At 35.5% G+C, this 144,179-nt stretch overlaps 21 protein-coding genes across 21 annotated transcripts in view; 10 read left to right on the forward strand and 11 right to left on the reverse strand.

The window, feature by feature from the left end:
* The window catches only part of MONOS_14647 (uncharacterized protein), a gene marked incomplete at both ends in the record, with an annotated part of 1,158 nt that extends 783 nt beyond the window's left edge, over positions 1–375 (reverse strand). The window contains 2 exons of the mRNA XM_067867464.1: positions 1–22; positions 143–375. The exon at positions 1–22 is cut by the window's left edge and continues 783 nt beyond it. Of these exons, the coding sequence (XP_067735497.1) occupies positions 1–22; positions 143–375 (255 nt within the window). The remainder of the gene's footprint in view (positions 23–142) is intronic.
* Positions 376–6,017: 5,642 nt separating this feature from the next.
* MONOS_14646 (uncharacterized protein) lies at positions 6,018–6,969 on the reverse strand (the record flags this gene model as incomplete). Its single annotated transcript, XM_067867463.1, has 2 exons — positions 6,018–6,527; positions 6,742–6,969. 2 exons carry the CDS (start codon positions 6,967–6,969, stop codon positions 6,018–6,020), a joined length of 738 nt encoding a protein of 245 aa, XP_067735498.1.
* A 2,129-nt stretch (positions 6,970–9,098) lies between these two features.
* MONOS_14645 (uncharacterized protein) lies at positions 9,099–9,764 on the forward strand (the record flags this gene model as incomplete). Its single annotated transcript, XM_067867462.1, has 1 exon — positions 9,099–9,764. One exon carries the CDS (start codon positions 9,099–9,101, stop codon positions 9,762–9,764), a length of 666 nt encoding a protein of 221 aa, XP_067735499.1.
* Positions 9,765–13,046: 3,282 nt separating this feature from the next.
* On the reverse strand, positions 13,047–14,121 carry MONOS_14644 (uncharacterized protein; the record flags this gene model as incomplete). Its single annotated transcript, XM_067867461.1, has 2 exons — positions 13,047–13,485; positions 14,084–14,121. The coding sequence occupies 2 exons, from the start codon at positions 14,119–14,121 to the stop codon at positions 13,047–13,049; spliced, it is 477 nt and encodes a 158-aa protein (XP_067735500.1).
* Positions 14,122–16,928: 2,807 nt separating this feature from the next.
* On the forward strand, positions 16,929–17,831 carry MONOS_16995 (uncharacterized protein; the record flags this gene model as incomplete). Its single annotated transcript, XM_067869874.1, has 1 exon — positions 16,929–17,831. One exon carries the CDS (start codon positions 16,929–16,931, stop codon positions 17,829–17,831), a length of 903 nt encoding a protein of 300 aa, XP_067735501.1.
* Positions 17,832–30,912: 13,081 nt separating this feature from the next.
* On the reverse strand, positions 30,913–31,350 carry MONOS_13736 (uncharacterized protein; the record flags this gene model as incomplete). Its single annotated transcript, XM_067866466.1, has 1 exon — positions 30,913–31,350. One exon carries the CDS (start codon positions 31,348–31,350, stop codon positions 30,913–30,915), a length of 438 nt encoding a protein of 145 aa, XP_067735502.1.
* A 54-nt stretch (positions 31,351–31,404) lies between these two features.
* Positions 31,405–31,824, reverse strand: MONOS_13737 (uncharacterized protein; the record flags this gene model as incomplete). The annotated part of the gene is made up of 1 exon (XM_067866467.1): positions 31,405–31,824. The coding sequence occupies one exon, from the start codon at positions 31,822–31,824 to the stop codon at positions 31,405–31,407; it is 420 nt and encodes a 139-aa protein (XP_067735503.1).
* A 13,606-nt stretch (positions 31,825–45,430) lies between these two features.
* On the forward strand, positions 45,431–48,500 carry MONOS_13738 (uncharacterized protein). Its single transcript, XM_067866468.1, has 8 exons — positions 45,431–45,523; positions 45,596–45,689; positions 45,735–46,889; positions 47,170–47,232; positions 47,339–47,363; positions 47,654–47,828; positions 47,928–48,083; positions 48,189–48,500. The coding sequence occupies exons 1-7, from the start codon at positions 45,470–45,472 to the stop codon at positions 48,039–48,041; spliced, it is 1,680 nt and encodes a 559-aa protein (XP_067735504.1). The 5' UTR covers positions 45,431–45,469; the 3' UTR covers positions 48,042–48,083; positions 48,189–48,500.
* A 9,872-nt stretch (positions 48,501–58,372) lies between these two features.
* Positions 58,373–58,867, forward strand: MONOS_15983 (uncharacterized protein; the record flags this gene model as incomplete). The annotated part of the gene is made up of 1 exon (XM_067868887.1): positions 58,373–58,867. The coding sequence occupies one exon, from the start codon at positions 58,373–58,375 to the stop codon at positions 58,865–58,867; it is 495 nt and encodes a 164-aa protein (XP_067735505.1).
* A 7,038-nt stretch (positions 58,868–65,905) lies between these two features.
* On the reverse strand, positions 65,906–66,559 carry MONOS_16996 (uncharacterized protein; the record flags this gene model as incomplete). The annotated part of the gene is made up of 1 exon (XM_067869875.1): positions 65,906–66,559. One exon carries the CDS (start codon positions 66,557–66,559, stop codon positions 65,906–65,908), a length of 654 nt encoding a protein of 217 aa, XP_067735506.1.
* A 5,606-nt stretch (positions 66,560–72,165) lies between these two features.
* MONOS_15395 (uncharacterized protein) lies at positions 72,166–72,774 on the reverse strand (the record flags this gene model as incomplete). Its single annotated transcript, XM_067868267.1, has 1 exon — positions 72,166–72,774. One exon carries the CDS (start codon positions 72,772–72,774, stop codon positions 72,166–72,168), a length of 609 nt encoding a protein of 202 aa, XP_067735507.1.
* Positions 72,775–77,194: 4,420 nt separating this feature from the next.
* MONOS_16997 (uncharacterized protein) lies at positions 77,195–78,112 on the reverse strand (the record flags this gene model as incomplete). Its single annotated transcript, XM_067869876.1, has 1 exon — positions 77,195–78,112. One exon carries the CDS (start codon positions 78,110–78,112, stop codon positions 77,195–77,197), a length of 918 nt encoding a protein of 305 aa, XP_067735508.1.
* Positions 78,113–83,161: 5,049 nt separating this feature from the next.
* MONOS_15394 (uncharacterized protein) lies at positions 83,162–83,482 on the forward strand (the record flags this gene model as incomplete). Its single annotated transcript, XM_067868266.1, has 1 exon — positions 83,162–83,482. One exon carries the CDS (start codon positions 83,162–83,164, stop codon positions 83,480–83,482), a length of 321 nt encoding a protein of 106 aa, XP_067735509.1.
* A 5,654-nt stretch (positions 83,483–89,136) lies between these two features.
* MONOS_16855 (Sec61 translocon, beta subunit) lies at positions 89,137–89,539 on the reverse strand (the record flags this gene model as incomplete). The annotated part of the gene is made up of 3 exons (XM_067869721.1): positions 89,137–89,218; positions 89,283–89,369; positions 89,469–89,539. 3 exons carry the CDS (start codon positions 89,537–89,539, stop codon positions 89,137–89,139), a joined length of 240 nt encoding a protein of 79 aa, XP_067735510.1.
* Positions 89,540–89,606: 67 nt separating this feature from the next.
* Positions 89,607–90,491, reverse strand: MONOS_15822 (uncharacterized protein; the record flags this gene model as incomplete). Its single annotated transcript, XM_067868723.1, has 4 exons — positions 89,607–90,034; positions 90,095–90,167; positions 90,223–90,350; positions 90,415–90,491. 4 exons carry the CDS (start codon positions 90,489–90,491, stop codon positions 89,866–89,868), a joined length of 447 nt encoding a protein of 148 aa, XP_067735511.1. The 3' UTR covers positions 89,607–89,865.
* A 313-nt stretch (positions 90,492–90,804) lies between these two features.
* Positions 90,805–94,682, forward strand: MONOS_15823 (uncharacterized protein; the record flags this gene model as incomplete). Its single annotated transcript, XM_067868724.1, has 4 exons — positions 90,805–90,807; positions 90,952–90,977; positions 91,046–94,229; positions 94,425–94,682. 4 exons carry the CDS (start codon positions 90,805–90,807, stop codon positions 94,680–94,682), a joined length of 3,471 nt encoding a protein of 1,156 aa, XP_067735512.1.
* Positions 94,683–101,095: 6,413 nt separating this feature from the next.
* On the forward strand, positions 101,096–101,839 carry MONOS_15294 (uncharacterized protein; the record flags this gene model as incomplete). Its single annotated transcript, XM_067868160.1, has 1 exon — positions 101,096–101,839. One exon carries the CDS (start codon positions 101,096–101,098, stop codon positions 101,837–101,839), a length of 744 nt encoding a protein of 247 aa, XP_067735513.1.
* A 10,282-nt stretch (positions 101,840–112,121) lies between these two features.
* MONOS_16998 (uncharacterized protein) lies at positions 112,122–112,965 on the reverse strand (the record flags this gene model as incomplete). The annotated part of the gene is made up of 3 exons (XM_067869877.1): positions 112,122–112,515; positions 112,603–112,709; positions 112,744–112,965. The coding sequence occupies 3 exons, from the start codon at positions 112,963–112,965 to the stop codon at positions 112,122–112,124; spliced, it is 723 nt and encodes a 240-aa protein (XP_067735514.1).
* Positions 112,966–117,657: 4,692 nt separating this feature from the next.
* On the forward strand, positions 117,658–118,502 carry MONOS_15296 (uncharacterized protein; the record flags this gene model as incomplete). The annotated part of the gene is made up of 2 exons (XM_067868162.1): positions 117,658–117,821; positions 117,914–118,502. 2 exons carry the CDS (start codon positions 117,658–117,660, stop codon positions 118,500–118,502), a joined length of 753 nt encoding a protein of 250 aa, XP_067735515.1.
* Positions 118,503–127,919: 9,417 nt separating this feature from the next.
* Positions 127,920–128,339, forward strand: MONOS_15295 (uncharacterized protein; the record flags this gene model as incomplete). Its single annotated transcript, XM_067868161.1, has 1 exon — positions 127,920–128,339. The coding sequence occupies one exon, from the start codon at positions 127,920–127,922 to the stop codon at positions 128,337–128,339; it is 420 nt and encodes a 139-aa protein (XP_067735516.1).
* A 9,311-nt stretch (positions 128,340–137,650) lies between these two features.
* MONOS_16335 (uncharacterized protein) lies at positions 137,651–138,173 on the forward strand. The gene has a single exon (XM_067869251.1). It carries the CDS (start codon positions 137,814–137,816, stop codon positions 138,057–138,059), a length of 246 nt encoding a protein of 81 aa, XP_067735517.1. The 5' UTR covers positions 137,651–137,813; the 3' UTR covers positions 138,060–138,173.
* Positions 138,174–144,179: the final 6,006 nt, after the last annotated feature.

A 144,179-nucleotide genomic window follows, 5' to 3' on the forward strand; every position in this document is an offset into this window, starting at 1 on the left:
CCCATATGGAGTGGAGGTTGTTCTGCATTTGCATTCATGGAAGAACAAATAATAACAATAAATTTTATCATTTGGTGCTGTTGCTCCATTTGGATGAAAATATAATCCTCCTCCATACCTCATTGCTGAACATCAGATAAACTGAATGCTCCTCATTTTGAATTGAGTAATTGGAATGTTAATACAGCGCATTCCTCCACCATCATTTCCAGTAACCGAGCATGAAGTGAAACTGCAGTCAAACACACACGCACTCTCTCCTCCTCCATTTTCTGTTGGAATGCATCCTGACCCTGAAACCTGAAAATTATCAAGATTAAGCCCTCCTCCATAGCTATTTGCTTCACAATCCTGGAATTCACACCCGCTGATCATAACACACGATGAATTTGCATAAATGCGCATTCCTCCTCCTCCATGAGTTTTTGTGGAACATGAGTTGAACGAATTGTTTCAACAGATATAATATTTGCACACATAACCCCCCCTCCATCCCAATAAGCATTGCAATCATTGAATGAGCAGTGCTTAATTGAAGCCGATGCGCTTGATTGACCATCCATGCAGATTGCCTGCCACTTGATTCACCAACTGTGAATGAATTTTCTGTTCCTGTTGTCTCTGATCCGTTTCATTCACTCCAAAATAAATGAATATGCTTCGCTTAGAGATTCTCTCTCTTAAAAATTTCTGATTATCAAGTTAGCATCATTCTTCGAACTTTATTTGAGCACAACCTATGCGAAGCAAGATGTTAAAAATAAATTTATGAAACATGTAGGTTAGTATAATTTGATAATGGAAATTAAATTGAAAATAGCATAACTGTTGCAATACGTCACAAAACACAAAATGAAAAATGAACAAAAATTTTTATGGGTTTGATCAATAATTTTTGTTTTCATTTTGAAGATAAGATTTTTCAAATTTTTTCGATAATACAGTGTTAATAAATTATGACAATCAATAATAGAACTGTTATTCATTAGAGAATGTTAAAATCACTACTGGTACAATTTAGACCTATGCCGAAAATCATTTGTTGTAATGAATTCCAAAAAAATGATAATTTTTGTTTTGATTCTGAAAATTCTGGGTTATTATTTTTGAAAACAAAAATCTTTTGTGTTGTTCATTATTTCGAAATACAATGATGCTGATTGATGAATTTTCATCAAAATGTCTCAAACTTTGAAAATATTCTTATTTCATTCATCTCCCATTAAAGAAAAACAACGATGAGTGTTTGTTTCATCAACAAAACCTTTTCAATGAAATTCAAACTCTTCAGATTATTGTTCAATTCGAAAATAATCACAAAAGAAACATGAAATCAAAAATAATCACCCATACCAAGAATAAATAACATTTGGCGAACAAAACATTTCACTAAACTGTTTTTGATTCAATTTTGTTTCATTATGAGACATCCGTTGTGGTGTTTTTATTGATTACAGAAATATGGAATACTATTTCAATTTGAAAATTGAAGAGTTTTCACCGTTCTTTCAGAATGCTTTTTTTTATTTCACTCTTTCATTGCATTCAAAAAACTTAAAAGTGATAGCAAATTTGGATAATTTGAAAAAAAAATGATCATATTTAACTTTAAGCAAATACAGAACTTTGTTTTTAATTCGTTTCAAAATGAAAAATAAAATATTGCTTTATAAAATCAATTTTTCATTGTCTAGTTGCAAAATAACACTGATAATAATGGAACCTGAGGAGACATAATAAAAGAAGTACATTCTTAACAAAATAGGCATTTTCGATTGAACTAAAAATAATTCAAAAAACAATTCAAAAGGTATTTTGATGAGTGGGTTAAAAATAAAATAAATGATTTTTCTATTCTTTGTTTGAATAGAAAGGATTAAATCATCAGAAGATCTGACAAAAAGTGAAATTATAAAAAAATGAATATTTTCCATCAATGATATTTCTTTTTAAATAGTTTTGAAAAATAATAATTTGCAGCCACAACATAAAAAAACAAATAAATGCTGTTGAAAATATTCATATAAAACAAATTCAAAAATTTTAAATAGATTTCTGAAAATTTTCAGTTGTTGTACTCTTTCTCATTTAATATCTCTATTCCCATCCACTCAACCATCTTCCTCCACACCCACAACCCCATTGATGGTGCCATCCTCCCCAACCTCAACAGCCCCTCCACTTCTCTCTCTGCCTTCAACACTTCTTTTCTTCACCAAACTCGATCTTCATCAAATGATCCCGTTAAATATATTGGATCTGAATCTCAAAGAAAGGAATTAAGTAGATTGCCATTTACTGATTTGAATAGCTATCTCTTTGAGTGGTGCGAATGGAATTATTCAAATGGTGGTTCTTCATCTGGTGGTGCTCTTTATGTTTATTGCACAAATGCAAATCTCACAATCACTTCTTGTTCATTCAATAATTGTTCAAATACAAATCACGGTGGAGCGTTATACAGTTACAGTTTACAGAATGTGAACATCGCTAAATCCAATTTCACAAACTGTTCGGCACTACATGGAGGCGCAATTTGTATTGATGGTCAAAAATCATCTTCTGTTTATTCATTCTCAGATAATAGAGTTGAAGGTTGTAAAATAACGGGCATTTATGGAACTGGTTGGTATTTCTGGATCTATAACATGACCTCAGCAAGTCAATTCCTGTTCACCAAATGCAAGTGCATTTCAAATTCTGGTGGTGATTCTGCTGGTTCTCTCACATTCAATTCCCCTCCAACCAATAAGCCAAATCAATTTTTAGTTAATGATTGTCAGTTCTTAAACAATAAATTGACATCAAATTCAACTTCATGGGGAGGTGCTGCAATGTTTTTCAGAGACACATATTCCTGGATGAATGGAATGAAATTCATCACTTTTTGTTTCTTCGATGGCAACACTGCCAAAAATGGCAGGGGCAATGATGTGTTTTTCAATGGCAGCAGCATCACCCAATCCCCATTCAATCAGTGCGGGTCAACAACAGAATCAAATAGAGTGTGGAATGCAGGAACTGCTGATGATGTTGAGTTCAACAAATGGCTTCCTCTCATAACAACTTTCAAAATCGTGTCAAATAATGGGATAAACACCGATCTCTGCGGAATCACACAACTCAGTCCATGCAAAACAATAGAACATGCTCTTGTTCGCATGACAGATCCCCAAGACGCCTCCCTCACCCTCCTCAGTTCAACATTTGTTCCCATTCAAACACTCACTTTCAGCGCAGTTGACACCATAATCACTGAAACCAATGAACTTTATCTGATTCTCATATAAATTCTTTCATTTTCTCATTTTTGACCATTTTCCATATCAGAGAAATATCCTATACCTATCATCTTCTTTTCATAAGAAGTTTGTTTTTTTTCAAAATCCTCAACGTCAGCTCAAATAAAAGCATTTCTTTGTCATTTTCAATTTGATTTCGCTTCTTCATCAAATACAAATTCCGCTTGTTTCCTAAAGGAATCATCTATTTCTTCTCTTCAAATTGCATTTCTTCAATCATATCAGCAAGCTTTTCAAAACTTTCAATTTCTTTTATTATTCCCATTTCTCCTTTTTTGAGCGCTGCAGACGCACATATTTCATATAATTTCTCTTCAAATATGCCTTTTCCTCAAAATTGCTTTCTCTCTTTGTTTCATTTTCAACTATTTGTTGTGATTTTGATGTTGTGAAATCTCTCAAAGATCATTTACATCATCGTTCGTTCTAAATAACGTCTTCTGCCCTGCTCCTTCTATTTTCTGTGAATTCTTTCAGCTTCCAAAATAATAATTCAGATTTAATTTCTATTTTTTATTGTGCACTTTGTGGTCGGCTTTTCTCGATAGGATTTAGAATCATTTCCTTTGTAAAATAATTTCCGATGATATTCCGTGATTGAATGAATATTTCTTTTGAATTTCCAAATTGATGCAGAAGGCGAAGACTTCCTTCCAATCTGAGAGTTGTTGAATGAAATGAAAAAAACAGTTTAATTTTTGTTGTTCATCGAAGAAAGCGTTGAAGAACATTTGAATGAAAAGACAAATTTTTTTCTCATCAGAATAATGAATGAAACAAGAAAAGAAGGCGTATGTGGTGAATGACGTTGAGAGGAAGAAATGTGAATGATAAAATTTTCGTTTCAATTTTGCGTAACTGATTGAACAGCTTAAATGTATTATAAGGTCGATGTTCCGATCCAATGCAAAGTTAGTGAATATGGCATTGAAAAAGTTGAAGATAATGGTGAAGATTTAGCAGTTCGTTGGAAAGAAGAAGAAGAAGAAGAAGAAGAAGTTGAAGAATTTGAAGAAGATGAAGATGTTGAAGAAGATAAGATGAATGAGAGATGAACAATCAGTTAAATAATTTTTCTGAAGAAGATGATGAAAATGACTTGTATGATGTTGTCAGTTGGTTAAATGTCACATTTGATAAGTTGACTTCGAAAGGAATATAAAACCCCAATCACAAATTATATTGGCCAATTCGCATTAATCTGTCAATGAAAACTGATATCCTCAGTTCATTTGCAAACTTTGTGTGATTGCCTCTTCTTTCTCTTCAAAAACAAAAAACAATCATGTTTGTCTGTTGGCTCTGAAAATACAAAAAGCATGAAAAGAAGATATAAGAACGAAGAAGAATAAGACGAAGATGAAAAGGCAGCAGAAGAAAAAGAAGATAAAGAAAAAATTGGAGGAAGGTGAAGTATACGATGCAGAAGAAGACTGTTTTGTTTGCTTTGAGGTTGATGGTGATGAATGAGTGACAAAGACGAAGACGAAGACGAAGGCGAAGGCGAAGGCGAAGGCGAAGAAGAAGAAGAAGAATATAAAAGAGTCGAAGAAGATGAAGAAGATAAAACGAAATGAAATCAATTCGTCCAAAAAGCCTTTTTTCATCATGAGAATAATGAATGAAAAATGAAATAAGATGAGCTCAACAATTGATCAGTCGAGATGAAGGGAAGAAAATGAAGCAATTTTCGGTTCAAATTAGCATCTCTGCTGATTTGGATGAATGGATGCATCAGAAGGTCGATTGCCGACCGAGAAGGAAGTGAGATGAAATTTGCAAAAACAATGCAGAAGTTGAAGAACACCAAAAAGGAAGAAAAAAAGGCGGAAACGAAGGAGAAAAAGGTTAAGATCACAACGAAGAAGAATGAAAAAAAGGCAAAGAAGAAGGCAAAGAAGAGACAGAGGAGTGAATGTCCCAAAGGCAGAGGAAGATTGGATTGTTTGAGAAGATGAATTGGATGGGGATGCAGAAAGCAGTGAAGAAGAACATGAAACAGAAGAAGAAGAAGAAGAAAGAAAGAAAGAAGAAAAGAAGGCATTGAAGATAATCTTGCTTCTTTTGATGTTGAAATTGGTGATAAACTGGACGAGGAAGAAGAAAGAAAGAAGAAGATGAAGATTTCGGAGAAATAGAACCCATCAAAGAAATATAATCAATATTTCCGTTTCTGCTTTTCCCTTTCCTCTTTCACAGTCCAATCATCAATCATCAATCCAATTTTCTCCTTCTCCTTCCTCTTCTCTGAATATTCTTCTTCTCTCTGAATATACCTTCTTCTTCTTTTCCTTCTTCATATTAAAATTGCTCTTCTGCTATTTCTCTGCTCCTTTTTCTTTCTCATTTCCTTTTGATCCAGTTTCTTTTTCATTTCTCAACTCTCCCTAAAAACTATCATTGCTCATCAGACAGCAAACATTTGGGTGTGGCTGAGTCAAACGAAGATAATCATCCGAATGGAGACATGAAACAGACTGTGATTGAAGATGATGTTGATGGAGGAGAAAATGAGGATATTCATGATGGTGATAAAAATGCTGAGGAAAATTAAAGCGAAGAAGATGAAGAGGAGGAAGAGGAAGAGGAGGAAGAGGCAGTGCATCTGAAGAGTGTGGAGGCGGAGAAGGCATCTGTACACATATGAGCAACCAGAGCCTTCACAAGTGCTCCAAAAGGGGGATCTTCGACAGCATCTGCGTGTGGTAGACACTCTCAAACTGTGTGTGCTGCCAGATAGAAACAATTGCAATCACAATCACAATCACTCGAATTCGAGATCATATATGAAGAGGAATATGAAAAAGAAGAAGAAGAAGAAGATGATGATGTTAAAGGAATTTGTTTGCATTCTTCTTGTTGCATCGTGACAGAAGCACTGCTGCTTGGAAGCTCAAAACGAGGCTGACTCCTAACATTCAATGCATTTGAAGTAGATGAAGGTGAAGATGGCGAAGAAGGAGAAGATGGTGAGGAATGAGGAGGAGAAGTGGATGAATGGAGGGAATCTGAAGGAAAATGAGATTGTGGTTGTGATGAGCGAGCATCATCCTTCTTCTCCTTCTCATTCCCTTTCCCAAAATTTCGAATGCCATTATGCCGACCAAGAAGACGATTATTTGTCGCTCCTCTCTTCCCTTCCCCTCCTTCTTCCCTCTGTTCTCCCAAAGGTGGCAGAAGAGGCAGAGTTTCTTCCCCACAAAATGATCCAGGCAACTTTTCAGTCTAACCAAATGTGTCACACAATTCATCCCCAGTCATATTCTTTAACTGCTTTTGTATGTTCCTTTGGCTTTTGAGGGTATTGGAATGCTTTGTTGTGTGTGTCTTTTCCCAATCATTTATCATCTCTTTCTTCCTCTTCCTTCTCAAAATCAATCGAACTACCCTCTCTCCCTGATTCCTCATTCATCTCTAAACCACTTTTCGACATTTCCACCTGTTCCTCATCTTTTCCCACTTCCTCTGCACTTCCATCTGAAGCTAAACCCAAAGACCCGTCTGCTGCTTCTTCTTCTGCTGCTCTTCTGTTCTCCTGTTGGATGCCATCAGATGGAGAAGAACTGCACACTTCTGGTTCCACTGAATGCAACTTGTCCGCCTCAGCCTCTGCCTTCACAAACCTCAGCCCACTCAGCCCAAGCTCCTCCACAATCAAAGGCGCCATCGCTTCTTACTGCTTCCCCTGGTTATCTTTGATTTTCTCCACAAACTCTCTGTGCGCTGTCGGATACCCGCCTTTCTCCTCATTCCCATCACCTCCCTCTGCCTCTTCCCGCTCCTCCAGAACTGCCAGCGCAATCGCTGCTGGAGACAGAACCACATCCTCCATCCTCAGCCCCGCTGCCGACAGCCCCTTTTCCACAATCTCCCCCACTTTACACACTGCAACCTCTCACCCTATCACTTCATCGTCCAGCTTCACCACCACACGCCTCGACTGCAGCGATCGCGAAGCCAGAAGCAATGTTATAAACAGATCGCATTCACATCTGCCGCTGCAAAGATCCGCTTGCTCCCCGACTTCGTGCCCACCGACGCTGCAAGCGAAGGAAGCGGTGCCACCAGCGGAACCGAAAGCATCGCTGAAAGCGCCACACCGTACGCACACACAACACCTCCATACAGCACCGACCTCCGCGCCACAACAAATCATTCGAAGCGTCTGTTGCTCCTTCAGTAACGACTGTCTGTGATTTTCATACACACCAGCCGCCTCTCGATATTGTCCATCGCTCCTGCCGAAGTGAATGATGCTGCCACTGCCGAAGCATCCGAAGGGTCAATCACATGTGCTGATGATGGCTGCTCATTCTCTGAAGATTTCTTCTCTTCGCTTCTCCGCCTCCGGAATGGCGAAATTGATCAGCATGCAGCTCCAGTTGAAGAAGACGAAGAAGACGAAGGCGCTGAGCGAAGAGGCGACTGCTGCTCTGCCCCGGCCACAAGAAGCTGTTTTAAATAGGCTTTCGTGTCATACAACAGCTCCAATGGAAATACAAACACAACATCCTCATTCGGATCAGAAAGATCAACCAGCCGCAAAATCTCACCGTTCTCGAGCGATGGGAAAAGATAAAACAAGCTTTCTTAAAAAGTTGAGTTGAAATTTGAAGATGAAGAAGTTATGCTGATGATGAATGAATAATCGTTCTGGTCTAACATTAGACGAAAAAAAAAGTAGAATATGTGAAAAGATCAATTCAGAAATGGAAAATGCTGCAGTTGTTGTCATCTGCTCATTCTGTTGGATAAAGGCAAAGATTCCACTGAAGCCATGCGGCTTCAGAAAGATTCCACAAAATGTTTTCCTCTTCATCCTCAAAAGAAGAAGTTTGTGAAGCTGCAATTCCAGATGAAAGAAATTTTCTTTGGCTTTGTGTGAGTTTTCTTGCCTGCCTTCATTTTCCAATCTATTTTCTTCCAATTTTTATTTGTAATTTTTTTCCTTCAGCTGTATAATTTCTTCGTTTCTTCTTTTCTCTCTTTATCTCTCACACTGATGCAATTGATGGAGAATTCAAAACAGATGAAGAATATGTTGAGGAAATTGTTGCGTGGCATACTGTTGATGATTTGAAGAAGAATTTGAAGAAGATGATAAATGGATAGAATGAGTTGATTGAAGACTGAGAAATGTGAAGATAAATGAAGACAAACAAAAATGAAGATGTTCGCAGAAATCGTTTAATTTCAGTTTTTTCAACATTGAGTTCATCTGGCAAATAAGATCCTCCAATTCCTCCCTCTCCATCCACTTAATCCCTCTTCCTCCACACCCACAACCCCATTGATGGTGCCATCCTCCCCAACCTCAACAGCCCCTCCACTTCTCTCTCTGCCTTCAACACTTCCTTTCTCCACCAAACACGCTCTTTATCAAATGATCCTGTTGAATATATTGGATCTGAATCTCAAAGAAAGGAATTAAGTAGATTGCCATTTACTGATTTGAATAGCTATCTCTTTGAGTGGTGCGAATGGAATTATTCAAATGGTGGTTCTTCATCTGGTGGTGCTCTTTATGTTTATTGCACAAATGCAAATCTCACAATCACTTCCTGTTCATTCAATAATTGTTCCTGTAATGGAAATGGTGGAGCTTTGTATTGTGTATATTTGTTGAAAATTGATATTTCAAAATCCAATTTTACAAACTGCTCTGCGCTTCATGGAGGAGCAACTGAAATAGCACATCCGCAATCAAATGCAGTTTGGACATTCTCTGAAAATAGAGTAGAAAGTTGTTCAATAACAAGTTGGTGTGGAACTGGTTGGTATTTTGGTCTCGATAACATGCCATCTGATGCAAAATTCTTGTTCAAAAATTGCACCTGTATTGCAAATACTGGTGGTGATGCAGCTGGTGCAGTCACGTTTCATTACCCTCCACCAGTAATACCTCTTCAATATTTACTCCAAGAGTGCCAGTTCATCAACAACAAAGTCGAAAATCCAACTTCCTATGGTGGTGCTGCGCTGTGTTGCACAAGAACATATGATTGGATGAGCGGGTTCAAATTCATCACATTCTGCTTTTTCGATGGCAATTCCGCAACCAATGGCAGAGGAAATGATGTGTTCTTCAATGGAAGCAGCATCACTCAATCTCCATTTGAAAATTGTGGCTCAACAACCCCAACAAAAAGAGTGTATAATAATGGACAAGCTGACAATGAAACTTTCAATGGCTGGCTTCCAATCATCGCCCAGAACAAAATCGTTGCAAATGGTGGAACTGATGCTGATGCCTGTGGCAGACCCCAACAGACCCCATGTGCCACCATCGAGTATGCCCTCACTGGCTTCATTTCCCTCCTCCAAGACGCCTCTCTCACCCTCCTCACTTCAACATTTGTTCCAACTCAAACACTCACTTTCAGCGCAGTTGACACCATAATCACTGGAAATGATGAAATTTGTCTGATTCTCATGTTAATTCTTTCATTTTCTCATTTTTGACCATTTTTTCATATCAGAGAAATGTCCTAAACCTATCATCTTCTTTTCACCAGAAGTTTAATTTTTTCAAAACACTTATCGTCAGCTCAAATAAAAATACTTCTTCAATATTTCTTCATCTATTTTCTCCTTTTCATCAAATGCAAATTCCTCTTTTTGCTTTAAGAAATGTTTTCCACAATTCGTCTCTTCAAAATGTATTTCTTCGTTTAAATCATCTTCATTTTCAACAATAACCATTTTCTCCTTTTTCACCTGCTCTCTTTTGCTCATTTTTATCATTTCTCTTCATCATTTCAAAGAAATTCTTCCAATAAATGCAACCCCAATGAATTTTTTTCTACAAGAAAGGTTTTGTTCCGAATACTGTTTTTTTTTTGTTCTCCATCGTTTTCACAGAGACATTTCATGTATTTCGAGAGTTTCAAAACGCTGAAGAAACAACTGGTTTTTCCTCCACAATATTCAACAAAATGATATTTTTCACACTTTCCCGTTCATCATCTGTCCATTTCTGCCTTTGTTTGTTTGTTTGTTAGCTTCATTGTTCACAAATTCTGCCTGCTTTTTTTTTCCCGAAATTTTATTTGGCATCAATACACGAGAAGAAGAAGACAATGATGAAGATGAAGAACGAAATGAATTTTCTTGAGAAGGATTCAGCAGCAATGGTGATGATAGCCTTAATTAAGAATTCAATGTTCAGCTTTGTGAGCACCAAAGACAACAACAGCAAACATGGCTGAAAAAGAAACTAATCCAATGCTCCAACTCAGAATGAGAATGTCAGAACAAGTCAATCAGAATTTATTGCTCTTCACATTCTTCTCATTTTTGTTCAGTTTATCATATCTCTTTATTCTTTTCTTCTCCATTGTCTTCCTTCGCTCTTCTCTTCATTCCTTTCATCTCTTCTTCTTGAATAAGGACACTTGTCTCATTCATTTCATCTCAAAATGGAATTCTTCAAAACATCTCTTTAATTCCATCTCTTTCTCTTTCTCTTCCTTTTTCTTTCATCATTCTGCTTTCATCTGCTTTTTCTTATTGATGGAGAAAGAGAAGATACCTCACTCACATTCTTTTCTCACAATATAATCCAAAAGTTCTGCTCCAATTGTATTTTCCCTTCATCTGCTTTGTTTCCACATAAATAAATATTTCTTCATTCATCAATCATTTTCTATCCTTATTCTCTTTCCTTGACTGATCTCTCTCAATCTTCGCTCAAAATTATTCTTTTCCTTTCTCTCTTCTTTTCCTCTCTATTTTTCTTCAATTCATGAAATAGTCCAAAAATCCACTCTTCCAAATCCGCTTTTTTCTCATGCCCGATACAAATGCAATGCATTCATGAAAATATTAAACCTTTCATTTTGGCTTGCTGAGAATGAATTGAAAAGACGCAGCGAATGAACTCACAGCTTTGATGCAAATGATTGATGTGTTCGATGGAAAAGTCTTCATTTGCCTTTTCTCTTCCATTCTCCAATATTTCTGTTTAAAAAGACATTCAAAATGAAGAAGAAGAAAAAGAAGAAAATCTGTGTGAAACTCTCATGATTTCTTTGATGATGATGATAATAGAAGAACAAGAAGAGCGAAGAAATATCATTTGTGGAGTGTTTAATGTATGATGATGGTTTGTCGAGAAGAATTTGAAACAAAATGTGTTTTTGGAAAATGGTGATGGAGAAAACGAACAATGATGATTTTGTTCGAAAGAGATGAGCTTCAAGAGAGATGAACAATGAACGAAAAATCAGCAGCAACGTTGACAGAAGGATGAAATGTTGAAGAATAAATCAGTGAGTGGGAGAGTTGATTGAATTGCCGAAGAAGATGAAGAAGAAGATTTTGAAGATACAAATGCCATTTGATATTCAATGTCTGCCTTCTGCTTCAAATGTCCCACAAAATGAATTCCGAATCAAATAGTTGTTCTGTCAGAATATCACAATAATTCTCCAAAAATACACTCAATGAAAAGAAAGTGCCAAATCCATTTCTGTGAAAGAGACTTGTCTCTCTTTTCGGTTTAGCTGATTTCCTAGTCTTCTCTGTGTAACTTTTTTATTCTTAAGCCATCTTCTCCTTGTTTCATTCATCGACGTTGAGTAAAAGGCTATTAACATTTTCCAAAAAAAACATTCTCCAAAAGCAATATCTTTTCGAGCAATGCTCAAAAAGAATTAATTTTTATCAGATTCACTCAATTTTCGCTCATTCCATATACCGAAGAAGGAAGAAGATGAAGACGATGCAGAATAAGATAATCAAATAAGGATGTTAGCAATAAAATATGATGAAGAAGATGAGCAGATATTGTGAATAAAATTCCTCTCTCTGTCGGAGTGGCTTGTGGTGAAGTTGAGCCAAATGAGAAGAAGTCTGCAGCATTTCCAGCAGAATATTCTGCAAAACGAGAATCACCAAAATTAACAGCGCTATCAGTAAAAACATTTTGTGTGTTGAATGAAACAGTCATTGGCCATTGAAACATTTCTGTTGCGACTGGAGCGTTATCAGATGAAATGATGCTGATGCATGTAAAATCTTCGACTGATGAATTTTCACAACGTTTTCCTGTCAATTCAGCTGAACATGCACTTTTTTTTCGCTTTTTTCATCCCTTCGACTTCTCACCCGCTTTGGTGCTCCTTAGCATCAGCTGAAATTGTTGTGTTTCCTTTCTTTCTCCCTTCAACAACAATGCCGACTCTATCTTATTCTCCTTAAAATATCTCCATTTGCACCATTGCCGTGGACAATGACAGATGATATTCTCCAATCTGTTGCTTCACCTGGTAAAATCGATGCTGCATCCCATTCGGATGAAGGCAGAGTGCACCAGCCATCCAACAAAGAGCGTCTCATTCCTTCTTCTCTTTTGTTCCCTTTCAGTTATCCTTCTCCAACTGCAAGTCTTCTTTCTTTCTTTCTTTCCAAAATATTAATAAAAAAGAAGTGATGTTTCCTTTTGGACTTTATCCATGTTCAAAAAAAAGACTCTTCTGCTACGTCTGCCTGATAGAGACCAAACAATGACTTGTCCTTGCTGAAATTGAAGCTGCCCTTCGTCCAACGAACAAACCAAATGGCTTCTTTCCCTCCAACAGCCTTCCTTCTCATCATCATCATCATCTTCTTCTTCCTCGATGTCGAGCATCTCATCAATCGCATGGCTCACAAAACTCAATGAGTGCTGATTTTTTTTCCCTGTTATTCATCAGCGCCATCTTCAAAACTCTCAATGGCTCCAATTTCTCTTTCGCCCTCTGCTCACACATCTTCATTCAGCAGCTCAACAGAATTCACCTCAAACACATCGTTATTCATGGCTCGCACAAAATGAGTGCCCCAATTCCTTCCAAAACGCGCAAATTTCCAGTCATAGTCGAGGAAGAAAAAGGCTGTTCCTCTTTTAACAATGTCTAATACCAACAAAGAAGACACACAAACTTCGCTTCCATTTGCCTCGATCGGCACAACAGCCAGCTGCTGTCCTTCTGCTCTGTCTTCAACCATTTGCATTCTCTGCTCTTTTGATGATGATGCTCCCTTTTTGGCATCCAAATGTTCCTCGCAAATTCTTCGCAGCTCCGTCAATGCCTTCCAAAAACGAGTACAAAACGAGCACAATGCAAACAATGCAAACGATGCATGTGGCTGTTGGCGACGAAGAGACAACAAAAGAGCAATTACACGATTCGCATTGCCTCTAATATCGGTGAGACAACAGAAAAAAATAGAAGACGGTGGAGATTGAAGAAGAAGGATTCAACAGAAAGTATAACGAAGAAAAGGAGAACTTGTAAAGAAAAAAAAGGATAAGGAGGAGGGAAAAAATGATAATTATTAAGAGAAAGATAATGAAGAAAAAGATATTATAAAGAAGAAGAAGAAGTTGAAGAAAAAGATGAAGATAAAGAAGAAGAATTTGAAGAAAAAGAAGGAGATGTCATTTAAGCAGAAAAGGAAAAAGAAGGTGAAGAAGAAGAAGAAGAAGAAGAAGAAGAAGAAGAAGAAGGAGAAGGAGAAGGAGAAGAAGTTAATGAAGAAGGAGAGGAAGAGGAAGAAGGAGAAATAGGAGAAGAAGGAGAAAAAGGAGAAGAAGGAGAAGCTGTGCGAAATGTTGACGATGTGTTTGAAGAAGAGGAAGAAGAAGATGATGGTAATGATGATGATGAAAGAATCGAATAAGACGATTGATTGTTGAAAACTGTGAAGTTGAGTGTCAATTAATACCAACGGAGAAATTCATTGAAATTCTCGTCTTCTATCCCTTTTTCTTCTGCAGAGGAGAAACCTTTGAATACTTTTTCACTTTCAGCTCAATCTCTTTCTCTCTTTCCATCTAAAAATAGGAAATATTGAGCAATTCCTTTTTCATTCCATCTTTTCTTCTTTCACAAAAAATCATCTTTCCTCAAAAATAATTCTTCGCCAAAGCACAATGCAAGCCATCTTCGAAATATCTCGCATTTCATCTGTCCGTCTTTATTCTTCCTTCCCCACTTTTCTCTTTCTTCTTCAAAGCGATCTAATCCCTCATCCTTTCAGCATTCTTAAAAATAATAATAATAATTACTTCAAATAAATAACAATATCAAACCTTCAGAACCAACGCTCAAGTCAATAACTATATTTTATTCTGTTGGCACCTGTTTCCCTCCAATAAAAATTCATAATTCCTTCCTTTTTCAAGTGTTTCATCATCTGATTCGCAAATAATCCTTTCCATCAGTTGTTTCTCCATCAAATGCATCGATTTCTTGCTCTTCTAAAAAATGTGAAATTCATGTATTCTGCTCAAATTCCATTTTCATCATTGAAAAATACCCTTGTTTTTCATCTGAAAATATCATCTCCAATTCCCTTCCCAATCCCTTCATCCTGGGCACTTTCCATATGAATTCGCTCACCCAACTCCATAGTCACCCTGCACAACGAGATATAAACATTTCATTCATTTTCATTCATTTCCGCTTCCTGCCCTGAAAACAACACAAAAAACATCAACAGATAAATATTCATATAAAGAAAATAAATAAAGACCAAACTGCGCTTCGACTGTATTTTGCCAGAATGCATATCTCCACAGTTATCATCATTCAAAAAATAAATCAATCTCTTCATTTCAGCCTCAGAATGGTCAAAATGCAACAAAGAATGCATCTCCACAAAATACATTGTGTATCTCACTGGAGGGTCTTTTCAGCCCGTACACATTGTGTTGCCTGTCAGGATGTGTTTTTTTTGTTTTTCTCATGATCATCTCCTTTAATAATATTCTTAACCACCAAAAGAAATATATCTCGTTTATTTCATCAACACTATGCATAGGAGGGATATGGGGCGGAGAAGAGATGGAAGTTTAATTTTTGTGGCAGGGGATGGGAGTTGAGTATATTTTTGAATGTTAATATTTCGAGAGGGGCTTTTGAATGGAAGAAATTCTGAGACAAAGGGGTGGGGAAGAGTGGGTGGAGATTTGGAGGGGAAAATGTAGAAAATATGTAGAGAAGTGGTTGGAGATGATAAAGAAGGTGTTTAATGTTGATGGGAGAAATGGATTTTGAAAAAAAGGAAAAGAGGGCAAAAGCGGGAAAGAAGAGGAAAATTGCGAAATGTTCATATGAAAAGGGGTATTTTTTTGAGAGGAGTAGATATTTTGGAAGAGACTGCGAAAGATGAAGAAAAGGAGGGGATTGATATTTTCTGAGAATATTGTGAGATGAATGGAAGAGGGGAATGGAAAGGAAAGGAAATTAAGAAATATTTTCATTTTTGGTTTCTCAGTGAAGCGCTAAACAATTTCAAAAAGGCAGAAACGAACTGAGGATGTCATCTTTCATCAATTAATTTTCTTCGGCCTTCAACAAATATTTCGATAACGATTGTTTGCTCTTTGTCAAATCAACTTATTGAATTCGATATTTGGTCCAATCAACGACTTCACCCAAATTAATCTCAACGTCTTCTTTAGGAATGTCAATTGACTGATTGCGCATTTCCCTATTACCACATATATTCACATTTTTTCGGCTTGAACTTCATCTTCGTGGTCATCGTGGGATCATCATCTTCTTCTTCAGATAATCCTCCTTCATTCAATCAACCATCTTCCTCATTTCTTGATTTACAAACACAAAATTCGCCTTCTCACAATTCACTTGCTTATTCAGCGACAAGCACGCCTGCTATGAATCGCATAGCCAAAAACACCAAAATCTTATTCATTCAAATTTTGCTTCTTCTGCTGCTTCTATTTCATATTCTTCTTCAACTTCAACTTCATTCTTCCTCATTCATGCACACATTCACACAGCATCAATCTATATTTCAACAATTGTGACCCTCCTTTTCTTCTTCAAGGCCTTCTTCGATGAACGAATTAAAAATATTACTATTTCCATTTCATTCAACTCCCGTTAAATCCAGGGCCAGGCCTTGTCTTTCATTTCTACTCAGAAAGACGAAAGAAATATTTATAAAAATAATGAATATCAGCAGAAATTATGAGACAACGAAATGGAAGTTACTTTTAGCAGAGAATAGACTATCATCGGGCATGCAACAGACAATAGAGATTACCTCTGCTTTTCATTTGGAAGTTGAAAGAATTCACCGAAAACAGAAAGAACATAGCAAAAATGATATTTGGAATGAACGAGTTCCAAAATTAACCTTCGATTGATTTTGCAAGGCCACATGCCTTCAAAAAGTCGCAGAAGATGAAACGATGAGGGAAACATATTTATTTGAAAAGGCATATTTAACAGAAAATTCTATGAAAGAAGAGAATAAATGCCCGACAAGCAATGTTGATTTCATCAAATGCACATGTGAGATGTTTTCTTCTGTTTTGTGTGCCATCTCCCCAACTTTCTTCGACCTTGTCGTCACTTGCACATATTTTCACCGACAAGTCAGCTGATGAAATGATTTCTGCCTTATGATCTGCACCTTCTTCAGAAGACGCGTCGCTTTGCGTGTGCTTTTGAAGGGCATCTTTGATAGCCAGCAATTCATTGCTTTGACACCAAACATGTTTTCCACGTATTCATTGTCAGCTGTATTCTCTTCGAGAAATATAAACAAATCGAAATTCCAAATGCTTCTGTTCTGTCATGTCCAGCAACCGAGTTGTCTTTCTGAGCGATGCTTGTCATGAAAGTGAACAAGGGTTCCTTCACAGAAGCGACAAATGATTTACACACAAAATACACATCTCTTCCGACACAGGCCTTGTTGGCTGAAAACACGATATTGGTGATGGAAAAGGTTGTGGATGACACTTGTGAGCCTTCATTGAACTCGATCATGAGAGCACCGCCTCTTCCTCCAGAACTTGTATCCTCGCTCACAGAGCAGCTGGAGAAGGTGGTGTCACTCACCGAAAATGTGTTGGCAGGAGCAGATGAGGCGAATGAGATGCACCCGCCATTGGTGGCAGTCTGTTGGTTTTGCGGAGCTGAGTTGATGTTGGTGATGGTGCAGTTGGCGAGGGAGAGGGAGAGGGCAGGGGAGGTGGCAGAGGAGAGAACACAGCTGGTGGGGGTGGCAGTGGAGGTGATGTCGGTGATGTTGGAGGAGTTGAGAGCGAGGGGAGCTGTGAGGGAGGTGAGGTGGAAGATGCTTTGGCTGTTGAGGGGGAGACTGGTGATTGCTGTGTGGTTGAGGGCGAGGGAGCCAGCAGTGAGGAAGAAGAGGGGGGTTGTGATTGTTATGGAGGTTGTTCCGGTGATGGTGGTTGTGTTGAGGTTGAGGGACGGGGAGTTACCGGAGAGGTGGAAGAGGATGGGGGTGATTTGGTTTGAGGAGTTGTGGGCGATGGCGAGGGCAGAGACTGTGAGGGAGCCCTGGGTCTGTTGGAAGAGAGCAGAAGTGGTAGATGGATCTGGTGAAGAAGATGCAGATGAAAATGATGAAAATGATGACGTTGATTGTGATGACTGTGAATATGAGATTGGTGGTTGGGGAATGCCACTGGAGGCGATGGTGGTGGCAGTTGTGCCATTTCCAGTGATTTTAGTGTCAACCGCGCTGAAGGTTAGTGTTTGAGTTGGAGCAAATATTGAGGTGAGGAGGGTGAGAGAGGCGTCTTGGGGATCTGTCATGCGAACAAGAGCGAATTCGATTGTTTTGCATGGACTGAGTTGTGTGATTCCGCAGAGATCGGTGTTTGTCCCATTATTTGACACGATTTTGAATGTTGTGACGAGAGGGAGCCATCTGTTGAACTCAACATTGTCAGCTGTTCCTGCATTCCACACTCTTTTTGCTTGGGTTGTTGAACCGCATTGCTGGAATGGAGATTGGGTGATGCTGCTGCCATTGAAGAACACATCGTTTCCTCTGCCATTTTTGGCAGTGTTGCCATCGAAAAAACAAAAAGTTATGAATCTTAATTCATTCATCCAAGTGAAGGTTGCATCCAAATAGATGGCAGCTCCGCCGCGTGTAGATGAAGTTGACGTCAATTCATTATTTACAAATTGGCAGTCATTGATCGAAAACTGACTTGGTTTTATCTGAGGAGGCCAGTTAAATGTTACAGCACCTGCAGCATCACCACCAGAATTTGCGATGCACTTGCATTTGGAAAACACGAAATGAAAATTTGTATAATCATTTCCAAGAGCAAAATACCAACCAGTTCCAATGCTGCTTGTTATTGAACAACTTTCCACACTGTTCTCTGAGAATGAATAAACAGAATTGGATTGTGGATATGCTATGCAAGCAGCTCCTCCATAAGCAGCCGAACATCTTGTGAAATTGGATTTTATGAGATCTATTTTTAACAAACTGTGACAATTCAACGCTCCACCATGATCATTGGTTGAACAATTGAAAAATGAACAGGAAGTGATTGTGAGATTGGCATTAATACAAGTAACACAAAGTGCACCTCCTGGCGATGACCCACCATTTGAACCATTCCATTCGCACCATTCAAATTTATGGCTGTTCTCATCAAACGAAGTCAATCTACCTGGTCTCTTTCTGTCGGTTTCAGTTCCCACATGCACCTCTGCAGCATTTGATAAAGAACGTGTTTGATGGAGGAAAGAGGTGTTGAAGGCAGAGAGGGATGTGGATGGGCTGTTGAGGTTTGGGAGGATAGCACCATCGATGGGGTTGTGGGTGTGGAGGAAGATGGTTGAGTGGACATAGAAAGATAAGGTGGAGGATCTTATTTGTCAGAAGAGCACGCAAAAATAAAAGAGGAAAAAAAAAAACAGAAATTTCATCGAAAATCTCTGTTTTTATTTGTTATCATTCTCCTCAGCAAATCTCGACCTTCAATCAACGTATTTGATTCGTTCGTCGTCGTCGTCGTCTTCTTTTTCTTCTTCTTCTTCTTCTTCTTCAACTCCTTCAACTCCAATAGCAACTTCGTCTTCACCTTCTTCTGCACCTTCTTCATCTTCTTCATCTTCTCCTATCACAACTTCATCATCATCATCATCATCATCATCATCATCATCATCACCATCATCATCATCATCATTATCATTATCATCATCATCTTCTTCTTCTTCTTCTTTTTCTTCTTCTTCTTCTTCTTCTTCTTCTTCTTCTTCTTCTTCTTCTTCTTCTTCTTCTTCTTCTTCTTCTTCTTCTTCTTCTTCTTCTTCTTCTTCTTCTTCTTCTTCTTCTTCTTCTTCTTCTTCTTCTTCTATTTCTTCGTCTCCTTCTTCTTCTTTTCCTTCCTCTTCACCTTCCTCTTCACATTCTTTTTCACCATCTTCTTCCTCTCAATATTTTCTGCTTCAAATTTGTTGATCCTATCACTTCCTGCTGGGTCAGAGCATCAACCTTCTGATTCATTCATGCAATTCAATTAGGCAGAGCCTCCATGTGATCCAAAAAACGTTTCATTCACAATTCTTCCTCTCAGCATCCATTCACCGAATACACCTTCATTTCATGTTTCATTCATTATTCTGATGAGAAAAAAGCCGTCTTTTCATTCAAATGTTCTTCAACGCCTTCTTTGATGAATGTCAAAAATAATGTTGAGTTTTTTCATTTCATTCAATTCTCCTCGAATTCTGCGTCAAATATTTTCTTTCCTTTTTATTTAAAAGCATAAAAAGTTATATTCATTCTATCATTGAATGACAGCAGAAATTATATTACGACGGAAGCGATTCTGCACAAAGCAAAGAAAAGTTTGCACGTTATCAACAACTGAATCAATTCTGGCCTTTTCGTTTTTTGATTGAAAGAATTCACAGAAAACAGAAGGAGCAGGGTAGAAGACGTATTTTGGAACAAATTATAATATGGTTTATCTTCCAGAGATTTCACAACATCAAAACCACAGCGAATTTTTGCAAATGAAACGATGAAGAAAAGCAATTTTGAGGAAAAGGCTTAAGTGAAGAGAAATTATATGAGCTTCTAGCGCTAATTGGATACAAGCATGTTGGAATAAGAATTATAAGAGAAACAGATATTTTTGAAAAATCATCAGATACTATTGAAGAAATCCTTTTTGAAGAGAAGAAATAGATGATTCTTTAAAGCAGAGAGTTTTATTTTCATTTGATGAAGAAGCGAAATCAAATTTAAAATGACAAAGAAATACTTTTATCTGAGATGATATTTAGGATTTTGAAAAAAATTAAACTACTGGTGAAAAGAAGATGACAGCTTAAGAAATTTTCAATGATATGGAAAATGGAAGAAATTCTGATGAGAACATGAAAAAATACATCTTTTCAAGTGATTCTTGTATTTGGGGCACGAAATGTGAGAGTGTTTGTGGGAGTGAAAGTGGAGACGAGAAGAGAGAGAGAGGCATCGCTGAAGGGAGCAACGCATCCGAGAGCATACTCCACCGTGGCACATGGGCTTTGCTGTGTTTTGCCACAGGCATCAGCATCAGTTCCACCATTTGAGACTATTTTGTTCTGGTTGATGATCGGAAGCCAGCCATTATACACTGCATTGTCAGCTGTATTGTTATTCCACACTCTTTTTGTTGGGGTTGTTGAGCCACAATTCTCGAATGGGGATTGAGTGATGTTGCTTCCGTAAAAGAACACATCATTCCCCCTGCCATTCGTCGCAGTGTTGCCATCGAAGAAACAGAATGCGATGAATTTTACTCCACTCATCCAAGTGAAGGTGTTTGTGCAACACAGTCCAGCTCCTCCATATGTGGAAGAAGCAGTCAGATTGTTATTTATAAACTGGCAGTCGTTAACCAAAAATTGGCTTGGTTTATTTTGTGGAGGCCAATGAAACGTGAGAGAGCCGGTTGAGTCGTTGCCAGAATTTGCGATGCACTTGCATTTAGAAAACAAAAATTGGCAAGTTGAAGTCATATTTTCGAGCCAGAAATACCAGCCAGTTCCGCACCAATCAGTTATTGAACAACTTTCCACTTTGTTTTCCGAAATATGATAGATGGAATAAGATTGTGGATGATAAGTGTGCACTGCTCCTCCATGTCTGGCCGAGCAGCCTGTGAAATTGGATTTTGCAATGTTGATATTTAACAAATTTCCACAACATAACGCACCACCTTGACCATCTCCAGTGCAGTAACATTCGTTGAATGAGCAAGAAGTGATTTTGAGATTTGCATTCAAGCAATTAACATAAAGCGCACCACCATGACTACTTCCGCTATTTGAATTTTCCCATTCGCACCATTCGAAGCGATGGTTATTCACATCAAACGAAGTCAATCTTCCAGGTTTCGCTCTTTGAGATTCAGTTCCAATATGAACCACAGCAGCATTTGATGAAGAACGTGTTTGGTGAAAAAAGAGGTGTTGAAGGCAGAGAGAGGTGGATGGACTGTTGAGGGAAGGGAAGAAAGAGAGTTGAGCGGATGGAGAGGGAAGGGTGAGGAGAGATTAAATATTTCTAAAGATAAATATCGAAAATATACTAAGAAATATGAAAATTGCTCAAGATGAATATATTCAACAACAATAATTTGTATTTAATGTTAAAGTTACAAATTATTTTTTCACAAACAATATTCAAAGAAATATCATTGATGGAAAATATTCATTTTTTAAAATTTCACTTTTTGTCAAATCAGTTTAGAATTATCATCCTTTCTATTCCAACAAAGAAATAAAAAATTTTTAATTTTAACCGCATTTATTGTCAAGCTATCGTCTGTTTTGTTTTCCGAAAGATCATTTTTTAAAATGGAAAAAAACCTATAATATTGGTGAATGTCCTTCTTTTGTTATGTTCTTCAAATTCCTTAATTATCATTATTTTTTAAAAACCAGAAAATTAATAATTGATTGTTTTAAACATTTATTAATTTCTTATTTTGAAACGAATTAAAAACAAAGTTCTGTATTTGCTTGAAGTTAAATATAATCAATTTTTTTTTTCAAATTATCCAATTTCTCTATTTCTCTTAAGTTTTTCGAATGAAATGAAATTGAAAAAAAAAAGCATTCTGAAAGAATGGCGAAAACTCTTCAATATTCAAATTGATAATGAATTCATTCATCAGAAAATCAATGATAGCAACTCAAAAGATGAAGAATAGTGAAACAAAATTGAATCAAAAACAGTCTAGTGAAATGTTTGGTTCACCAAATGTTATTCATTCTTGGAATGGGTGATGATTTTTGATTTCATGTTTCTTTTGTGCCAATTTTCGAATTGAACAATTATCTGAATAGTTTCAATTTCGTTAAAAAATGAATTGTCGATGAAACAAACATTCTTCGTTGTTTTTCTTTAATGGAAGATGAATGAAATAAGAATAATTTCAAAGTTTGAGACATTCCGATGAAAATTCATCAATCAACAACTTGAAACTTTGAAATAATGAACAACACAAAAGATTTTTGATTTCAAAAATAATAACCCAGAAATTTCAAAATATAAACAGAACAAAACGTTTTTTTGGAATTCATTACAACAAATGATTTTCTGACTCATTGAAAGAAACAATGGAAAAATATTCAATGATATTTTGGATTTCCAATTTCTTTGTTGAGAAGATCCAGTTGCACAGTTTTGATTTAAGTTCGTTCAAAAAAATATCCACAACATCATTTTTTCCAACTAATTCTTGGAACAAAATTGATTCAGTGATTGCATGTTATTCCATTGCGTGATGTTATCTGTATCTTTCATAATTTTATTTCTCTTGGAACAAACATTGTGTGTTTTTTTCATCTTTTTTTCAGTGAATTGAATAACAAAATTTGATATTCTTTATCGAATCAAACATGTTGTATGTGAGAGTTTTCTTTGAACAATCGATTTTCTGATCAAAACTTTCAAAATACATGGGGGAAAATATGGACTTTCAAGCTTTTTATGCACAGAGTTTGAAAAAATTGTTTCTCTTATAACATTTTTTAACTTAACCAGATTTCAAAATAAATCTGATTTTCATATCTGAAAACAAACATCATCGAAAAAATTACAAAATGTTTTGTGACCTCACATGTATTTCAAAAAATAAACCCATTTTCTTCAAATCATTTGATCACAAAAAGATCATCCAAGATGCATAATTTTTTAATGAAAATGCCTGAAGTCAAATATTTTGTCCCACATGTGTTTCAAAAATGTGGGGAAAAAAGTCAAAACGTTATTTCTTTTCAATCAGATTTGTTCTGACAATTGAAAATCGAGCACTTATTCTATTTATAAATTTATTCATCTTTCCATTTTTTTCTTTGTGAAACACCATCGAATGAAATCACAATCGGACATCGTCACAAAAATTACACACAACTCAATGCAATTGTGAACAGTTATGATTCAATTATACCTCTGTGACCTGACAAAATAACTTGAAGCCTCGTCTGTCACAAAAAAATAAAAAATGAAAAAAAAAATGAAAAAAAATGAAAAAAAAATGAAAAAAAATGAAAAAAAATGAAAAAAAAATGAAAAAAAAATGAAAAAAAAATAAAAAAATTTTTTGAATTAATATAAAATATTCAATTGCTAAAACTTCTAAAGACTTTTCAAAGCACTATTGAAAAGATTTGTTGATAGCATCTGTAATATCTTGTTGTTTTTTCTCTTTTGTCAGTGACCGTCAGTGACAGTCAATGACAAATTATGACAAAAATATTCCTCAACTGACATTTCGTGTCAAATAAAATAAATACTGGGAACTTGATCATTTTTTTTTAATTTTTATTTTTTCAAAATAATAAGAATTATTTCATGAAGATTTTCAAATTTATTATTATTGTAATTAAGAATTATGAAATCGTTATAAATAACCCTTTTTGACAAGTACTAAATATCTTGTCAGTCATTTTGTCATTTTTTCAATTTTCTCTTGTCATGTTACAGAGGTATGCTTTAAATGAATTCTATTATTAAAAAAGATCATCCATGTAATTTGCAGTGCTTGTTGAATTTGGATAAAGATTCAACAATGACAAAAAAAAAAAAAGAAAAAAAAAGAAAGAAAGAAAAAAGAAAGAAATTTGAAAAATAGAAAGAAAGATAGATAGATAGATAGATAGATAGATAGACAAAATAGAAAAGAAAAGAAAAGAAAAGTGAAAGAAAAACGGAACGAAATGGAATAAAATAAAATTATATATAATAAATGATATAAAAATAAAGTTTTTAATCAAAATATGTGAAGTCACTATGTAAATCTTTATTTTAATTTATTTCATTTCATGAAAAAATGTATAAGCAAAGAATCAATTTGACAGAATTAATCATCAGGTGAAAACGTTCTTTTCTTTGCAGTTGTTGCATGAGTTGGTTCCAAAGATATTTTCAAAGGCAATATTCACTTCAAATAATGGAAATGATAACAACTGTCTTTTTTCCGTTATCTTTCATTTTTACCCCAGGAATTTTTGACAGCACAAATTTGATTGAATGAATAATCATCAGTATGAAAGTTTATTTTTATTTTTATTTAATTTTATTTTTTTTTTTTTTTGTCATTGTTGAATCTTTATCCAAATTCAACAAGCACTGCAAATTACATGGATGATCTTTTTTAATAATAGAATTCATTTAAAGCATACCTCTGTAACATGACAAGAGAAAATTGAAAAAATGACAAAATGACTGACAAGATATTTAGTACTTGTCAAAAAGGGTTATTTATAACGATTTCATAATTCTTAATTACAATAATAATAAATTTGAAAATCTTCATGAAATAATTCTTATTATTTTGAAAAAATAAAAATTAAAAAAAAATGATCAAGTTCCCAGTATTTATTTTATTTGACACGAAATGTCAGTTGAGGAATATTTTTGTCATAATTTGTCATTGACTGTCACTGACGGTCACTGACAAAAGAGAAAAAACAACAAGATATTACAGATGCTATCAACAAATCTTTTCAATAGTGCTTTGAAAAGTCTTTAGAAGTTTTAGCAATTGAATATTTTATATTAATTCAAAAAATTTTTTTATTTTTTTTCATTTTTTTTCATTTTTTTTCATTTTTTTTCATTTTTTTCATTTTTTTTTCATTTTTTTTTTTTCATTTTTTATTTTTTTGTGACAGACGAGGCTTCAAGTTATTTTGTCAGGTCACAGAGGTATAATTGAATCATAACTGTTCACAATTGCATTGAGTTGTGTGTAATTTTTGTGACGATGTCCGATTGTGATTTCATTCGATGGTGTTTCACAAAGAAAAAAATGGAAAGATGAATAAATTTATAAATAGAATAAGTGCTCGATTTTCAATTGTCAGAACAAATCTGATTGAAAAGAAATAACGTTTTGACTTTTTTCCCCACATTTTTGAAACACATGTGGGACAAAATATTTGACTTCAGGCATTTTCATTAAAAAATTATGCATCTTGGATGATCTTTTTGTGATCAAATGATTTGAAGAAAATGGGTTTATTTTTGAAATACATGTGAGGTCACAAAACATTTTGTAATTTTTTCGATGATGTTTGTTTTCAGATATGAAAATCAGATTTATTTTGAAATCTGGTTAAGTTAAAAAATGTTATAAGAGAAACAATTTTTCAAACTCTGTGCATAAAAAGCTTGAAAGTCCATATTTTCCCCATGTATTTTGAAAGTTTTGATCAGAAAATCGATTGTTCAAAGAAAACTCTCACATACAACATGTTTGATTCGATAAAGAATATCAAATTTTGTTATTCAATTCACTGAAAAAAGATGAAAAAACACACAATGTTTGTTCCAAGAGAAATAAAATTATGAAAGATACAGATAACATCACGCAATGGAATAACATGCAATCACTGAATCAATTTTGTTCCAAGAATTAGTTGGAAAAAATGATGTTGTGGATATTTTTTTGAACGAACTTAAATCAAAACTGTGCAACTGGATCTTCTCAACAAAGAAATTGGAAATCCAAAATATCATTGAATATTTTTCCATTGTTTCTTTCAATGAGTCAGAAAATCATTTGTTGTAATGAATTCCAAAAAAACGTTTTGTTCTGTTTATATTTTGAAATTTCTGGGTTATTATTTTTGAAATCAAAAATCTTTTGTGTTGTTCATTATTTCAAAGTTTCAAGTTGTTGATTGATGAATTTTCATCGGAATGTCTCAAACTTTGAAATTATTCTTATTTCATTCATCTTCCATTAAAGAAAAACAACGAAGAATGTTTGTTTCATCGACAATTCATTTTTTAACGAAATTGAAACTATTCAGATAATTGTTCAATTCGAAAATTGGCACAAAAGAAACATGAAATCAAAAATCATCACCCATTCCAAGAATGAATAACATTTGGTGAACCAAACATTTCACTAGACTGTTTTTGATTCAATTTTGTTTCACTATTCTTCATCTTTTGAGTTGCTATCATTGATTTTCTGATGAATGAATTCATTATCAATTTGAATATTGAAGAGTTTTCGCCATTCTTTCAGAATGCTTTTTTTTTTCAATTTCATTTCATTCGAAAAACTTAAGAGAAATAGAGAAATTGGATAATTTGAAAAAAAAAATTGATTATATTTAACTTCAAGCAAATACAGAACTTTGTTTTTAATTCGTTTCAAAATAAGAAATTAATAAATGTTTAAAACAATCAATTATTAATTTTCTGGTTTTTAAAAAATAATGATAATTAAGGAATTTGAAGAACATAACAAAAGAAGGACATTCACCAATATTATAGGTTTTTTTCCATTTTAAAAAATGATCTTTCGGAAAACAAAACAGACGATAGCTTGACAATAAATGCGGTTAAAATTAAAAATTTTTTATTTCTTTGTTGGAATAGAAAGGATGATAATTCTAAACTGATTTGACAAAAAGTGAAATTTTAAAAAAATGAATATTTTCCATCAATGATATTTCTTTGAATATTGTTTGTGAAAAAATAATTTGTAACTTTAACATTAAATACAAATTATTGTTGTTGAATATATTCATCTTGAGCAATTTTCATATTTCTTAGTATATTTTCGATATTTATCTTTAGAAATATTTAATCTCTCCTCACCCTTCCCTCTCCATCCGCTCAACTCTCTTTCTTCCCTTCCCTCAACAGTCCATCCACCTCTCTCTGCCTTCAACACCTCTTTTTTTCACCAAACACGTTCTTCATCAAATGCTGCTGTGGTTCATATTGGAACTGAATCTCAAAGAGCGAAACCTGGAAGATTGACTTCGTTTGATGTGAATAACCATCGCTTCGAATGGTGCGAATGGGAAAATTCAAATAGCGGAAGTAGTCATGGTGGTGCGCTTTATGTTAATTGCTTGAATGCAAATCTCAAAATCACTTCTTGCTCATTCAACGAATGTTACTGCACTGGAGATGGTCAAGGTGGTGCGTTATGTTGTGGAAATTTGTTAAATATCAACATTGCAAAATCCAATTTCACAGGCTGCTCGGCCAGACATGGAGGAGCAGTGCACACTTATCATCCACAATCTTATTCCATCTATCATATTTCGGAAAACAAAGTGGAAAGTTGTTCAATAACTGATTGGTGCGGAACTGGCTGGTATTTCTGGCTCGAAAATATGACTTCAACTTGCCAATTTTTGTTTTCTAAATGCAAGTGCATCGCAAATTCTGGCAACGACTCAACCGGCTCTCTCACGTTTCATTGGCCTCCACAAAATAAACCAAGCCAATTTTTGGTTAACGACTGCCAGTTTATAAATAACAATCTGACTGCTTCTTCCACATATGGAGGAGCTGGACTGTGTTGCACAAACACCTTCACTTGGATGAGTGGAGTAAAATTCATCGCATTCTGTTTCTTCGATGGCAACACTGCGACGAATGGCAGGGGGAATGATGTGTTCTTTTACGGAAGCAACATCACTCAATCCCCATTCGAGAATTGTGGCTCAACAACCCCAACAAAAAGAGTGTGGAATAACAATACAGCTGACAATGCAGTGTATAATGGCTGGCTTCCGATCATCAACCAGAACAAAATAGTCTCAAATGGTGGAACTGATGCTGATGCCTGTGGCAAAACACAGCAAAGCCCATGTGCCACGGTGGAGTATGCTCTCGGATGCGTTGCTCCCTTCAGCGATGCCTCTCTCTCTCTTCTCGTCTCCACTTTCACTCCCACAAACACTCTCACATTTCGTGCCCCAAATACAAGAATCACTTGAAAAGATGTATTTTTTCATGTTCTCATCAGAATTTCTTCCATTTTCCATATCATTGAAAATTTCTTAAGCTGTCATCTTCTTTTCACCAGTAGTTTAATTTTTTTCAAAATCCTAAATATCATCTCAGATAAAAGTATTTCTTTGTCATTTTAAATTTGATTTCGCTTCTTCATCAAATGAAAATAAAACTCTCTGCTTTAAAGAATCATCTATTTCTTCTCTTCAAAAAGGATTTCTTCAATAGTATCTGATGATTTTTCAAAAATATCTGTTTCTCTTATAATTCTTATTCCAACATGCTTGTATCCAATTAGCGCTAGAAGCTCATATAATTTCTCTTCACTTAAGCCTTTTCCTCAAAATTGCTTTTCTTCATCGTTTCATTTGCAAAAATTCGCTGTGGTTTTGATGTTGTGAAATCTCTGGAAGATAAACCATATTATAATTTGTTCCAAAATACGTCTTCTACCCTGCTCCTTCTGTTTTCTGTGAATTCTTTCAATCAAAAAACGAAAAGGCCAGAATTGATTCAGTTGTTGATAACGTGCAAACTTTTCTTTGCTTTGTGCAGAATCGCTTCCGTCGTAATATAATTTCTGCTGTCATTCAATGATAGAATGAATATAACTTTTTATGCTTTTAAATAAAAAGGAAAGAAAATATTTGACGCAGAATTCGAGGAGAATTGAATGAAATGAAAAAACTCAACATTATTTTTGACATTCATCAAAGAAGGCGTTGAAGAACATTTGAATGAAAAGACGGCTTTTTTCTCATCAGAATAATGAATGAAACATGAAATGAAGGTGTATTCGGTGAATGGATGCTGAGAGGAAGAATTGTGAATGAAACGTTTTTTGGATCACATGGAGGCTCTGCCTAATTGAATTGCATGAATGAATCAGAAGGTTGATGCTCTGACCCAGCAGGAAGTGATAGGATCAACAAATTTGAAGCAGAAAATATTGAGAGGAAGAAGATGGTGAAAAAGAATGTGAAGAGGAAGGTGAAGAGGAAGGAAAAGAAGAAGAAGGAGACGAAGAAATAGAAGAAGAAGAAGAAGAAGAAGAAGAAGAAGAAGAAGAAGAAGAAGAAGAAGAAGAAGAAGAAGAAGAAGAAGAAGAAGAAGAAGAAGAAGAAGATGATGATGATGATGATGATGATGATGGTGATGATGATGATGATGAATAAGAATAAGAATAAGAAGAAGAAGGTGAAGACGAAGTTGCTATTGGAGTTGAAGGAGTTGAAGAAGAAGAAAAAGAAGAAGAAAAAGAAGACGACGACGACGACGAACGAATCAAATACGTTGATTGAAGGTCGAGATTTGCTGAGGAGAATGATAACAAATAAAAACAGAGATTTTCGATGAAATTTCTGTTTTTTTTTTTCCTCTTTTATTTTTGCGTGCTCTTCTGACAAATAAGATCCTCCACCTTATCTTTCTATGTCCACTCAACCATCTTCCTCCACACCCACAACCCCATCGATGGTGCTATCCTCCCAAACCTCAACAGCCCATCCACATCCCTCTCTGCCTTCAACACCTCTTTCCTCCATCAAACACGTTCTTTATCAAATGCTGCAGAGGTGCATGTGGGAACTGAAACCGACAGAAAGAGACCAGGTAGATTGACTTCGTTTGATGAGAACAGCCATAAATTTGAATGGTGCGAATGGAATGGTTCAAATGGTGGGTCATCGCCAGGAGGTGCACTTTGTGTTACTTGTATTAATGCCAATCTCACAATCACTTCCTGTTCATTTTTCAATTGTTCAACCAATGATCATGGTGGAGCGTTGAATTGTCACAGTTTGTTAAAAATAGATCTCATAAAATCCAATTTCACAAGATGTTCGGCTGCTTATGGAGGAGCTGCTTGCATAGCATATCCACAATCCAATTCTGTTTATTCATTCTCAGAGAACAGTGTGGAAAGTTGTTCAATAACAAGCAGCATTGGAACTGGTTGGTATTTTGCTCTTGGAAATGATTATACAAATTTTCATTTCGTGTTTTCCAAATGCAAGTGCATCGCAAATTCTGGTGGTGATGCTGCAGGTGCTGTAACATTTAACTGGCCTCCTCAGATAAAACCAAGTCAGTTTTCGATCAATGACTGCCAATTTGTAAATAATGAATTGACGTCAACTTCATCTACACGCGGCGGAGCTGCCATCTATTTGGATGCAACCTTCACTTGGATGAATGAAATAAGATTCATAACTTTCTGCTTTTTCAATGGCAACACTGCCAAAAATGGCAGAGGAAACGATGTGTTCTTCAATGGCAGCAGCATCACCCAATCTCCATTCCAGCAATGCGGTTCAACAACCCAAGCAAAAAGAGTGTGGAATGCAGGAACAGCTGACAATGTTGAGTTCAACAGATGGCTCCCTCTCGTCACAACATTCAAAATCGTGTCAAATAATGGGACAAACACCGATCTCTGCGGAATCACACAACTCAGTCCATGCAAAACAATCGAATTCGCTCTTGTTCGCATGACAGATCCCCAAGACGCCTCTCTCACCCTCCTCACCTCAATATTTGCTCCAACTCAAACACTAACCTTCAGCGCGGTTGACACTAAAATCACTGGAAATGGCACAACTGCCACCACCATCGCCTCCAGTGGCATTCCCCAACCACCAATCTCATATTCACAGTCATCACAATCAACATCATCAAATTCATCATATTCATCATTTTCATCTGCATCTTCTTCACCAGATCCATCTGCCTCGTCTGCCCTCTTCCAACAGACCCAGGGCTCCCTCACAGTCTCTGCCCTCGCCATTGCCCACAACTCCTCAAACCAAATCACCCCCATCCTCTTCCACCTCTCCCAAAACTCCCCTTCCCTCAACCTCAACACAACCACCATCACCGGAACAACCTCCATAACAATAAAAACTCCCCTCTTCTTCCTCACTGCTGGCTCCCTCGCCCTCAACCACACAGCAATCACCAGTCTCACCCTCAACAGCCAGAGCATCTTCCACCTCACCTCCCTCACCGCTCCCCTCACCCTCAACTCCTCCAACATCACTCACATCACCTCCACTACCACCTCCACCAGCTGTGTCCTCTCCTCTGCCACCTCCCCTGCCCTCTCCCTCTCCCTCGCCAACTGCACCATCACCAGTATCAACTCAGAACAGTTGAGCCAACAGACTGCCACCAATGGCGGATGCATCTCATTCGCCTCATCTGCCTCTGCCAACTCGTTTTCTGTGAGTGACACAGCCTTCTCCACCTGCTCTGTGAGCGAGGATACAAGTTCTGGAGGAAGAGGCGGCGCTCTCATGATCGAGTACAACGATGATTCAGAAGTGTCATCCACAACCTTTTCCATCACCAATATCATGTTTTCTGCCAACAAGGCCTGTGTCGGAAGAGATGTGTATTTTGTGTGTGAATCATTTGTCGCTTCTGTGAACGAGTCTTCCTTCGCCTTCATGATAAGCATCACTGAAAATGACAACTCGATTGTTGGACATAACAGAACAGAAGCATTCGGTGATTGGAATGTCGATTAATAAATCTTTATCAACTGGCATACAGCTAACAATGAATGCGTGGATGGTCATCTTGGCATCAAAGCAATGAATTGCTGGCTATCAAAGATGTCCTGCAAGAGCACACACAATGCGATGTGTCTTCCGAAGAAGGTGCAGATCATAAGGCGGAAATCATTTCATCAGCTGACTTGTCGGTGAAAATATGTGCAAAAGAAGGCAAAGTCGAAGAAAGTTGGGGAGATGGCACACAAAATTGAAGAAAACATCTCACATGTGCATTTGATAAAATCAACATTGCTTGTCGGGCATTTATTCTCTTCTTTCATAGAATTTTCTGTTAAATATGCCTTTTCAAATAAATATGTTTCCCTCATCGTTTCATCTTCTGCGACTTTTTGAAGGCATGTGGCCTTGCGAAATCTCTCGAAAACCATCCTTGCAACTGTTTGTTCAAAGAAATCTTTTCCAATCTTGTTCCTTCTTCTTCCTGTAATTCTTTCAATCTCAAAATAAATAATGCAGAGGCAACCTTCATGGATTGTGTGCCCGATGATCTGCTATTCTTGATTTGACATTGAACCATTTCCGTTGACATATAATTTATACAGATATTCCGTTATAAAATGAATATTTCTTTCGTCTTTCTGAGTAAGAATGAAAGATGACACTTGGCCCTGAATTTGACAGGAGCTGAATGAAATGGAAATGACAATTTTTTGTTGTTCACTGAAGAAGGCGTTGAAGAAGAAAAGAAGGATCACAAATTTTGAAATGAAGATAGATGCTGTGTGAATGTGCGAACGAATGAGGAAGAATGAAATTGAAGTTGAAGAAGGAGATGAAAGAGAAGCAGCAGAAGAAGCAATATTTGACTGAAGAAGATTTTGTGTGTTTTTGGCTATGCTGTTCATAACAGGTGTGCTTGTCGCTGAATGAGCAAGTGAATTGCGAGAAGGCGAATTTTGTGTTTGTAAACCGAAAAATGAGGAAAATGGTTGATTGAATGAAAGGGGATTATCAGAAGAAGAAGAAGAAGACGAAGACGAAGAAGAAGATGCAGTTGAGAAATGCGAAATCAGTTGAACAACATTTATGATGTTGAGAATAATTTGTATGAAATTGTTGATTGGCCAAAACGGCTCGCTTGCTGTATAAGCTTCAGATTGGTTAGAAAAACTCAATCACAAAATTTGTGAAGAACAGATTGTGGAAGTCAATAAAACTGAATATTTCCAAAGTCATTTTCCCTCTTTTTGCAATTTCCCCTCCATTCCCCTCAAAAATAGAAAATGTTGATTTTTCTCAATTTCCTTTCCTTTCTATTTTTCCTCTTCCATTCAACCCCCAAAATCATCAGAAAATATCAATCCCCTCCTTTTCTTCATATTTCGCAGTCTCTTCCAAAAAATCTTCTCCTCTCATTAAAAAAACACCCCTCTTCCACTTGAACACTTCTCATTTTCCCTCTTCTTTCAAGCTTTTACCCTCTTTTCCTTCTCTTCCAAATTCCATTTCTCCAATTTGTCTCAAATATCTTCCTCACCATCCTCAGCCACTTCTCTACATATTTACTATATTATCTTCTCCAAATCTCCACCCACTCTTCCCCACCCCTCTGTCTCCAAATTTCAATCAATCAAAAACCCCTCTCAAAATATAAACATTCCGTAAAACACTCAACTCCCACCCCCTGCCGCAAAAATTAAACTTCCATCTCTTCTCTGCACCATATCCCTCATGTGCAGGGCGTTGATGAGATAAACCTCAAATATTGATTTGGGAATTTGAGAATATTATTAAAGGAGATGATCATGCCAAAAACAGAAAAAACACCTCTGGACATCCACCACACAACAGATGGGCTGAGAAGACCCTCCAGTGAGATACACGATATATTTTGTGGAGACGCGTTCCGTGCTGCAATTTGACCATTCTGAGACTGAAATAAAGAGATTGATTTATTTTGTGAATGATGATGGCTGTGGAAATGAAGCTGTTTGGCGAAAAACAGTCGAAGTTCAGTTTGGTCTTTATTTATTTTTCTATATAAAAAATTTATTTGTTGAATGTTTTTGTGTTTCTTTCAGGGCAGGAAGCGGAAATGAATGAAAATGAATGAAATGTTTATATCTCGTTGTGCAGGGTGACTATGGAGTTGGGTGAGCGAATTCATATGGAAAGTGCCCAGGGCGAAGGGATTGGGAAGGGAATTGGAGATGATATTTTCAGACGAAAAACGGGATATTTTTCAATGATGAGGATGGAATTTGAGCAGAATGCATAAATCTCACATTTTTCAGCAGAGCAATAAATCGATGCATTTGATGGAGAAATGACTGATGAAAAGGATGATTTGCGAATCAGATGATGAAACACTTGATAAAGGAAGGAATAATGAATTTTTATTGGAGGGAAACAGTTGCCTAGGGGGAAAAGGTTGGAAAATACTTATAGAAATGGTAAGAAGGTTTGTTGTCGTAATATTTTTGAAGTAATTATTAATTTTTTCATTCAGGATGTTGAAACAGCGAGGGATTAGCTGGCTTTGAAGAATAAAAAGAAAAGTTGGGGAAAAAAAATAAAGACGGACAGATGAAATTCAAGATATTTTGAAGAAGCCTGGCGTTAGGCATTGGCAAAGAATTATTTTTGAGGAAAGAAGATTTTTTTGTGAAAAAAGGGAAGTGAAAGAAGAAGGCATGGAATGAAAAAGGGATCGCTCAATATTTCATATTTTTTGTTGGAGAGAGAGAAAGAATCAAATTGAAATTGTTATGAATTCAAAGGATATTATTTGCCAGAAGAAGACAAAATCCTGAAGAAGAGAATTTAAATGAATTTCTACGTTGATATTTATTGGCTCTCATCTTCTCAATTTTCAACAATTAATAATCTCTTTCAATCCATTCATCATCATCATCTTCTTCTTCTTCTTCTTCAGATACATCATCGACATTTCGCACAACTTCTTCTTCTTTATCGTCTTTCACTTCATTTGATTGGATTTCTTCGAATTCTGCGTTTGCATCAGAAATACAGATAAAAATGAAAAGGAAACAAGGAAATGTATTGATGAAGGAAAAAATAACAAATAAAAATAAGAAAAAGAAAGAGAAAGAAATTCTTGATCTCGGATACATGCTTGATGGAAATGAGATTGAGAGGGTTGAAGAGATTTTTGGAAGAAAGGAAGAATAATAGGAAGAAGATGAGAGAAGAAATGGCAACTTACACAAAGAAAAGTGAATGGATAAACAGAGGATAAATTTGAATGAAGAAATAGCAAATAGGGGTAAATGACTAAATGCAGAAGAAATCAAAAGTTTTGAATAAATGAGTCAAAGAAGGAATGAGAGAAGAGGAGAAAATAGAGAAAGCAAAAATACTTGGAAGAGAGAAGAAATATGAAGAGGCATTTTATTGGAAAAGCTAGAATTGGTCATTTTTTCTCAGCGTTATCAGCTTTATTTTTATTCCACACTCTTTTTGTTGGGGTTGTTGATCCACAATTTCTAAATGGGGATTGAGTGATGTTGCTTCCGTAAAAGAACACATCGTTTCCTCTTCCGTTTTTGGCAGTGTTGCCATCGAAGAAACAGAAAGTGATGAATTTATTTCCACTCATCCAGGAATAAGTGACATCCAAATAGATGGCAGCGCCCCCATAAGAAGAAGAAGCAGTCAGATTGTTATTGATGAACTTACAATCATTTATTAAAAATTGGTTTGGTTTGTTAGCTGGTGGATCATTAAATGTGAGAGAGCCGGTTGAATCACCACCAGAATTTGAGATGCACTTGCATTTTGTGAACAGGAATTGAGCATTTGATGGCATATTATATACATGAAAATACCAACCAGTTCCGCACCAGTTTGTTATTGAACAGCTTTCCGCTCGGTTTTCTGAGAATGTCCAAACAGAATTTGATTGTGGATTCCATGAAGTGACCGCTCCTCCATATTTAGCTGAACAACTTGTGAAATTGGACTGCATGATGGTTAACTTCAACGAACGATTGCAAAACAATGCTCCGCCATCCCAATTGCATGAGCAATTGTTGAATGAACACGATATGATTGCAAGATTAGCATTTGCACAATCCACATAAAGTGCTCCTCCTCGATCTGGTCCACCAGTTGTGTTTTCCCATTCACACCATTCGAAGCGATGGCTGTTTAAATCGAATGAAATCAATCTTCCAAGTTTCACTCTTTGAGATTCAGATCCGACATGTACAACAGCAGCATTTTGTGAAGAGCGTGTTTGGTGGAGAAAAGAGGTGTTGAAGGCAGAGAGAGAGGTGGCAGGGCTGTTGAGGTTGGGGAGGATGGCGCCATCAATGGGGTTGTGAATGAGGAGGAAGATGGTTGAGTGGATGGAGAGGGAGGAATTGGAGGATTTTGTTCATAAGAACATACGAAAATGGAAGAAGAAAAAATGATTTCAACGAAACACTCAGTTTTTGTTTGTCTTCATTTATCTTCACATTTCTCAGTCTTCAATCAACTCATCAATTCATTCATTTTCATACTCGTCATCTTCTTGTTTTTTTATACTCTTCCTCTTCGTATTTTTCGAATTATTCTTCACCTTCTTCTTCTTCCTCTTCCTCTTCTTCTTCTTCTTCTTCTTCTTCTTCTTCTTCTTCTTCTTCTTCTTCTTCTTCTTCAAAATGATAATCTTCTTTCAACTCCACCTCATCCATATCAAAATCAACTCCATTTCAATTCTTCTTATCTTCATCTTTTTATGAATTCCAAAATAAGCCAATGAGAACATTCACATTCAGAGAAATGCAATCTGAAAGCTTCTATAACTCCGACAGACACATTCTGCACACAACACTCCTTCTCCTTCTTTTTCATTTTCTTCATTTTCTTCGTCTTTATCATCTGATTTATCACCATCAACCTCAAAACATGCAATACAATCTTCTTCTGCATCATATTCTGACCCTTCCTCCAATTTTTTTCTTCTCCGCCTTCTTCTTCGACTTCGCCTTTATCGTCATTATCATCATCATCTTCTTCTTCTGCATGGTATACTTCCCCTTCCTCCAATTTTTTCTTTATCTTCTTTTTCTTCTGCTGCTGCTTCATCTTCGCATTCATCTTCACTTCCATCTTCTTTTGATGCTTTTTGTATTTTCAGAGCCAACAGACAAACATGATTGTTTTTTGTTTTTGAAGAGAAAGGCAATGAAACCACACAAAGTTTGCAAATGAAGTGAGGATGTCAGTTTTCATTGACGAATAAATGCTAATTGGCCAATATAATTTGTGATTGGGGTTTAACATTCCTTTCGAAGTCAACTTATCAAATGTGACATTAAACCAACTGACAACATCAAACAAGTTATTTTCATCATCTTCTTCAGAAATGTTATTTGACTGATTATTCGTCTTTCAATAATTTCTTCTCATGTTCTTTGTATTCTTCAAATTCTTCAACTTCTTCTACATTTTATTCTTTCCCACAAACTGTGCCATCTTCAACTTCACCATTTTCTTCTTCTTCAGATCCTTCAATGCCGTTTTCACTCATTTAACATTGGATCGGAATATCAGCCTTCTGATGCATTTAAGCTGTACAATCGGAATCGCAGACAATTTGTACATAGCATGTCTTCATTCACATTTCTTCCTCTCAACGTCCATTCACCAAATATGCTTTCATTTCATTTTTCATTCACAATTTTGATGATGAAAAAAAAGATTTCTTCACAAATTCATTCATTTCATTCAAATCAACTTCTTCTTCGATTTCTTCAACGATCAACAAAAATGATACTGTTTTTTTCATTTCATTCAAATTCTCCTCGAATTCTGCGTCGAATGTTTTCTTTCCTTTTTATTGAAAAGCATAAAAAGTTATATTCATTCTGTCATAGAATAGCAGCAGAAATTGTATTACGACGGAGGTGATTCTCCACAAAGCAAAGAAAAGTCTGCGCGTTATCAACAACTGAATCAATTCTGGCTTTTTCATTTGGAAGCTGAAGCATTTGAAGAGAAAAGAAAAAGTATTCAAGCTATTTTTGTTTGGAATGGCTGGGTTCCTAAATAGCCTTCGGCAGATTTCGTAGGCAAGAAGCAATAGCGAATTGCGGAAAGTGAAATGAAGAGGAAAAGGAATTTAGAGGGAAAGGCATATTTGAAGAGAAATTATATGAGACAGTTGAGTGAATCGGACACGAACAAGTCGAAATATGAAAGCTGATGAAAATATTATAATTGAGAAACCTTCGAATATGATTGAAGAAATGCTATTTGAGGGATGAAATAGATGATTCTTTAAAGCAGAGAGTTTTATTTTCATTTGATGGAGAAGAAAAATAAAATGGAAAATGTCGAAGAAATGATATAATATGTGCAGATTTTGGGCTCCATGAAAGACAAGTGATTATATGTACTCCAGTTGAAAAGAAGATGACAGCTTAAGAAATTTTCAATGATATGGAAAATGAAAAAATTTATATGAGAACCTGAAAAAATACATCTTTTCCATTAATTTTTGTATTTGGGGCACGAAATGTGAGAGTGTTTGTGGGAGTGAAAGTGGAGACGAGAAGAGAGAGAGAGGCATCGCTGAAGGGAGCAACGCATCCGAGAGCATACTCCACCGTGGCACATGGGCTTTGCTGTGTTTTGCCACAGGCATCAGCATCAGTTCCACCATTTGAGACTATTTTGTTCTGGTTGATGATCGGAAGCCAGCCATTATACACTGCATTGTCAGCTGTATTGTTATTCCACACTCTTTTTGTTGGGGTTGTTGAGCCACAATTCTCGAATGGGGATTGAGTGATGTTGCTTCCGTAAAAGAACACATCATTCCCCCTGCCATTCGTCGCAGTATTTCCATCGAAGAAACAGAATGTGATGAATTTCATTCCATTCATCCAAGAGTAAGTTCCATCAAAGTATATTCCGGCTCCGCCCCATTTGGAAGAAGAAGTTAATTTGTTATTGATGAACTGACACTCAACGATTGAAAACAGGTTGGGCTTGTTATTCGGAGGCCAATGAAACGTGAGAGAGCCAGTTGAATCGTTGCCAGAATTTGCGATGCACTTGCAGTTTGTGAACAAGAATTGAGCATTTGATGGCATATCATTGAGCCAGAAATACCAGCCAGTTCCACACCAATATGTTATTGAACAACTTTCCACTATATTTTCTGAAAATGTCCAAACAGTATTTGTTAGCGGAAACATGATGCAATTCGCTCCTCCATGAGTAGCCGAGCAATATGTGAAATTGGATTTTGACATTCTGATTAGTAATAAATATTGGCAGAGTAACGCTCCTCCATGACCTTCACCTGAGCAAGAACATTGGTTGAAAGAACACGAAGTGATTGAGAGATTTGCATTTGTACAAGTAACTGAAAGCGCTCCTCCGTTATTTGACCCACCATTTGAATCATTCCATTCACACCATTCGAAGCAATGACTGTTCACATCAAAGGAATCCAATCTTCCAGGTTTCGCTCTTTGAGATTCAGTTCCAATATGAACTTCAGCAACATTTGATAAAGATCGAGTTTGGTGGAGGAAAGAGGTGTTGAAGGCAGAGAGAGAAGTGGAAGGACTGTTGATGTTGGGGAGGATGGCTCCATCGATGGAGTTATGAGAGCATTGGAAGAGAGAGAGAAAAAACGTTGCAAAAAGGATGGAGAAAAGGATATAGAAAAAGAAGAAAAGGAATGCAGGTTAATATCTGCTGCGCTTCGTGAAGTGCACTTTTGCAGCTATTTGTATATTAGACAATGAAATTTTTCAGAGCTTTTCAATTTCCATTTGTGGAGTTATTTAACCAAATAATTATCGCACCATCTGTGTCTTCTTCAAAATAAACACAAAAATATTTGCGAAACAATCGTTCAACTCACAAATTCAGTTTTTGATTTTTATCTTTTAAGCTCAATTTGATGATGTTTTGTTGCAATTCCAATGAAATTCAAAAAGATTAGAACCGTTAAAAATTAATATTTTTTTAATCATTAAAAAATCCAATGTCAAAAGCTTCAATGATGGATATTTTTCAGAGAATTATTTTCATCATATGTTTTTCAGGACAAATTTCAGTCTGAATTTGAAAAAAGCCCACCATTTTTGAATAAAATGAGTTTATTTGAATTCAAGAGTTTTATCAAAAATAATCATCATCTCAAACTGCTTCTCAGCTTTCAAATCAGTCATTTGTGTTCTTTGCAACAAAAAAAGAAAAGTCTGTTGGAAATTTTAAACTGAAAATTACACAAACACTCGTTTTGTTTCAGAAAATGGAGAATATTTCAAAATCATATTTTTTATCCTTCTTGTGTTCCCATGTCAAAAACATTCAATGAAAGAAAATCTTCATTTCAAGAATGAAGCTGTATTTCGCAAGTATCTTGACAACAAAAATCGTCATTTTGTTTCAAATATGATGTTAATTTTTATGAACGAAACATATTTATGCTTATTATTATTGTTTCTATCCAAAAAAATCTGAAACTTTCTATTGAAGAATCCACAACTATAAGATTGAAAATCCTCATCGAAGAAAGTGACAAATAAAGATTTTGAAGTTTCTTTGAAGAGATTTCTAACATATGAAAGTCAATTGATTGTTCATATGTTTCCTATTTATTAATTTAATAACTGGTCCTCTCTCTTTTTCCCTGTTTTTCAATTGTCTCATTTCTTTCACCAATCAATATTCAATTTTCAAAAATAGAAGAATTTCTTTATTGAAAATTCGAAACATTTCATGATGATGGAATTCAGCAAATTTCAAGTTGTAATTGAACCTACTGCTTATCCTTCCAAATAAAATAATGTTTTTTTTGATCGAATTCAAAATAAATCAATTTTTTGAAGGTTTCTCAAATTTCATGAATCTTCACACTGATATCAAATATAAAAATCATGCAGCATTCTTTTGAAAAACATTATAGAAAACGCTTTATATTCAATTTCATGAACAGAATAAAAAATGGAAAAAAGTTCACAATTTTTACAGATTAAATATTTTTGTTGTTTCTTTTGTGAAAATCAGAAAACCATCATTTATTGTTAAAATTAGTTTCACTATTTTCTTTGAATAAAAAAACGTTTTTCGAAAGTTTTATCAATTGGATTGATTAATCTGATATCATTATACAGATATCGCATAAAATACCGGACATCGCACAAAATACCGGACAAGATCGATTTCACAACAACCGCAAAAGGAAAAATTCTGACAATTTTCCTAAAGATATACCTCATCAATACAAACTCACGTGACGTATAAGACTTTCATTACTTCCTCGTTTATGCTCGGAAAAAAAGCTTTTTTTAAAACTCGGAGAAATAGGATTTTGAATTTCTACGAGTTTTAAAAAAAGCTTTTTTTCCGAGCATAAACGAGGAAGTAATGAAAGTCTTATACGTCACGTGAGTTTGTATTGATGAGGTATATCTTTAGGAAAATTGTCAGAATTTTTCCTTTTGCGGTTGTTGTGAAATCGATCTTGTCCGGTATTTTGTGCGATGTCCGGTATTTTGTGCGATATCTGTATCAAAATTTTCTAGAAAAAATTTTTGATTTGACATAAGGGGTAAAATACGGACTTTCAAGCTTTTTTTGCAGAAAGCAAGAAAAAATTGCTTCACTCATAACTTTGTTTCTCTTTCTCAGATTTCGAAACAAATTTGATTTGCATATCCGTAAGAAGGCAAAGTTGAAATCAAAACGAAAAGTTTTTCAACTTTTCACAAATGTCAAAAAATGGACTCATTTTTATTGTGTTTTTTGATCAAAAAAGTCAATGAAAAGTGCAAAATTTTTTTATGAAAATGCCTGAAGTGAAACGCTTTGCCCCATACGCAAAGAGTATGTGAAGAAAATTACACAAGTTTTTCATTCCACAAATCAAAAGATATCTTTTTTTTGTAAATGATCTTTTTCGAATTTATTTATTTATTTTTTTTTTTTTCGTGGAAACTTTGCAAAAAAGAAAAAAAAATACTGAAATTTGGATTGTTTTGAAGAAAGTCATCAAACATTTTTTATTTTGGTGATGAGATAAATAGACTGTTTTTGGTATTCAAATGGAGCATGCAAAAAACATTAGCATAATCAAAATCTTATTAACTTTTTTTTTAATATTTTTTTTTATTCAAATTCTCATATGAAAAAGAATATTTCATTTTGAATTCACTCCCTACCAACATTTGAATAATAATTTGCATTTCAGTGGAATCAACAAAAAAATATTTTTCTTTCTATCAAAAATTTTTTTAAAAGATCAGAAATTTATCCGCACCCAAAAAATTAATCGGGACCTGAAATTTTTGGCTCTCCAGAGCACTTTTATTAAAAGCAAAGAATAGAAAAATTTTTAATATATAATAACAAGCTATTCCTGAAAATATTTTTTTATTTTTTTGATATTTTGTGAAAAGATCTGGAGTTTTTTGTTTTATTTTTTTAGATCAAAGAATTACTCATATTTTAACGAGTTTTTTGTTTTGAGTGTTCTGAGTATTGTTATTGTTAATAAATTTAACTTCTTTATAATTTTGGTTATATTTCGTTGTTTAACACTTCGTTTTTTTATTATTTTTTGCGTTTCACTTAATTTCGATAAAAATATTCTAAAAGAAAATTTTCGTTGTCTTGTTTTTATAAGTTGAATAATAGTTATAAAACTGATTGAAATGTGTATCATCAAAATTTTGAAATGAAAGAATGCGATTTGAAGAAAATGAAACAAAAATACACAATTGCAAGAATTTTGTGTAATAATCACGATTATTAGGAATTCAAGTTTTTCCTCATATTTGATTCATTTGTGAATTGATAATTTTCATGTTTCTGCTATTTAATTAACGAAAGATCTAATATCTTCAAATGTTATCTTCAATTTATCGTAATTTAGTGAAATGAAAAAAGTATTAAAAAAATGAAGAGTTAAACAATGAAAAATAACCAAAATTATAAGGAAGTTATGTTCAATAACAATAGCAACACTTAAAAATCTCAGAACAAAAAACTCATTGAAATATGTGCAAATCTTTGATCAAAAAATTATAACGAAAAAATTCCAGATCTTTTCACTAAATTTCAAAAAAAAATATTTTCAGGAATAGCATGCATTAACATTTTGAAGGTTTCCTGTCATTTCAATTTTAACAGAAATGCTCCTATGAGCTGGAATATTTAGGTCCCGATCAATTATTTGGGTGAATGAAAATTTCTGTCTTTTTCGGGTTATTCTTTTGCTCTGACCTTTTTTAACCCACACTTTATTTTGTGGAGCTGGCTACGGCTTAATACAAGCTTGTAGCCAACAAAAAATAACTAGAAATGTTTATTTTTCTATATTTAACTTTTACAGAAAATTTTTTTTCTCACAATTTTTTTTTACTAAGAGATCTCGGTATTTTTTAATTTTATTTTTTGATCATTAAATTGATGGTCTTTCCATGAATATAACATTTTGGAAGTTTTATGCAACATCATCATAATACAGAATATTCTTTTTTTTGTGTTTTATTTTATTTTAATTTTTAAATTTTTTTATTTTTATTTTTATTTTTATTTTTATTTTTATTTTTATTTTTATTTTTATTTTTATTTTTATTTTTATTTTTATTTTTATTTTTATTTTTATTTTTTATTTTTATTTTTATTTTTATTTTTGGCTTTTCACATTTCACAAGTTTCTTTTTCACTTGTTTTCTCATTTCATCGACTTTTCGAAAAAATGAAATTTCATGAAGAATGATGAATTTTAATAAAAATTATAAAGCAGTATCTCATTTTTAACTCAACATATAATTGGACGCTCACATAATTTTTTGTTGAATAAATATGATTGGTTTAAAAATCAAAACTACCGAAATTGATGTTGCAAATTCAACTATTTAAAATCTAATTTTCTAAACTTTTTGGAACATCTGTGTTATTTCCATTTAAACATATATAAAGGATAATCAATATTATTTTTTCAAAAATTCATCATTCTTCATGAAATTTCATTTTTTCGAAAAGTCGATGAAATGAGAAAACAAGTGAAAAAGAAACTTGTGAAATGTGAAAAGCCAAAAATAAAAATAAAAATAAAAATAAAAAATAAAAATAAAAATAAAAAATAAAAATAAAAATAAAAATAAAAATAAAAATAAAAATAAAAATAAAAATAAAAAAATTTAAAAATTAAAATAAAATAAAACACAAAAAAAAGAATATTCTGTATTATGATGATGTTGCATAAAACTTCCAAAATGTTATATTCATGGAAAGACCATCAATTTAATGATCAAAAAATAAAATTAAAAAATACCGAGATCTCTTAGTAAAAAAAAATTGTGAGAAAAAAAATTTTCTGTAAAAGTTAAATATAGAAAAATAAACATTTCTAGTTATTTTTCGTTAGCTATGAACTTGTATTAAGCCGTAGCCAGCTCCACAAAATAAAGTGTGGGTTAAAAAAGGTCAGAGCAAAAGAATATCCTTGCAATATTGCTAATTATTGGTTTTTTTGTTATGAAACAGAATTTTGAACCTTAGGCAGATAATGGCTTTGCTTCAAATTGAATATTTTCCATGTTCATAAAATAAGAAAAGCGTGTAGGAAAACCTTTGAGGCTTGTTAACTATTACAGAAAAATTGCGATGACTGAAAGAATTGACAAAAAATTCTTCTTTCCATTGAAATTTTTCTTTCTTTCTTTCACAAAAACAAAAAGAAATTAAAAATATCTTCAATATTTTAATAAACGAAATAATATATGACAGTATTTTTGAGTTAAAAGAATTCGAACTTTTTCTCCTGTTTTTATTTTTTCATGATGAAAAAGTCAAAAACGTATGTTCGATACTTCAAAAATTTATGTGAAGTGCCAAATTTCACTTCAACTCTATGAAGTATTTGTGCACTTTTAAGAAATAGAACAAAAAAATTAATCTAGTTGGTGAAATAAATATGAGTGGTTATTTTTGAAATCATAAAGTTTTTTCGGGGAATTGCTTTTTCAAAGATTGTTTGTTATTGGCAAGAGGTTTTGTATTCAAACGCTTTAATTATCACAATAGTTTCAAAAACAAATGCATGATCTGAAATAAAAATAAAGAGGTCTTGAATATGCCTGTTCACTTTTCAGTGTTGATTTGATGATGTTCAAATAAAATTTTCGAACCGAAAATTATGAAAGAATGAATAAGATTTCAAAAATAATCTCCCAGATAAGTCATCATTTAATGCAAATATATCAAAAGGAAAAAGAAAAAAAATGAAAAAAAAAAAAAAAAATAACACTTCATTTTATAATGTCTCTTCATATTTATATAAAAAACTCTTTTTATTATATTTGAAACGAGGTTTTTTGCTTCGAAAGTTTTGTTCCACTCAACAATTTAAAAATCAAAAATTCATAAAACATATTGCAATTGTTGTTTGCAGCATAAAAACGAAAGATTCATTTTTATTTAAAAAAAGAAAAAGTTTGGATCATTTTTTATTTTATAAAAAATAAAGCAAAAGGAATGTCAATTAACAAAAATCAAAAGTTAATTTGTATGGGTTAGATCAAAGAAACTTTTTTTGATTTCATTTCAATGGGAGGAGAACCAAAACAACGAGTTGGTGATGGACCTTGTGCAATATGTGATGTTTATAAGATAGATTGATATTATTTCCCAAGTTTATTTTAACTTTATAAAATACAAAATTGGTATTTTTAGTTACGTCAACTTCAAGTAATTTTGGATGAAATAAAAACCATTCCTTCGCAAAGGTGTAATTCTATTCAACAATTATTAGCATTTTATGCAGCAAGTGTGCATGATTAATGTATTTTTGGTAAAAATAATTTTTTTAAAGATCCTTCGAATGCCTCGGAGATGAACAAATTAGCCTTTATATCGACAATTGTAAGTACATTAACCGAGGAATCTAGCTCGCTTTATAAAGAGTTAGCAGAAGCGCTCATTTCAATTTTGTCTCTTCATGAATTAAACGAGAAAGGCGACTCAATGGGAACTGGAATTGTTCTTGTGAATAGCCTGTTAGCGTTGACTCAATGTTCTCATGAAAATGTATCTTCTTGTGGAATGATGGCTCTTTCTAATCTCATTTCAACCAATCCAACATACAATCTTATTATTTCACAATCAAGCTTTTTCTATTTATTACCTGATATTTTGCAGGAGAAGCAATCTTCATCGATTAAATCGAATTCATCTTTTAATTTGTCTTTGACTGCTTCGACTGCAGCAACCCCTCAATCTTCAGCCTCTCCTTCACTTTCAGATTCAGCACAAAGTTTTCAAAAATCATCTTCTTTTCCACTTTCAAACAAAGCAAGGCTTATGGGATTAGCGTCTGCATTGCTAAAGAGAGGAGTTGTTATTCCTCGTTGCGTAGAGCTGCTTAGGGCCGCGACTGAGCTTATGGATTCTGAAGACGACGAGTTGGCCGGAAAGGCTGCGGAGCTGGTTGTTTTGCTCAAAAGGAGAGTTGTCATCGGCCCATCTGGAAGTGAGATGATGATGACACAGGCCAAGCTGGGTGCGACCTCAGTGCGTCCTGAAGGCTCATCACTGGAAGCAAGTGCCTCCTCAGCCACGCCTGCGCTGCCGACGCTTGCATCCATTGAAAAGGAGCTTCGGATAAAAGATGAGGAGATCAATCGCATGAGGAGGGAAAACGAGCGACTTATGGGCGAACTGAAGAAGAAGATGAAAGAGGAAGAAATGCCGGCGCAATCGTCCTCGACGCCTTCCCAGTCGAGTTCGGGCTGTTCGAGCTGCCCGAGCCCTCCGCCTCTGAATCCGTTCGGAGTGAATGAGCTGCCAGAGGCAGTACTCAACCCAATGTGGGGAATCCCTCCGCATTCGTCAGCCGAGGCGAGGGGAGACATTGTGACGCTGACGAACGCCAACACGGCGGTGTTTACGGTGGGGCCGGAGATCAGAAGAGGAATATGGCGTCTGGAGATGGAGATGACATCGCAGCACAAGGACGGGGGATACAGATGTGTGTATATGCAAGTGGGGATTATGAGTGAGTGGGAAATGATGTTGAAAAGGAAAGAAATAAAAAATGAATTTGAAAGTTATTTCTTCTTCTTCTTCTTCTTCTTTTTTTTTTTTTTGATAAATAAGAGAAAGAGATGCTTGTTTGATTGGATATTTTTTTAAATCTATTTTTTTAATCTTTTATTTCTGGATATTTTTTGAGAAATTTAGTGATATTCATTTTTTTCTTATCATTTTTTTAAACTTCATTTTTCATTTATATTCTTTTCATTTAACAGTTATTGGAATAACACCTTCGAATCACATTACTCCTGTTGGAAAGTTCTTGACTGATGATATCTGTTTGCGTTTCTATTGATATTTAGTGTAATTCGATAATAACATTTATTTTTATTGATAATTCCATGACTGCTGTAAATCATATGGAAAATACTCTTTTTTCAAAAGACACTGCATGTTTCAGTGTATTTGCGTATGTCAATATGTCTTCATTTTTTCAACTGAGTTTTCTTTATTTCTTCATATTTCATCCACGTTTCTTTTATTCTTTTTATGTTATTTGGGCTTTGAACATAAAAAATGAAAATATGAATTTTTCATTTATGAACCTTTGAATTATTATTATTATTGTAATATTCAATTTTTATATTCAATTTTTAATAATTTTTTATTTATTTTCATTGAAAATTCATTCAAAACTTCATTTTCTCGACCTTCTTCTTCTTCTTCCTCCTCCTCCTCTCCACAACACTTCCATTCCAGAGGGAAAGTGTGGTGCAACGGAAACCGGACAACAGGCAACCACCCTGCCGAGAACGGGAGGGCGCTGGCCGTCGAGCTGGACATGGACTCTCCTTCGCGCTCGTGCCATCTGTTTGTGAACGGGCGCCAGCAGCCCATTTTCATTGGCGACCTGCCAGCCTCTGTGAAATTTATCGTATGAGGAAATTTTTCACTTTTCTTTCTTTTATTTTATTATTTATAATCGTTATTATAATTTATCTGCCATTTGTTAATTTTTTTTTTGATTGAAAAGGTTTCTTTGTCGTGTGTCGGTTCAAACTGCCGGTTCATGTCTCTGAAGCGCTTGCCCGTAAGGCACATAGCAGATCTTCCGAAAGCAAAAGTGTTCAAGTACAAATTGATGTAGACATTCACAATGATGCTGTATTTGCTAGAACGCTCAGTAATTGTATGAACTGTTGCTTTTTTTTAACAATTGTTTTGTTGTTTAACAACCCTGTTTTCTCTTTCTTTTTTGAATTAATTGCATTTCTTCAATTTTATATAAATTTAGTGAGATCAAGTTAATTTTGAAGTCTTTGTGATAGTATCATTCATATTGATAAACTCAAATGTTTGATGGTGCTCTTTTTGATTTCAAAGAAGGCGTTATGATATTTATCTTGAAACGTACATATAAACTAATTCAAAAATTTGAAGCATTTGATTAAATGAAACACTTCGATTTTTGATAATATTTATTGTTTTTTTTTTTAATTTTTGAACCTTTTTTTATTTTTATGAAGTGTAATTCGAATGGTTTTATTTTTCAGAATTGTGATTGAAAACGTGGAGAATAAAACATGAATGACTTCAAACTATTTAATTTTGAAATGGGTTTTTAAACATTAAAATAAAGGAGAATTTTGTTAAAAGTTGTTCATTGAAATTTCTTATATTCTTATTTATCATTTTTTCAATCAGATTTGTAATTTTCCAAACTTCAATAAAATACTGAAAATGAAGTGAAAAATTCGAAAAAATAAAGTTTAGAAAAGAATTTACGTGATAACTTTACCCCCCTAAATCATCAAATGATGATCCACAGCAGGATTAGTTTAACCAAGCTCAGAGCTTGAAGTTTCTTTATTTATTAAAAATTTTCAACCCTCTTCATAAATCATAAAAGTTTTCAATGTGTTTTTTTCCCTTTTCTTCTCAAATCCAAGTTCCAACTCAAATTCCATCTTCCTTCTATCACTCTTCCTTTCAACTGAAATCTCTTCCATCTTCTCAATTCCATTTTCTTTTCAATTCTCCCCTCAAAGAATGCTCTTTATTCTCATTCACTTTCTTTTTCTTTTTCAAATTTTGATTTGTTATTATTTCCTTCATCAATTTATTTCCTTGTTTCTTTTTCATTTTAATCTTTATCTCTCTTGTGCATATTTTCAAATGTGAAGAAATTCAATCAGATGAAGCGAATGAAGATAATGAAGAAGACGAAAATGAAGAGGAAGAAGAAGCTAAGTGATATGATGCATAAGAAGATGACGAAGAAGATAAATGGATAGAATGAGTTGATTGAAAATTGAGAATTGTGAAGATAAATGAAAACAAACAAAAATGAAGATGTTCGCAAAAGTTGTTCTTATCTTGTTTTCCATCTTTTAATAAACTTTCTTTTTGTAAATAAAATCCTCCAACTCATCCTTCTCCATCCACTCAATCATCTTCCTCCACGCTCACAACCCCATCGATAGCGCCATCCTCCCCAACCTCAACAGTCCTTCCACTTCTCTCTCTGCCTTCAACACCTCTTTTCTCCACCAAATACGATCTTCGACAAATGCTGCTGTTGAGTATATTGGAACTGAATCTCAAAGAGTGAAACCTGGAAGACTGGATTCCTTTGATGTTAACAGCCACAAATTTGAATGGTGCGAATGGAATAATTCAAACAGTGGAAGCAGTCGTGGTGGTGCACTTTATGTTGTTTGCACAAATGCAAATCTCGCAATTACATCTTGTTCATTTTTCAATTGTTCAAGTGGTGATCATGGTGGAGCGTTATTCGTTCAAACTTTGTCAAATGTTAATATCACAACATCTAATTTTTCAAATTGTTCGGCGTTGCACGCAGGAGCTGCTTATGTAGGCTGGCCTCAATCAAATTCTGATTGGTCATTCTCGAAAAACAGAGTTGAGAATTGTTCAATAACTGGCTGTTGCGGAACTGGTTGGTATTTTGCACTCGAAGGAACTCCAACAAGTGCTCAATTCCTGTTCACAAAATGTAAGTGCATTTCAAATACTGGCGGAGACTCCACTGGTTCTCTAACATTTAATTATCCTCCAGAAAACAAGCCAAATCAATTTTCAGTCAATGATTGTCAGTTTAGAAACAACGAATTGACTGCTTCTGCAAATTATGGAGGAGCTGGGTTGTGTTGCACAAACACCTTCACTTGGATGAGTGGAATGAAATTCATCACATTCTGTTTCTTCGATGGAAACACAGCAACTAATGGCAGAGGAAACGATGTGTTCTTCAATGGCAGCAGCATCACTCAATCTCCGTTTGAAAATTGCGGTTCAACAACTCCAACACTATGAGTGTGGAATAAAAATACAGCTGATAACTCTGAATAAAACATCTGGCTTCCTCATCTTTTCTCTCATAATTCTTCCAATTAAATGCTTTTCCCGCTTTCTTCATTTTTCCAAGCATTTTTGCTTTCTTTATTTTCTTCCTTCATCATGCTTCAAATTTTCTATCTTTTTTTTCAAAACTTTTGATTTCTCCTGCATTTCGTCTTTTGTCTCTGCTTGTTGTTTCGCTTCTCGAACACTTTCCTCTGTTTATTCAATTATTCTTCTTCTCAAATCCAACTTCCAACTCAAACTTTGAATTCAATCTTCTTCTTCCTTTCATTCAAAAAAACCTCTTCCATTTTCTCAATTTCATTTCCATTTAGCATGCACCCTAAATCAAGAATTTCTTTTCCTATCCTCTTCCAATTTTCATTTGAAATCTTTTCCTTCATCAATGTATTTGCTTGTTTCCATTTCTTTTTTCTCTTTATTTCTAATGCTGACACAATTGATGGAGAATTCAAAATGGATGAAGTGGATTTTGAGGAAACTGTTGTGCGACATGTTGGAGTTTTGCAAGAACACGACGAAGACGACGAAGACGAAGACGACGAAGACGAAGACGAGGATGATGAATGAATAGTACAAGCTGATTGATGATCGATATTTGCGGAAATGAATGATAGCAAATTGAACAAAGAGTTTCGCTGAAATCATTTTTTCTTCTTCCATTTTTGTTTGTTTTTCTTACTAACAAAATCCTCCAATTCAACCATCTTCAAACACATCCACAACCCCATTGATGGTGCCATCCTCCCTAACCTAAACAGCCCATCCACTTCCCTCTCTGCCTTCAATGCTTCTTTCCTCCACCAAACTCGATCTTTATCAAATGATCTTGTAAGATATAACGGTTCTGAATCTCAAAGAAAGGAATTAAGTCGATTGTCCTTTACTGATTTGAACAGCTATCTCTTTGAATGGTGTGAATGGAATGATTCAAAAAGTGAATCAAGTCGTGGAGGTGCACTTTGTATCGATTGTGCAAATGCAAATCTCACAGTCACTTCTTGTTCGTTCAACAATTGTTCGGCAAAAGGACACAATGGTGGAGCATTAGATTGCTTTTATCTGTTAAACGTTAACATCACAACATCTAATATCACAGATTGTTCCGCTTTACATGGAGGAGCTGTTGAAATAGCATATCCACAATCCACTTCCGATTGGTCCTTCTCAGAAAACAGAGTGGAAAATTGTTCAATAACTGATTGGTGTGGAACGGGTTGGTATTTCTGGCTCAATAATATGACTTCAACTTGCCAATTTCTGTTTTCTGAATGCAAATGTATTGCAAATTCTGGTGGTGATTCTGCTGGTTCTCTCACATTCAATTCTCCTCCAACCAATAAGCCAAATCAATTTTTAGTTAATGATTGTCAGTTCTTAAATAATAAATTGACATCAAATTCAACTTCATGGGGAGGTGCTGCGCTGTGTTGCACAGCAACTTATTCCTGGATGAGCGGAAATAAATTCATCACATTCTGCTTTTTCAATGGCAACACAGCAACAAATGGCAGAGGGAATGATGTATTCTTTAATGGTAATTCCATAGCTCAATCTCCGTTTGAGAATTGTGGATCAACAACCCCATCAAAAAGAGTGTGGAATGCAGGAACTGCAGATAGCGGTGTGTATAATGGCTGGCTTCCTTTTATCACTCAGAATAAAATCGTTGCCAACAATGGAACTGATGCTGATGCCTGTGGCAGACCCCAACAGACCCCATGTGCCACCATCGAGTATGCCCTCACCGGCTTCATTCCCCTCCTCCAAGACGCCTCTCTCACCCTCCTTTCCTCAACATTTGTTCCTCTTCAAACACTCACCTTCGGAGCAGTCGACACAAAAATCACTGGAAATGATAAACTTTATCTGATTCTCATATTAATTCTTTCGTTTTCTCATTTTTGACCATTTTCCATTTCACAGAAATATCCTATACCTATCATCTTCTTTTCATCAGAAGTTTATTTTTTTCAATCTATCTTTAATCTCCGCTCATATAAAACCATTTCTTCAAAATTTCTTCCTCTATTTTCTCCTTTTCATCAAATATGAATTGAGCTCAAGAAAAAAGATTCATCGCTTTCATCTCTTCAAATAGGATTTCTTCAGGCATATCAACATGCTCTTCTAAATTTTCCTTTTCTTTTCATTTTCAACAATTTGCTCCAGTTTCGTATCTGTGTAATCTGCAGAAGGCTATTTAGGAACACATCCATTTCATAAATGAATTGCTTCAATGCCCATTCCTTTTCACTTCAGATGCTTGATCTTCAAAATCAAAAAAGTCAGATTCAATCTCCGTTTTCTGTTGAATGCCTGATGATCAGCTTCTCTTGGTTAAACATTGAACAATTTCCTTTGTAAAATAACATTAGCTGTTATTCTGTGAAAGAATGAAAGATGAGGCTTGGCCCTGAATTTGACGGGAGTTGAATGAAATGAAAAAAACAGTATCATTTTTGTTGATCATCAAAGAAATCGAAGAAGAATGCAACGGAAATGAAATGAGCTGAATTTGAGCAGATAGTTTATTTTCTTCGTCGGAATCGTGATTGAAAAATGAAAAGAAAGCTCTTTTATCGATTGACTGCAGAGACGAAGGAAAGGAAATGAAACAATTTTCGGCTTAATTTGGTAGCTCTGCAGAATTGAATAGCATAAATGCATTTGAAGATCGATGCTCTGACCCAGAAGGGAGTGAGAAAAAATATTAATGAAGAAGACTAAAAATGTGAAGAAAAAGAAGAAGAAGAAAAGAAGAAGAAAAGAAGAAGAAGGAGGAGGAGGAGAAGACGACGAAGACGACGAAGACGAAGACGAGGATGATGAACGAATAGAACAAGTTGATTGATGGTCGAGATTTGCGGAAATGAACGATAACAAATTGAACAGAGAGTTTCGCTGAAATCGTTATTTCTTGTTTTTCAACTTTGTTTCCGTGCTCTTCTGACAAGAAGAATCCTCCAATCCCTCCTTCTCCATCTACTCAACCATCTTTGTCTTCACCCACAACCCTATCGATGGCGCCATCCTCCCCAACCTCAACAGCCCATCAACTTCCCTCTCTGCCTTCAATGCCTCTTTCCTCCACCAAACACGCTCTTCACCAAATGCTGCTGTTGTATATGTAGGAAATGAAACTCACAGAAAATCACCTGGAAGACTGACTTCATTTGATGAGAACAGCCATCGCTTTGAATGGTGCGAGTGGAATGATTCTAATAGCGGAAGTGCCTGGGGAGGTGCGCTGATAGTTAACTGCACAAACGCAAATCTCACAATAGAATCTTGTTCTTTTCGCAATTGTTCAACTACTGGGGAAGCAGGAGCATTATACTGTGGGCAACTATTGAAATTAAACATTGAAAAATCCAACTTCACCAGCTGTTCAGCTGCTCATGGTGGAGCAGTCACTTCTTGGGCTCCTCAATCAAATTCTGATTGGTCATTCTCGGAAAACAGAGTGGAAAATTGTTCAATAACTGATTGGTGTGGAACTGGCTGGTATTTTAATATGTATTATTTCCCAGAAAACGGTCAATTCTTGTTTTCCAAATGCAAGTGCATTTCAAACTCTGGTGGAGATGCAGCTGGTTCTCTCACATTTTATCATCCTCCAAGCAACAAACCAAGTCAGTATTCAATCAATGATTGCCACTTCATAAACAACAATCTGACTGCCTCTTCCACATATGGAGGTGCCGCAATGTGTTTTTATCCTCCTTTTTCCTGGATGAGTGGAGTAAAATTCATCACATTCTGTTTCTTCGATGGCAACGCAGCCACAAATGGCAGGGGAAACGATGTGTTCTTCAGTGGTAATGCCATCACCCAATCTCCGTTTGAGAATTGTGATTCAACAACCCCAACAAAAAGAGTGTGGAAAGCTGGTACTGCTGATAACGTTGAGAAAAATGACAGGTTTTGGCTTTTCTTTTCATATTCTTCCAATGGAATTCCTTTCTCACTATCTTCTCTTTTCCATCCATTTTTGCCTTTTCTATTTTCTTCTCTTAACATGTTTTTGATTTCTTCTACGTCTCATCATCTTGCTTGATGTTGTTCCACTTTTCAAATTTATCCTCTATTTATCCAAATACTTTTCTTTGTTTTGACAGTTCTTTCTTCTCCTTTCAAATTCAACTCCCAACTCAAATTTCAAATCAAAAATATCTTCTTCCTTTCATTCAAAAGCCCTCTTTCTCTTTCTCCTCTTCTTTCTCTTTCTTTTTCTCATTTTAATTTGAGAGTATTTCCTTCAGCTGCAAATTTTCTTCTTTTTCTTCATTTCATTCATGATCTCTGATGATGAAACAGATCATGAAGAAAATCAATCAGATGATGTGAATGATGATAATGAAGAAGAAGCTGTGTGAAATGTTGTTGATATATTTGAAGAAGAAGAAGAAGAAGAAGATGGTAATGATGATGAATGGATTGAATGAGACGATTAATTGTTGAAAATTGAGAAGATGGGAGTCAATAAATATCAACGTAGAAATTCATTGAAATTCTCTTCTTCTGTTTCTTTTTCTTCTGCAGAGGAGAAACATCTGAATCCTTTTCACTTTCAGCTCAATCTCTTTCTCTCTCTCCAACAATAAATACTAAGCACGCGTCAATCTCTTTTTCATTCCATTTCTTTCAATTTTTCGTTTCCCTTTTTTCACTCAAAACATCTTCCCTCAAAAATAATTCTTTGCCAAAGGTTAATGCCAGGCATCTTCGAAATATCTTGAATTTCATATGTCTGTCTGTATTTTTCCTTCCCTGCTTTTCTCTTTCTTCTTCAAAGCCACCTAATCCCTCATTCTTTCAGCATTCTTAAAAACAAAATAACAATCACTTCAAAAAATATATCAGCAAACCTTCAGAACCAATGCTCAAGTCAATAACTATATTTTATCCCGTTGGCACCTGTTTTCTTTATCAATTTCATTATTCCTTTCGTTTTCGAATGTTTCATCATCTGATTCGCAAACCATCCTTTCCATAAGTCATTTATCCATCAAATGCATCGATTTCTGGTCCTTCTGAAAAATGTGAGATTTATGCATTTTGCTCAAATTCCATTCTCATCATTGAAAATAATCCTATTTCTCATCTGAAAATATCATCTCCAATTCCCTTCCCAATCCCTTCACCCTGGGCACTTTCCATATGAATTCGCTCTCCCAACTCTGTGGTCACCCTGCACAACAAGATATCCCGCTTTCATTCATTTTCATTCATTTCCACCTCCTGCCCTGAAAGAAACACAAAAACAATCAACAGATAAATATTCATATATAGAAAATAAATAAAGACCAAACTGCGCTTCGACTGTTTTTTGCCAAACAGCCTCATTTCCACAGCCAACATCATTCAAAAAACCAATCTCTTTATTTCAGTCTCAGAATGGTCAAATTTCAGCACTGAATGCACCTCCACAAAATACATCGTGTATCCTACTGGAGGGTCTTTTCAGCCCGTACACATTGTGTTGCCTGTCAGGATGTGTTTTTTTTGTTTTTCTCATGATCCTCTCCTTTAATAATATTCTCAACCACCCAAAGAAGTATATCACGTTTATTTCATCAACACCAGGCACATGAGGGATAAGGCGTATACAAGTGATGGAAGAGGATTATTTGTGAGAGAAGGTGGGGGTTGAGTATATTTTTGAGAATGTTAATGCTTCAAGAATGATTTTTGAATGAAAGAAATTCTGAGACAAAGGGGGTGGGGAAGGATAGGGAGAGATTTGTAGAGGAAAATGTAGAAAATATGTAGAGAAAAAGTTGGGGACGATAAAGAAGGTGATTATTGTTGATTGGAGATATGGAATTTGAAAAAAAGGAAAAGAGGGCAAAAGCTTGAAAGAAGAAGAATATTCTGAAGTGTTCAAATGGAAAAGGGTGTTTTTTTAAAAGAAAAGATTTTATGGAAGAGAATGGGAAAGATAAAGAAAAGGAAGGGATGATATTTTCTGATGATTTTGGGGGTTGAATGGAAGAGGGGAATGGAAAGGAAAGGAAATTAAGAAATATTTTCATTTTTGGTTTCTCAGTGAAGCGCAGAACAATTTCAAAAAGGCAGAAACGAACTGAGGATGTCATCTTTCATCAATTAATTTTCTTCGGCCTTCAACAAATATTTCGATAACGATTGTTTGCTCTTTGTCAAATCAACTTATTGAATTCGATATTTGGCCCAATCAACGACTTCACCCAAATTAATCTCAACGTCTTCTTTAGGAATGTCAATTGACTGATTGCGCATTTCCCTATTACCACATATATTCACATTTTTTCGACTTGAACTTCATCTTCGTGGTCATCGTGGGATCATCATCTTCTTCTTCAGATAATCCTCCTTCATTCAATCAACCATCTTCCTCATTTCTTGATTTTACAAACACAAAATTCGCCTTCTCACAATTCACCTGTTTATTCAGCGACAAGCACGCCTGTTATGAATCGCATAGCCAAAAACACACAAAATCTTCTTCACTCAACCATTTCTTCCTCTTCTTCGTCTCTTTCGTCCCCTTCTTCAACTTCAACTTCATTCTTCCTCATTCGTTCACACATTCGCACAGCATCTATCTTCATTTCAACAATTGTGACCCTCCTTTTCTTCTTCAACGCCTTCTTCGATGAACGAATTAAAAATATTCCTATTTCTATTTCATTCAACTCCCGTTAAATCCAGGGCCGAGCATCATCTTTCATTCTTACTCAGAAAGATAAAAGGCATATTTGTTGTTTTACGGAATATCTTTAAAAATTATTTTACAAATGAAATGGTTCAATGTCAAATCAAGAATAGCCGATCATCGGGCACACAATCCATGAAGGTTGCCTCTGCATTATTTATTTTGAGATTGAAAGAATTACAGGAAGAAGAAGGAACAAGATTGGAAAAGATTTCTTTGAACAAACAGTTGCAAGGATGGTTTTCGAGAGATTTCGCAAGGCCACATGCCTTCAAAAAGTCTCAGAAGATGAAACGATGAGGGAAACTTATTTATTTGAAAAGGCAAATTTAATGGATAATTCTATGAAAGAAGAGAATAAATGCCCGACAGGCAATGTTGATTTCATCAAATGCAAAAATGAGATGTTTTCTTCAATTTTGTGTGCCATCTCCCCAACTTTCTTCGATTTTACCGTCACTTGCACATAAATTCACCGACAAGTCAGCTGATGAAATGATTTCTGCCTTATGATCTGCACCTTCTTCAGAAGACCCATCGCATTGCGTGTGCTCTTGCAGGACATCTTTGATAGCCAGCAATACATTTCTTTGATGCCAAGTATTCTATCCACACATGCATTGTCAGCTGTATACCCGTTGAGAAATATGAATGAGTCGACATCCCAATCGCCAAGTGCTTCTGTTCTGTCATGTCCAACAGCCGAGTTGTCTTTCTGAGTGATGCTTCTCATGAAGGCGAACAAGGGCTCTTTCACAGAAGCGACAAATGATTTACACACAAAATACATATCTCTTCCGACACAGGCCTTGTTGGCTGAAAACACGATATTGGCGACGGAAAAGGAGGATTCTGACACTTGTGAATCATCCTTGTACTCGATCATGAGAGCACCGCCTCTTCCTCCAGAACTTGTATCCTCGCTCACAGAGCAGCTGGAGAAGGTGGAATCACTCACAGAAAATGAGTTGGCAGAGGCAGATGAGGCGAATGAGATGCATCCGCCATTGGTGGCAGTCTGTTGGTTTTGCGGAGCTGAGTTGATGTTGGTGATGGTGCAGTTGGCGAGGGAGAGGGAGAGGGCAGGGGAGGTGGCAGAGGAGAGGACACAGCTGGTGGGGGCGGCAGTGGAGATGATGTGGGTGATGTTGGAGGAGTTGAGGGTGAGGGGAGCGGTGAGGGAGGTGAGGTGGAAGATGCTTTGGCTGCTGAGGGTGAGACTGGTGATTGCTGTGTGGTTGAGGGCGAGGGAGCCAGCAGTGAGGAAGAAGAGGGGAGTTTTTATTGTTATGGAGGTTGTTCCTGTGATGGTGGTTGTGTTGAGGTTGAGGGAAGGGGAGTTACCGGAGAGGTGGAAGAGGATGGGGGTGATTTGATTTGTGGAGTTGTGTGCGATGGCGAGGGCAGAGACTGTGAGGGAGCCCTGGGTCTGTTGGAAGAGGGCAGACGAGGCAGATGGATCTGGTGAAGAAGATGTTGATGATGATGACAAGGATGAAAGAGATGATGTTGATTGTGATGAGTGTGAATGTGAGTTTGATGGCTGGAGAATGCCACTGGAGGCGATGGTGGTGGCAGTTGTGCCATTTCCAGTGATTTTTGTATTTGGAGCACGAAATGTGAGAGTCTTTGTGGGAGTGAAAGTGGAGAAGAGAAGGGAGAGGGAGGCATCGCTGAAGGGAGCAACGCATCCGAGGGCATACTCCACTGTGGCACAGGAGCTTTGCTGTGTTTTGCCACAGGCATCAGCATCAGTTCCACCATTTGAGACTATTTTGTTCTGGCTGATGATTGGAAGCCATCCATTGTACACACTGCTATCTGCAGTTCCTGCATTCCACACTCTTTTTGTTGTGGTTGTTGAACCGCATTGCTGGAAAGGAGATTGAGTGATGCTGCTGCCATTGAAGAACACATCATTTCCTCTGCCATTCGTCGCAGTGTTGCCATCGAAGAAACAGAATGTGATGAATTTTATTCCATTCATCCAAGAGTAAGTTCCATCAAAGTATATTCCGGCTCCGCCCCATGTGGAAGAAGAAGTTAATTTGTTATTGATGAACTGACACTCAACGATTGAAAACAGGTTGGGCTTGTTATTCGGAGGCCAATGAAACGTGAGAGAGCCAGTTGAATCGTTGCCAGAATTTGCGATGCACTTGCAGTTTGTGAACAAGAATTGAGCATTTGATGGCATATCATTGAGCCAGAAATACCAGCCAGTTCCACACCAATATGTTATTGAACAACTTTCCACTATATTTTCTGAAAATTTCCAAACAGAATTGGATTGAGGATAGTACAAGTGTGCTGCACCTCCATGTAATGCCGAACAACTTGTGAAATTGGATTTTGTGACATTTATTTTCAGCAAATTTCCGCAATATAACGCTCCAGCATGATCATTGGATGAGCATTTATTGAATGAACACGAAATGATTGTGAGGTTTGCATTAACGCAATTAACATAAAGTGCGCCTCCATGGCTAGTTCCACCATTTGAATTATTCCATTCACACCACTCGAAGCGATGACTTTCAACATCAAACGAAGTCAGTCTACCAGGTTTCTCTCTTTGAGATTCAGTTCCAATGTGTTCAACAGCAGCATTTGGTGAAGAGCGTGTTTGGTGGAGGAAAGAGGCATTGAAGGCAGAGAGGGATGTGGATGGGCTGTTGAGAGAGGGGATGATGATACTGTTAACGGGACTATGCTGGATGAGTGTAAGCGATGGACATGAAGGAAAGAGAAAGAATACTGAAACAGAAAAATAACAGAAATTTGTATGAATTGAACAAAATTTTTGATATTCATTTTTTTAAATATGATTGATAATCAAAAACAAAGAATATACAACTCCAATGAGTAATTTTTCTTGAGAATTTGTTTGTGAATGGATTAGCGATGCAATATGAAAAGAAAGAGACCGGGAACATAAAATATGCAATGTCTTTTAAAAGGGCAAGTTATTTGTGGAATTATTTTTCATTTAATAAGAACCTCTAAATTTTCATCTTGAATATCCTTTGGAGCAAATCCGTTAAATATCATATAGCAAACTTTAAAGAAAGATAAAGCATTGATATTGCGGACTTATTTATTGTTTTTCTTTTAAAAAAACTTCAGTTATGAAAGGAACTGAAAAATACATAATTAACTTGTCTTTCAAAGAATGTTTTGAGCTAATGACTTTGAATATGTTTGCTGATATAAAACTTCAGACTTTCATATTTTTTAAATCAATTTTTAACTTTCAAAACTTCATTTCTCTGTTTTTCTTTTTTAACATTTCAAAAGCAAAATAAAAAATAATTTTTTTTTGAAAAAAATGTAGTTTGTTGAATAGCTTGTTTCATTATCACGCAAAAACGCATCTCCATTTTTAATTCGTGTTTTATCTGCTTGAACTATTTCTTTCACAAAATGGGTCATTATTTTTGAAATCATAATTATTTTCGGGGTATTGATTTTTCAAAGGTTTTTCTTTCCTTTGGGAAGAGATTTTGTATTCAAATGCTAAAATTATCACAACTGTTTCAAAAACAAATGAATGATCTGAAATAAAAATCAAGAAGTCTTGAATATGTCTGTTCACTTTTCAGTGTTCATTTGTTGACATTCAAAAGAAATTTTCAAACCGAAAATTATTAAAGAATAAATATGATTTCAAAAATAATCACCCAAATACATAAAAATTGAAATAGCGTATTTTATAAACCCGAAAAGGATTTTCTTTTTAATGGAAATTTTTTCTTAATTGGCACTTTTTTCTGTTTTCGTTAGCCAACTTCTGAAAAGCTCCGAATGGCTTTCAGCACTTTAACGAACCGCTTTCACCATCTCAATACAATTCTTTAACTGTTTGTTTTCCTTATTTTGTTTATTATTCTCAGAAATATTTCGGTTTTTGTTTTTGAAATTTCATTTTTCTAAGCTTTCCAGTCATAGTTAATGCACAAGATACGTCCGGGACCTAAGTTAACATATGTCGCAGCTATGATGATAACGTGCTGCGCACATATGAGTGATAATTTTTGAAATCATATTTTTTCAATCAAAAATTTCTGTTTGAGAATTCACTTTGAATATTGATAAATGAACACTGAAAAGTTGTAACAACATTCAAACATTAAATTTTCTTGAAAATATTCTCAAATATCGTCATTAGAAGCAACTATCTCACATTTTTCTTTTTAAAGAATAATTCCTCTCTAAAAAAATTAATCCTTTGAAGAATCAACGCTCTGAAAAAAGTTATGATTTCAAAAAGAATTACCCATATGTTTTTATCTTCCGATTGTTTGAGGAAACTGTGGGAAAAATTGTTTTCAATTTTTGCACATTTCAAGAATCCTGGTCTATTTTGATTGAAACCAATAGAATTTTTTAGGATTTTTATTTATTCGCTTTATTTTAGGGTTTAACGTATTAATAACTTGCTAGTGTTGAATTCTGTTATTCAAATTTCCAGAATTTTCTTTTTTAATGAATACTTAAACAATTATCAAAAAAGCTCTATTGATATTTGGGAACAGAAAAATGAAATCTATCCAAAGATTATTCGTGTACCCAATAATTAATTTTCAATTATTGAACTGAATATTGTGCATGGTTTTCGATCATGGAATCTATTTTGATCGATCCCAAAAAATAATAATAAATAATTATATCCTAATTGAGTTGTGAAAATATTTTTGCATTTAAGAAAATAATAATACAGTCAAAATCGGATATCATTACATCTGTTTTTTCACAACTTTTTGTGACTATTTCTGATTGTGATTATATGTGATGTGATATTACACAGAAAAAATTTTTAAATTTTTATTTATTTTATTTATTTTGGACCAGTTTTTTCTTTTCAGAAATTCTTCACAATAACTCGTTTTTTATCATCAAAAATAGACCTCTGCGACATGACAAGAGAATTTTAAAACAGAGACAAAATAACTGAAAAGATAATGACGATTTGTTAAAAATTGTAATTTTTAACTTTATTACTATTTTTGATAATGCAAAAATATTATTAATAAATCAACATATGTCAAACTTTTTTGAAAATGTTTATTTTCTTGTTTAATTTTCAAATATTATTTTAAATATAAATATTAATCATATTTCTGTTCACACTCATGCAAATTTTCAAAAATAGCAAATATAACATTGTTTTGATTTTGTTTTCATAACATCGAAATATGAATTTTATATTATGTTTGAAAATTAAACAAGAAAATAAACATTTTCAAAAAAGTTTGACATATGTTGATTTATTAATAATATTTTTGCATTATCAAAAATAGTAATAAAGTTAAAAATTACAATTTTTAACAAATCGTCATTATCTTTTCAGTTATTTTGTCTCTGTTTTAAAATTCTCTTGTCATGTCGCAGAGGTCTATTTTTGATGATAAAAAACGAGTTATTGTGAAGAATTTCTGAAAAGAAAAAACTGGTCCAAAATAAATAAAATAAATAAAAATTTAAAAATTTTTTCTGTGTAATATCACATCACATATAATCACAATCAGAAATAGTCACAAAAAGTTGTGAAAAAACAGATGTAATGATATCCGATTTTGACTGTATTATTATTTTCTTAAATGCAAAAATATTTTCACAACTCAATTAGGATATAATTATTTATTATTATTTTTTGGGATCGATCAAAATAGATTCCATGATCGAAAACCATGCACAATATTCAGTTCAATAATTGAAAATTAATTATTGGGTACACGAATAATCTTTGGATAGATTTCATTTTTCTGTTCCCAAATATCAATAGAGCTTTTTTGATAATTGTTTAAGTATTCATTAAAAAAGAAAATTCTGGAAATTTGAATAACAGAATTCAACACTAGCAAGTTATTAATACGTTAAACCCTAAAATAAAGCGAATAAATAAAAATCCTAAAAAATTCTATTGGTTTCAATCAAAATAGACCAGGATTCTTGAAATGTGCAAAAATTGAAAACAATTTTTCCCACAGTTTCCTCAAACAATCGGAAGATAAAAACATATGGGTAATTCTTTTTGAAATCATAACTTTTTTCAGAGCGTTGATTCTTCAAAGGATTAATTTTTTTAGAGAGGAATTATTCTTTAAAAAGAAAAATGTGAGATAGTTGCTTCTAATGACGATATTTGAGAATATTTTCAAGAAAATTTAATGTTTGAATGTTGTTACAACTTTTCAGTGTTCATTTATCAATATTCAAAGTGAATTCTCAAACAGAAATTTTTGATTGAAAAAATATGATTTCAAAAATTATCACTCATATGTGCGCAGCACGTTATCATCATAGCTGCGACATATGTTAACTTAGGTCCCGGACGTATCTTGTGCATTAACTATGACTGGAAAGCTTAGAAAAATGAAATTTCAAAAACAAAAACCGAAATATTTCTGAGAATAATAAACAAAATAAGGAAAACAAACAGTTAAAGAATTGTATTGAGATGGTGAAAGCGGTTCGTTAAAGTGCTGAAAGCCATTCGGAGCTTTTCAGAAGTTGGCTAACGAAAACAGAAAAAAGTGCCAATTAAGAAAAAATTTCCATTAAAAAGAAAATCCTTTTCGGGTTTATAAAATACGCTATTTCAATTTTTATGTATTTGGGTGATTATTTTTGAAATCATATTTATTCTTTAATAATTTTCGGTTTGAAAATTTCTTTTGAATGTCAACAAATGAACACTGAAAAGTGAACAGACATATTCAAGACTTCTTGATTTTTATTTCAGATCATTCATTTGTTTTTGAAACAGTTGTGATAATTTTAGCATTTGAATACAAAATCTCTTCCCAAAGGAAAGAAAAACCTTTGAAAAATCAATACCCCGAAAATAATTATGATTTCAAAAATAATGACCCATTTTGTGAAAGAAATAGTTCAAGCAGATAAAACACGAATTAAAAATGGAGATGCGTTTTTTGCGTGATAATGAAACAAGCTATTCAACAAACTACATTTTTTTTCAAAAAAAAAATTATTTTTTATTTTGCTTTTGAAATGTTAAAAAAAGAAAAACAGAGAAATGAAGTTTTGAAAGTTAAAAATTGATTTAAAAAATATGAAAGTCTGAAGTTTTATATCAGCAAACATATTCAAAGTCATTAGCTCAAAACATTCTTTGAAAGACAAGTTAATTATGTATTTTTTCAGTTCCTTTCATAACTGAAGTTTTTTTTAAAAGAAAAACAATAAATAAGTCCGCAATATCAATGCTTTATCTTTCTTTAAAGTTTGCTATATGATATTTAACGGATTTGCTCCAAAGGATATTCAAGATGAAAATTTAGAGGTTCTTATTAAATGAAAAATAATTCCACAAATAACTTGCCCTTTTAAAAGACATTGCATATTTTATGTTCCCGGTCTCTTTCTTTTCATATTGCATCGCTAATCCATTCACAAACAAATTCTCAAGAAAAATTACTCATTGGAGTTGTATATTCTTTGTTTTTGATTATCAATCATATTTAAAAAAATGAATATCAAAAATTTTGTTCAATTCATACAAATTTCTGTTATTTTTCTGTTTCAGTATTCTTTCTCTTTCCTTCATGTCCATCGCTTACACTCATCCAGCATAGTCCCGTTAACAGTATCATCATCCCCTCTCTCAACAGCCCATCCACATCCCTCTCTGCCTTCAATGCCTCTTTCCTCCACCAAACACGCTCTTCACCAAATGCTGCTGTTGAACACATTGGAACTGAATCTCAAAGAGAGAAACCTGGTAGACTGACTTCGTTTGATGTTGAAAGTCATCGCTTCGAGTGGTGTGAATGGAATAATTCAAATGGTGGAACTAGCCATGGAGGCGCACTTTATGTTAATTGCGTTAATGCAAACCTCACAATCATTTCGTGTTCATTCAATAAATGCTCATCCAATGATCATGCTGGAGCGTTATATTGCGGAAATTTGCTGAAAATAAATGTCACAAAATCCAATTTCACAAGTTGTTCGGCATTACATGGAGGTGCAGCACACTTGTACTATCCTCAATCCAATTCTGTTTGGAAATTTTCAGAAAATATAGTGGAAAGTTGTTCAATAACATATTGGTGTGGAACTGGCTGGTATTTCTGGCTCAATGATATGCCATCAAATGCTCAATTCTTGTTCACAAACTGCAAGTGCATCGCAAATTCTGGCAACGATTCAACTGGCTCTCTCACGTTTCATTGGCCTCCGAATAACAAGCCCAACCTGTTTTCAATCGTTGAGTGTCAGTTCATCAATAACAAATTAACTTCTTCTTCCACATGGGGCGGAGCCGGAATATACTTTGATGGAACTTACTCTTGGATGAATGGAATAAAATTCATCACATTCTGTTTCTTCGATGGCAACACTGCGACGAATGGCAGAGGAAATGATGTGTTCTTCAATGGCAGCAGCATCACCCAATCCCCATTTGAGAATTGTGGCTCAACAACCCTATCGAAAAGGGTCTGGAATAACAATACAGCTGACAATGCTGTGTACAATGGCTGGCTCCCCCTAATCGCACAGAACAAAGTCGTTGCAAATGGTGGAACTGATGTCGATATCTGTGGCAGACCCCAACAGACCCCATGTGCCACCATCGAGTATGCCCTCACTGGCTTCATTTCCCTCCTCCAAGACGCCTCCCTCACCCTCCTCAGTTCAACATTTGTTCCAACTCAAACACTCACTTTCAGCGCGGTTGATACCATAATCACTGGAAATGGCACAACTGCCACCACCATCGCCTCCAGTGGCATTCCCCAACCACCAATCTCATATTCACAGTCATCACAATCAACGTCATCATTTTCATCATTTTCATCTGCATCTTCTTCACCAGATCCATCTGCCTCGTCTGCCCTCTTCCAACAGATCCAGGGCTTCCTCACAGTCTCTGCCCTCGCCATCGCCCACAACTCCTCAAATCAAATCACCCCCATCCTCTTCCACCTCTCCGGTAACTCCCCTTCCCTCAACCTCAACACAACCACCATCACAGGAACAACCTCCATAACAATAAAAACTCCCCTCTTCTTCCTCACTGCTGGCTCCCTCGCCCTCAACCACACAGCAATCACCAGTCTCACCCTCAGCAGCCAAAGCATCTTCCACCTCACCTCCCTCACCGCTCCCCTCACCCTCAACTCCTCCAACATCACCCACATCATCTCCACTGCCGCCCCCACCAGCTGTGTCCTCTCCTCTGCCACCTCCCCTGCCCTCTCCCTCTCCCTCGCCAACTGCACCATCACCAACATCAACTCAGCTCCGCAAAACCAACAGACTGCCACCAATGGCGGATGCATCTCATTCGCCTCATCTGCCTCTGCCAACTCATTTTCTGTGAGTGATTCCACCTTCTCCAGCTGCTCTGTGAGCGAGGATACAAGTTCTGGAGGAAGAGGCGGTGCTCTCATGATCGAGTACAAGGATGATTCACAAGTGTCAGAATCCTCCTTTTCCGTCGCCAATATCGTGTTTTCAGCCAACAAGGCCTGTGTCGGAAGAGATATGTATTTTGTGTGTAAATCATTTGTCGCTTCTGTGAAAGAGCCCTTGTTCGCCTTCATGAGAAGCATCACTCAGAAAGACAACTCGGCTGTTGGACATGACAGAACAGAAGCACTTGGCGATTGGGATGTCGACTCATTCATATTTCTCAACGGGTATACAGCTGACAATGCATGTGTGGATAGAATACTTGGCATCAAAGAAATGTATTGCTGGCTATCAAAGATGTCCTGCAAGAGCACACGCAATGCGATGGGTCTTCTGAAGAAGGTGCAGATCATAAGGCAGAAATCATTTCATCAGCTGACTTGTCGGTGAATTTATGTGCAAGTGACGGTAAAATCGAAGAAAGTTGGGGAGATGGCACACAAAATTGAAGAAAACATCTCATTTTTGCATTTGATGAAATCAACATTGCCTGTCGGGCATTTATTCTCTTCTTTCATAGAATTATCCATTAAATTTGCCTTTTCAAATAAATAAGTTTCCCTCATCGTTTCATCTTCTGAGACTTTTTGAAGGCATGTGGCCTTGCGAAATCTCTCGAAAACCATCCTTGCAACTGTTTGTTCAAAGAAATCTTTTCCAATCTTGTTCCTTCTTCTTCCTGTAATTCTTTCAATCTCAAAATAAATAATGCAGAGGCAACCTTCATGGATTGTGTGCCCGATGATCGGCTATTCTTGATTTGACATTGAACCATTTCATTTGTAAAATAATTTTTAAAGATATTCCGTAAAACAACAAATATGCCTTTTATCTTTCTGAGTAAGAATGAAAGATGATGCTCGGCCCTGGATTTAACGGGAGTTGAATGAAATAGAAATAGGAATATTTTTAATTCGTTCATCGAAGAAGGCGTTGAAGAAGAAAAGGAGGGTCACAATTGTTGAAATGAAGATAGATGCTGTGCGAATGTGTGAACGAATGAGGAAGAATGAAGTTGAAGTTGAAGAAGGGGACGAAAGAGACGAAGAAGAGGAAGAAATGGTTGAGTGAAGAAGATTTTGTGTGTTTTTGGCTATGCGATTCATAACAGGCGTGCTTGTCGCTGAATAAACAGGTGAATTGTGAGAAGGCGAATTTTGTGTTTGTAAATCAAGAAATGAGGAAGATGGTTGATTGAATGAAGGAGGATTATCTGAAGAAGAAGATGATGATCCCACGATGACCACGAAGATGAAGTTCAAGTCGAAAAAATGTGAATATATGTGGTAATAGGGAAATGCGCAATCAGTCAATTGACATTCCTAAAGAAGACGTTGAGATTAATTTGGGTGAAGTCGTTGATTGGGCCAAATATCGAATTCAATAAGTTGATTTGACAAAGAGCAAACAATCGTTATCGAAATATTTGTTGAAGGCCGAAGAAAATTAATTGATGAAAGATGACATCCTCAGTTCGTTTCTGCCTTTTTGAAATTGTTCTGCGCTTCACTGAGAAACCAAAAATGAAAATATTTCTTAATTTCCTTTCCTTTCCATTCCCCTCTTCCATTCAACCCCCAAAATCATCAGAAAATATCATCCCTTCCTTTTCTTTATCTTTCCCATTCTCTTCCATAAAATCTTTTCTTTTAAAAAAACACCCTTTTCCATTTGAACACTTCAGAATATTCTTCTTCTTTCAAGCTTTTGCCCTCTTTTCCTTTTTTTCAAATTCCATATCTCCAATCAACAATAATCACCTTCTTTATCGTCCCCAACTTTTTCTCTACATATTTTCTACATTTTCCTCTACAAATCTCTCCCTATCCTTCCCCACCCCCTTTGTCTCAGAATTTCTTTCATTCAAAAATCATTCTTGAAGCATTAACATTCTCAAAAATATACTCAACCCCCACCTTCTCTCACAAATAATCCTCTTCCATCACTTGTATACGCCTTATCCCTCATGTGCCTGGTGTTGATGAAATAAACGTGATATACTTCTTTGGGTGGTTGAGAATATTATTAAAGGAGAGGATCATGAGAAAAACAAAAAAAACACATCCTGACAGGCAACACAATGTGTACGGGCTGAAAAGACCCTCCAGTAGGATACACGATGTATTTTGTGGAGGTGCATTCAGTGCTGAAATTTGACCATTCTGAGACTGAAATAAAGAGATTGGTTTTTTGAATGATGTTGGCTGTGGAAATGAGGCTGTTTGGCAAAAAACAGTCGAAGCGCAGTTTGGTCTTTATTTATTTTCTATATATGAATATTTATCTGTTGATTGTTTTTGTGTTTCTTTCAGGGCAGGAGGTGGAAATGAATGAAAATGAATGAAAGCGGGATATCTTGTTGTGCAGGGTGACCACAGAGTTGGGAGAGCGAATTCATATGGAAAGTGCCCAGGGTGAAGGGATTGGGAAGGGAATTGGAGATGATATTTTCAGATGAGAAATAGGATTATTTTCAATGATGAGAATGGAATTTGAGCAAAATGCATAAATCTCACATTTTTCAGAAGGACCAGAAATCGATGCATTTGATGGATAAATGACTTATGGAAAGGATGGTTTGCGAATCAGATGATGAAACATTCGAAAACGAAAGGAATAATGAAATTGATAAAGAAAACAGGTGCCAACGGGATAAAATATAGTTATTGACTTGAGCATTGGTTCTGAAGGTTTGCTGATATATTTTTTGAAGTGATTGTTATTTTGTTTTTAAGAATGCTGAAAGAATGAGGGATTAGGTGGCTTTGAAGAAGAAAGAGAAAAGCAGGGAAGGAAAAATACAGACAGACATATGAAATTCAAGATATTTCGAAGATGCCTGGCATTAACCTTTGGCAAAGAATTATTTTTGAGGGAAGATGTTTTGAGTGAAAAAAGGGAAACGAAAAATTGAAAGAAATGGAATGAAAAAGAGATTGACGCGTGCTTAGTATTTATTGTTGGAGAGAGAGAAAGAGATTGAGCTGAAAGTGAAAAGGATTCAGATGTTTCTCCTCTGCAGAAGAAAAAGAAACAGAAGAAGAGAATTTCAATGAATTTCTACGTTGATATTTATTGACTCCCATCTTCTCAATTTTCAACAATTAATCGTCTCATTCAATCCATTCATCATCATTACCATCTTCTTCTTCTTCTTCTTCTTCAAATATATCAACAACATTTCACACAGCTTCTTCTTCATTATCATCATTCACATCATCTGATTGATTTTCTTCATGATCTGTTTCATCATCAGAGATCATGAATGAAATGAAGAAAAAGAAGAAAATTTGCAGCTGAAGGAAATACTCTCAAATTAAAATGAGAAAAAGAAAGAGAAAGAAGAGGAGAAAGAGAAAGAGGGCTTTTGAATGAAAGGAAGAAGATATTTTTGATTTGAAATTTGAGTTGGGAGTTGAATTTGAAAGGAGAAGAAAGAACTGTCAAAACAAAGAAAAGTATTTGGATAAATAGAGGATAAATTTGAAAAGTGGAACAACATCAAGCAAGATGATGAGACGTAGAAGAAATCAAAAACATGTTAAGAGAAGAAAATAGAAAAGGCAAAAATGGATGGAAAAGAGAAGATAGTGAGAAAGGAATTCCATTGGAAGAATATGAAAAGAAAAGCCAAAACCTGTCATTTTTCTCAACGTTATCAGCAGTACCAGCTTTCCACACTCTTTTTGTTGGGGTTGTTGAATCACAATTCTCAAACGGAGATTGGGTGATGGCATTACCACTGAAGAACACATCGTTTCCCCTGCCATTTGTGGCTGCGTTGCCATCGAAGAAACAGAATGTGATGAATTTTACTCCACTCATCCAGGAAAAAGGAGGATAAAAACACATTGCGGCACCTCCATATGTGGAAGAGGCAGTCAGATTGTTGTTTATGAAGTGGCAATCATTGATTGAATACTGACTTGGTTTGTTGCTTGGAGGATGATAAAATGTGAGAGAACCAGCTGCATCTCCACCAGAGTTTGAAATGCACTTGCATTTGGAAAACAAGAATTGACCGTTTTCTGGGAAATAATACATATTAAAATACCAGCCAGTTCCACACCAATCAGTTATTGAACAATTTTCCACTCTGTTTTCCGAGAATGACCAATCAGAATTTGATTGAGGAGCCCAAGAAGTGACTGCTCCACCATGAGCAGCTGAACAGCTGGTGAAGTTGGATTTTTCAATGTTTAATTTCAATAGTTGCCCACAGTATAATGCTCCTGCTTCCCCAGTAGTTGAACAATTGCGAAAAGAACAAGATTCTATTGTGAGATTTGCGTTTGTGCAGTTAACTATCAGCGCACCTCCCCAGGCACTTCCGCTATTAGAATCATTCCACTCGCACCATTCAAAGCGATGGCTGTTCTCATCAAATGAAGTCAGTCTTCCAGGTGATTTTCTGTGAGTTTCATTTCCTACATATACAACAGCAGCATTTGGTGAAGAGCGTGTTTGGTGGAGGAAAGAGGCATTGAAGGCAGAGAGGGAAGTTGATGGGCTGTTGAGGTTGGGGAGGATGGCGCCATCGATAGGGTTGTGGGTGAAGACAAAGATGGTTGAGTAGATGGAGAAGGAGGGATTGGAGGATTCTTCTTGTCAGAAGAGCACGGAAACAAAGTTGAAAAACAAGAAATAACGATTTCAGCGAAACTCTCTGTTCAATTTGTTATCGTTCATTTCCGCAAATCTCGACCATCAATCAACTTGTTCTATTCGTTCATCATCCTCGTCTTCGTCTTCGTCGTCTTCGTCGTCTTCTCCTCCTCCTCCTTCTTCTTCTTTTCTTCTTCTTTTCTTCTTCTTCTTTTTCTTCACATTTTTAGTCTTCTTCATTAATATTTTTTCTCACTCCCTTCTGGGTCAGAGCATCGATCTTCAAATGCATTTATGCTATTCAATTCTGCAGAGCTACCAAATTAAGCCGAAAATTGTTTCATTTCCTTTCCTTCGTCTCTGCAGTCAATCGATAAAAGAGCTTTCTTTTCATTTTTCAATCACGATTCCGACGAAGAAAATAAACTATCTGCTCAAATTCAGCTCATTTCATTTCCGTTGCATTCTTCTTCGATTTCTTTGATGATCAACAAAAATGATACTGTTTTTTTCATTTCATTCAACTCCCGTCAAATTCAGGGCCAAGCCTCATCTTTCATTCTTACTCAGAAAGACAAAAGGATTATTCATTCTTTCACAGAATAACAGCTAATGTTATTTTACAAAGGAAATTGTTCAATGTTTAACCAAGAGAAGCTGATCATCAGGCATTCAACAGAAAACGGAGATTGAATCTGACTTTTTTGATTTTGAAGATCAAGCATCTGAAGTGAAAAGGAATGGGCATTGAAGCAATTCATTTATGAAATGGATGTGTTCCTAAATAGCCTTCTGCAGATTACACAGATACGAAACTGGAGCAAATTGTTGAAAATGAAAAGAAAAGGAAAATTTAGAAGAGCATGTTGATATGCCTGAAGAAATCCTATTTGAAGAGATGAAAGCGATGAATCTTTTTTCTTGAGCTCAATTCATATTTGATGAAAAGGAGAAAATAGAGGAAGAAACGAAGAAGAAATGTTTTTATTTGAGCTGATGTTATGCTTTTTGAAAAAATAAGCGATGATATAGACTTCAAATGAAAAGAAGATGAAATCTCAAGAAATTTTCAAAGATATGGAAAATGGTGAAAATTGGAAACTGGTTGGAATTTTAATGAAATTACAAATAGGATATAATTTCAAGTGATTTTTGTGTCAACCTCGCTGAAAGTGAGTGTTTGAGTTGGAACAAATATTGAGGAGAGGAGGGTGAGGGAGGCGTCTTGGGGATCTGTCATGCGAACAAGAGCGTGTTCTATTGTTTTGCATGGACTGAGTTGTGTGATTCCGCAGAGATCGGTGTTTGTCCCATTATTTGACACGATTTTGAATGTTGTTATGAGAGGAAGCCATCTGTTAAACTCAACATCATCAGCAGTTCCTGAATTCCAGACTCTTTTTGCTTGGGTTGTTGATCCACACTGATTGAATGGTGATTGGGTGATGCTGCTGCCATTGAAGAACACATCATTCCCTCTTCCATTTGCAGCTGTGTTTCCATCGAAGAAGCAGAATGTGATGAATCTAATTTCATTCATCCAAACATATGTCCTGGTGCAATGAATGCCAGCGCCACCATAAATGGATGAAGCATTCAGTTTATTATTTAAGAACTGGCACTCTTGGAGCAAGCACTGTTTTGGCTTTTCAGGTGGAAGCCAATTGAATGAGATTGCACCAGTCGCATCACCGCCAGTATTTGCAATGCAAACACAATTTTTGAATAGGAATTGACTGTCTGATGTCATGTTATCGAGAACGATTTCCCAGCCTATGCTCCGCCAGTCTGTAATCGAGCATCTTTCGACTCTGTTTTGTTGAATTGTCCAAACAGAACTGGGTTGGGACCAGCCAACATAAGCAGCTCCGGCATGTGCAGCTGAGCAACTTGTGAAATTGGATTTTGCGATGTTGATATTCAACAAACTATGACAATGCAACGCTCCGCCATATTCATTTGTTGAACAATTGAAGAATGAACACGACGTGATTGTGAGGTTAGCATTTGTACAAGTTACTGAAAGTGCTCCTCCATTATTATTTCCTCCGCTGATTGAATTATTCCACTCACACCACTCAAAAAGATAGCTATTCAATTCTGTAAAGGATAATCTTCCAGGTGACTTTCTGTAAGTTTCATTTCCAATTTCCTTCACAGGATCATTTGGTAAAGATCGAGTTTGGTGAAGAAAAGAAGCATTGAAGGCAGAGAGAGAAGTGGATGGGCTGTTGAGGGAAGTGAAGAAATAGAAAGGAGTGAATGGAAAGAAAGAGAATGAATAATGCAATTAAATAAAATTGAGAATTTGCTTCAAAATATGAAAAGTGCTCAAGATGAATATTTTCAGCATTTATTTGCATATAGTGTTGAGATTTTCAATTATTTTATCACAAACAATTTTCGATGAAATTTCTATGATGGCAAATATGAATTTCTTTTTGTTTCTCTTTTTGTCAAATCTTTTTAGAATTGATATCCTTTTGATTTCTGCAACAAATTGGAAAATCATAATTTTCTTTTTCACCCACTCATCAAAATACCTTTTGTATTGTTTTCTGAATGATCTTTTGGTAAATCGAAAATACCTATTTTGTTAAGAATGTTCTTCTTTTGTTTTGTTCTTCAGATAACACAATTATCGGTATTGTTTTGCAACCAGATAATGAAAAATTGATTTTTAAAAACAATTATTTATTTTTGATTTAAAAACGAATCAATAGTCAAGTTCAACAATAATTTGATAATCGAAAGGTTTTTTCTAAAAAAATCACAGTTATTCACTGGGAAAATATGTAAATTTGAATGAAAAATTTGGTATTGAAGAACTTCACTGATTTTGATAATTTCTTCGTTTATTCACTTTTCGATTCTGTATTATTGGAATCATTTTTCAGAAAAACCAAGAACAAAGGATTCTCAAAAACAATGGATTCTCAATTTTATGTCGAAACAATCCAGTGATGTTTTGATTGATAGGGTGAGTTTATTCAAAGATGTTTCCACAAAATCATTCTTTTCAACTGAATAAAAAAATATGAATTAATTATTTACATTCCAGTTATCATTTCATGAATATCCAATTAATATTTATCATCGCCTTTTTTGAATTCTTTTTCAATCGAATGTTATCACAGGTTCAAATATTCATTATCACAATTATTGTTCTTGTGAAATCCTTTTTTGACAAAAAATTTTTGTCTGTTCTTCTTCAAATGATTCGTTGTGAAGGCCAAGATTTTTTTCATATTCTGAACGAGAAAAGTAATATTCTCCATTATCACAGTTGTCTGTCCTTTACTACAACAGCTCAATACTGTGTGATTATCTTTGAAATCATATCAATTGTCAATCTTTTAGTGTCATCCTTCAATTGTTTTTCAGACATTGTTTCTGGTAATGTGAATTTTTGAAGTGATGAACATTTCGAATAAAGATAGAAAAATATTCAAAGAATGGTGAAGTCAGAATCGAATCTAATCACATCAGTTTTTGCACAGCTTAATGCGACTATATTCGATTGTGATGATATACGATGCTGCTTAACACAGAAAAATATAAAAATTAATTAATTTATTTATTAAATTTGGTTCGTATTTTAAATTATTGAAAATTTATCATTAAAACGCATTTTTCACTTGCGAAATCAATTTTTTCATTAATACACATTATTTAGACTTTTTTTAACATAATTTTGAAAAGAGAAAAATTGTGATTTTTGATCAAAAAACTGATTTTTCATTGAAAAATGAACCCATTAAAAAACAAAATACATATGAATATATTCAGCCCTGTGATTATTTGCGATGGAAAATGAATGAAAAAAAGAAAAAATGTCGGTGCATTGAAAAATTCGACTAAAACCGATTTCGATTTTATAAGATGAGAATATATCCGGCTTAGACTGTATTCCACTTTTATATTGCTGATTTTTTCCTTTTTGAAGAAAACAAAGTTGTAATTAATAAATATTTTTCTTTCGAATATTGAAAGACAAAAGATTAGTGATATTGGATCGAATAAAGATAACACTCAAAATGACAAAAGTTGTTTTCTTTTTATTCAATAAATTTCCAATAAAAACCTTTTTTTTTTCTTTGAGTTTCAAATAATAAAAGTCAAACGCATTGTAGAAATGTTTGTGAAGCTTTTCCATTTCTTTTCTTTTTATGCAATTCCAAAAAAACAAAATCATTCATTTCATTTGAATATATCGTTTTGTTTACAAGAACATAATTGCTTTTTTAATCAAAATGAAAACGTCTTATTTGATTGGCCAATGCAAATACAGAATCAAACATCAATCAATATTCAAATTGTTTCATTTTCCAGATATTCTCATGAGTTTTAGAAAAATGATAAACAGTGGAAATATTCACGCCAAATGTTAATAAGAAAATGATTTTTCAGAATTAAATAATAAAGTCATCCTTTAATTCTCTTTCATCAGTTGAATTCAAATAAAGTTATTCTTTCACAAATGAATGAAATGAAAAAATGAAATGATTTGTAAACACTTCTTTCCGCTGAGTTCTTTCCAGAAAATGAATACTGAATATGTGATTGGAACATTTCGATTTCTTGTTGAATTTTGTGTTTTCAGTTTTCTCAGAACTAAAAATTTTCTGATAATTTGATATCATTGATTTTTGATGAAAACGCGAAAATGAAACAAAATGAAATTTTAATTATTGATTCAAAAATTCATTTCTATAATTTTTTAATTTTCATTTTCATTGCAGATAACACAAGGCAATTTCTTTTCATCAAATGGAATGATTTAAAGGAAAAGTGAAACAATTTGAGCAATTTCATTTTCTTTAACACAAACATACACAAAAGAATTTTAAAAATTTCTCTTTTCACTCTTCCTATACTCTCTTTTCAAACATCTCCTCATCCGAATCCCATCCACTTCAACAATCTCTTCCCTCTCACTCACTCAACTCATCCGTTTCTGCCTCCTCAACAACCTCAACCACTTCTTCGCCTTCTTCCACAAACATCAACACAAATACAATCCCCTCTCATTCTCTTCATTCATCTCTCTCCATCCACTCAACCATCTTCCTCCGCACTCACAACCCCATCGATGGAGCCATCATTCCCCCTCTCAACAGCCCTGCCACTTCTCTCTCTGCCTTCAACACATCTTTCCTCCACCAAACACGATCTTCATCAAATGCTGCTGTTGTTCATGTAGGAACTGAATCTCAAAGAAAAACACTAAAAAGACTGACTGCTTTTGATGAGAACAGCCATCTCTTTGAATGGTGCGAATGGAAAGATTCAACTGGTGGATCAAATCATGGTGGTGCACTTTATGTAAATTGCGTGAATGCAAATCTCAAAATCGTTTCGTGTTCATTTCACAATTGTTCTTGTACAGGAGATGGTCATGGCGGAGCATTATACTGTGCATATTTGCTGAATATTGATATCACTAAATCCAATTTCACAAATTGTTCAGCAGCTCATGGAGGAGCAATATGCATAGCTGGTCCTCAATCAAATTCTGTTTATTCATTCTCAGAAAACAGAGTGGAAAGTTGTTCAATATCCGGTTGGTGTGGAACGGGTTGGTATTTTAATATGTATTATTTCCCAGAAAACGGTCAATTCTTGTTTTCCAAATGCAAATGTATTGCAAATTCTGGTGGTGATGCTGCTGGTTCTCTCACATTCAATTCTCCTCCAAGCAACAAACCAAATCAGTTTTCAATCAATGATTGCCAGTTTATAAACAACAAATTGACTGCCTCTGCCAATTATGGAGGTGCTGCAATGTTTTTTAGGAATACTTATTCTTGGATGAATGAAATAAAATTCATCACATTTTGTTTTTTCAATGGCAACACTGCCACAAATGGCAGAGGAAACGACGTGTTTTTCAATGGCAATGCAATCACTCAATCTCCGTTTGAGAATTGTGGCTCAACAACTCCAACAAAAAGAGTGTGGAATAATGGACAAGATGATAACCCTGTGTATAATGGCTGGCTCCCCCTCGTTGCCCAGAACAAAATCGTTGCCAGCAATGGAACTGATGCTGATGTCTGTGGCAGACCCCAACAGACCCCATGTGCCACCATCGAGTATGCCCTCACTGGCTTCATTTCCCTCCTCCAAGACGCCTCCCTCACCCTTCTCACCTCAACATTTGTTCCTATTCAAACACTAACCTTCAGCGCGGTTGACACTAAAATCACTGGAAATGGTACAACTGCCACCACCATCGCCTCCAGTGGCATTCCCCAACCATCAAACTCACTTTCACACTCATCACAACCAACATCATCATATTCATCATTTTCATCATTTTCATCAATATCAACAATTTCTTCACCAGATCCATCTGCCTCGTCTGCCCTCTTCCAACAGACCCAGGGCTCCCTCACAGTCTCTGCCCTCGCCATCGCGCACAACTCCACAAATCCCATCACCCCCATCCTCTTCCACCTCTCCCAAAACTCCCCTTCCCTCAACCTCAACACAACCACCATCACCGGAACAACCTCCACACCAATAAAAACCCCCCTCTTCTTCCTCACTGCTGGCTCCCTCGCCCTCAACCACACAGCAATCACCAGTCTCCCCCTCAACAGCCAGAGCATCTTCCACCTCACCTCCCTCACAAATCCCCTCACCCTCAACTCCTCCAACATCACCCACATCATCTCCACTGCCGCCCCCACCAGCTGTGTCCTCTCCTCTGCCACCTCCCCTGCCCTCTCCCTCTCCCTCGCCAACTGCACCATCACCAACATCAACTCAGCTCCGCAAAACCAACAGACTGCCACCAATGGCGGATGCATCTCATTCGCCTCATCTGCCTCTGCCAACTCATTTTCTGTGAGTGATTCCACCTTCTCCAGCTGCTGTGTGAGCGAGGATACAAGTTCTGGAGGAAGAGGCGGTGCTCTCATGATCGAGTTCAATGAAGGCTCACAAGTGTCAGAATCCTCCTTTTCCATCACCAATATCGTGTTTTCAGCCAACAAGGCCAGCGTCGGAAGAGATATGTATTTTGTGTGTGAATCCCTTGTCGCTTCTGTGAAAGAGCCCTTGTTCGCCTTCATGACAAGCATCGCTCAGAAAGACAACTCGGCTGTTGGACATGACAGAACAGAAGCATTTGGAGATTGGGATGTCGATTAATAAATCTTTATCAACGGGCATACAGCTGACAATGCATATGTGGAAAACATACTTTGCATCAGAGCAATGCATTGTTGGCTATCAAAGATGCCCTGCAAGAGCACACGCAACGCGATGGGTTTTCTGAAGAAGGTGCAGATCATAAGGCAGAAATCATTTCATCAGCTGGCTTGCCGGTGAAAATATGTGCAAATGAAGGCAAAGTCGAAGAAAGTTGGGGAGATGGCACACAAAATTGAAGAAAACATCTCATATGTGCATTTGATGAAATCAACATTGCTTGTCGGGCATTTATTCTCTTCTTTCATAGAATTATCCATTAAATTTGCCTTTTCAAATAAATATGTTTCCCTCATCGTTTCATCTTCTGCGACTTTTTGAAGGCATGTGGCCTTGCGAAATCTCTCGAAAACCATCCTTGCAACTGTTTGTTCAAAGAAATCTTTTCCAATCTTGTTCCTTCTTCTTCCTGTAATTCTTTCAATCTCAAAATAAATAATGCAGAGGCAACCTTCATGGATTGTGTGCCCGATGATCGGCTATTCTTAATTTGACATTGAACCATTTCATTTGTAAAATAATTTTTAAAGATATTCCGTAAAACAACAAATATGCCTTTTATCTTTCTGAGTAAGAATGAAAGATGATGCTCGGCCCTGGATTTAACGGGAGTTGAATGAAATAGAAATAGGAATATTTTTAATTCGTTCATCGAAGAAGGCGTTGAAGAAGAAAAGGAGGGTCACAATTGTTGAAATGAAGATAGATGCTGTGCGAATGTGTGAACGAATGAGGAAGAATGAAGTTGAAGAAGTTGAAGAAGAAGAGGAAGAGGTTGAAGTCAAAGAAGAAGAAGAAGAAGAAGCAATATGTGACTGAATAAGATTTTGTGTGTTTTTGGCTATGCGGTTCATAACAGGCGTGCTTGTCGCTGAATAAGCAAGTGAATTGTGAGAAGGCGAATTTTGTGTTTGTAAATCAAGAAATGAGGAAGATGGTTGATTGAACGAAGGAGGATTATCAGAAGAAGAAGAAGAAGGTGAAGATGAAGAAAAAGATGCAGTTGAGAAATGCGAAAACAGTTGAACGACATTTCTGAAGAAGATGACGAGGGCACTTTGCGTGAAGTCGTTGATTGGCCAAAATGGCTCGCTTGCTGTATAAATTTCAGATTTGTTTGAAAAATTCAATCACAAAATGTGTGACGAATAGATTGTGAAAATCAATCTTGCTGTATTTCTTCAAAGTTTATTGACTTTCTTTTTGCGATTTCCTCTCCTTTCCCCTCAAAAATAGAAAATGTTGATTTTTCTCAATTTCCATTCCTTTCCATTCCACTTTTCCATTCAACCCCAAAAAATCATCAGAAAATATCAATCCCATCCTTTTCTTCATCTTTCCCATTCTCTTCCAAATAACCTTCTCCTCTCAAAAAAAATACCCCCTTTTCATATGAACATTTCTCAATTTCCCTCTTCTTTCCCGCTTTTGCCCTCTTTTCCTTTTTTTCATAATCCATTTCTCCCATCAACATTAAACACCTTCTTTATCGTCCCCAACTTTTTCTCTACATATTTTCTACATTTTCCTCTACAAATCTCTCCCTATCCTTCCCCACCCCCTTTGTCTCAGAATTTCTTTCATTCAAAAATCATTCTTGAAGCATTAACATTCTCAAAAATATACTCAACCCCCACCTTCTCTCACAAATAATCCTCTTCCATCACTTGTATACGCCTTATCCCTCATGTGCCTGGTGTTGATGAAATAAACGAGATATATTGCTTTGGGTGGCTGAGAATATTATTAAAGGAGATGATCATGCCAAAAACAGAAAAACCCCTTTGGACAGGCATCATGCTGTGTACGGGCTGAGAAGACTCTCCAGAGAGATATACGATATATTTTGTGGAGACGCATTCCATGCTGTGTTCAACCATTCTGAGACTGAAATGAAGAGATTGATTTATTTTTTGAATGATGATTGTTGTGGAAATGAGTGTGCTTGGCAAAAAACAGTCGAAGTTCAGTTTGGTCTTTATTTATTTTTCTATATATGAATATTTATCTGTTGAATGTTTTTGTGTTGTTTTCAGGGCAGGAGGTGGAAAAGAATGAAAATGAATGAAAGCGGGATATCTCGTTGTGCAGGGTGACTTTCGAGTTGAGCCAGCAAATTCATATGGAAAGTGCCCAGGGCGAAGGGATTGGGAAGGGAATTGGAGATGATATTTTCAGATGAGAAATAGGATTATTTTCAATGATGAGGATGGAATTTGAGCAGAATGCATAAATCTCACATTTTTCAGCAGAGCAATAAATCGATGCATTTGATGGAGAAATGACTGATGAAAAGGATGGTTGGGGAATCAGATGATGAAACATTCGAAAACGAAAAGAATAATGAAATTGATAAAGAAAACAGGTGCCAACGGAATAAAATATAGGCATTGGCTTAAAAATAGGTTCTGAAGGTTTGATATTGTTATTTTTTTGAATTTATTATTATTTTTTTTAAAGAATGCTGAAAGGATGAGGGATTAGGTGGCTTTGAAGAAGAAAAAGAAAAGCAAGGAAGGAAAAATAAAGACGGACAGACGAAATTCAAGATATTATGAAGATGCCTGGCATCAGCTTCGGTGAAGAATTATTTTTGAGGAAAGAAGATTTTTTGTGAAAGAGGGGAAGCGAAAGAAGAAGGCATGGAATGAAAAAGAGATTGACGCGTGCTTTGTATTTTTTGTTGGAAAGAGAGAAAGAGATTGAGCTGAAAGTGAAAAGAATTCAGATGTTTCTCCTCTACAGAAGAAAAAGGGATAGAAGACGAGAATTTCAATGAATTTCAACTTTGATATTTATTGGATCTCATTTTCACAATCTTCAACAATTAATCACTCATTCAATCCATTCATCATCATTACCATCTTCTTCTTCTTCTTCTTCTTCAAACACATCAACAACATTTCACACAACTTCTTCTTCTTCTTCTTCATTCACATCATCTGATTGATTTTCTTCACGTTCTGCGTTTGCATCAGAGATTAAGAGAGAAATGAAAAGGAAACAAGGAAATGTATTGATGAAGGAAATAATCAGAAATAAGAATTAGAAGGCGAAAGAAGAGGAGAAAGAGAAAGAGAAGGAAGAGCATGTTTTACTGGAGGATTTTGAAAGGAAATGGAATCGAGAAGATTGAAAATATTTTTGAATGAAAAGAAGAATACATGGAAGAAGAGGAGAGAAGAAATAGCAACTTACACAAAGAAAAGTAAATAGATAAATAGTGGATAAATTTGAATGAAGAAATAGCAAATAGGGGTAAATGACTAAATGCAGAAGAAATCAAAAGTTTTGAATAAATGACTCAAAGAAGGAATGAGAGAAGAGGAGAAAATGGAGAAAGAGATAATAACAGGAAAAGAGAAGGGACATGAAAAGACATTTTATGGAAAAGCTAGAATTGGTCATTTTTTCTCAGCGTTATCAGCTTTATTTTTATTCCACACTCTTTTTGTTGGGGTTGTTGATCCGCACTGATTAAATGGAGATTGGGTGATGCTGCTTCCGCTGAAGAACACATCGTTTCCTCTGCCATTTGTTGCGGAATTGCCATCGAAGAAACAGAATGTGATGAATTTATTTCCGCTCATCCAGGAATAAGTTGCTGTGCAACACAACGCAGCGCCACCATAGGAAGTTGATGAACTTGTCAATTTGTTGTTTATAAACTGACAATCATTGATTGAAAATTGATTTGGTTTATTTTGTGGAGGGTAATGAAATGTGAGAGAACCGGCTGAATCACCACCAGTATTTGAAATGCACTTGCATTTGGTGAACAGGAATTTTGCATCTGATGGCATGCTGTCGAGCAAGAAATACCAGCCAGTTCCAACAGTACCATTTATTTTACAACCTTCAACTCTGTTATCTGAGAATGAATAAGCAGAAGATGATTGTCTTCCATCAATGCAAATTGCACCTCCGCGAGTGGCAGAACAGTTTGAAAAATTGGAATTTGTGATGTTCACATTTGACAAATATAAACTGTATAATGCACCACCAGCATAATCACCTGTGATCGAACAATTGTTGAATGAACAAGAAGTGATGGTGAGGTTGGCATTTGTGCAGTTGACTTTTAGAGCACCACCATAATCATTTCCTCCATTTGAATCATTCCATTCACACCACTCAAAGATATAGCTATTCAAATCAGTAAAGGGCAATCGACTTAATTCCTTTCTTTGAGATTCAGATCCAATATATTTAACGGGATCATTTGATGAAGATCGAGTTTGGTGAAGAAAAGAAGTGTTGAAGGCAGAGAGAGAAGTGGAGGGGCTGTTTAGGTTTGGGAGAATGGAGCCATCAATGGGGTTGTGGGTGTGTTTGAAGATGGTTGAGTGGATGGAAAGAGATGAGTGAAGGGAGAATGAGGGAATTGAATTGGTGTTGGAGTTGGTGTTGGTGGAAGTTGAAGAAGAGGAAGAGGTGGTTGAGATGAATGAATTGAGTGAGTGTGAGGGAAGGGATTGAAGAGATGGAGGGGATTGAGGAGATGAGATGTTGGAGAAGAGGGTGTTTGAGAGATGGAGATTGAGGTAGATTTGGAGGTGGGGATGGGATTGGTGATGGATATGGAGAGGGGAAGGGGAAGAGAAAGAGGAAATAGAAGAGGAAAGGGAAGGGGAAGGAGAAGAAAAAGAAGAGGATGAGGATGAGGATGAGAAAGATGAAGGAGAAGGGGAAAGGGAAGGAGATGGAGAAGGGGATGGGGAAGAGAGGGAAGAAGGAGAAAAAAGGAAAGGCTGGACGAGGGAGACGAAGGAGGAGAAAGAGGAGTGGGAGATGGAGAAGGAGGCAGGGATTGGGGAGTGGGGATCTGAGAGGAGATTGTTTGGGGTGGAGAAGAGGGGGAAGGAGAAGATGGCAGGTTGGTGGGTGGTGAGGGAGAAGTTGGTGAGGGCGAGGGAGGCATGGGCAGAGAGGAAGAGGGGGCATTGGTGGTGGTGGTTGTTGGTGAGGGAAGGTGGGTGGATGGTGCAAGTGGAGGAGCAGATGGAGGCAGCGGAGTGGTGTTGGGCAGCGAGGAGTGGACAACCAGCGAGGGGGATGATGTTGAGATGGGTCACACACAAGGAGGTGTTGATGAGAGCGAGGCTTGTCTGAGCACCACAGATGTGATCGCCAGATGCATATTCCACCTTGTGTGGGTGAGCGTCTCTGATGATGCTGTTTGCGATGTTCTCTCCACGAACCAGATTTATGGTGAGGAATGTGATGAGTATTTGAGCTGATACTACGATCCTAATCATTTTCAAACTGTGATGCAATTTGATTGGAATGAATATGAATGAAGGCTTAATTGGTGGAAAGGGGAGAGATGCAACGTGAAGTGAAAATCGAAGAGGAAATCTTATGAATCGTTGATAATATTGTTAAATTCCTAACTTTTATACATGTGGATATCAATTTATTTCTTGTTTGCATTCGTTTCTCTCGTGTGCGCTCAATTTTTTATTCGGAAATTAAATAGATTTTTTTTTTTTTTGAAACAATTATTTTTCGGCTGAAGAATTCATATTGATGAATAACTTGATGATTTATTTTCATGAAAGATGTAATTTCGATATTGCAGATAATGCCCCAACAATCTCCTCTATTAACTTGAGAAATGGTTGAAATGTATGTTTTTGGAAATGGGGAAAATCTGAAACAAATATTGGCATCTCAAATAAATACATACTGTTTGGAATTACAGCCAATGACTGACAAACAACAGTCGGTGATTTAAAAAAATATATATTTTTTAATCAAAAAAACTATAATCCACCGAAACATTTTTTTTTTCCTTTTCAAATACACTAATTATTCTTTTTTGAAATCCACAAATTTGAAAAATATTCTGTGAAATACAAAATTCAACTTTGTTATTAATGAATACCACAAAAAAAGAAAACAAGTGTATGAGAAAAAATAACATTTATAATGAAATATGAATAAACGAACAACGAAATGCATTTGTGGTGCTTCAAATATCTGAGGAGCTTTCGAAACAGTTGAGACTGCTATCGCACATATTATTATTCAAAAGATATTTTCTCAAAAAATCTTATCAGAATTTCTTTGATGAATAAATCTTCTGAGAAAATCAGTTTTATTTTGGTTGAATGTCAGAAACGGAGTTTGATTTCATGTATTGATTATACTCGTGAAATTGATGAAAATTTTGAGTTTCTTCTTCAATTTTTTAAAAAAACAAACATGAGAACAATATTTCTTTCAAGAAACAATTACTTTTTCATCCCAAATGAATTCTGAAATGAATGAGATAATTGGAGAAAATTGGAGTTTATTTTTTAAATCATAACTTTTTTGGAGAGAGCATTTATTTTTTCAATAATAGTTTATCATATTAATGATTCAATAACTATTTATTCATCATATTACACCAAAAATAATTCTATTTCGAAAAATATTAATTCATATTCGAAAAAAATTAATTCATATTCGAAAAAAATTATTCAATTTCGTAATTAATATTTCAATTTAGGTGAAAAATAATTCAAATTCGGAATTAATAATTCATAATCGTAATTTATTTAATTCGATTTCGAAAAGGAATAATTCAATTTCGAAACGAAAATTTGTTTGATTAATGAAATTATTAACTTACGTTTTACTGTCAAAATACTCTTTATTTTCATCTCGTGAGCACACTTTGTTCTTAAATATTAAAAATATAATGCAATTCCTTAAAAATAATTTCATTCATTTTGATTGAAAATATAATAATTTGAAGTTTATTTGAAAAGAAAATGAATTCATTTTAATTTTTAAAAAATCGAAGTTTTTTCTAAAATTTCACCAAAGAAACAAAAAATAAATCATTGGTCAAAAATTCTTGTATTTTGAAATTCAATAAATGTGATTGAAAAATACTATTTCCTTCAGATTATTCAAAATAATGAATTATTTGCTATTAACTTATCATCAGAGTGATGATTTTTGAATAAAAAACTTTTTTCAATAAATTGATTTATTGATTGTTTCGAAATAAAAAAACAGGTTTTTTTTGAGTTTATATATATGAATGGTTTTGAATTAACTTGACATTTTCCCAAATCCATCCAAAAAAATTATAATTTTCAGTTTAAAATGAATTTCGAAAATGAATTATTAATTTTCGAAATAGAATTATTCCTTTTCGAAATCAAATTATTTTTTTCCGAAATTGAATAATTTTTTTCCGAACATGAATTATTTTTGGTGTATTTAATAAAATTGTTGAACTTATCTTTCATAATTATTCAAACAAAGTATGTTTTTCATAAAAAGTGTTTTGAGATGAATTGGTTTTTGGATGAATGTTAGAAAAAAATGATGATTTGATATTCAGTCAACATTCGAAAAATGGATGAGAAATCGAGCCTCTGTTTGAAATATTTGTTAAATAACTTCAAAATATCCACTTTATTTTGGGAAAATATTTTTTGCATGGAATCAATGGATTTTTAGTTGAAATTTTTTCAAATAAACTCAAACCAAATTCGAATATTAAATTGAATGTGATTTGGAGATTGAAAAGATTAAATAAAATTTTAATATCATTTACAAACACAATTATATCCAAATTAATAAATCATCGGTTTTTATTTTCATATTTTGAACTGTCAATAATTTCATTTTCCACATTTTCAGAAGTTGTTTCATTGACATTCATATCATCAGTTCATATTCAATGGGGGAATAATTCGTCTTATTGTCCAAATACGACCATCAGTGGTTGTTGAGATAATTCCACTGCCCACAGTTTTTGAAATTGTCCACCCTTATTAACACTTTCTTTATCGTTATTTGAAATGAAACAATTTATATTATCAACTATCGATAACTGAATCTTATTTCTCACAAATTCATCATTCATAAAATATTGTTTTATTTACTCTTTTTCGTGTATGATGAAACTTGAAGGACATCAATAAAACCTTATAATATCATTTATTATTATTCTTCTGTTCTTTTTAGTCATTTTTGAAATTAAGGATAGTTTATTTGGGTGAAATAAATGGATAAATTGACAGTGAAGTTTTTTAAAAGAGAAAAAAATAACCAAAACTGAGAAATGAAAAAGTACACACAATATTTAATCCTTATATTTTGAATCTATTTCGTAATAAATGCATGCACATGTTAGACGTCTTTGAAAAATACTCTTATAAAAATTCAGAAAAGTCATATATCGAGAGAATTTTAAAATAGTAATTTTCTGATCAAAATGATCATTGGATCAACATTTTTTGTTTCAAAAATTTCAACACTCTATTAAAATTTAATATGTATTTTTTTTTTAATTTTTCATAACAAAGGGATTATTATTAACTTAAATAACTTCAATTTTTTCCTGGAATGAAAAAATCGTGAAAAATAATTGATGAACTTTTAGTTGCAGTATGCCCTTTTTCGAGTAAAATTTTTCGTATCAAAGTTAAGAATGAATATTTGGCTGAATATTTTTGAAATCATTCAATCGTTCAAGTTTTTATCAAAATTCAATCTCAAAGGGATTACGAAAAAATGTGCTTTTGCTGTGAATATATACAGCACATGATGATGTTTTAAAGAAATATTATTTTTTCACAATCCCATTGAGATATAACTTTTTATAAAAACTCAAACAAATGTATGATTTCAATAAGGATTAGCCAAATGAAACGAAATTTATTGTTTAATAAATTATGTTCCACACTTCACATTCCAAAAAATTTCTCTATTTATTTATTTTTCAGTTATTTTCAGCATCATTATGAAAGACTTTTTCTGATACAATTTCAGAAAAAGCTTGGAACAAATTGATATCTTTTTGAAAAACACAAATATTTTGTTCCATTTGAAAAACTTTTTCACATCCCTTCAAACATAAAGGAAATTGTAATTTCCGTTTTCATATGAAAGAAATTATGCATTATTAAGTTTTGAGAGAGATTTTGGTAAAGTGTAACTTATTGGGTCAGAGATTTTTCATGGAAATTATCTTGAATTATTTCTTTAATATACTTCATTGTTGAAAATTCGATTAATAAATGTGTCATAAAGTTTCAACGATTAACAAATAAGTTGTGAGTTTCAGTGTCGTTACCAAAAATAAAACCAGAATTTTCAAATATTTATAGAAACATGGGTGATTGTTTTTGAAATCATATATTTTTTCGGGGTGTTGATTTTTCAAAGACAGTCAGTTTTTTGAAAGACAATTATTTTTTCAAAAGAAAAGAAGCATAATGATTGTTTCCAATAACTAATGGTTATTCCGAATCAAAGATTAAAATGTATTCAATAAGCCTTTTCACTTTTCAAAGTTTATTTATTGGTATTCAAGAAATATTTTTGCACCGAAATTTTTGAATGAAAAAATATGATTTCAAAAATAATCACCCACATACAAAATTTTCTTCATTCTCCAACGTATTTTCTTCTCATATTAACTTTAATCAAAAAATCCTCAAAATAATTGTTGTTATAAACAGAATCTGCAGTTATTTCATCATCTTTGAAGTTTTCTTTTCATTATCCATAAAAAATATTGAATAGATCTGTCCAACCTATTGAGTGATAATGATTTAAAAATAATATTCTGATAGGATTTTTCATAAATATCATAATTTTTTTTTCAAAAAATATCATTCGATGAATGATGATATTCAAATGTGTTAAATTTGGTGAAATATTGATAATAATTCACAATAAAAATCGGGACACAATATGTTACATCTTGCCGAGATTTTCTCATCTTTAAAGTTTTGAAACACAAAACATTCACTATTCTTTGAACTGGAACAATTTTTCTTGGTATAATCCGAAGATATCGTCATCCTCAGATCTTGATGAAATTTTGTCTGTAACTCATCAATGCATTGTACATTAATGTTACACTATTGTCGCATGTCGGAAGTTAATGGTTTTAGAATAATAAATTTTTTTGATATTTTTATGATCAAAAAATGAATAGAAAATAATTTTTAGAGTGATATAATTTCATCAATTATACATGAAAAAGGTAATATTTAATAAAAACGATGTGAAACAATAATCAACAATAATTTTAAAAATTCTTGAAAGATTAAATTTAATTTTCCTTTAAAAAGAAATAAATAATTTAATTATAGACTTCACATTTATTTGTGATTTTTATAAATTAACACTTCAGATAAATCATTCAACAAATTATAAAATTCAAGATGCAAATGAATTAATTAAGATATTCCTTCTTTTTGAAAAACTTAATCTCAAAAATAAAAAAATAAATTTTGATCAAAACCCATGAAACAAAAAAATCGCTATAAATTGAGTGAATTATTTTAACCAGAAAAAAACACATTTCCGAAACACAAAACAAAGATATTCGTTCTTGGAATATGTTAACAAGATAAAATAATTATGAATTAGTGTGTTTTGAAGATGACGATATCTTCGGATCATGCCAAGAATTTAATTAGATTATTACTCTACGCATTTGATTTTGTTAAAAAACAAATTTTTTTTTTAATTTGATAATTTTTTCTATTCAACACCGATTCCTTCAAATAGTCTGATGAAAAAGATAACTCCATTCATTTCGCAAAGCGGTCACCTTTTCCTCAAAACGCATTTATTTTCTAATTTTTAAAAAGTATTTTTGACTGAACAAAAATGCTTATTAAAAAAGCTATTTCTCTTCAATAATCTCAAATATTTATGAAAAATATTTCGATATCAACAAAAATATATTTATTGTAAAATAATAATTCGGAAATTTCCATTTTTGTTAATCCGTTACATCTTGGTCTTTGACTGATATGATAAGAATTAACAAACTTAGAGTTAACTCAAAACATTTTGTTGACAAATTTGAGAGTCAAAGAAATTACACAATCCACTCCAAGTCCAAAGACTGTATTACACATTTTTATCATTAGAAAAATTTACCAATAATGTGAAGCACAAGAACAACTGCAACAAATCCGATGCTAAGACCAAGTACACCATTCGGACCACTTGAAAGTTTGAAAAGGAAAAAAGTTAAAAACAAAACAAAGAAAATTCATAACATTAACAAACACAGGAATTCCTGGAGCATCATCTTTCCCATATTGCTTAAACATTCCACTTCCTCCAAATGAAAGAGTTTTTGTCGCTTTTCCGGATCTTGAAGAACATATCAAAGAATTTTATCACATTCACCAAACAAATAATCATGTAGATACAGATAGAACCTTCTAAATAGAAACAAAACAAAAGGCAAACCCTGGCATTAAATTATCTTTATGATTAATGATCACAAGACCATAACAAGGATTAATTGATTTTCTCATCATTTAATTCAATTAATTCGAAAAGAATATGTCACAGCAAAACTGAAAATAAATGACTCAAACAAGGTTAAAGCGAAAATAAACATGTCTTCAAACTTGGCTTGAATTAATTATGAAATGAGACTTATGAATTATAAATATATCTTTAATCAAAAAAATTCACAAATCATTCAATAAAAACTCACTTCGAATTAAAAAGCAGTGAAATGAGTGAAGTGTCAATTTATTCCAATTAAAAAAATAAACTTGAACTTTTTAATATTTAATTTTTTTTCATTGCAAACATCTTTCCAATCTATCTTCTTCAACATTCTATAACTGATCAGTATCTACAAAGAACCTTCATCATCTGAAATACTTAAATCATCAACATCGCAATCAGAACTATCTGTAATATCGTCACAAGAATCTGCTTTTTTTGTGTGCAATTTTTTCTCTTTTCCTTTTTCTTCATGTTTGCAATTATGAGTTTCTTCTTCTTCCTCTTCATGAGAATGCCTAATTTTTCATCATCAAAAAAATTAAAACAAAAATAAAATACAAATTACTAAAAAAAACCCTTCTCCTTTATCTAATCTTCGTTGCACAGTCCTTAGAGTTCTTTCTGCTAGTCTTCCAGTTTCTTGAAGTTCTATATTTTCCAATAATGATAAAACTGTCTAAAATCATTTATACAAATTGCAAGCCTTTTTCGTACTCGGGAAAATGCTCAACAATTTCTTCATAGCTCATTTCGTGGGCATCGTGACAACATTCCTCTTCATCTTTTTGTTTTGATTTTCCTTTTCTTGATGCAGGAGCTGGCCTTAACGCTCTTGATGATGCATAACAAAAGAAAACCAATAAATTGAAAGAATAAATAATAAAACAAATAATACTTTAACTGAGTTAAATTTTTAGCTGAACATTTTGCACAAATATCCTTTGCTTTGGCACAATTCTCGCAATGAAGCATATATGCAAATACAACAGTCTTCTCTGAACAAGAGGAGCTAAAAAAAATCGTTCATCATGCGTATATATACAAATAAAGAACATACCATCTTCTTGGAACAGAAAGGGGCTTGTATTTCTTATACTGCTTTTTCCATTGAATAATTCCTTCACAAGATGGACATAAATACTGAGACGTTGGTGCTTCCAGAAGTTTTTCTTCTATTGGAGAAAACTTCTTTTTTATCTTAAAAGCAAACGAGTTTTGATGCTTTTGTGGCCTTTTCCGAACGGCATTTCCTTTCTGAGTGCTCATAGATAATAAATAAATTATTATGGTTATTTATTATCAATTGAAGAGTTTCTATGATATATTTGATATATATACAAAACAAAATTTTCATCTATTCATAGTTTATCAATAATTGTCATAAAGTATACTTTACGCGATCTTTTTGTGTGCATTGTTTAACCACCAAAAGCAAAAATTTTCGCATTTTTTGAAGATGTTTGTACTTCATACATTTTTTTTATTTATATATTTCACGGACACTTTTCCTGTTTTTTATTTCGCAGGTCTTTTGATCCTTCGAATTTCTACCCAGCAAATCATTTGGATAGTCCATTCAACGATCTAACTGAGCCTTACAGATATCTTTCACCCACTTTTGATGGCTTTCCACCACAACCTTCCTCGCCAATAGATGCGCTGTCAAGTTCTTTGTTTGCTCATTCTCCAAACGAAAAGACTCTTCAAACCTCGCCAAATCTAGTATTGAGCCCAAACATAACAACGACACTTGAGCAAAGCAACACTCAAGAATCAAATGATCTTGAAGGACAAAAGATTTTTTCTAATAGTTCGACAAGTCAGGAATTTTCCGGAAATTTTCCTGATTTTCAAAAATATACTCCTACCGAGTCGGCTGGTGCACAAATCAACGACGATGAAGATAAAAGAGGGGATCAAGATTGTAAAGCATTAGAGGATTGGCCACGTTCCTTAATATCGGAGGACTTCAATGAACTATCACAGAATAAATCAATCTCGGAAATTTCTTCAATGACTACTTCATCATCTAAAGGGTCTTCGAGCATACCAGCAATGCAAATGAATGAAAAGCAATCTACGAATACATCCCCTATTTCATTCAACCCATCTACACATTCATCTTCATCACCTGTCACATTTTTGCATCCATCTCCGCATAAGAATATTTTTGAGGAAATTTCCTTTGAGCCAGCGTCAAGTCGGGACCTCAATTGCTCTCCAACGTCGTCTTCGCCGCCCGCCGCGGGAACACGCCCAATGAACTCCCTTGCCTCGTCGTCCTTCCAGCCAGGCAGAAATTCCGGCTCATACACTGAGCCCTTCTATGGCACGCCATCAGCTGTCTCGGCTCCCAGCAGCGTTTCTGTGCCTTCCACAAGCTTCGCATACCCCCTCTCAATGCCCTCGCTCCGCAGCCAGGCGCTGTCAGAGGCAGCCAACCCAGACTCCCCCGTCATCGGCGTCTTCTCAAACAATTCTTCTGCTCTTTCATCTTCCAACTACCCTTCTTCCTCTCTTCTGAACACATCCTCTTCACCTCAGTCCGCTCAGCCTCTGCCGCTGCAGCTTCATCTGCCGCCTTCCCCGCCTTCCTCGTCGTACATGCTCAACAGCTCATATGATCCTGTTGCAAATTCCCCGGATGCCTTTCCTTCTTCTTCTATCTCTCCTTACTCTTCCTCTTCCTCTTCTACCTCTTCTTCCTCATCTTCCTCATCCTCTTCTTCCTCTTCCTCCTCCTCTTCCTCCTCCTTCTCCTACTCATTCCCCCTCTCCCACTTCTCCTCCGCGTCCAAAGCGCAGAGTCCACAGCCCCCTCAGAACATTCTGCTTCCTCCGCCTGGCCTTTCTCTGCCTTCTCCTCAGCCAGCCTCTTACACAAGACAACAAACAGCTCAAATGAACAATCAAATGAACAATCAAATGAACAATCAAATGAACAATCAAATGAACAATCAAATGAACAGCCAATTGTCTTCACAATTGTCCTCTCAAATCTCTTCTCCACAGGCCCCAATGTTGAGCATGCCATTTGCTCTGCCTTCTTCTCACCCTTCGCCCGCCCTCCCTCTTCCTGCAGCGCCCACATTCTGCGCGGCGCGGGAGCACCCGCTTCCGCCTTCTTCTTCTTCTTCTTCCACCTCCTCTTCTCTCTCTTCTTCTTCTTCCTCTTCTTCCTCTTCTCTCCCACCAGCAGCCACTCAACAGCAGCTGATGCATTTGTCTATGTTCACCAAGCTTCCCTCTGTTCTTCCTTCTCAACTGCCTCAAAAACCAGAAATGAGAACTAATTACACGCAATCACAAGGACGTGGCATAAATACTTTTACTACTTTTTCTTCTTCTTCTTCTTCTTCTTCTTCTTCTCCCTCTTCATCCTCTTCCTCTTCTTCCTCCTCCTCTTCTCCTTCTCTTTCTCAGCTTCAAACACAAACTTTGCCTGTGTCTCAATCTCATATGGAATATCCAACAGACTCATTCGAAGCAAAGCCATTCAAAATCGGCTCTTTACCTCCTGCCCCTTCCATCTCCCCTTTCTCTTCCGTTCGTTCTTCTATGCCTTCTTCTTCTTCTTCTTCTTCTTCTTCTTCTTCCTCCTCCTCTTCCTCTCATCCCTTTAGAGCTGTTTTGTATGTTGCTGAGTCTTCTCCTTCAACAAGAGCCAGTTCTGTTTCAGTTGCTCAGCAAACAAGACGATTTCCTCAGCCACAGCCAATTCCAGTGACGATGGGGAGAACGGGACACGGGAAGATGATGGGGATGGAGAAGGAGAAAGAGAGAGAAAAAGAAGGAAAAGAAGCAAATGAACAAATCAACAGTTCGATTTCTAGTCTTCCTCCATCAGCTTGTCTTCTTCCTCCTCCTCTTTCGTTTGACCCAACAAAGACAACAATGGAGAGATCAGCCAGCAGCACATCGCTCATTCAGCATCTTCATGCAGACTTAAGAGCAGAAATGAGAGATGGAACAACTTCTTCCTCTTCTTCCTCTTCCTCTTCTTCCTCTTTCTCTTCCTCTTCTTCCTCTTCCTCTCCTTCTCCTTCTTCTTCTTTTTCTTCTTCGATTTATTCCTCTGCTTATGTACCTTCGTATGTTTCTACTTCCTCTTCTTCTCCTTCTCTCTCTGTTTCTTCGATTTCTCCTTCCATTTCTTCCATTTCTTCTTCCTCTTCTCCTTCTCTTTCCTCCTCCTCCTCCTCCTCCTCCTCTTCTTCCTCTTTCTCTTCTTCTTCTCCTTCCATTGAAACTAACCTCCATTCTCTCCCTTACCCTCACTCATTCAAACCTTCTCTTCAGAAGTTTCTGCCTATGAAAGCGCAACAACAGTCGCGCTTTCGCCATCCTTTTGGCGCTACACAGAAATCTTCTTCTGCTTCTTCAAATTCTTCTTCTTCTTCTTTTTCCTCTTCCTCTTCCTCTTCCTCTTCTTCTCGTTCTTCTTCTTCTTCCTCCTCCTCTTCTTCTTCCTCCTCCTCCAAAAACACTCACAAGCTCCCCGTCGAAGACATCATCCCAGAGGCCAAGCAGAAGCAGATGGTCTCTTCTTTGCCACTCCCCATGCAGCTGCTGATCAACAAGAAGGACAAAGCCTTTCTCAATCATTATCTCATTGCCCTGCCTTCTTTCCAGTCGCAGAGAAGACACAAAGGTTACTTCAAAGCCACGCTCTCGAGAGAGAGACAGACGGCGTGGATTTCGTGTGGGGAGGTGTGAAGGAGAAGAGAGAGAGAGAAAAAAAAAGACAGTTTATTTTATTCATTTTTTCGATGAAATTTTAATTAATAATTATTTTCCTATTTATAAACACATATTTATTCTTTCAAACAAAAATATTTTATTAATTAATTAATTTATTTATTTTTCTTTTCTTTTCTCTTTCTCATTCTCTTTCTCTTCTACCAGTTCCCCGATAACGTCTTCTGTGACCTTCGCAAAGTGTCTCCCTCTCAGCAGAAGCTGCTGGAGCCAGGCTATGCGGTCGAGTTCAACGTAGTCCTGAACCAAAAAGAGCAGTCGTATTTTGCGGCGGAGCATGTTGTGATATTCTCCCCTGAACAAGAAGCACCCGATGAAAAGGAAAGATACGTATGTATTTATTACCAGACTCCGAAGGGATGCAGAAAGGGAGCAAACTGCCCGTTTATACACCCGAAGGTGTAAGGGGGGAGGGTGGGGGGAAGAGGAGGAGAGTGAGGGTGAGAGGAGAGGAGAGGAGGGAAGGGAATGGAAGAGAAAGAAGAGAAGGAGAAGAGGAGGAAAGAAAAAGAGAGGAAGAGTTGAATACGAAGTGAAGGGTGATAGAGTAAAGGGGAAAGAGATAGAGAAGGGAAGTTAGAGAGAAAGAGAAGAGAGAGAGAGAGAGAAGAAGGGGTTAGATTGGAGTACTGATCGACAGATCATATCTTATTTTTCTTAATTTTCTTGTTTTCTTAATTTTCTTCTCTCTCTCTCTCTTCTCTCTTTCTCTCTTTCTCTCTCTCTTTCTCTATTTCTTCTCTCTTTATTTTGTTCTCCGTCAATTTCTTATTCTATTTCTTATCTTTATCTACATATATATATTTCTCTTCTTCTTCTTCCTTTTTTTATTGTTATTCCATTCGTTCTCCTTTCTATTTGTTATTGCTATTAATCTTCTATTGTTATTCTTCTGTTGTTCTTTTTCTCTTCTTCTGTTGAAGAAGTTTTTTTGTTTCTTTGTGTATTTCTCATTCTTCTTGTTTCAGTGAGTGAATGATAGAGAGGGAGAGAAAGAGAGAAAGAGAGGGAAGAAGAAATGAAGAGGGATGTGTCATTGCCAAAAGACAATGAAATTCTTCAGAAAGAGAGAGAAGGAAGGAAGGAAGAAGGAGGAGAAAGAAGAAGAGGGGGAAGAAGGAGAAGGGGGAGGAGGGGCAGAAATCACACCTCTTTGCAGAAATGATTGATTTTCTTGCAATCGATTGAAGGACATCACTTTGATTTGATTACAACACTTAGATTACACAGACAAGGATTCATTCATTTGATTACTGCAGTTACATTGCATTGACATATCAATCAGAATGTTTCATACACTTTCATCAGTTTGATTTTATTATTACGTCAATAAGATTCCCATCACACCAAATCCAGCTAAATCAATCCATTTGCATCAATTGTACTACACCTGACTTGCAACTCTTTCCAATGCAGGGACGTTCTTTATGTTATCTCCATGTTTATTTATATTCAGAAAAAGAAAAAGGAAAAAAAAAAAGAATCAATGAAAATTCATCAAATTAAAAGAAGAAGATAAAAAAGGTAAGTTTTTTTTTTAAAATTAAATTTTATGTTTTTATAAAGTGCGAATTGTTATGATATTCCATTCGAAGCGGTTTTTGAGGCTGTTATTTGTTTGGCTGATGATGTTATTGATAACATTAATCAGACAGACAAGAAAAGCAAATGTTCGGAAATTTAAAACAATTTTATCGAAAACTGCTTCTTTTGGGTTGAAACAATATCTGCTTTAAAATGAAAATTCATTCGTTTTGTTTTCTTTTCTTTGCTTTTTTTTTACTTTTGCTTTATTTTTAAAATTTAATCTTTTTTGTTACTTGCCTAAATGTCTGCTTTTTATAAATTGATAATTCCATTTCGTTCATTTGTCAAACACATCTTTGCATTCTTTATATGATTTTATTTCAGAGTATTTTTCCTTTCATTAACATGTAAATTTATTTTTATTTAACAAAACCGTATTTTATTTTATTTTATTTTATTTTATTTTATTTTATTTTATTTTATTTTATTTTGCTTTCATATAATTTTCTGACAGATAATTATAATCCCTTTTTTCGCTTTTGTTTTTTTTATCCGTTCATTCTTTTTAAATCAAATCGCTTTTTTCTCAGTAAAATTGTTAGATGTTGGTATTTCATCAATGTAATTGATGATTTATTTAATTTAATTTAATTTAATTTGGATTTATTTTATTTTATTTTTGTTTTTATCTTGTAGAAGTTCATGTTAAGCTTGATATTTTTTCAATGCAGACGCATAAAGCGCATTATGTTTGTGTGTTAGATTGTTCCTTTTTCTTCTTCCTTACAGTTTTATAATCATCTTTACACCACGAATCAAAAATGTTGACTTGTGAGCTTTAACTTCCTTATAGGTTTATTTTTATTTTATTTTATTTTGTTTTATTTTGAAATTTCTTTGATGTTATTTTGATGTCTTTTTATTTTTCTTCCCTTGTTCTTTCTTCAACTTTCTTTCTTTCTTTCTTTCTTTCTTTCTTTCTTTCTTTCTTTCTTTCTTTCTTTCTTTCTTTCTTTCTTTCTTTCTTTCTTTCTTTCTTTCTTTCTTTCTTTCTTTCTTTCTTTTCCTTCTTTTTTTATCTTCCTTTTTTATCTTTCTCGTATATATATTTTTTCCCTTTCTGTTTCTTATTAACTTTGCCTTTTTCTTGTTCTATCTCAAACTCTCCCCTATTTCCTCTTTCTTTTTTAATTTACTCATTTGTTCTGATTATCTTTTTATTCTCCTTCTTTATGTTCTTCTTCTTCTTCTTCTTCTTCTCGCCCTTCTTCTTTGCTTTCGTTCAAATTTACTCTTTTAATTTTTTTATTAAAAAAAGTGGTTAACGTTTGTGTTTTTTGTATCTAAGCATTTTCATCACCTTGAGTGGTTGTATTTCTAACGATAAAAAAATTTTAATAAAAAAAATATAAATTTTTAAAAGATTGAATTTTCCACTCATTGATATTGACTGAGTTTTTGCGATGATTCTCTTAATTGCAAATGTCGTGTGATGTTGGTCTCTACTTTTATCTGGCTGCAAATGAACCATTCTGAGCATCGAACCAGACTTCTCATTTCTCTGGCCATTCTGCTTTCGGGGCAATGGTTGTTTAAGAGCAACTCCTTTTCTTTGCTAAGTCATATTCTTCCTGTTTTTTCTTTTCTTTTTTTTATAAAATATATCAGATTTAACCACTATCTTGAATATTTTTTAAACATTTTCATTTTCTTCTGTAAGATTTTGTTTTTACATAATCATTTTTCTTTCTTATTTAAAAAGTTTTTTTCTTGAAACAAGTTTAATAATACTCCAATCTTTATTCAATTACTGATATTTTCTATTTGCTTAGTGTCTCTTATACACGTGTTGTTATGTAACTCTTTAACATATTGCATCATTATTAGAGCTAACTTTTTTTTTCCAAATGTGAATCCGATGAAATTGCACAAGCAAAAAAAAAAAAAAAAGATAATAAAGTTGAACTTCTATTTCTCTAAACATTTTTCGTTTTCATTGTAGAAAACATTTGCAATCATATAATAATTTGGATAAAAAATGTATTGAAGGAATAGTGAAAGGATTTGAACAGTTTCATTTTCTTAATCAAAACAAACCACAAAAGTTCTAAAATAAAATCAAGCAGTTTTAAAGCATCTAATTCATTATTCGATTTCCTTCTCGTTCCATCTCTCACTTCCATCACTTCCTTCACACTCACTCAACCCATTCACCTCAACCACCTCTTCCTCTTCTCTCTCTTCCACCAACACCAATGTCAATTCAATTCCTTCATTCTCCCTTCACTCATCCCTCTCTATCCACTCAACCATCTTCCTCCACACCCACAACCCCATCGATGGAGCCATTCTCCCCAACCTCAACAGCCCCTCCACATCCATCTCTGCCTTCAACACCTCTTTCCTCAGCCATACACGTTCTTCCTCTAATGATGTTGTAAGATATAACGGATCCGAAACTCAAAAAAAGGAATTAAGTCGATTGCCCTTTACTGATTTGAATAGCTATCTCTTTGAGTGGTGTGAATGGAATGATTCAACTGGTGGATCAAGTCGTGGAGGTGCACTTTATGTCAACTGCAGCAATGCCAATCTCACAATCACTTCTTGCTCATTCAACAAATGCTCATCTAGTAATGGTCATGGAGGAGCATTGTATTGTGAAAGTTTGTTGAAGATAAACATCACCAAATCAAATTTCTCAAACTGCTCTGCAGTTCATGGAGGTGCTGTCAACACATGGTATCCGCAATCAAATTCTATTTTTCACATTTCGGAAAATAGAGTTGAAAATTGTTCAATAACATATTGGTGCGGAACCGGTTGGTATTTCTTGTTAAATGACTTGTCTGCATCTGGTCAATTCTTGTTCACAAACTGCAAGTGCATCGCAAATTCTGGTGGTGATGCTGCTGGCTCTCTCACGTTTCATTGGCCTCCGAATAACAAGCCCAACCTGTTTTCAATCGTTGAGTGTCAGTTCATCAATAACAAATTAACTTCATCATCCACTTATGGCGGAGCCGGAATATACTTTGATGGAACTTACTCTTGGATGAATGGAATAAAATTCATCACATTCTGTTTCTTCGATGGCAACACTGCCAAAAATGGCAGAGGAAACGATGTCTTTTTCAATGGCAGCAGTATCACCCAATCTCCATTTGAGAATTGTGGCTCAACAACTCCAACAAAAAGAGTGTGGAATAATGGAACAGCAGACAATGCAGTGTACAATGGCTGGCTCCCCCTCGTTGCCCAGAACAAAATCGTTGCCAGCAATGGAACTGATGCTGATGCCTGTGGCAGACCCCAACAGACCCCATGTGCCACCATCGAGTATGCCCTCACCAGCTTCATTTCTCTCCTCCAAGATGCATCTCTCACCCTCCTTTCCTCAACATTTGTTCCAACTCAAACACTCACATCCAGCGCAGTTGACACAAAAACAACAGGAAATAATGACTTTTTTCTGATTCTCATATAAATTCTTTCATCTTCAAATTTTGAATATTTTCCATATCTTTGAAAATTTCTTGAGGTTTCATCTTCTTTTCAATTGAAGTATATACCACTTATTTTTTCAAAATCCTAACCATCCGCTCAGATAAAAACATTTCTTCAAAATCTCTTCATCTATTTTCTCCTTTTCATCAAAGGCAAATTCAGCTTGTTGCTTTACATCATCTATTTCATCTCTCAAATAGCATTTCTTCAATCATATAAGAAAGTTCTTCAATTATTATATTTTCATCAGCTTTCATGTTTCAACATGCTTGTATCCGATTCGCTCAACTATCTCTTTGAAATTTCCCTTCAAATATGCCTTTTCCTCAAAATTGCTTTCTTTCTTTGTTTCATCTTCAATGGCTCATTAAAAGTGTATCACATTGAGAAATCTCTCAAAGATCATCCACATTATAATTTGTTCCAAATAACGTCTTCTGCCCTGCTCCTTCTATTTTCTGTGAATTCTTTCAACTTCCAAAATAATAATTCAGATTTAATTTCTATTTTTTATTGTGCACTTTGTGGTCGGCTTTTCTCGATAGGATTTAGAATCATTTCCTTTGTAAAATAATTTCTGATGATATTCCGTGATTGAATGAATATTTCTTTTGAATTTCCAAATTGATGCAGAAGGCGAAGCCTTCCTTCCAATCTGAGAGTTGTTGAATGAAATGAAAAAAACAGTTTAATTTTTGTTGTTCATCGAAGAAAGCGTTGAAGAACATTTGAATGAAAAGACAAATTTTTTTCTTGTCAGAATAATGAATGAAACATAAAATAATGGCGTATGCGGTGAATGGACGCTGAGAGGAAGAATTGTGAATGATAAAATTGTTAGTTCAATTTTGCGATGCACTGATTGTACAGCTTAAATGCATCAGGAGGTCGATGACCTGATCCAATGCCAAGTGATTGAAAACGGCATTGAAGAAGCAGAAGATAATGGTGAAGATTTAGCAGTTCGTTGGAAAGAAGAAGAAAAAGAAGAAGAAAAAAGAAGAAAAAAGAAGAAAAAAGATGAAGAAGAAGTTATTGAGAGATGAACAATCAGTCAAATAACATTTCTGAAGAAGATGATGAAAATGACTTGTATGATGTTGTCGGATGATGAAATGTCACATTTGATAAGTTGACTTCGAAAGGAATATAAAACCCCAATAACAAATAATATTGGCCAATTCGCATTTATTTGTCTGTGAAGATCAAATCTTCAGTTCATTTGCAAACTTTGAGTGGTTTCATTTCCCTTCTCTTCAAAAACAAAAAATAATGATGTTTGTCCATTGGCTCTGAAAATACAAAAAGCATCAAATGAAAATGCAAGTGAAGATGAATGCGAAGACGAAGAATCAGCAGAAGAAAAAGAAGATTGAGAAAAAGAAAAAGAGGTCGAAGAAGGTGAAGAAGGTGAAGAAGGTGAAGAAGGTGAAGAAGAAGAAGAAGAAGAAGAAGAAGAAGAAGAAGAAGAAGAAGAAGAAGAAGAAGAAGAAGAAGAAGAAGAAGAAGAAGAAGAAGAAGAAGAAGAAGAAGAAGAAGAAGAAGAAGAAGAAGAAGAAGAAGAAGAAGAAGAAGAAGAAGAAGAAGAAGGTGAAGATGAATAAGAATAAAAAGAAGAAGGTGAAGATGAAGAAAAAGAAGAAGAAGAAGAAGAATAAGAATAAAAAGAAGAAGGTGAAGATGAATAAAAAGAAGAAGAAGAAGGAGAAGAGGTAGAAGGAGAAGGAGAAGGAGAAGGAGAAGGAGAAGGAGAAGGAGAAGGAGAAACAAAAGTTGTTCAGTTGATGATTGAAGGAGTTGAAACAAACGACTCTGGGAAAAAGTTGATTGGCGCGTGCTCATCAATCGCTGATTCCATTGGAGAAGATGCTGCACAGTTTGAAATGTCTGTTAATGAGGAAGAAGGTGAAGAAGAAGAAGAAGAAAATGATGATGATGATGATGATGATGATGATGATGATGATGATGAAAATATTAAACAGTTGAATATGCCAAATCATATTCAATCTCATTCAATCTCATTCAATTCTGCTCTGTGTGTGACTGCCACAGCATGTCGAGCAGTTTCTGTTGCCTCATCTGAAATCCCACAACAAGCAGTCGATTGCAACAAGACACCAAACAGCACAACAAATTGTCCCTCCTCTCCTCTCCTCTCCTCTCCTGAGTCTGTCAACACATTCACCCAGCCACAAGCAGATTGTCTTCCTCATTCCCACCGTTCAGAAACAGCCTGCTCCTCTCCCACCAAAAAAACTGCACCCAGCCAACCTGCTGCTCCAATCACATTCAGACAATTCAAATGTTCGCATGAAAATAATATCAATCGCTTCGCATTCCAATTCCGAGCAGGCGCTCCTCAAAAAATGCTTGTTCCATCATCTCCTGCAGCACCTGCGCCGCAGACTCGCCCCCAATCCAAAACTCGTCTGAATCCTGCAATTAATTCGCATCTCCCGCTGCCTCAGGCGCTTCTCCCCGGCTGCCCATCGCTTCCTCTCAGCAGCAGCGTCTTCCCCATTTTTTGAGGCATTTCCCCTTCAGCAAGAAGATTCTCGATGCCTTCACCAAAGCCTGCCTCTGCCACAATCAACAAATCTCACTCAATTGAGGCCGGCTGGCCAAAAGCAGCAAAACAAGCTCCAGAAAACATAACACAGAACAAAACCAAACTCTCTCCAGATTGCACTCAAAATGCATCGCTTCTCCAACGACAAGCAAAATCGCCCCAACAAAATCGGCCTTCCTGCCTGAAACGTCCCATCCAGTCACAAACATTCGCTGATCGCCATCCAAAAATAAAATAAAAATAAAAAATAGTTGCATTTCTCCGCTTCTTCGCATCTCACACTCCAAAAAGCTGCTTTTCTCGTTCATCTGCCCCTCTTTCCCCATTTTGTTTGCTTGTTTGTTTGTTTGTTTGGCCTCTCAATCCATGCTGCCCCTCTTTCCTCATATTTTCTTCTTCAACAGCAAAATAACAGCCCTCGCAAATTCGTGCTGAATCGCCCCGCATGCGGAGCAAGTGACCCCCCTGCTGCCAGACTTGCCTTCCCAGCACATCTCCTGCCGTGCCCCAACAAAGGCAGAGCATTCACATTCGAACTGAAATTACCCTGCAGCAATCGCCTTGTCGCTGGCACTTGTGCTCCAACAGCATCTGCAGCTCCAAGCACCCGCTCTATTCCTGTCGCTTTCATCGCCACAACACTCCTTTCCAACAAAGAGCTCTCAGCAACCGCTGCAGCTGCACCCCGCCGGTTCCAATGACAGAATCTCCCTGATCCAACGTTGCAGGCACAGCCCTCAATTTCGAACTCTTTTGCAGCAGGTCTAATGGCATCATCCACTTGCGCCTTAGCAGTGATTCCATCGTCCAGATACATCGCCCTTATGCTTCTCCAATTCGCATGCCCCAAGGGCTCGTTTCCCCCTCCCCGAGGTTAATGCGATCCAGAACAACTCTTTCAAACATTTCCTTTGCGCGCTGCTTGCTCACCAATCACAAAAACGAATCAATCCTTAAGGGGAAGTTTTTTCAATAATGATTTTATAGCATTAATCGAACTATTCATTGCGTTGCCATACACAGCTGGCTCACTGCCGAGCGCACAAATTAATTCTTCACAAGAACGCAAACCCAAACCCAATTCAAGGATGGCCACGCTTTGCTTTGCACCCATGTTAGAGAAAAAAGTGGAGCAATATATCTCCAAAGCCAATCCCCTTGCCGGCGATACAAATAGCATCAGTGACGCCATGACAGAGGAAAGAAGACGAAGACAGCACATTCAATGAGACAGAAGAATTTCAAGCATAAAAGCTTCTTCTCAAGCCCAAAAGTGAAAATGCTCTCATAGAATTCATTCGTTGCACGAGTAATGCAGTTGTAGAATGTAATGATTTCCTTGTTGCGATAAATCAGCATCCGGATCTGCGTTCTCACACAAAAACAACCAAATAAACTGCTCAAACAAATAGAAGCTCATACCACAAAAACGGCGTATCTTCGCTGCACGTAATGATTTGTGCTCTTGCAAAAGGAACTGGTTTGATGATAATACATATTTTCGTTAGGAGGCAGCTCGTTTCGGGCAAAACTTGCCCATCTGAACTTCTTTAAAGTTTTCCTTTTACACACTACTTCCGCGCACTTGCCTCGCACAATACAATTTTGTTCATTCAATTCTATCGCAATGCAATGCTGCGGTCTGGTTTGAATCATCAGCCAGCTGATTTAAATCATTCTGCACAATGCCCGATTCGTTCCAAGGTTCAGCGCAATCAGCTTTCACGAAAATATATTGGCGCAAATTTTACATTTCTAGACAAACAGAGAAAAGCATATTATGCGCGTAAAACGACTCAAAACTCGCATAAAAATTCAATTAAGTGTTTCGTATTGGATTATGGTTATAAATGCATCATTATCGAGCATAGCATGGGAGCTATTCGTGGTAATATTTGTTAATAATTATCAGCAACAAATGAAAAGCAAATATTGTTTTCGGAATCAATCGAACATTCGTTATGAAAAAAATGGATTATGATCATCAAAATGCTTTTGTATTGCATTTCCAGTGGCTGTTCAGAATGGTGTCTATTTCGTTGGTTATGCCGAAGCAACTCGTTTTAAAGCTGGATGAAGTATTAATATTTGTGTTTGCGAGTTATTTTTCATGCTTTGTTGCACATGAATGGAAACAATTCATCTACAGAATGAATGATGCGTCAGCGCAAAGCGCTGCACCTGTACAGCAATAGACGAAGGACAATGTTACTCTACAAATGTTGCTAAGGTTCGCATTGCAATGGGCCCGGAAGAAAGATTTGAAGATGGAAAGTCTTTATGAATGGTAATTATTCAGAATATTGGAGAATACGAAATTAAAGAGGGGGACGAAAAATATCCATTTGAACATACGAAAATAATACTTTTTTCGATAATGATGAAGTTATGTTTGTACGATGATCCAGATGGATATGCTTCGTTTTGGTCATCATATATTTTCAAGCTAGATTGAGCAAAGAGAAAGAGAAAAAGAAAAACAGGGAAATGTGGAAAAGAAGAAATTAAAGAATTGTTTGAGCAAAATGAAAAGCTCAAACACTCAAGCCAGTCTAGCACGACCATTGAAAAGGGATAAAGGCAAATGGATAACTGCAAAGAAAAATAAAGGAGGCAACAATAACAAAAGGAGTACGAATAAGAAAAAATGAAGGAAGGGAACTACCATTTGCGAATGACAAAACAAGTGGTTGAAAAGGCGACGAATTTGATTACAGTCAATGAGCAAGGCAAGGGAATGTTTTGTGTTTGCCTGTACCAAACAAAGACAGCAAGCAGCAATATCTGCTGAATCGACTGCTTATTTCATTCATTTGTTCTTGACTTGTTTGCCTCAGCTGCAAATCCAATAAAGCAACAGGGCTTACAAACGCAGTTGTCTGGCAAAAACAAAAGGACTTATTTTTGCAGAGCGAAACAACGGAACACGAAGCAAGTTTGAAGGGGTAAAAAATCCGCCTTCAAGACAGCCACGAGTTACAAAGCATGGCAGAGTATCCCAACAGAGAAATGATTCATTACAACAAATAGACATGAAAATGAAAAAGGGAAGAATTGCCAAAAGAGACGGATGACAGGGCATCACAAGAGGAAAGCAAAGAAGAAAATGAAAATATTTGCCAACTTTGTGATGCAAATGTGAAAGAAAAATGGAAAAGATGAAGAAAACTGCGGAAAAGTGAAAGACTTGAGATTGATTCTAAATGAACAGGAAACATCGAAGCAAAACACGATAAAGCGAAATGAACGCGAGCGTGGCAGCGACAAAAAAAGAGAAATGAGCAGAAGAGATATTTCAAGCAAACGAAAAACAGCACCAAAGTGAATCAAAAACAAACAAGAAAAGAAAAGAAAAAAAATGCCAGTTTGGATTTGATTGAAAAGAAAAATGCGGCAGTGTCGAACAGTTGGCTCATCGTTGCTATCGTCCTTTTCTTGTCCTTCTTCAGATCAACTGAGTGTGCTTCAAAGTGTATCAAATGCTTGCTGCTTGTTGTTGCATGCTATTCTTTTCATCTTCACAGGCTTTTTTGTTTTGTCTCGTTGCTTTCCACTTTTCTTTTCCAGAAAAAGCTCAATCTTGTGTTGCTCTCCCCTGCTCACTTCCGAAGCATTGATATTTATCAACGCTTTTTGCCTCAAACTACATTGGCATCGAAAGGTGTTTGCACAACTTAAGCTTCGTGCGACAATCACATGCTAATAATAAGTGATGGCGAGGGTTATTCCACTTCCCCCATTCCTTCGTTTTCTGCTTCCTTTTCCTCCTCATTTTTATCAAACTTCTGCGACATCGTCTCAAGTATTCCACCTAACAAATCACATTTCTGTTGTTTGTGATGCCTTTCATCTTCGTCATCCTCACTCACTTCCATGGATATCAAAAATATTGTTATTTTCTTCCCATCAAAATCCATCAGATTCAATGACGGGCCTTATCTCCTGTGACTGTTCAGGAGCACAACACTTATTTTCAATCTGTCGCAACCAGCGGTCGAGTCTGTGTAGGAATGGAAGTGATGCTATTTTAAGCCAAGAAAAGTCGATCAGGGCGCACAACAAAAAACAGAGAGAGAGAGAGAGAGAGAGAGACGATTCTTTCTTTTTCATTTGGAGGTTGAAGGGTATGCAGAAGAAAAAGAAGGAGGAGGAGGAGAAGCTGTTCAGAATGAGTGATTTGACAGTGCCTTTCGAGAGATTTTGCAACTTCATGTGCATTCAACGAGTCGCGAAAAATAAAAAGAGAAGACGAACTGAATTTGAAGGAGAAGTACATTCAAATGAGAATTTACGAAAGCGGGGCATGAATAGCATGCAGACAAATTGGAATGGAAAAAATGAAGAAATTATAATTTATGTGAAACTACAAGATATCATCGAAGAAATACTCTTTTGAAGAAAGGAAAAAGATAATACCTTCGCACTGAGGGCTGACTCGAAATTGAAGAAACAAAATTAGAGAAACTTATGAGGATATATTTTTTCTGCGTTGATGTTATTCTTTTTCTAAGCAAATAGTAGCATATATGCCATTTGAAAATGGGATGAAAGCTCATGAATTTGGCAATGATACGGAAAATATTCAAAAATTAAAAGAAATAATGATAGAATATTAACTGTTTTATATGATGAAAATAGAAGGAATAATAAAGAAATCAGACAAATTTCATCATTTCCAGTGATTTTTGTGTCAACTGCACAGAAAGTGAGTGTTTGAGTTGGAACAAATGTTGAGGAAAGGAGGGTGAGAGAGGCGTCTTGGAGGAGGGAGATGAAGGCGTTGAGGGCATACTCGATGGTGGCGCATGGGGTCTGTTGGGGTCTGCCACAGGCATCAGCATCAGTTCCACCATTTGCAACGATTTTGTTCTGGGCAATGAGTGGGAGCCAGCCATTGTACGCAGCGTTATCAGCAGTTCCTGCATTCCACACTCTTTTTGTTGGAGTTGTTGAGCCACAATTCTCAAATGGAGATTGGGTGATACTGCTGCCATTGAAAAAGACATCGTTTCCTCTGCCATTTGTGGCAGTGTTGCCATCGAAGAAACAAAATGTGATGAATTTTATTCCATTCATCCAAGAGTAAGTGACATCCAAATAGATGGCAGCTCCTCCATAACTGGCAGATGCAGTCAGATTGTTATTTATAAATTGGCAATCATTAACCAAAAACTGAGTTGGTTTATTTTGTGGGGGATCATTAAATGTGAGAGAACCAGCAGAATTGCCCCCTGTATTAGCAATGCACTTGCATTTGGAAAACAAGAATTGAAAATTTGTTGGAATTCCTTCAAGCGCAAAATACCAACCCGTTCCACACCAGTATGTTATCTTACAACTTTCCACTCTATTTTCTGAGAACGTCCAAACAGAATTCGTTTGAGGATACCTGATGCAATTTGCTCCTCCATGGCCAGCCGAGCATCCCGTGAAATTTGATTTTGCCATATTTATTTTCAACAAGTAATGACAGTATAATGCCCCTCCACCACTATCACTTCCTGGACAATTGCAATTGAAAAACGAACAAGAAGTGATTTCGAGATTGGCATTTGTGCACTCGACATGAAGTGCACCGCCATTATCACTTCCACTATTTGAATCATTCCATTCACACCATTCGAATCTGTGGCTGTTCTCATCAAATGAAGTCAGTCTTCCAGGTTTCGCTCTTTGAGATTCAGATCCGATATGCACGACAGCAGCATTTGGTGAAGAGCGTGTTTGGTGAAGAAAAGAGGCATTGAAGGCAGAGAGAGAGGTGGATGGGCTGTTTAGGTTGGGGAGAATGGCTCCATCAATGGGGTTGTGAGTGTGGAGGAAAATGGTTGAATTGGAGGATTTTGTTAGTAAGAAGAACACACAAAAATGAAAGAAGAAAACCAGATAAAAATGGAAAATCAAATATCTCGGTATTTGTTTATTTATTTATCTTCATCATTCTCAGCTTCAATCAACTCACCAACTCATTGCATGCTCTTCAAATTCTTCTTCCACTTCATCATTCACTTCATCTATTTTGAATTTCTTCAAATTTGATATCTACGTCAGAGATCGTGAATGAAATGAAGAAAAAGATGAACTTTTGCAACCGAAGGAAATATTCAGAAATAAGAAAGAGAGGAAGAAGAATGAAAGAAGACGAAAGAAGAGGAGAAAGAGAAAGAGAAATAAGATTCTGATTTTTAGGATAATTGATAAATGGAAATGAGATTGAGAGGGTTGAAGAGATTTTTGTGTTAAAGAGAGAAGATGTTTCGAAGAGGAGATTCGAGTTGAATGTTGAATTTGGGAAGAAAAGTATTTGGATAAACGGAGGGTAATTTTGAGAAGCGATATAGCAAACAAGGATGAATGACAAGATTCAAGAAATAAACTATCAAATTTGAGAGAAAAGAAGGAATGAGAGAAGAGGAGAAAATGGAGAAAGAGATAATAACAGGAAAAGAGAAGGGACATGAAAAGACTTTTCATTGGAAAAATTAGAGAAGGAAAGATAAGCTACGGTCAGCCATTATATTCAGCATTATCAGCTGTTCCTTGATTCCACACTCTTTTTGATGCTGTTGTTGAGCCACAATTCTCAAATGGAGATTGAGTGATATTACTTCCATTGAAAAACACGTCGTTTCCTCTGCCATTTGTGGCAGTGTTGCCATTGAAAAAACAAAATGTGATGAATTTTATTTCATTCATCCAAGAATAAGTATTCCTAAAAAACATTGCAGCACCTCCCCATGAAGTTGAATTTGATGTCAATTTGTTATTTATGAACTGACAATCATTGACCAAAAACTGACTCGGTTTGTTTTGTGGAGGATTATTGAATGTGAGAGAACCAGCGGAATCGTTACCTGAATTTGAGATGCACTTGCATTTGGAAAACAGGAATTGACCGTTTTCTGGAAAAGCACCAATATAAAAATACCAACCAGTTCCGCACCAGCTAGATATTGAACAATTTTCGACTTTGTTTTCTGAATGGTAATAAGCAGAATTGTGCTGTGGATTTGTTGTATGAACTGCTCCTCCATGAGCAGCAGAACAATTTGTGAAATTGGATTTTGTAATATCAATTTTCAACAAACTATTACAGTATAACCCTCCACCTTGCCCCTCTCCGGTGCATGAACAATTGTTGAATGAACAAGAAGTGATTTCGAGATTTGCGTTTGTGCAATTGACTTTAAGCGCACCTCCATCACTTGATCCACCAGTTGAATCATTCCATTCGCACCACTCAAAGCGATGGCTACTTGCATCGAATGAAGACAGTCTTCCAAGTGATTTTCTGTGAGTTTCAGTTCCAATATGAACGATAGGTGCATTTGATGAAGATCGAGTTTGGTGAAGAAAAGAAGCATTGAAGGCAGAGAGAGAAGTGGATGGGCTGTTGAGGTTGGGGAGAATGGCTCCATCGATGGGGTTTTTGGTGAGCAAAAGAATAAATCAATAGAAAAAGAATAGAGTTATATTTGTGAAGCGTGCATTCACAATGATGATTATGAAATAGATGAGAGATTGATCATTATTTGAATCTGAATATGATAATTGCTTTTTTTTCGGGGTTTTCTTTGGAAAATTGTTTTTGAATGAGTGAGTGATCCAGCAAGAGAAGAAGAAAAAGATTTTCATTAGAGTGTGAATTATTTTGTCGAAAGAATGAGTGCTGTTTGAAATTGGAATAGTGTGTTTGCTCAGAGCATTTGTGTTTGTTGAGCAGTTTCATTCTGTTTGCCTTCTGAACGATTGTGCTTTCTGTGGTAAAGGCATAAAAAGATTGATAAAAAAATATCTGTTCTTTGTTTTTCTTTTTCTTAGTATTTGTTGCACAATAAAATAATTTGAAATGAGAATTTTTGTGCATGAAATGGTGAGCTTGTGGTTTGCCATTGTCGAATTTTGAAAGTGTTGTTAATTGTTGTTGTTCTCGAAACGGAGTTATTTGTTTGTTCTGATTTTTTCAAAAATGTTATTTTTCTTGGAGCGTGAATAATTGTGGATATCTTTGTGAATATTCAATCCTCGCAACAATTATTGATATTTATTTGAATTAGTGTTTTGATGTTTTTATTTTTATTTTATTTTTTTTTTTAATAAATAAAATAAATTATTGGCAAACCCATACCGCCATTGGTGATTGTGATTTCACTGCTTCTGCAACATCCATATTAAAGACAGAAAAATACTTCTTTTTATTGAATTTTTTTTTTTTCAATAACAAAAAACACCAAAACAATCTAAAATACTGATTGCTTATGAATTCAATTTTTGAATATATTGTTTTTCATTTTTTTCCTCATTTTTGAAATTCTATTTTGTCTGTCAAACATTTCGGTTTGAAAATTCATTTTGAATATTTGGAAATGAACACTTGAAATTGATAACTTCTTATCAATAGACCATATCCTTTCTTTCATCTCAAGCATTGACTTTAACTGTAATAACTATATTTCAGACATTTTAATATGGATTGATAAATAAATGGGAAAAAAACTTGCAATAATCCACACCCCCAAATTTAAGTCATTTCAAAAATAACAACAAAAATTATTGAAGTTAGAAATTTAATGATTAAATTTGGTATAATAATCTTTATCATAATTTATTATTCAAAATTGATAAACTATTTGGGGAAAAATATGGACTTCCAAGCTTTTGATGAACAAATCATAAATAATTTGTTTCACTAATAACTATTTGAAACTTGTCAGATTTCAAAATAAATTGGATTTTTTTATCAAAACATCTGCGTCACCTTGGAAAAGGCGAGACAAAGTCATTCAGTGCACGTCAGGTTTTTTTTTTTTTTTTTTTTTTTTTTTTTTTTTTTTTTTTTTTTTTTTTTTTTTTTTTCCTGAGAAAAACCAACAATTTTAAAAAATTTTGCTAGGAAAAGGATAAAACATTTACCAATAATTCAAAATTCTCATGACAAAAATTTTTGCACAATTTTTAATCAATTAACTTTAATTAAATATTAATTTATTACTATTCTTTTTCACACTTTCACATAAATTATAACTTTCACTAAAAATGTGCAACAAGATTGTTTAATTTGTTTGTTAATGTTTTTGAAGAATTGTTTTCTGTTTTGCATTTTTATTAATATTCATTTTTGAAAAGAATAAAACTTCAGTGTGTATTAATATTGGAAAAAATATTATCTACAATAGACATATTTCATGATTCTCCATATTGATTCTTGTAATTTGCAATAAAAAATTTATTCATTTTTGTTAAGAATAGTTTGTTTCGACAAAAATAAAAATATTGCGAGTTTTAAAAAATAAATTTGAATCAAGGAAATATTTTCCATGAATAAAGAACAAAATTCTTTCTTGTTACATATATTAAAAATGATTTCAAAAATTATAAATTATTTTGTTTTCTGTATCCTAAATTTGTTTCTTTGTTTTCATTTGAAAGTTGCTCCTCTCCTTTTTGTGAAAGTTTCTTTGGATGAATAAAAAAAATGCACGTCATTGCTATTCATTTTGATGGTTCTGATTAACTTCCTCGTTTTTTAACATTCATCATCGTAATCATCACTATCTCATTCTTTTTCTTTCTTTTCTTTATTGAATTCTTCGTCTTCTCCTCTTTATTATTTCCCCTCCTCCTCTTCTCATCTTTTTTGCTGTTTCAATTTCTATTTCTTTATCTTTATCTTATTCTTATTCTTATTCTTATTCTTATTCATATTCTTATTCTTATTCTTATTCTTATTCTTTTTCGCAAGTCGCACTGCCTCTGCACTTGCCCTCCGCTCCCTTTTCCTCCTCACTTCCACGCAGTCCATTCACGTGAACAGCTCCAGCTCCTTTTTTCTGCGGATCCCGCTTCTTTAAGGTTGCACATCTCTTCGTCGCTTTCCACATCCCGCAACGCCATCACATCCTCCCCGTTCACCATTTCTTCCAGCTGGCTTATGTTCGGAAGCAGCACCTCCGTCTCCCAGCTCCGCAGGATGTGATAACACCCGTGCACCACACAAAACACAACTTTCTTTGAGTATTACTCACAGTGAAGCAGCTCCAGCATCCGTCCCACATCCAAATTCGCAACTCCAAACAATTCTCTCGTTTGATGTTCATAATTATCTTCCTCTTTCTAAACACCACTCTTCCCCTCCTCTCTTCCGTTTCCACATCCTCCATTCCCTTTTTTTTCATCATGAACATCCATCCTTCCTCACCACATTCTTCTCCAGTTCTTCATTCAATTCCTTCAATGTTTTCTCAGCATCCACTCCACACTTTGCTCTTCTGCTTTTCCTCTGCCATCTCCTTGGGATGCACAAGTCTCTGATCCTGCTGCTTCCTCTGCCGACGCTTTCGCACGTGGAACCCCACAGTAATCACCACCACTATTACACACATTGTACTCACTTCAATATGCAGTATGATCGTCTTCCCATTCAGCTCAAGCAGGCTCTGCCCCCTGCCTATACCTTCCTTTCCTCTTTCCAGTGTAATTGCTGCTGTCTCGTTGAACTTTTTTCCTTCACTTACGTCATCCTCCCCTGTCTCCTCCCCTGTTCTCCACACTCCCCCTTCCCCGCCTCTCCGCTCCTCCACAGCCAGCTCCTCGCTCAAATACACCACATTCGCCAGCACCTCCTCATCTGCCCCTCTCTCCTCAATCACCCCCGCCCGATTCTCCCGAACCCCCGCCGCTCCGTGTTCTGCCCTGTGCTCTCAAAACTGTATGTCCTCACACGCTGGCCCCCATCTGCCCCACGCACAATTATCTGGAAGTACAGCCCGCACTGCACCAGCTCCTGCACCACGAACTCCAGCCGCGCCTGCCCCCAGCTGCATGTCCAGCTGACGTTCGAAAGCACGGAGCAGAAACACATACCAATTGCGCCTGCTGTTTAACCATCCTGTTCAGCTCGCATCTGCTCCCCGGACCAAACATATCGCTCACTGCTGTGCTCCCCACCTCCGCACGCTCCCTCCTCTGTTGGAACACCTGCATATCGATCTGTCTCAGCTCATCCCCAATCGCCACACACTCCTCAACCACCAGCACGCATCTCTCTTTCCTCCTCAATCTCACATTTCCATTTTCAAATGTCATTGAAAATATTAACAACTGTGACTCAATCACCACAAACCCTGCTGCTGCTCTGTGCTTTTCAACATCTCCTTCCTGCTAAAAAATTCTCTCAGCACCGCGCAGGCAACAACACGTTCTATTTTCTCCGAACCGTTATTCGCTTCTGATCCTCAGCCTCTAAACTCCTGCCATTGTCTAAGTTTTGATAAGCACATCTTTTGTCCGCTCCATGTCTATGTGAAGAGCGTGCTTTAAAGGTTGAAATAAGTTTGTAAAAAAATATAAGAAAAAAATGAAAATATAAAAATTTTTCACAAACGATAAATACAACAATTTTTTAAAGATGAAAATTTATATAAAGACATTTTTTAAAATTAAAAATACAAACATTTGAAAAAATGGACTGTTGACTTAAATCACTTCAGCGACAGACAGTGACGTGAATTCTGTGGTATATATTCTTTAAAGAAATGATCACGACACAACCCATTGTTTCATAAAAAATTGAAAATGAACGTATGAAAAAAAAAAATTAAAATCAATTATTAAACAAAAATAAAAATATTTTACCACTTATCAATTATTCTTTATGTTATCAGTTTCAAACAAAAAAACAACATAAAAATGAGTGAATAAAATATTTTTTCAGTCATATCGCGTCACTCCAATAATGTTCACGTCAGAAGGCATGCGACGCAGATGTTTATTCATATCTGTAAACAAACGTCATTGACATACAAGCAAAATGTTTTGTAACCTTTCATGTATTTAGAAAAATAAACACTTTTCTTTCAAATTATTTGATCACAGAAAGTTTATCTTGGATGCATAATTCTTCAATGAAAATGCCTGAAGCCAAATATTTGGCATAAGTGTAACAAACTACCTCTTTCAATTAAACAACTTTTTTCGTTTCAACAACATATTAATCAATAACATAAAAAATTAACACATTTGGGTGGAATAACTTTTTGAAATGTCAACGAAAAATTTCAAAAAAGAATTGTTGTGATCTATACCATAATTAAATCCTTGTTTATATCTTTTTCGTTAAAAACGTTAATGATTGTGATTTGAAAGTTTATTGATGTTCTAATTACTCAATACTTGAAATGTCACAAATAAAGTTTGAAATTGAACAATCTTTATCATTATTTATGTTGTATTTTTTCTGTTTATATTGATGGAATTCTTGGAGTCACATTCAGTTCGTTTATAAAAATGCCAATTCAATTATTAATAAACGAATGCATTGGAGCTCGAACAAGTTATACTTGTTTTCATATTTTTTTTAACAAAAATTGTTGTTTGTTAATTGAACTTCTTTTTTTCTGACTGTTTTTCACACTGAAATACGGGCAATTATTTTTTAATATTTGTGAATAATATTGGATCAACGTTTTCTGAATATGTTTGTTGTTGTTAATTACGCTGTAGTGAAGTTGTCACATTGAGTTTTGAAATTTTTTCAAAATAACCAAAAAAATGATCAGCAAAAGTGATTTTGACTTTTTTGTTTCTTCATAAAGTTTCAATGAAAAGAACAAACAGTTGTTTTCAGAATGAAAACATATAATGAAATTTTTTGGAAAGAAGAATGAAGATATTTTGAATTTTTCTTGTGATATGAAAAATACAGTAATTCAAAATTCTCATTCAATCAAAAAAAAAAAAAAAAAAAAAAAAAAAAATATGTTAAATTTAGAAAGACAATTTAATACAAATCCATCACTGCAAACAGAAAAGCAATCTAACAACGCAAATAATATATTTTCTTTCTCCTTCAATCTCACCTTTTGCCTCTCATACTCCTTTTCAGCCTCTTTTTCTGATCCAATATGCAATAGAATCAAAAGAGGATCTCTTTGAATTATGCTATATAATGTAATATCAATCAGAGAAGTATTCAAAAATGTGGGTTTGAATAAAAAAGCTGTCGATTAGAGGAGGTTGTATCAGTTTGAGGAAGGAAGAAGGTTCATTTCGTCAATGAGACACTTCATGTTCTCCGCAGTTAATGTTCTATCCACAATTCACTGAAGCGAATTTTTTACGTGAAAAAGTTAGGAAGAATGATGTACATGAAAGACTCAGAGCAAGGCATGTTCGCAGCTGTCTCTCATAACAAAGTTGGTCATACTCAAGGTGCAACTTGGAGGATACGCTTGTTAAGCTGGAAAAGCTGGAGATACATTTTTCTGTTGTTGAAGTTAATGATTCGCAGGAGCTTGGTTTCGTTCAGTCAGATTGAGCCTGTGAAGAAGATGAGTCGAACTTCCAAGAAGTCTTTTTCGATAAAGAAAATGGAATAATCATTCAAAGGCATGCGCATCAAAGGTGAGACGAGGTTGACAGGAGGAAAGAAAAGATAACTGAGAAGTCGATGAATGGATATTGAAGATCTCGTGGAGAGAAATGAGGAGAAGGCGGAGAAGAGGAAGTTGTTGAGGAGGAAGATGAGGAAGATGAGGAAGATGAGGAAGATGAGGAAGATGAGGAAGAAGGAGAAGGAAATGATGTTGATCGTAATGGTTGTGTTTGTGGTTGTAATTATGGTCAGAGTTTGTCACTTAAGGTAATGGTGGAGGTTGAGCCATTTCCTGTGATTTTAGTGTCAACAGCATTGAATGTGAGTGTTTGAGTTGGAATATATATTGAAGTTAGGGGGGTGAAAGAGGCGTTTTGGGTATCTGTCATGCGAACAAGAGCGAATTCGATTGTTTTGCATGGACTGAGTTGTGTGATTCCGCAGAGATCGGTGTTTGTCCTATTATTTGACACGATTTTATAAGTTGTTATGATGGGGAGCCAAACATTATATGCATCGCTATCTGCGGTTGCTGCATTTCACATTATTTTTGTTGGATTTATTGTGTCATACTTATTGAATGAAAATTGGGTGATGTTGCTTCCATTGAATTAGACATCATTCCATCTTCCATTTTTGGCAGCGAAGCCATCCAAGAAACAGAACGTGATGAATATTACACTATTCATTTTAGTGAAAGTGTTTGTGCAACACAGGGCGGCTCCACCATTGGAAGTTGATGAACTTGTCAATTTATTATTGATGAAGAGACACTCAACGATAAAAAACATGTTGGGCTTGTTATTCGGAGGTTAATGAAATGTGAGAGAGACAGCATAATCACCATATGAGTTTGGAATGCACTTGCATTTTGAAGATAAACATTGAGCACATGTTGGAAAATCAACAATGTTAAAATGCCAGCCAGTTCAACACCAGTTTGTCATTGAACAACTACCCACTCTGTTATCTGAAAACGTTGAATTAGAAGTGGATGGCGATCAAGCTGACAATTCACTCATTTATCTACTGTCAAGAAACTTGAAAAATTGTATTTTGTTTTTTCAGCATTTTTCAAAAATTTCTAGATCATGAATGTTAAACCTTTGTCTTTTAGAATTCAGTGACATTTTAGAATCAACAGTATGTCATCGAACATTGCTCTCTCATGATTATATTGTAAGGCATTTTGTTATGATTGATCTTTGAAGGGATAATACTTAATTTACAGAAGTTATTGCGATATTTTATATTTCAGTAATAACAACATAAATAATGATAAAGATTGTTCAATTTCAAACTTTATTTGTGACATTTCAAGTATTGAGTAATTAGAACATCAATAAACTTTCAAATCACAATCATTAACGTTTTTAACGAAAAAGATATAAACAAGGATTTAATTATGGTATAGATCACAACAATTCTTTTTTGAAATTATTCGTTGACATTTCAAAAAGTTATTCCACCCAAATGTGTTAATTTTTTATGTTATTGATTAATATGTTGTTGAAACGAAAAAAGTTGTTTAATTGAAAGAGGTAGTTTGTTACACTTATGCCAAATATTTGGCTTCAGGCATTTTCATTGAAGAATTATGCATCCAAGATAAACTTTCTGTGATCAAATAATTTGAAAGAAAAGTGTTTATTTTTCTAAATACATGAAAGGTTACAAAACATTTTGCTTGTATGTCAATGACGTTTGTTTACAGATATGAATAAACATCTGCGTCGCATGCCTTCTGACGTGAACATTATTGGAGTGACGCGATATGACTGAAAAAATATTTTATTCACTCATTTTTATGTTGTTTTTTTGTTTGAAACTGATAACATAAAGAATAATTGATAAGTGGTAAAATATTTTTATTTTTGTTTAATAATTGATTTTAATTTTTTTTTTTCATACGTTCATTTTCAATTTTTTATGAAACAATGGGTTGTGTCGTGATCATTTCTTTAAAGAATATATACCACAGAATTCACGTCACTGTCTGTCGCTGAAGTGATTTAAGTCAACAGTCCATTTTTTCAAATGTTTGTATTTTTAATTTTAAAAAATGTCTTTATATAAATTTTCATCTTTAAAAAATTGTTGTATTTATCGTTTGTGAAAAATTTTTATATTTTCATTTTTTCTTATATTTTTTTACAAACTTATTTCAACCTTTAAAGCACGCTCTTCACATAGACATGGAGCGGACAAAAGATGTGCTTATCAAAACTTAGACAATGGCAGGAGTTTAGAGGCTGAGGATCAGAAGCGAATAACGGTTCGGAGAAAATAGAACGTGTTGTTGCCTGCGCGGTGCTGAGAGAATTTTTTAGCAGGAAGGAGATGTTGAAAAGCACAGAGCAGCAGCAGGGTTTGTGGTGATTGAGTCACAGTTGTTAATATTTTCAATGACATTTGAAAATGGAAATGTGAGATTGAGGAGGAAAGAGAGATGCGTGCTGGTGGTTGAGGAGTGTGTGGCGATTGGGGATGAGCTGAGACAGATCGATATGCAGGTGTTCCAACAGAGGAGGGAGCGTGCGGAGGTGGGGAGCACAGCAGTGAGCGATATGTTTGGTCCGGGGAGCAGATGCGAGCTGAACAGGATGGTTAAACAGCAGGCGCAATTGGTATGTGTTTCTGCTCCGTGCTTTCGAACGTCAGCTGGACATGCAGCTGGGGGCAGGCGCGGCTGGAGTTCGTGGTGCAGGAGCTGGTGCAGTGCGGGCTGTACTTCCAGATAATTGTGCGTGGGGCAGATGGGGGCCAGCGTGTGAGGACATACAGTTTTGAGAGCACAGGGCAGAACACGGAGCGGCGGGGGTTCGGGAGAATCGGGCGGGGGGTGATTGAGGAGAGAGGGGCAGATGAGGAGGTGCTGGCGAATGTGGTGTATTTGAGCGAGGAGCTGGCTGTGGAGGAGCGGAGAGGCGGGGAAGGGGGAGTGTGGAGAACAGGGGAGGAGACAGGGGAGGATGACGTAAGTGAAGGAAAAAAGTTCAACGAGACAGCAGCAATTACACTGGAAAGAGGAAAGGAAGGTATAGGCAGGGGGCAGAGCCTGCTTGAGCTGAATGGGAAGACGATCATACTGCATATTGAAGTGAGTACAATGTGTGTAATAGTGGTGGTGATTACTGTGGGGTTCCACGTGCGAAAGCGTCGGCAGAGGAAGCAGCAGGATCAGAGACTTGTGCATCCCAAGGAGATGGCAGAGGAAAAGCAGAAGAGCAAAGTGTGGAGTGGATGCTGAGAAAACATTGAAGGAATTGAATGAAGAACTGGAGAAGAATGTGGTGAGGAAGGATGGATGTTCATGATGAAAAAAAAGGGAATGGAGGATGTGGAAACGGAAGAGAGGAGGGGAAGAGTGGTGTTTAGAAAGAGGAAGATAATTATGAACATCAAACGAGAGAATTGTTTGGAGTTGCGAATTTGGATGTGGGACGGATGCTGGAGCTGCTTCACTGTGAGTAATACTCAAAGAAAGTTGTGTTTTGTGTGGTGCACGGGTGTTATCACATCCTGCGGAGCTGGGAGACGGAGGTGCTGCTTCCGAACATAAGCCAGCTGGAAGAAATGGTGAACGGGGAGGATGTGATGGCGTTGCGGGATGTGGAAAGCGACGAAGAGATGTGCAACCTTAAAGAAGCGGGATCCGCAGAAAAAAGGAGCTGGAGCTGTTCACGTGAATGGACTGCGTGGAAGTGAGGAGGAAAAGGGAGCGGAGGGCAAGTGCAGAGGCAGTGCGACTTGCGAAAAAGAATAAGAATAAGAATAAGAATAAGAATAAGAATATGAATAAGAATAAGAATAAGAATAAGAATAAGATAAAGATAAAGAAATAGAAATTGAAACAGCAAAAAAGATGAGAAGAGGAGGAGGGGAAATAATAAAGAGGAGAAGACGAAGAATTCAATAAAGAAAAGAAAGAAAAAGAATGAGATAGTGATGATTACGATGATGAATGTTAAAAAACGAGGAAGTTAATCAGAACCATCAAAATGAATAGCAATGACGTGCATTTTTTTTATTCATCCAAAGAAACTTTCACAAAAAGGAGAGGAGCAACTTTCAAATGAAAACAAAGAAACAAATTTAGGATACAGAAAACAAAATAATTTATAATTTTTGAAATCATTTTTAATATATGTAACAAGAAAGAATTTTGTTCTTTATTCATGGAAAATATTTCCTTGATTCAAATTTATTTTTTAAAACTCGCAATATTTTTATTTTTGTCGAAACAAACTATTCTTAACAAAAATGAATAAATTTTTTATTGCAAATTACAAGAATCAATATGGAGAATCATGAAATATGTCTATTGTAGATAATATTTTTTCCAATATTAATACACACTGAAGTTTTATTCTTTTCAAAAATGAATATTAATAAAAATGCAAAACAGAAAACAATTCTTCAAAAACATTAACAAACAAATTAAACAATCTTGTTGCACATTTTTAGTGAAAGTTATAATTTATGTGAAAGTGTGAAAAAGAATAGTAATAAATTAATATTTAATTAAAGTTAATTGATTAAAAATTGTGCAAAAATTTTTGTCATGAGAATTTTGAATTATTGGTAAATGTTTTATCCTTTTCCTAGCAAAATTTTTTAAAATTGTTGGTTTTTCTCAGGAAAAAAAAAAAAAAAAAAAAAAAAAAAAAAAAAAAAAAAAAAAAAAAAAAAAACCTGACGTGCACTGAATGACTTTGTCTCGCCTTTTCCAAGGTGACGCAGATGTTTTGATAAAAAAATCCAATTTATTTTGAAATCTGACAAGTTTCAAATAGTTATTAGTGAAACAAATTATTTATGATTTGTTCATCAAAAGCTTGGAAGTCCATATTTTTCCCCAAATAGTTTATCAATTTTGAATAATAAATTATGATAAAGATTATTATACCAAATTTAATCATTAAATTTCTAACTTCAATAATTTTTGTTGTTATTTTTGAAATGACTTAAATTTGGGGGTGTGGATTATTGCAAGTTTTTTTCCCATTTATTTATCAATCCATATTAAAATGTCTGAAATATAGTTATTACAGTTAAAGTCAATGCTTGAGATGAAAGAAAGGATATGGTCTATTGATAAGAAGTTATCAATTTCAAGTGTTCATTTCCAAATATTCAAAATGAATTTTCAAACCGAAATGTTTGACAGACAAAATAGAATTTCAAAAATGAGGAAAAAAATGAAAAACAATATATTCAAAAATTGAATTCATAAGCAATCAGTATTTTAGATTGTTTTGGTGTTTTTTGTTATTGAAAAAAAAATTCAATAAAAAGAAGTATTTTTCTGTCTTTAATATGGATGTTGCAGAAGCAGTGAAATCACAATCACCAATGGCGGTATGGGTTTGCCAATAATTTATTTTATTTATTAAAAAAAAAAATAAAATAAAAATAAAAACATCAAAACACTAATTCAAATAAATATCAATAATTGTTGCGAGGATTGAATATTCACAAAGATATCCACAATTATTCACGCTCCAAGAAAAATAACATTTTTGAAAAAATCAGAACAAACAAATAACTCCGTTTCGAGAACAACAACAATTAACAACACTTTCAAAATTCGACAATGGCAAACCACAAGCTCACCATTTCATGCACAAAAATTCTCATTTCAAATTATTTTATTGTGCAACAAATACTAAGAAAAAGAAAAACAAAGAACAGATATTTTTTTATCAATCTTTTTATGCCTTTACCACAGAAAGCACAATCGTTCAGAAGGCAAACAGAATGAAACTGCTCAACAAACACAAATGCTCTGAGCAAACACACTATTCCAATTTCAAACAGCACTCATTCTTTCGACAAAATAATTCACACTCTAATGAAAATCTTTTTCTTCTTCTCTTGCTGGATCACTCACTCATTCAAAAACAATTTTCCAAAGAAAACCCCGAAAAAAAGCAATTATCATATTCAGATTCAAATAATGATCAATCTCTCATCTATTTCATAATCATCATTGTGAATGCACGCTTCACAAATATAACTCTATTCTTTTTCTATTGATTTATTCTTTTGCTCACCAAAAACCCCATCGATGGAGCCATTCTCCCCAACCTCAACAGCCCATCCACTTCTCTCTCTGCCTTCAATGCTTCTTTTCTTCACCAAACTCGATCTTCATCAAATGCACCTATCGTTCATATTGGAACTGAAACTCACAGAAAATCACTTGGAAGACTGTCTTCATTCGATGCAAGTAGCCATCGCTTTGAGTGGTGCGAATGGAATGATTCAACTGGTGGATCAAGTGATGGAGGTGCGCTTAAAGTCAATTGCACAAACGCAAATCTCGAAATCACTTCTTGTTCATTCAACAATTGTTCATGCACCGGAGAGGGGCAAGGTGGAGGGTTATACTGTAATAGTTTGTTGAAAATTGATATTACAAAATCCAATTTCACAAATTGTTCTGCTGCTCATGGAGGAGCAGTTCATACAACAAATCCACAGCACAATTCTGCTTATTACCATTCAGAAAACAAAGTCGAAAATTGTTCAATATCTAGCTGGTGCGGAACTGGTTGGTATTTTTATATTGGTGCTTTTCCAGAAAACGGTCAATTCCTGTTTTCCAAATGCAAGTGCATCTCAAATTCAGGTAACGATTCCGCTGGTTCTCTCACATTCAATAATCCTCCACAAAACAAACCGAGTCAGTTTTTGGTCAATGATTGTCAGTTCATAAATAACAAATTGACATCAAATTCAACTTCATGGGGAGGTGCTGCAATGTTTTTAGGAATACTTATTCTTGGATGAATGAAATAAAATTCATCACATTTTGTTTTTTCAATGGCAACACTGCCACAAATGGCAGAGGAAACGACGTGTTTTTCAATGGAAGTAATATCACTCAATCTCCATTTGAGAATTGTGGCTCAACAACAGCATCAAAAAGAGTGTGGAATCAAGGAACAGCTGATAATGCTGAATATAATGGCTGACCGTAGCTTATCTTTCCTTCTCTAATTTTTCCAATGAAAAGTCTTTTCATGTCCCTTCTCTTTTCCTGTTATTATCTCTTTCTCCATTTTCTCCTCTTCTCTCATTCCTTCTTTTCTCTCAAATTTGATAGTTTATTTCTTGAATCTTGTCATTCATCCTTGTTTGCTATATCGCTTCTCAAAATTACCCTCCGTTTATCCAAATACTTTTCTTCCCAAATTCAACATTCAACTCGAATCTCCTCTTCGAAACATCTTCTCTCTTTAACACAAAAATCTCTTCAACCCTCTCAATCTCATTTCCATTTATCAATTATCCTAAAAATCAGAATCTTATTTCTCTTTCTCTTTCTCCTCTTCTTTCGTCTTCTTTCATTCTTCTTCCTCTCTTTCTTATTTCTGAATATTTCCTTCGGTTGCAAAAGTTCATCTTTTTCTTCATTTCATTCACGATCTCTGACGTAGATATCAAATTTGAAGAAATTCAAAATAGATGAAGTGAATGATGAAGTGGAAGAAGAATTTGAAGAGCATGCAATGAGTTGGTGAGTTGATTGAAGCTGAGAATGATGAAGATAAATAAATAAACAAATACCGAGATATTTGATTTTCCATTTTTATCTGGTTTTCTTCTTTCATTTTTGTGTGTTCTTCTTACTAACAAAATCCTCCAATTCAACCATTTTCCTCCACACTCACAACCCCATTGATGGAGCCATTCTCCCCAACCTAAACAGCCCATCCACCTCTCTCTCTGCCTTCAATGCCTCTTTTCTTCACCAAACACGCTCTTCACCAAATGCTGCTGTCGTGCATATCGGATCTGAATCTCAAAGAGCGAAACCTGGAAGACTGACTTCATTTGATGAGAACAGCCACAGATTCGAATGGTGTGAATGGAATGATTCAAATAGTGGAAGTGATAATGGCGGTGCACTTCATGTCGAGTGCACAAATGCCAATCTCGAAATCACTTCTTGTTCGTTTTTCAATTGCAATTGTCCAGGAAGTGATAGTGGTGGAGGGGCATTATACTGTCATTACTTGTTGAAAATAAATATGGCAAAATCAAATTTCACGGGATGCTCGGCTGGCCATGGAGGAGCAAATTGCATCAGGTATCCTCAAACGAATTCTGTTTGGACGTTCTCAGAAAATAGAGTGGAAAGTTGTAAGATAACATACTGGTGTGGAACGGGTTGGTATTTTGCGCTTGAAGGAATTCCAACAAATTTTCAATTCTTGTTTTCCAAATGCAAGTGCATTGCTAATACAGGGGGCAATTCTGCTGGTTCTCTCACATTTAATGATCCCCCACAAAATAAACCAACTCAGTTTTTGGTTAATGATTGCCAATTTATAAATAACAATCTGACTGCATCTGCCAGTTATGGAGGAGCTGCCATCTATTTGGATGTCACTTACTCTTGGATGAATGGAATAAAATTCATCACATTTTGTTTCTTCGATGGCAACACTGCCACAAATGGCAGAGGAAACGATGTCTTTTTCAATGGCAGCAGTATCACCCAATCTCCATTTGAGAATTGTGGCTCAACAACTCCAACAAAAAGAGTGTGGAATGCAGGAACTGCTGATAACGCTGCGTACAATGGCTGGCTCCCACTCATTGCCCAGAACAAAATCGTTGCAAATGGTGGAACTGATGTCGATGCCTGTGGCAGACCCCAACAGACCCCATGCGCCACCATCGAGTATGCCCTCAACGCCTTCATCTCCCTCCTCCAAGACGCCTCTCTCACCCTCCTTTCCTCAACATTTGTTCCAACTCAAACACTCACTTTCTGTGCAGTTGACACAAAAATCACTGGAAATGATGAAATTTGTCTGATTTCTTTATTATTCCTTCTATTTTCATCATATAAAACAGTTAATATTCTATCATTATTTCTTTTAATTTTTGAATATTTTCCGTATCATTGCCAAATTCATGAGCTTTCATCCCATTTTCAAATGGCATATATGCTACTATTTGCTTAGAAAAAGAATAACATCAACGCAGAAAAAATATATCCTCATAAGTTTCTCTAATTTTGTTTCTTCAATTTCGAGTCAGCCCTCAGTGCGAAGGTATTATCTTTTTCCTTTCTTCAAAAGAGTATTTCTTCGATGATATCTTGTAGTTTCACATAAATTATAATTTCTTCATTTTTTCCATTCCAATTTGTCTGCATGCTATTCATGCCCCGCTTTCGTAAATTCTCATTTGAATGTACTTCTCCTTCAAATTCAGTTCGTCTTCTCTTTTTATTTTTCGCGACTCGTTGAATGCACATGAAGTTGCAAAATCTCTCGAAAGGCACTGTCAAATCACTCATTCTGAACAGCTTCTCCTCCTCCTCCTTCTTTTTCTTCTGCATACCCTTCAACCTCCAAATGAAAAAGAAAGAATCGTCTCTCTCTCTCTCTCTCTCTCTCTGTTTTTTGTTGTGCGCCCTGATCGACTTTTCTTGGCTTAAAATAGCATCACTTCCATTCCTACACAGACTCGACCGCTGGTTGCGACAGATTGAAAATAAGTGTTGTGCTCCTGAACAGTCACAGGAGATAAGGCCCGTCATTGAATCTGATGGATTTTGATGGGAAGAAAATAACAATATTTTTGATATCCATGGAAGTGAGTGAGGATGACGAAGATGAAAGGCATCACAAACAACAGAAATGTGATTTGTTAGGTGGAATACTTGAGACGATGTCGCAGAAGTTTGATAAAAATGAGGAGGAAAAGGAAGCAGAAAACGAAGGAATGGGGGAAGTGGAATAACCCTCGCCATCACTTATTATTAGCATGTGATTGTCGCACGAAGCTTAAGTTGTGCAAACACCTTTCGATGCCAATGTAGTTTGAGGCAAAAAGCGTTGATAAATATCAATGCTTCGGAAGTGAGCAGGGGAGAGCAACACAAGATTGAGCTTTTTCTGGAAAAGAAAAGTGGAAAGCAACGAGACAAAACAAAAAAGCCTGTGAAGATGAAAAGAATAGCATGCAACAACAAGCAGCAAGCATTTGATACACTTTGAAGCACACTCAGTTGATCTGAAGAAGGACAAGAAAAGGACGATAGCAACGATGAGCCAACTGTTCGACACTGCCGCATTTTTCTTTTCAATCAAATCCAAACTGGCATTTTTTTTCTTTTCTTTTCTTGTTTGTTTTTGATTCACTTTGGTGCTGTTTTTCGTTTGCTTGAAATATCTCTTCTGCTCATTTCTCTTTTTTGTCGCTGCCACGCTCGCGTTCATTTCGCTTTATCGTGTTTTGCTTCGATGTTTCCTGTTCATTTAGAATCAATCTCAAGTCTTTCACTTTTCCGCAGTTTTCTTCATCTTTTCCATTTTTCTTTCACATTTGCATCACAAAGTTGGCAAATATTTTCATTTTCTTCTTTGCTTTCCTCTTGTGATGCCCTGTCATCCGTCTCTTTTGGCAATTCTTCCCTTTTTCATTTTCATGTCTATTTGTTGTAATGAATCATTTCTCTGTTGGGATACTCTGCCATGCTTTGTAACTCGTGGCTGTCTTGAAGGCGGATTTTTACCCCTTCAAACTTGCTTCGTGTTCCGTTGTTTCGCTCTGCAAAAATAAGTCCTTTTGTTTTTGCCAGACAACTGCGTTTGTAAGCCCTGTTGCTTTATTGGATTTGCAGCTGAGGCAAACAAGTCAAGAACAAATGAATGAAATAAGCAGTCGATTCAGCAGATATTGCTGCTTGCTGTCTTTGTTTGGTACAGGCAAACACAAAACATTCCCTTGCCTTGCTCATTGACTGTAATCAAATTCGTCGCCTTTTCAACCACTTGTTTTGTCATTCGCAAATGGTAGTTCCCTTCCTTCATTTTTTCTTATTCGTACTCCTTTTGTTATTGTTGCCTCCTTTATTTTTCTTTGCAGTTATCCATTTGCCTTTATCCCTTTTCAATGGTCGTGCTAGACTGGCTTGAGTGTTTGAGCTTTTCATTTTGCTCAAACAATTCTTTAATTTCTTCTTTTCCACATTTCCCTGTTTTTCTTTTTCTCTTTCTCTTTGCTCAATCTAGCTTGAAAATATATGATGACCAAAACGAAGCATATCCATCTGGATCATCGTACAAACATAACTTCATCATTATCGAAAAAGTATTATTTTCGTATGTTCAAATGGATATTTTTCGTCCCCCTCTTTAATTTCGTATTCTCCAATATTCTGAATAATTACCATTCATAAAGACTTTCCATCTTCAAATCTTTCTTCCGGGCCCATTGCAATGCGAACCTTAGCAACATTTGTAGAGTAACATTGTCCTTCGTCTATTGCTGTACAGGTGCAGCGCTTTGCGCTGACGCATCATTCATTCTGTAGATGAATTGTTTCCATTCATGTGCAACAAAGCATGAAAAATAACTCGCAAACACAAATATTAATACTTCATCCAGCTTTAAAACGAGTTGCTTCGGCATAACCAACGAAATAGACACCATTCTGAACAGCCACTGGAAATGCAATACAAAAGCATTTTGATGATCATAATCCATTTTTTTCATAACGAATGTTCGATTGATTCCGAAAACAATATTTGCTTTTCATTTGTTGCTGATAATTATTAACAAATATTACCACGAATAGCTCCCATGCTATGCTCGATAATGATGCATTTATAACCATAATCCAATACGAAACACTTAATTGAATTTTTATGCGAGTTTTGAGTCGTTTTACGCGCATAATATGCTTTTCTCTGTTTGTCTAGAAATGTAAAATTTGCGCCAATATATTTTCGTGAAAGCTGATTGCGCTGAACCTTGGAACGAATCGGGCATTGTGCAGAATGATTTAAATCAGCTGGCTGATGATTCAAACCAGACCGCAGCATTGCATTGCGATAGAATTGAATGAACAAAATTGTATTGTGCGAGGCAAGTGCGCGGAAGTAGTGTGTAAAAGGAAAACTTTAAAGAAGTTCAGATGGGCAAGTTTTGCCCGAAACGAGCTGCCTCCTAACGAAAATATGTATTATCATCAAACCAGTTCCTTTTGCAAGAGCACAAATCATTACGTGCAGCGAAGATACGCCGTTTTTGTGGTATGAGCTTCTATTTGTTTGAGCAGTTTATTTGGTTGTTTTTGTGTGAGAACGCAGATCCGGATGCTGATTTATCGCAACAAGGAAATCATTACATTCTACAACTGCATTACTCGTGCAACGAATGAATTCTATGAGAGCATTTTCACTTTTGGGCTTGAGAAGAAGCTTTTATGCTTGAAATTCTTCTGTCTCATTGAATGTGCTGTCTTCGTCTTCTTTCCTCTGTCATGGCGTCACTGATGCTATTTGTATCGCCGGCAAGGGGATTGGCTTTGGAGATATATTGCTCCACTTTTTTCTCTAACATGGGTGCAAAGCAAAGCGTGGCCATCCTTGAATTGGGTTTGGGTTTGCGTTCTTGTGAAGAATTAATTTGTGCGCTCGGCAGTGAGCCAGCTGTGTATGGCAACGCAATGAATAGTTCGATTAATGCTATAAAATCATTATTGAAAAAACTTCCCCTTAAGGATTGATTCGTTTTTGTGATTGGTGAGCAAGCAGCGCGCAAAGGAAATGTTTGAAAGAGTTGTTCTGGATCGCATTAACCTCGGGGAGGGGGAAACGAGCCCTTGGGGCATGCGAATTGGAGAAGCATAAGGGCGATGTATCTGGACGATGGAATCACTGCTAAGGCGCAAGTGGATGATGCCATTAGACCTGCTGCAAAAGAGTTCGAAATTGAGGGCTGTGCCTGCAACGTTGGATCAGGGAGATTCTGTCATTGGAACCGGCGGGGTGCAGCTGCAGCGGTTGCTGAGAGCTCTTTGTTGGAAAGGAGTGTTGTGGCGATGAAAGCGACAGGAATAGAGCGGGTGCTTGGAGCTGCAGATGCTGTTGGAGCACAAGTGCCAGCGACAAGGCGATTGCTGCAGGGTAATTTCAGTTCGAATGTGAATGCTCTGCCTTTGTTGGGGCACGGCAGGAGATGTGCTGGGAAGGCAAGTCTGGCAGCAGGGGGGTCACTTGCTCCGCATGCGGGGCGATTCAGCACGAATTTGCGAGGGCTGTTATTTTGCTGTTGAAGAAGAAAATATGAGGAAAGAGGGGCAGCATGGATTGAGAGGCCAAACAAACAAACAAACAAGCAAACAAAATGGGGAAAGAGGGGCAGATGAACGAGAAAAGCAGCTTTTTGGAGTGTGAGATGCGAAGAAGCGGAGAAATGCAACTATTTTTTATTTTTATTTTATTTTTGGATGGCGATCAGCGAATGTTTGTGACTGGATGGGACGTTTCAGGCAGGAAGGCCGATTTTGTTGGGGCGATTTTGCTTGTCGTTGGAGAAGCGATGCATTTTGAGTGCAATCTGGAGAGAGTTTGGTTTTGTTCTGTGTTATGTTTTCTGGAGCTTGTTTTGCTGCTTTTGGCCAGCCGGCCTCAATTGAGTGAGATTTGTTGATTGTGGCAGAGGCAGGCTTTGGTGAAGGCATCGAGAATCTTCTTGCTGAAGGGGAAATGCCTCAAAAAATGGGGAAGACGCTGCTGCTGAGAGGAAGCGATGGGCAGCCGGGGAGAAGCGCCTGAGGCAGCGGGAGATGCGAATTAATTGCAGGATTCAGACGAGTTTTGGATTGGGGGCGAGTCTGCGGCGCAGGTGCTGCAGGAGATGATGGAACAAGCATTTTTGAGGAGCGCCTGCTCGGAATTGGAATGCGAAGCGATTGATATTATTTTCATGCGAACATTTGAATTGTCTGAATGTGATTGGAGCAGCAGGTTGGCTGGGTGCAGTTTTTTTGGTGGGAGAGGAGCAGGCTGTTTCTGAACGGTGGGAATGAGGAAGACAATCTGCTTGTGGCTGGGTGAATGTGTTGACAGACTCAGGAGAGGAGAGGAGAGGAGAGGAGGGACAATTTGTTGTGCTGTTTGGTGTCTTGTTGCAATCGACTGCTTGTTGTGGGATTTCAGATGAGGCAACAGAAACTGCTCGACATGCTGTGGCAGTCACACACAGAGCAGAATTGAATGAGATTGAATGAGATTGAATATGATTTGGCATATTCAACTGTTTAATATTTTCATCATCATCATCATCATCATCATCATCATCATCATCATCATTTTCTTCTTCTTCTTCTTCACCTTCTTCCTCATTAACAGACATTTCAAACTGTGCAGCATCTTCTCCAATGGAATCAGCGATTGATGAGCACGCGCCAATCAACTTTTTCCCAGAGTCGTTTGTTTCAACTCCTTCAATCATCAACTGAACAACTTTTGTTTCTCCTTCTCCTTCTCCTTCTCCTTCTCCTTCTCCTTCTCCTTCTCCTTCTACCTCTTCTCCTTCTTCTTCTTCTTTTTATTCATCTTCACCTTCTTCTTTTTATTCTTATTCTTCTTCTTCTTCTTCTTTTTCTTCATCTTCACCTTCTTCTTTTTATTCTTATTCATCTTCACCTTCTTCTTCTTCTTCTTCTTCTTCTTCTTCTTCTTCTTCTTCTTCTTCTTCTTCTTCTTCTTCTTCTTCTTCTTCTTCTTCTTCTTCTTCTTCTTCTTCTTCTTCTTCTTCTTCTTCTTCTTCTTCTTCTTCTTCTTCTTCTTCTTCTTCTTCTTCTTCACCTTCTTCACCTTCTTCACCTTCTTCACCTTCTTCGACCTCTTTTTCTTTTTCTCAATCTTCTTTTTCTTCTGCTGATTCTTCGTCTTCGCATTCATCTTCACTTGCATTTTCATTTGATGCTTTTTGTATTTTCAGAGCCAATGGACAAACATCATTATTTTTTGTTTTTGAAGAGAAGGGAAATGAAACCACTCAAAGTTTGCAAATGAACTGAAGATTTGATCTTCACAGACAAATAAATGCGAATTGGCCAATATTATTTGTTATTGGGGTTTTATATTCCTTTCGAAGTCAACTTATCAAATGTGACATTTCATCATCCGACAACATCATACAAGTCATTTTCATCATCTTCTTCAGAAATGTTATTTGACTGATTGTTCATCTCTCAATAACTTCTTCTTCATCTTTTTCTTCTTTTTCTTCTTTTTCTTCTTCTTTTTCTTCTTCTTTCCAACGAACTGCTAAATCTTCACCATTATCTTCTGCTTCTTCAATGCCGTTTTCAATCACTTGGCATTGGATCAGGTCATCGACCTCCTGATGCATTTAAGCTGTACAATCAGTGCATCGCAAAATTGAACTAACAATTTTATCATTCACAATTCTTCCTCTCAGCGTCCATTCACCGCATACGCCATTATTTTATGTTTCATTCATTATTCTGACAAGAAAAAAATTTGTCTTTTCATTCAAATGTTCTTCAACGCTTTCTTCGATGAACAACAAAAATTAAACTGTTTTTTTCATTTCATTCAACAACTCTCAGATTGGAAGGAAGGCTTCGCCTTCTGCATCAATTTGGAAATTCAAAAGAAATATTCATTCAATCACGGAATATCATCAGAAATTATTTTACAAAGGAAATGATTCTAAATCCTATCGAGAAAAGCCGACCACAAAGTGCACAATAAAAAATAGAAATTAAATCTGAATTATTATTTTGGAAGTTGAAAGAATTCACAGAAAATAGAAGGAGCAGGGCAGAAGACGTTATTTGGAACAAATTATAATGTGGATGATCTTTGAGAGATTTCTCAATGTGATACACTTTTAATGAGCCATTGAAGATGAAACAAAGAAAGAAAGCAATTTTGAGGAAAAGGCATATTTGAAGGGAAATTTCAAAGAGATAGTTGAGCGAATCGGATACAAGCATGTTGAAACATGAAAGCTGATGAAAATATAATAATTGAAGAACTTTCTTATATGATTGAAGAAATGCTATTTGAGAGATGAAATAGATGATGTAAAGCAACAAGCTGAATTTGCATTTGATTAAGAAGAGAAAATAAATGAAGAAATTTTGAAGAAATGTTTTTATCTGAGCGGATGGTTAGGATTTTGAAAAAATAAGTGGTATATACTTCAATTGAAAAGAAGATGAAACCTCAAGAAATTTTCAAAGATATGGAAAATATTCAAAATTTGAAGATGAAAGAATTTATATGAGAATCAGAAAAAAGTCATTATTTCCTGTTGTTTTTGTGTCAACTGCGCTGGATGTGAGTGTTTGAGTTGGAACAAATGTTGAGGAAAGGAGGGTGAGAGATGCGTCTTGGAGGAGAGAAATGAAGCTGGTGAGGGCATACTCGATGGTGGCACATGGGGTCTGTTGGGGTCTGCCACAGGCATCAGCATCAGTTCCATTGCTGGCAACGATTTTGTTCTGGGCAACGAGGGGGAGCCAGCCATTGTACACTGCATTGTCTGCTGTTCCATTATTCCACACTCTTTTTGTTGGAGTTGTTGAGCCACAATTCTCAAATGGAGATTGGGTGATACTGCTGCCATTGAAAAAGACATCGTTTCCTCTGCCATTTTTGGCAGTGTTGCCATCGAAGAAACAGAATGTGATGAATTTTATTCCATTCATCCAAGAGTAAGTGACATCCAAATAGATGGCAGCTCCGCCATAAGTGGATGATGAAGTTAATTTGTTATTGATGAACTGACACTCAACGATTGAAAACAGGTTGGGCTTGTTATTCGGAGGCCAATGAAACGTGAGAGAGCCAGTTGAATCGTTGCCAGAATTTGCGATGCACTTGCATTTGATAAACAGAAATTGAAAATTTGTATAATCATTTCCGAGACCAAAATACCAACCAGTTCCACACCAGTTTGTGATTGAACAGCTTTCAACTCTATTTTCAGAGAATGTCCAAACAGAATTTGTTTGTGGACTCCATATTTTCGCAGCTCCTCCATGAAGCGCAGAACAACTTGTAAAATTCGATTTTGTGATGCTGATTTTCAACAAGTATCGACAGAATATTGCTCCTCCTTCACCATTGCTTGATGTACATTTGTTGAACGAGCAAGATGTGATTGTGAGATTTGCGTTTGAGCAGTTGACATAAAGTGCACCTCCCCAATCAGTTCCACCATTTGAATCATTCCATTCACACCACTCAAAGATATAGCTATTCAAAGCAGTGAAGGACAATCTACCAGGTTTCGCTCTTTGAGTTTCGGATCCGTTATATTTTACAAGATCATTTGGTGAAAAGCGTGTTTGGCGAAGGAAAGAAGCATTGAATGCAGAAAGAGAAGTAGATGGGCTGTTGAGGTTGGGGAGAATGGCACCATCGATGGGGTTGTGGGTGTGGAGGAAGATGGATGAGTGGATGGAGAGAGATGAGTGAAGGGAGAAGGAGGGGATTGTATTGGTGTTGGTGTTGGTGGATGTGGAAGAAGAGGAAGAAGAGGTCGATGTGAATGGGTTGAGTGAATGTGAAGGAAGGGATGGAAGTGAGAGATGGAACGAAAAGGAAATGGAAGAATGAAAAGATGCTTTGAAATGGATTGATTTTGTTGAAAGAGATTTTGCAGTTTGCAATATTTAAGAAAATGAAATTGCTCAAATTGTTTCACTTTTCCTTTAAATCATTCCATTTGATGAAAAGAAATTGCCTTGTGTTATCTGCAATGAAAATGAAAATTAAAAAATTATTGAAATGAATTTTTGAATCAATAATTAAATTTTCATTTTGTTTCATTTTCGCGTTTTCATCAAAAAAACAAAAAGATCGCAATTTCAAATGATATTTATTTCTGAGGAAACTGAAAACGCAAAATTCAACAAGAAGTCGAAAAATATTCCACAAATGAAAAATATTCGTTTTCTGGCTTGAACTCTGGATAACTCGGAATTAATGAATCATTTTTTTTCCCCCCATTTATTTGTGAATAAATAAGTTAAGAAGAATTTAAGGGTGAAAGTGAATTTAGGGATGGCTTTTTTGATTAATTATGAAAAATCATTTCATTATTGACATTTGGTTTAAATATTTCCACTGTTTATCATTTTGCTAAATTATCTTTGAAATTCAAAAGAACACTTCATCTGTAATATTTATCGTTATTTGATACTGTATTTGCATTGACCAATCAAGGATGATGCATTTTTTAATGAAAAAAAGATGATATTGTCAATTTTTCATGAAAACTTCCAAATGTTTAATTTTCATAAAAAACAAAAATTTCATATTTTAACGAATTTCTGTTCCCACTCACGTAACTTTTCTCATTTGGAAATAATTACATTGCTCAGGTTCTGTTTCCATTTTGGTGAAGTTTTATTAGTGTGAACAGAAAATTGATAATTATATGAAATTTCTATTTAATTTGTAAATTAAACAAAATGTAGTTTTCATTAAAAATTAGCTATATGGTGCTTGCAAACAAAACAAAATATTCAAATGAATGTTTTGATTTTGTTTTTTTGGTATTGCATAAAAAGAAAAGAAATGGAAAAGCTTTCCAAATATTTCAACAATGTGTTTGACTTTCATTGTTTGTAATTCAAAATAAAAATAACAGATTTTTTTTCTATAATTCATTGTTTCATATAAAATGAGTCCTTTCCATTGAGAGGATAAACTTCATTCTTATTGATGTCTCAAACGTCCTGTCATTCATCATTCCAAAATTATAAAAATTAATAATTTCAATTTTCATTTCTCAAAAAAGAAAAATAACAAAATTGAAGTGTGTTTCCATTCTTTGTTCATTTTTCAACTTTTTGTTTAAAATTTGTCACTTCAAACATTCACATTTCCAGAATCAATGTCTGTAAAACAATTGAAGGATATCATTGAAGAATTGAAAATTGATATGATTTCAAAGATAATCACCCAGTATAGAACTGTTGTTGTCAACAACAGACAACTGTGATAATGGAGAATATCACTTTTCTCGTTCAGAATATGAAAAAGATTTTGGTCTTCACAATGGATCATTTGAAGAAGAACACACAATATTTTTTTTCAACAAAAAGCTTCAAACAAGAACAATTATTGTGATAATGAATATTCGAACCTGTGATAATATTCGATTGAAAAAGAATTCAAAAAAGGTGATGATAAATATTAATTGAATATTCATGAAATGATAACTGGAATGTGAATAATTATTTTCATTTTTTTATTCAGTTGAAAAAAATGATGATGTGGAAATATCTTTGAATAAACTCACATATTAATCAAAACATCACTTGATTGTTTCCACAGAAAATTGAGAATACATTATTTTTGAGAATCCTTTGTTCTTGGTTTTTCTGAAAAATGGATCCAATGATACAGAATTGAAAAGTGAATAAACGAAGAAATTATCAAAATCAAAGAAGTTCTCCAATCCCAAAAATTACATTCTGATTTTCATGTTTTTCAGTCAACAACAATGACTTTTAAAGGAAATAATTTTGAATATCAAGTTATTGTGGAGCTTGGCTTTTAATTCGTTTCAAAATGAAAAATTAATAATCATTTTGAAATCAATTTTTCATTTTCTGGTTGCAAAATAATAATTATTATTTAGGCATTTGAAGAACAAAACAAAAGAAGTACATTCTCTAATCAAACCGAAAATTTTCGATTGAACAAAAGATAATTCAGAAAACAATACAAAAGGTATTTTGATGATTGGGCGAAGAATAAAACAATGATATTTTTATTCCTTGTTGGAATAGAAAGGATTAAATCATCAGAAGATCTGACAAATAGAGAAATAATTCAAAATTTTTGCTTTTCAATAAAGACATTTCATTGAAAATAGTTTTGAAAAATAATAATTTGCAGCTTCAACATAAAAATACAAATAGATGTTGTTGAAAATATTCATATTAAATAAATTCAAAAATTTTAAATAGATTTCTGAAAATTTTCAGTTGTTGTATTCTTTCTCATTTAATATCTCTATTTCCATCCACTCAACCATCTTCCTCCACACTCACAACCCCATTGATGGTGCTATTCTCCCCAACCTCAACAGCCCATCCACTTCCCTCTCTGCCTTCAATGCTTCTTTCCTCCACCAAACACGCTCTTCACAAAATGCTGCAAAGGTGTATATTGGAAATGAAACTAATCGAAAAACACCTGGAAGACTGGATTCCTTTGATCTGAACAGCCATAAATTTGAATGGTGTGAATGGAATGATTCAAAAAGTGAATCAAGTCGTGGAGGTGCACTTTGTATCGATTGTGCAAATGCAAATCTCACAGTCACTTCTTGTTCGTTCAACAATTGTTCGGCAAAAGGACACAATGGTGGAGCATTAGATTGCTTTTATCTGTTAAACGTTAACATCACAACATCTAATATCACAGATTGTTCCGCTTTACATGGAGGAGCTGTTGAAATAGCATATCCACAATCCACTTCCGATTGGTCCTTCTCAGAAAACAGAGTGGAAAATTGTTCAATAACTGATTGGTGTGGAACGGGTTGGTATTTCTGGCTCAATAATATGACTTCAACTTGCCAATTTCTGTTTTCTGAATGCAAATGTATTGCAAATTCTGGTGGTGATTCTGCTGGTTCTCTCACATTCAATTCTCCTCCAACCAATAAGCCAAATCAATTTTTAGTTAATGATTGTCAGTTCTTAAATAATAAATTGACATCAAATTCAACTTCATGGGGAGGTGCTGCGCTGTGTTGCACAGCAACTTATTCCTGGATGAGCGGAAATAAATTCATCACATTCTGCTTTTTCAATGGCAACACAGCAACAAATGGCAGAGGGAATGATGTATTCTTTAATGGTAATTCCATAGCTCAATCTCCGTTTGAGAATTGTGGATCAACAACCCCATCAAAAAGAGTGTGGAATGCAGGAACTGCAGATAGCGGTGTGTATAATGGCTGGCTTCCTTTTATCACTCAGAATAAAATCGTTGCCAGCAATGGAACTGATGCTGATGCCTGTGGCAGACCCCAACAGACCCCATGTGCCACCATCGAGTATGCCCTCACCGGCTTCATTTCTCTCCTCCAAGATGCATCTCTCACCCTCCTTTCCTCAACATTTGTTCCTCTTCAAACACTCACCTTCGGAGCAGTCGACACAAAAATCACTGGAAATGATAAACTTTATCTGATTCTCATATTAATTCTTTCGTTTTCTCATTTTTGACCATTTTCCATTTCACAGAAATATCCTATACCTATCATCTTCTTTTCATCAGAAGTTTATTTTTTTCAATCTATCTTTAATCTCCGCTCATATAAAACCATTTCTTCAAAATTTCTTCCTCTATTTTCTCCTTTTCATCAAATATGAATTGAGCTCAAGAAAAAAGATTCATCGCTTTCATCTCTTCAAATAGGATTTCTTCAGGCATATCAACATGCTCTTCTAAATTTTCCTTTTCTTTTCATTTTCAACAATTTGCTCCAGTTTCGTATCTGTGTAATCTGCAGAAGGCTATTTAGGAACACATCCATTTCATAAATGAATTGCTTCAATACCATTTCCTTTTCACTTCAAATGCTTCAGTTTCCAAATGAAAAGGCCAGAATCATTTTCTTGCTGATTGCATGCCTTCTGATCAGCTTTTCTCGGCTAAAATAGAATCGTTTCCGTTGAAATATAACTTCAGCTGAAATTTTGTGAGAGAATAAATGATCATTTGTGCTTCTGAACGGGAATGAAAGATGAAATCTGATGAAGAATTCGAGGAGAATTAAAATGAAATGGAAATCACAATATATATTTTTCACTTATTGAAGATGGTGCTGAAGAAGAAGATACAATGAAATGAAATCAATTCGTCCAAAAAGCCTTTTTTCATCATGAGAATAATGAATGAAAAATGAAATAAGATGCGCTCAACAATTGATCAGTCGAGATGAAGGGAAGAAAATGAAGCAATTTTCGGTTCAATTTAGCATCTCTGCTGATTTGGATGAATGGATGCATCAGAAGGTCGATTGCCCACCGAGAAGGAAGTGAGATGAATATCGCAAAAACAATGCAGAAGTTGAAAAACACCAAAAAGGAAGAAAAAAAGGCGGAAACGAAGGAGAAAAAAGTTAAGATCACAACGAAGAAGAATGAAAAAAAGGCAAAGAAGAGGCAAAGAAAAGAAATAGGTGTAATATAGTCCAAAGGCAGAGGAAGACTAGATTGTTTGAGTGAATGAATCGGACGAGGATGCAGAAAGCAGTGAAGAAGAACATGAAACAGAAGAAGAAGAAGAAGAAGAAGAAGAAGAAAGAAGAAGAAAAGAAGGCATTAAAGATAATCTTGCTTGTTTTGATGTTGAAATTGGAGATAAACTGGACGAGAAAGAAGGAAGAAGGAAGAAGGAAGAAGATGAAGATTTCGGAGAAATAGAACCCATCAAAGAAATACAATCAATATTTCCGTTTCTGCTTTTCCCTTTCCTCTTTCACAGTCCAATCATCAGCCATCAATCCAATTTTCCCCTTCTCCTTCCTCTTCTCTGAATATTCTTCTTCTTCTTCTTCTTTTCCTTCTTCACATTTGAATTGCTCTTCTGCTATTTCTCTGCTCATTTCTTTCTCATCTCCTTTTGATCCAGTTTCTTTTTCATTTCTCAACTCTCCCAAAAAATTTCATTGCTCATCAGACAGCAAACATTTTGATGTGGCTGAGTCAAACGAAGATAATCATCCGAATGGAGACATGAAACAGGCTGTGATTGAAGATGACGATGAGAAGGAAGATGATGATGTTGATGGAGGAGAAAATGAAGATATCCATAATGGTGATGAAAATGCTGAGGAAAATAAAAGCGAAGAAGATGAAGAGGAGGAGGAGGAGGAGGAAGAGGCAGTGCATCTGAAGAGTGTGGAGGCGGAGAAGGCATCTGCACACAGAAGCAATCAGATCCTTCACAAGTGCTCCAAAAGGGAATCTTCGACAGCATAGGCGTGTGGTAGACACTCTCAAATTGTGTGTGAAATCAGACAGAAACAATTGCAATCACAACCACAACTACTCGAATTCGAGATCATATATGAAGAGGAATATGAAGAAGAAGAAGAAGAAGAAGATGATGATGATAGAGGAATTTGTTTGCATTCTTCTTGTTGAATCACAACAGAAGCACTGCTGCTTGGATGCTCAAAATGAGGCTGACTCCCAACATTCAATGAATTTGAAGCGGATGATGGTGAAGACGGTAAAGAAGGAGAAGATGGTGAGGAATGAGGAGGAGAAGTGGGTGAATGGAGGGAATCTGAAGGAAAATGAGATTGTGGTTGTGATGAGCGAGCATCATCCTTCTTCTCCTTCTCGTCCCCTTTCCCAAAATTTCGAATGCCATTATGCCTACCAAGAAGACGATGTTTTGCTGCTCCTCTCTTCCCTTCCCCACCTTCTTCCCTCTGTTCTCCCAATGGCTGCAGAAGAGGTAGCGTTTCTTCCTCACAAAATGACCCAGGCAACTTTTCAGGCTCGCCAAATGTGTCGCATAATTCATCCCCAGTCATATTTTTAAACTGCTTTTGTATGTTCCTTTGGCTTCTGAGGATATGGGAATACTTTGTTGTGTGTGTCTTTCCCCAAGCCCTTATCATCTCTTTCTTCTTTTGTTTCCTCTTCCTCTTTCTCTTCTTCTTCTTCTTTTCCTTCGTTATCATCATCATCGTCTTCGATTTCGTCTTCATCAACTTTCATCTCATCTGAAATTTCCTCCAAATTTTTGGTTGATGTGCGAGAATTGAATGAGAACACACTGAAAAATTGGAACGTGAAGAGGTTACTCGCTCTTGTACCTCTGGGATTGCTAAGATGTCTCCTGTTGCTCGTCTTTGCTGCGCATCCTGAAGCATTCAAAGAAGGCCATCATGGATATCACATTGAAGGAGTGATCAGCAAAATGCAGATGAAGTTGCAGAAGCAGAAGCAGAAGCAGAAGCCGAAAATGAAGAAAAACAAGAGAGAGAGAGAGAGAGAGAGAGTTCGCTCAGTCGGAGACATTCACAAGAAATTCACTCACATGTTAGGAGAACACACGTTGCGATGGAGAAATCTCTCGAAGGTCATCTCTGTTGTCATTCGCCCTCCCCAAACAAGAATCGTTTCAATATTATTATCTTTTCGTCTGTGTCTCCTTCATTCACTGGAAATGGAGGGAAAGGCATCCTCCTTTTCTTATTGCATGTCTGTTTCCCTTCTTTTCTTGCCTCATCATAACATCTCTTCCATTTTCATTTATTTCAGCTGATATTCATTATTTGAATAAATATTTCTTTGTGTCTTTCCAAATAGCAAAAATAGATGAGATCTGGCGCTGAATTCGATGGGAATTCGAATGAAATGGAAATGTCAACAATATTTTTGTTGGTCATCGAAAAAATCGAAGAAGAATGTAATGGAAATGAAACGAGCTGAATTTGAGCAGATAGATTTTTTCCATCAGTTTCGCGAATAAAAAAGAAAGCTCATTCATCCAATGATCGCAGAGACAAAGGAAAGGAAATGAAATAATTTTCGGCTTAATTTTCCTGTGCTTCTGATTGAACAGCTGAAATGCATCAGAAGGTCGATGCCCTGATCCAATACAAAGAAAGTGAAAATAGCATCGAAAAAGTTGGAGAAAGAGTTGAAGATAATGATGAAGATGGCACACTTGGTGTGAAAGGACAAATTGCAGAAGGATTTAAAAAAGAAGAAGAAGGTGAAGAAGAAGATGGTTGTGAAGGTGAAGAAGAAGGAGACGAAAGAGATGAAGAAGTGGAAGAGGTTGAAGTCAAAGAAGGAGGAGGAGGAAGAAGGCGAAGAAAATGAAGAAGAAAAAGAAGAAGAAAAAGAAGAAGACGAAGAAGAAGAAGAAGAAGAAGAAGACGAAGAAGAAGAAAAAGAAGAAGAAGAAGAAGAGGAAGAAGAAGAAGAAGAAGAAGAAGAAGAAGAAGAAGAAGAAGAAGAAGAAGAAGAAGAAGAAGAAGAAGAAGAAGAAGAAGAAGAAGAAGAAGAAGAAGAAGAAGAAGAAGAAGAAGAAGAAGAAGAAGAAGAAGAAGAAGAAGAAGAAGAAGAAGAAGAAGAAGAAGAAGAAGAAGAAGAAGAAGAAGAAGAAGAAGAAGAAGAAGAAGAAGAAGAAGAAGAAGAAGAAAAAGAAGAAGAAGAATAAAAAGAAGAAGGTGAAGATGAATAAAAAGAAGAAGGTGAAGATGAATAAAAAGAAGAAGAAGAAGGAGAAGAGGTAGAAGGAGAAGGAGAAGGAGAAGGAGAAGGAGAAGAAGAAGAAGAAGAAGAAGAAGAAGAAGAAGAAGAAGAAGAAGAAGAAGAAGAAGAAGAAGAAGAAGAAGAAGAAGAAGAAGAAGAAGAAGCACCTGAAAATGAAGGAGATGGAGAAGGAAAGAGAAAAGAAAGTCATGGAAATTAATCAGTGGTTTCTCTTTGTTATAAGGAAATTGCAGATAATATTATTGCACACACTGACTTGAGAATGAAGATAAAAAAGATAACATAGATGATGATGAAAGCGAAGAAGGAGAAGAAGGAGAAGAAGATGACGATAATGAATGTATTGACGAGTTGATTGAAGATTGAGAAATGTGAAGATAAATGAAGACAAACAAAAATGAAGATGCTCGCAGAAATAATTTATTTCCTGTTTTTCAACCCTGAGTTCTTCTGACAAACAAAATCCTCAAACTCCTCCCTCTCAATCCACTCCTCCCTCTCCATCCACACTCACAACCCCATCGATGGTACAATCATCCCCAACCTCAACAGCATATTCACTTCCATCTCTGCCTTCAACACATCTTTTCTTCGCCAAACACGCTCTTCACCAAATGATGTTGTAAAATATAACGGATCTGAATCTCATAAATTGAAACCTGGAAGATTGGCTTTTTCTGAATTGAACTGCTATCTTTTTGAATGGTGTGAGTGGAATAATTCAAACAGCGGAGGTAATAATAATGGAGGAGCGCTTGATGTTTTTAGTGCAAATGCAAATCTCACAATCACTTCTTGCTCATTCAACAAATGTTCTTGTTCAGGTAGCGGATATGGCGGAGCATTGTATTGTGGAAGTTTGTTGAATATCAACATTACAAAATCCAATTTCACAAGCTGTTCCGCTTATCGTGGAGGAGCAACTTGTATTGCTGGTCCTCAGTCAAGTTCTGTTTATTCATTCTCAGAAAACAGAGTTGAAAGTTGCTCAATAAAAGGCAATATTGGAACTGGTTGGTATTTTGCTCTCGATAATATGCCATCTGATGCAAAATTCTTGTTCAAAAATTGCTCCTGCATTGCAAATACCGGAGGTGATGCTGCTGGAGCAGTCACATTCAATTGGCATCCACCACAAAAACCAAAACAGTGCTTGCTCCAAGAGTGCCAGTTCATAAACAACAAAGTCGAAAATCCAACAACCTATGGTGGTGCTGCGTTGTGTTGCACCAAAACATATGATTGGATGAATAATGTTAAATTCATAACATTCTGTTTCTTCGATGGAAACACAGCAACTAATGGCAGAGGAAACGATGTGTTTTTCAATGGAAGCAGCATCACCCAATCACCATTTGAGAATTGTGGATCAACAACTCCAACAAAAAGAGTGTGGAATAATGGAACAGCAGACAATGAAACTTTCAATGGCTGGCTCCCCCTCATCGCCCAGAACAAAATCGTTGCAAATGGTGGAACTGATGCTGATGCCTGTGGCAGACCCCAACATACCCCATGTGCCACCATCGAGTATGCCCTCAACGGCTTCATTTCTCTCCTCCAAGACGCATCTCTCACCCTCCTTTCCTCAACATTTGTTCCAACTCAAACACTCACATCCAGCGCGGTTGACACTAAAATCACAGGAAATGATGAAATTTTTGTAATCTCCTTGTAATTTCATTCCATTTATTTTGAATATATTCCATGTAATATCAATATTCATGAACTTTCATCTTCTTTTCATTTGAAGTCTATATCACCACTTATTTTTTCAAAATCCTAACCATCCGCTCAGATAAAAACATTTCTTCAAAATTTCTTCATCCAATTTCTCCTTTTCATCAAAGGCAAATTCAGCTTGTTGCTTTACATCATCTATTTCATCTCTCAAATAGCATTTCTTCAATCTTATCAGAAAGCTCTTCAAAGCATTAATTTCCTCAACATTCCGATTTCAACTTGTTCGTGTCCGATTAGCGCAACCACCTCTTTGAAATTTTCCTTTAAATAAGCCTTTTCCTCAAAATTGCTCTCCCTTATCGTTTCATTTCCTGCAATTCACGTGGTTTTGATGTTGTGTGACCTGTCGGAGACTTTTTTGGAACCCATCCATTTCATAAAAGGGTTTCTCCAATTCTTTTTCTTTTTCATCTGTGCCTCCTTCATTCACTGAAAAAAGGGGAAAAGCATCCTCCTTTTTTGATTTTGCTTCATCTGATCGGCTTTTCGTGTAAAATTAAGTATCTCTTCTATTATCATATAATTTCAGCTGATATTCTGTGATAAAATAGATATTTCTTTTTGTGTTTCCAAATTGACATCGATGATGAGGCCTGGCGCTGAATTCGAGGATTGTTTATTGAAACAAAAATAACATCACAATTTTTATTGCTCGCTGAAAAAGACGTTGAAGAAGAAGAAGAAACGAAACGAAACGAATTTGAACAAATGGCTTTTCATCACGAGAATCTTGAATGAAAAATGAAATGAAGAAACATTTGACGATCGATCTGCTGAGTTGAAGAAAAGTGAATGAAATAATTTTCAGTTCAATTTTGTGGCTCTGCTGAATTGAATAGCATAATGGCATATGAACATCGATGGTCTGACACAGCATGTTGTGAGAGGAAATTGATGAAGACGAAGCAACAGAAGGCGAAGAAGAAGAAGGTGAAGTAGGTAACGATGATGATGATGAAGAATGAGAAGAAGGCGAATAAGAAGAAGAAGAAATTGGAGAAAAAGGAGACGACGATGACGAACGAATAGAATAAGTTGATTGAAGGTCCAGATTTTCTGATGAGGATGATAACAAATAAATACAGAGAGTTTCGATGAAGTTTCTATTTTTTTTCCTCCTCTTTTCGTATGTTCTTTTTACGAACAAAATCCTCCAACTCATCCCTCTCCATCCACTCAACCATCTTCCTCCGCACTCACAACCCCATTGATGGAGCCATCATTCCCTCTCTCAACAGCCCTGCCACTTCTCTCTCTGCCTTCAATGCTTCTTTCCTCCACCAAACACGATCTTCATCAAATGCTCCTGTTGTATATGAAGGAAATGAAACTCACAGAAAATCACCTGGAAGATTGACTTCTTTTGATGAGAACAGTCATCGCTTTGAATGGTGTGAATGGAATGATTCAGATGGTGGATCAAGTCGTGGTGGTGCACTTTATGTTGTTTGCACAAACGCAAATCTCACAATCACTTCTTGTTCATTCAACAATTGTTCAAGTGGTGATCACGGTGGAGCTTTGTTCGCTCAAAATTTATTAAATGCCAATATCGCAAATTCCAATTTCACAAGCTGCACAGCTGCTCATGCAGGAGCTGCTTATGTTGGGTATCCGCAATCAAATTCTGTTTATTCATTTTCCGATAACACAGTGGAAAGTTGCTCAATAACAAATTGGTGTGGAACTGGTTGGTATTTTAATGTTTCTGGCCTTTCATCAAATGGTCAATTTCAGTTTACAAACAGCAAGTGCATCTCAAATTCTGGAAAAGATTCTGCGGGTTCTTTGACATTTGCAAATCCACCAATTAATAAACCAAGCAAGTTTTTGATTGATGATTGCCAGTTTATAAACAACAAATTATCTGCTTCTTCGACATATGGAGGTGCAGGAATGTATTTTTGGAACACTTATTCCTGGATGAATGGAATAAAATTCATCACATTCTGTTTCTTCGATGGTAATTCCGCAACAAATGGCAGAGGAAACGATGTGTTCTTCAGCGGAAGCAGCATCACCCAATCACCATTTGAGAATTGTGGTTCAACAACCCTATCGAAAAGAGTGTATAATAATGGACAAGCTGACAATGCAGTGTATAATGGCTGGCTCCCC

Source organism: Monocercomonoides exilis, assembly GCF_001643675.1.
Source record: "Monocercomonoides exilis strain PA203 chromosome Unknown scaffold3-2548433, whole genome shotgun sequence".
NCBI lineage: Eukaryota > Preaxostyla > Oxymonadida > Polymastigidae > Monocercomonoides > Monocercomonoides exilis.

Bases quoted from the DNA above. Each gene is read 5' to 3' on its own strand.
- MONOS_13738 (XM_067866468.1), top strand. From the start codon at position 45,470: ATGGGAGGAGAACCAAAACAACGAGTTGGTGATGGACCTTGTGCAATA. The intron at 46,890-47,169 runs GTGTGTATATGC...TTCATTTAACAG, and splicing joins CAAGGACGGGGGATACAGAT to TTATTGGAATAACACCTTCG. The intron at 47,829-47,927 runs GTATGAGGAAAT...TTGATTGAAAAG, and splicing joins CAGCCTCTGTGAAATTTATC to GTTTCTTTGTCGTGTGTCGG.
- MONOS_16335 (XM_067869251.1), top strand. From the start codon at position 137,814: ATGAAACAGGCTGTGATTGAAGATGACGATGAGAAGGAAGATGATGAT.